This window comes from Panicum hallii, chromosome 3, assembly GCF_002211085.1.
Source record: "Panicum hallii strain FIL2 chromosome 3, PHallii_v3.1, whole genome shotgun sequence".
Lineage (NCBI taxonomy): Eukaryota > Viridiplantae > Streptophyta > Magnoliopsida > Poales > Poaceae > Panicum > Panicum hallii.
Genome location: NC_038044.1, coordinates 37,367,968 through 37,512,146, shown reverse-complemented (window position 1 = coordinate 37,512,146; position 144,179 = coordinate 37,367,968). Strand labels below are relative to the sequence as shown.

The following is a 144,179-nucleotide window of genomic DNA, read 5'->3' as shown; positions in this document are numbered from 1 at the left end:
AATGACAAATGTGAGGAAGCATTCCATACCTTGAGAAAACTTCTGACGACTGCTCCAGTACTAGCTCAGCCAGATAGTACACAGCCTTTTGATGTTTATTGCGATGCTTCTGGAATCGGCCTTGGTTGTGTCCTTATGCAAAACAACCGGGTTATTGCTTATGCATCCCGAGCACTTCGAACTCATGAGCAAAATTATCCAACACATGATCTTGAATTGGCCGCAGTTATCCACGCTCTCAAGATCTGGAGACATCATCTTATGGGTGCTAAGTGTAACATTTACACTGACCATAAGAGCCTCAAGTATATTTTCACTCAAGCTGATCTAAATATGAGGCAAAGGCGTTGGTTAGAATTGATTAAAGACTACGACCTTGAGGTACACTATCATCCGGGCAAAGCTAATGTGGTTGCGGATGCACTTAGCCGCAAGTCACATTGTCATTGCTTAACCATATCCACCTTTAATGACACTCTTTGCCATCAAATGAGGAGACTCAATCTTGAGATTATTCCCCAAGGTAGTTTAAACTTGATCTCCGTTGAGTCTACTCTGCGGGATAAAATCATCATGTCGCAGCTGCATGATGAGGGTGTCAAGATTATCAAATCCAAGCTATCCCAGGGAGAAGCTAAATATCGGTGTTTTCACACTGATCGTCAAGGAGTCCTATGGTTCAACGATCGGATTGTTGTGCCTAAGGATCATCAACTTCGTAAGCAAATCCTTGACGAAGCACATTTGTCCAAATTCTCTATTCATCCTGGTAGCACCAAGATGTATCAAGATCTTCAGCAACATTTTTGGTGGACCAGAATGAAAAGAGAAATTGCCAAATATGTGTCTGAGTGCGTTACGTGCCAGAGAGTCAAAGCCAGTCATCTCAAGGCTTCTGGTACACTTCAGCCATTACCCATTCCGTCATAGAAATGGGAAGACATTAGCATGGATTTTATTGTCGGTCTTCCCAACACATCTTAAAAACATGACTCCATATGGGTGATCATAGATAGACTCACAAAAACAGCTCATTTTCTTCCTGTGCATACCACTTACTCTGCTAAGAAGTATGCCGAAGTCTATCTGGACCAAATCGTTCGATTACATGGGGTTCCAAAAACTATCATCTCTGATCGAGGGCCCCAATTTATTGCACGATTTTGGGAGCAATTGCACTCAGCTCTAGGGACCAACTTGATTCGAAGCTCCGCATATCATCCCCAAACTGATGGGCAGACTGAGCGAGTTAACCAAATCCTGGAAGACATGCTCCGAGCTTGTATTATTCACTATGGTACAAGCTGGGACAAATGCCTTGCTCTAGCTGAATTCTCCTACAACAACAGTTATCAAGCTAGTCTTCAAATGGCTCCTTTCGAAGCGTTATATGGTCGCAGATGCCGAACTCCTTTGAGTTGGTCAGAGACCGGTGAACGAAAAATCTTCGGACCAGACCTAGTCATTGAAGCCGAAGATAAAGTTAAGATTATTCAATCTAATCTTAAAACCGCTCAGTCTAGACAGAAGAGCTACGCAGATAAGAGAAGAAAACCTCTGCAATTTCAAATAGGAGATTTTGTCTATCTCCAAGTATCTCCTACCAAAGGTGTCCAACGTTTCGGCATAAAAGGAAAATTAGCACCTCGATATGTCGGACCCTTTGAAATTCTTAATGTTTGTGGCCCAGTGGCTTACAAGCTTCGCCTTCTGTCTCAATTGGCTGCTATTCACGATGTTTTCCATGTCTCTCAACTTAAGAAGTGTGTCAAAGTACCCACGGAAATCGTTGAGACATGTACCATTGAGATTGAACCTGATCTATCGTACATTGAACAACCTCTTCAAATCCTGGATACTAAGGAAAGAATTACCAGAAGAAGGGTAGTTAAAATGTACAAGATTTTATGGGATCATCACACCGAAGAAGAAGCGACTTGGGAAACAGAGTCCTATCTCCAACGGAATTTCCCAGACTTCTTGCAAGCCAATCTCCAAATCTAGTCATCCATTTCTGCTCAGCTTCGGAATCTTGGGGCGAGATTCTTTTGAAGGGGGGAAGGCTGTAACATTACTGTAATTAGAATATAGACACTAGGTATTAGTGTGCTGTATTAAGGTTTGTACAGAGAACTAGGGGTGTATTTGTAAATAATGACTTTTATAAGTCCCTATGTACAAGTGTGTGAAAATGTTCTTAAATGTCAAATTAAAATGGCTATAAAAAAAAAAGAGCAAAAGTTAAATAAACCTAAGGAAAATAGACCTTATATGAAAATAAGGACCTTTACGTGATTAATACAAAGATATAAGGACTTGCATATAAAATGGTTGAAAGATAAAAGTAAAAATTAGTTTACCTAAGGGCTAAAGTGTAAAAAGAACTAGTCATGATTACTGCAGAAAATCTTACAAAGTGACCCCAAGCATTAGAGCATTTTGTTTAAATTGTAACACAAAGTTTATAAATTGAGTTGTGCTCAAAAGTTCAAAATAAAACCATACCCTTTGAGATTTTGAACTCGAGCTCTAAGGCATTCTTGTAGTATTTGAAATTCTCTACAACTTTGCTTTAGACAGTTTCCTCATTAGGATTTTGTAGCAGTGGGAAATTTTAGTTTACAGAGGGGTCCCTGAACTTTTTAGAAATCACAAACTAGTCCCCCTGACACCTCCCTGCTTCGTCTTCCTCTGGCACGCCGCTTCCGCTCTGCTCGCTGCGCCTGCCACCGCCGCTCACCGCCGGCGCAGACCTCCCGAGCTCCACCTCCTGCTGCTACACCTGCCCACGCGTCATCTCCTCCCAATCCCGACCTCTTTCCTCTCCCCTGGTGGCTTCTCGCGCGCGCGCCACGACGCCCCCGAACCATCTCCGGCCGCCACCTCCTCGTCGCCGTGGAGCGCTCGCCACCGAGCCTTAACTTCTTGTCTCTCGCGCGCAACAGCACCACTTCAACACACACGGCCTAGTCTGTTACTTCCAGAGCCCAATTTCGAGCGCCCGAGCTGCATTTCGCCGCTGCTGTCTTCCTCCGCTCCGGCCGCGCACTGCACGCCCGTGGGCAGCCCACACCGGACCTCCTCCGCCCCAATCAACACCGGCACAAGCTCGACGACCAACTGTTCTTCCCCAATTTCCACTAAAATTTCGTCTCCGACGAAGCACCGCCGCCGCCACCTTCGGCCTCACCGTGGGCAGCTCGCTCTGGGCCTCTCCACGCCACCACAATATCCTAGCCGGCACCACATCATCACCCTGAAGCTGCCCGACCCATTCATTGGCTCTTTAGTCCACCACAGTGCCTCCCCAACGCTCGCCGGCGTTCTCCCTCGTCGCCGCCGCTCCTGTCTCCGTCGGTCTCCTTTAATCCAGCACGTCTTCTTCCAATTGATGGTACCTACACGTTCCCCGTGTCTCACTGAAGCTTATGCACAGGTTGGCTGCCGACGTTCACCACCAGAGCTCCACCGTCGACGGTGACCCCTTCGCCGTCACCTCGGGCTCAAGTCGAAATCCATCTTTCCGGTCATCCCCGCCCTCGACAAGTAGCTCAACAGAACCGTTGTAAGCTCCTGCATCCTTCCGTGCCCTTGGACCTCACCGCCGGTGATCACCGTTGCCGGAACACGGCCGCCCCCGCCTTGCTCCGTTCTGGTTCACAGCCAAGGACCTCGAGTTAGAAGGAAAAGAAAACCAGGGGGTTAAGTGCATAGCCTTAGACTCAAAGGAATAGTAACCGAAGGACCTTTTGTGTAAATTAGGCTGTCAACTTAGAAATTTTGTATCTATTCGAGGAAAAATCATAAAAATGCAAACTAAATTTTGTTGGAATCCTTAAGTCAAATTCGACTACTTTTGTTTAGGAAGTTTGAGCTGTAGGTGTATATTTTCTGATGTAGATTAAATATTAGAAAATAAGTGTTTTAATTGTATCTCATGTTGTAGGCATGTGTTAAAGCTGAAATTTGGATCATAGATTGTAGGTGCTATGTATAGCTCTGTGTAAAACGTTCGAGTACTTTACTGTTCATTTGCTTAGGTTTCGAGTACTTTTTGTTATATGTTGATAAAAGTTACTTAATTTAATTCCAAATGTGTTCCTTCATATTTAGGGCTGAAAAATTTATCTTAGCTTTGTTACAACAGGAGTAATTTAAGACAAAAATTTGAGAAACAGAAACCTAATATAACTTGAGTTATAAATTTCAAACTTAAATTAAAAGGTAATTCAAAAATAATAATTGTTATGCATGAAAAATTATGAAACTTTTTTGGACTATTAATCTTGAGTAATTCATGATGTTCTTAAATTCTGAACTCTAGTTTTAGTGTAAAACTCCAATTATAATTATATCTTGAAAATTTCAATTATAATCTTGTTTAATTTTGTGGCTTAGTTCCTTTAGAGTAAAATTTCAATAAAACCCACCTATGATAATTTTCATAAGTACTAATTATTTTTCTTAATTCAAGATTTGGTTAATTAATCCAAGTTAGCCATAATTAAGTAATAACCTAAGATTAATTACAATGTTTAGCTAATAAAATAAATAGAGTTTGTTAAGTGTATTTAGTGTTGCTTGTAGTAAACTGATATACTACTTATTCTAGTTAATCGGATGTTTAGGGTAACCACCCTGTTGCCTAACGAGACTAGTTAGTTTAGTTAATACTCGATAAATGACTGCCCAGTAGAGAGTAGTTTGGTTATTTATTGTAATATAGTTTTCTTTTATTTGGATTGCAACTTTATCGTGGAATGAAATACAAATGTATGCATCCATTAAACTTCATCTTGCATATCATGTAGACTCGACCACTCTCGCTGACGGGGATTATCAACTGATCCCAGAACAACAAGAAGTTTATTCTGAAGACCCCGGGAATCTCGTCGCGGTTTTCTCTGAAGCCCCGAACCAAGGTTCGGAAGAAAATATTTTGACTAACCCCAACCCTACCAGCGAAGGCAAGCCCCGGACATAACCCCTACTTTACTACACTGCAACCTATATTAATTATATATATCTGTATGCATTAAGTTTTTAGGAATTGTTTGGAAACCTTAGTTGCATTATTCTAGGAACCAATGTATTGAACACTAGTACTTGAGTTCGACTAGCTGCTCTGCTTATAGGACCGGTAGAAGTCGAGTGATTTCCTGTCACTCGCGCGATATAGGAATTGTGATGTTTACATTCCTGTTATCACTATAAGGATGACGGACGGGAATTTTATGAGGTATCATGGTCAAGATGATACCCCGTCTGTTTTGATGAATTTGGTAAGGTCGCAGTGTGTGGTAGCGGTGGTTAAGTGTTTGAAAGTACTAGCCACATGCCGTGAAATATGGTAAGCGGTAAGCCTAGTAACCGATCGGCCCGAGGAGTGGACATACCTCCCACCACATGTATTTGCTTCTTTTGGTTACTTTGTTCGACGTGTAGGCATACGTGTTGCTGGGCAACCAGGAGTACGGGTTTTGTAGTCGCGCTACAGACATACGTCCTGCACTTTGGAAGTGCGTATGACCTGCAGTCGCTTGTGGTGGATCTGATCCACGAGTCGGAATGAAAGGTAAACGGTTGCTTCGGAACGACCCCGTGGTGTTCCAAGCGTGTGTGTTAGGTTTATCCTTGCAAGGTTTGAATTTCGATTCAGGAATCGTCCGCCTCTCACGATGAATGAGACTGCTTACCCCCTTTACCACATAGAGTAACAAGAGCAACTTTGTGATTATGAAAGATGATGTTTGGTTAAAGATTCCACCATATTTGAGTAGTTATAGGTGCTTACCTAGAATGGTTAATCAATTAGAATCTGAAAGTTAAAAGTTGAAATTAAGGATCTACTTTTTGTTGCTTTTCAGCTGAAAACCCTACCCAAAGCTAAAAGCCATCATGAGTCTAGTTATGGGCTAAGGTATACCCAATTCCGGGTAAGTCTTGCTGAGTATTAGTATACTCAGCCTTGCTTTTGTTGATTTGCTTCAGGTAATCCTTCTGATGAGCCAGCATTCATTACACCATGGCCCTACCCTTTGCCTGATGGTTGGTCCGTGGAATGGGATCCGTCCCCGGCCAACACAGATTCCGCCGAATGATATTATGCCAGGGCTAGCATACTATCTGTAATAACGACGTGTATAATGACTACGCTTTTCAAACTCCGCTTCTTTGTCTGAAAACTAAAACCTATCTTGTAATAATCTCTCCTCCGTAGGAGCTAATGATGCTTTGTACATTTTTGTAATATAACTGCCTGTGGTGTAAAATATTTTGGCATTGTATCTCTGGACTCACCTTCGTGTGAGGTACCTTGTTGGATCCTGAGTTCGGTGGTTTATCAGGACGTTACCCGACAGACCAATGGTTTTATACCGTTTGAAGTACGAAGTAGCCCTTCAGTGAGGACTCGCGTACTTGAGCCAGTATAATTCAGGTTGGTTCTGCCACACTTCGATGATTTCGAAAGGTCCAATATATCGAGGTGCTAATTTTCCTTTTATACCGAAATGTTGAACACCCTTAGTAGGAGATACTCGAAGATAGACATAATCTCCTACTTGGAATTGTAATGGTTTTCTCCTTTGGTCTGCATAATTTTTCTGTCTAGACTAGGCTGCCTTAAGATTGGCTTGGATAAGCTTGACCTTATCTTCAGCTTCGGTAACTAAGTTTGGTCCGAAGATTTGGCGTTCACCGGTCTCAGACCAACTCAAAGGAGTTTGACATCTTCGACCATACAACGCCTCAAAGGGAGCCATTTGAAGACTGGATTGATAGCTGTTGTTATACGAAAATTTGGCCAAGGCTAGACATTTGTCCCAGTTCGTACCATAGTGAAGGATACAAGCTCGGAGCATTTCTTCAAGAATTTGATTAACTCATTCGGTTTGTCCATTAGTTTGTGGATGGTATGCAGAGCTTCGTATTAGCTTGGTTCCGAGAGAAGATTGCAATTGCTCCCAGAAGCATGCAATGAATTGTGCCCCTCGATCAGAAATGATTGTCTTAGGGACACCATGCAGTCGAATAATTTGATCAAGATAGACTTCGGCATACTTCTTAGCAGTACAAGTTGTATGCACAGGAAGAAAGTGTGCAGTTTTGGTGAGTCTATCAATGATTACCCAGATGGAGTCATGTTTCTGAGAGGTGTTGGGAAGATCAACGATGAAATCCATACTGATGTCTTCCCACTTCCACGATGGATTGGATAGTGGTTGAAGTGTACCTGATACTTTCAGATAACTGGCTTTAACTCTCTGATAGGTATCACATTCAGATACGTATTTAGCAATTTCCCTTTTCATCCTGGTCCACCAAAAGTTTTGCCTAAGGTCTTGGTACATTTTAGTACTACCAGGATGAATAGAAAACTTGGATAGATGTGCTTCATCAAGGATTTGTTCACGAAGTTGATGATTCTTAGGTACAACAATACGATTGTTGAACCATAGAACTTCTTGATGATCAGTGTGGAAACACCAATATTTTGCTTCTCCTTGAGATAGTTTCTGTTTGATAATTTTGATACCTTCATCTTGCAATTGCGACATCATGATATTATCTTGAAGAGTAGATTCGATAGATATGAGATTCAGGCTACCTTGAGGAATAATCTCCAGATTGAGATTTCTCATCTAATAACAAAGAGTTTCACTGAAGATTTCTACGGATAAGCAATGGCAATGTGCCTTGCGGCTAAGTGCGTCCGCAACCACATTGGCCTTGCCGGGATGGTAGTGTACCTCAAGATCATAGTCTTTGATCAGTTCTAACCAACGCCTTTGCCTCATATTTAGGTCAGCTTGAGTAAAGATATATTTGAGGCTCTTATGGTCAGTGTAAATATTACACTTGGTGCCCATAAGATGAATAACAGCTGCTAACTCAAGATCATAGGTTGGATAATTTTGTTCATGATTCCGGAGTGCTGTGGAAGCATAAGCAATAACTCAGTTGTTTTGCATAAGCACACAACCAACTCTAGTTCCGGAAGCATCGCAATAAACTTCAAAAGGCTTGGTACTATCTAGCTGAACTAATACTGGAGCAGTGGTTAGAAGTTTTCTTAGTGTATGAAATGCTTCTTCGCACTTATCATTCCAATGGAATTTAACCTCTTTCTTGAGTAGCTCAGTCATGGGTTTAGCTATTTTGGAGAAGTCCGAAATGAATCATCGATAATATCCTGCCAATCCAAGGAAACTACGGATTTGATGAACTGAATGAAGTTGGAGGCTTCCAATCCATAACTTCATGAACTTAAGTTGGATCAACCAATATGCCTTCAGTAGAGATAGTATGTCCCAGAAATTTCACACTATCGAGCCAGAACTCGCACTTAGAGAATTTAGCATAAAGGCAGTGATCACATAGTCATTGAAGAACGACACGTAAATGATCGGCATGGTCTTCTTCAGTCTTAGAGTATATCAAAATATCATCGATGAAAACCACGATGAATTTATCAAGCTCCGGCATGAAGACTGAATTGATAAGATACATGAAATATGCTGGTGCATTAGTGAGTCCAAAAGACATAACCAGATATTCATATAGTCCATATCTGATCGACAAAGCTGTTTTTGGAATATCACTAGGCTTGATTTTGATCTGATGGTAACCAGAGCGTAGATCAATCTTAGAGAAGACTTTGGCTCCAGCTAATTGGTCAAATAAGATGTCAATGTAGGGAAGAGGGTACTTATTTTTGATAGTGACCGCATTGAGTGGACGATAATCGACACATAGCCTTAAGCTATTATCCTTTTTCTTTACAAAGAGAGTAGGGCTTCCCCAAGGTGAAGCACTTGGGCGTATGAAACCCTTGTCAAGAAGATCTTGAAGTTGGATCTTTAGCTCGGCCAATTCATTGGGCGGCACTCGGTATGACCTTTTGGAAATAGGAGCTGTGCCAGGTTGGAGTTCAATAATGAACTCGATATCCCGATCTGGTGGCATTCCAGGCAAATCGTCTGGAAAGACATCGGGATACTCACAGACTATAGGGATGTCTCCTAATTTGATATCTGTGATTGCATAAACACAAGAGTAGCAGTACTCTTGTTGAGGCAGATAGAGGTTAGTGGCTCCGTTATGTGGTGAGTCAATCTCAATAACTCGGGAAGAGGTATCTAACAATACCTTATGTTTGGTCATCCAATCCATCCCAAGTATGATATCCATACCTTCTAAAGGGAGCAAAACCAAATCAGTTTTTATTTCCTTACTACCCAACTGTATTGGCGCACATCTAATTAGTTGATTGGAACCAATCTTTCCCCCAAGGGTGGAGATCATGTACGACTCTTTGGCTTGACAAGAATCAAGTCCCACTTGGCCAACACATTTGTCACTTATGTGTGGCAGAACCGCCTGAATTATTCCGGCTCAAGTGCGCTAGTCATCGCTATACATCCGATACTAACTCAACACACTTCAAACGGAACAATCCATTGGTCTGTCGGGTCTCCGCCCGATGCAACCACGGTTCAACAGGATCGAAGTAGGTTTACCTCGCACGAAGGCGAGTTTACAATCGCACAATAGCTCACCAACTTTTAATTCACATAATATTAAGCATTATTACAAACTGTTTCAAACTTAAATATACTTATACAAACTTCGTTTAAAAACCACAAGCTATGCAAGCTTGTGTAGAGTCACAGCGGAAGAAATTAACACGCGACTACACACATCGCAAACGTTGACACCAAGTTCAGCCCGAAACCTGGTGTCATTCCGGAGGGTCACTGCCAGCCGGGGACGGATCCCATTCCACGGACCAGCCAAACGGAATAGAGATTGGCCATGCTGGACCATCCGCGGGGTTCTCAAAGGTCATACCTGAAAAACAGACTAGAAAGACTGAGTATACTAATACTTAGCAAGACTTAACCGGAATCGGGTATACTTAGCCCATAACTAGACCATGAAGGATTTGAGAGGCTCTGGTTTTCTTTTGCTGAAAAGCAACAAAGAGTATGATCTAACTTTCATATTTTAGCTTTCAAATTCTAGTTTCATTAACCATTCTAGGTAAGCAACTATACTAGACAAGCAAGGTAGAGATTAACATCCATCAAGATTGTTCCAACAATAGTTATTGTTCTTACTCTATGTGGCAGAAGGAATAAGCAGTCTCAATCTCCACGAGAAACAGACGATTCTGAATCGAATTTCAAAACCTTGCAAGGGTAAACCTAACTCCCACGCTTGGCACATTCAACGATCGTTCCAAAGTAACCGTTTGCCTTTCATTCCGACTCGTGGAACAGGGCCACCACAAGCGACTGTAGGACCATACACACACCAATGTGCAGGACATACGTCTGTAGCGCGACTACATGACCATACTCCTGTCCACTGTGCGGAATGTACTCCCGCACGTCGGTGCGTGTGAAAAACCAAATTATGAGTGGTGGGAGGTATGTCCACTTGGGCCGATTGGTTACTAGGCTTACCGCTTTCCATATTTCACGGCATGTGGCTAGTACTTTCAAACGCTTAACCACCACTACCACACACTGCGACCTTAGCAACTTTTACCAACACAGACGGGGTAACCTTCCAGGTCATGATACTGCACATGACCCCGTCCATCATCCTTATAGTGATTGCAGGATCGTAAACATTCAATTCCTATATCGGCGAGTGACAGGAAATCACCCGACTTCTGCCGGTCCTATTAGCAGAGCATCTAGACGATAAGAACTCAGGCACAATACATAGGTTTCTAGGATTCATGCATCTAGAGTTCCATTTCAACTCCTAGACTTAATGCATAATATAGATATATAAGGATAAAACCGTATGAGTGTAGTAATTACAAATACTGGGTTATGCATCGGGGCTTGCCTTCTTGAGCGGGGCTGGGGGCAGGGATGTCAAGATCTTTCGAACTTTGGTTCGGGGCTTCAGTCAAAGTCTCGAAGACGCTCGCAGGATCTTCAGAAATCCTTTGCTCTGGTTTCGGGACTAGCTCGTAGTCTCCGTCGTCAAGTGTCGCTGACTCTACATGATATGCAATGATTTGAATTAGGTAGTTCTTAAGTTAAGTATTTTATTTCATGATAAAGTTGCAATCCAATCAATTGATAAATACATCTTCATAAAACTGGAGATTTGAATTCAAATTTACTAGGTGTACTTTAATTCAATATCAAATTACTTGATTTAATAGAATTAGGTTAACAAGTTTGATTTTTATTTTGAAATATACAAAGGCTCTAGCATTGAATTTTTGTGGGTAAGTTCTCTTCTAGTGAATGAGCTTACTGTGAATTTTTCATAATTTTCTGAAAATAGACACTAGGGTATTTGAATTTAGTTCAAATGTTAGGTTTAAATTCAAATCTTAGGTAAAACAGTGCTTTAAATTCTTTAAACATCTATTATGAGCTACTCAATTACAGATCATCACATGGTAAAAAAATCCAAGCATGAAAACCTTAGTAACATGTTTAAATAAACTTTAACCAATTCAAGCTTGAGTTGTATAAATTCCAATTAGTACAAGCTAGAGTGCATAAATTAAGGTGAAATTTTTACACAATCTTACATATACCTTAAACATGCTGCATACCAAAAATCACATGAAAATAAGCTAAAATGCAAAATTTACACACAAGATACCCTTTTGTTAAACTTTAAAATAACTCTAAAACTATTTGGTTTCAAACTGAACTTCATTAATAAAAGTTGTAGAGTTAAACTTCCGGAACACAACAAAACTGGTTTGGTAATTTTTGGATTTTTCTACAAATTCCTATGGATTTTACAATTTGGCTGATTTGAATTAGAGAGGGGGTACTGATTTCCTACAAAAAGGCCCCTGGAAAGATTCAAATCTTTGCAATTGGGTCCTTGGCCGGGCTACATAGGAAAACCGATCGGGGCCGATCACATTTCAACGAGGGGGCTCACCGGCGGCAAGGCGGAAGTGAGGGGAAAGTTTCAGGGGCTCACGACGGTCACGGGGGTGGCCGGTGTTGGGGAAGAGAAGGGCCGAGGCGGCGGGTCGACGGCAAACAGAGGTGGGCGGCGGAGCTTCGAGGGATGTCGATGGCGTTCCGGTGGCCGGGGTGCCGGAGGGCGGTGGGGAAGTGGCTAGACAGCTTCTGCGCGATGATGTGGTGCTCATGGGGTGCTCGTCCGGGGCTGAGAGGCGACGGAGCGGTGGGACGACGGCGAGGCGAGCGGCGGCAGAAGCTCGAGTTCACCGGCATAGTGGTCCGGTCGTTCTGGTGCAAGAGAGTGAAATTGGACGGGCTGGGGAGCACCAGTGGGTGGCGGGGGTGCTGGAAGAGCACTGGGTCGGGAATGGGAAGCGGCGGAGGCGGCTGTCGACGGTGAGCCGAGGCAGCAGCGGGGCTCCGGCGAGGCGTGGAGCTCGGGGAGAAAGAAGACAGTGCAAATGCGAGTGCGTGAAGGCGAGAGGAAGTGCACTGGGAGCTCGAGAACATGCTTCAAGTCGAGGAGAAGGCACAGCGAGTGAGAGCTGGTGCTGGCGAACCGGTGGTGGGCGTGGCAGGTCGGGGCGATGGCGGCGCGACGTGGAGGAGCGCGGAGAGGGCCAGCGCGGGGTGGAGAGCGGCGGCGCGGGTGCTGGGGCGGCACGTGGCGTAGAGGAGAGCGGCGCGGGGGCAGCAGGTGCTCGGCACATGGCCAACGAGGGCGACGGGGCGGCGCAGAGAGAAATAGAGAGAGGAGAGAGCTGGAGGTAGACGATGAGGACTGATCAGCAATTTTCCAAAAATGCAGGGACTCCACTGTAAAGCCTAGCTAACTTTCAAACCATAGCTCAAATGGAAATGTGCCCAAAAGCAAAAGTGTAGAGTTCAACAAGATCTACAACTTTGCTTTAAGGTTCAGTTGCAAAAGATTTAAAGATTTGAATATACATTAAAACTTGTCTAAGTTTTAAACTTTAATTAAATCCTATTTAAAATCTACACTACACTTGCATCCTTTGGGTAGTTTCACCTCTATTTGCGGTTTAAAAGTAAGTTCTTGACTTTTGCAAAACAACCTTCATATATTTTGATTTTTACCTCCCATTCCCACCCATTTTACACTAAAAGACCTAAATTTTCTAAAATTACACAAATACCCTTTTTCCTTTGCATTCAAGTTTTAGCACACATACAAAAGATCAAACATACACACTTTCTATTAGCATCTAGTGTGATTTAACCCTAAGTACCTGAATATTACAGCCTTCCCCCCTAAAAAGAATCTCGTCCTGAGATTCCGGAATAGAATGGAATTGGACGATCAGATTTGGGAGTTGGCTTGAAGGAAATCTGGAAAATTTCATTGAAGATAGGATTCGGTTTCCCAAGTCGATTCTTCTTCAGTATGATGATCCCATTGAATTTTGAACATCTTGATAGTTTCTCTTCTAGTACTTCTCTCTTTGGTGTCTAGCACTCTGATTGGATGTTCGATATAAGTTAGATCAGATTCGATTTTGATGGCTTGGGGATCGATGATCTCGGTAGGAACTTTGACACACTTCCTAAGTTGAGATATATGGAATATATCATGAATGGCCGCTAATTGAGGAGGAAGTTGAAGACGATAAGCTACGGGTCCACAAACTTCGGTAATCTCAAAGGGTCCGATGTATCGAGGAGCAGCTTCCCTTTTATGCCAAACCATTGAATACCTCGAGTGGGAGATACTCGAAGATATACGAAGTCTCCGATCTGGAACTATAATGGTCTCCTTCATATGTCAACATAGCTTTTCTGTCGAGATTGGGCAGCCTTGAGATTATGCTGAATAGTCTTCACCTTTTCCTCGGCTTCAGTGACAAGGTCAGGTCCAAAGATTTTACGCTCGCCGATTTGTGACCAACTCAATGGAGTTCGGCATCGGCGACCGTATAATGCTTCGAACGGAGCCATCTTGAGACTAGTTTGATAGCTGTTATTGTAAGAAAATTCTGCCAATGACAAACATTTGTCCCATTTCTTGTCGTACTGAAGTACGCAGGCTCTAAGCATTTCCAGAATCTGATTTATCCTTTCAGTTTGTCTGTCTATCTGAGGATGATATGCGGAGCTTCGGATTAACTTAGTTCCAAGAATATGTTAAAGTTGCTCCTAGAACCGAGCGATGAATTGTGCCCCACGATCAGAAATGATCATCTTAGGTACTCCATGAAGACGAACGATTTGATCTAAATAGATCTCAGCATACTTTTTGGCGTTGTAAGTAGTATGCACTGGAAGGAAATGAGCGATCTTGCTTAATCGATCAACGATTACCCAAATGGAGTCATGCCTTAGAGAGGTGTTGGGTAAGCTAAGATAAAATCCATGCTGATATCCTCCCACTTCCAAGAGGGAATGGGTAGAGGTTGAAGAATACCAGCAGTCCTTAGATGACTGGCCTTAACTCTTTGACAGATATCACACTCCGAGACATACTTTGCAATTTCTCGCTTCATGCGAGTCCACCAAAAGTTCTGTTTTAAATCTTGGTACATCTTGGTACTGCCAGGGTGCATAGAGAATTTGGACAGATGGGCCTCATCCAATATCTGCTTACGAAGCTTATGGTCCTTGGGTACAATGATACGCTCGTTGAACCATAGAACCCCTTTGTGATCTACTCGAAAGCACTTGTACTTCCCTTCTCCTTTTGCTAACTTCTGCTTGATGATTCTGACCCCTTTGTCATGTTGTTGTGCTAGAACGATGTTATCCTTAAGCGTAGCTTCAACTGAGAGATGGTTCAAGCTACCTTGGGGAATGATCTCTAGATTAAGCTTTCTCATTGAAAGCCTCAACAGATAAGCAAGAGCAATGCGCCTTGCGGCTAAGTGCATCCGCAATGACGTTGGCCTTGCCTGGATGATAGTGTACTTCTAGATCATAATCTTTGATAAGTTCCAGCCAGCGTCTTTGCCTCATATTTAAATCTGCTTGCGTGAAAATGTACTTGAGGCTTTTATGGTCAGTATAGATATGGCACTTTGTACCCATCAGATGATGTCTCCAAATCTTAAGTGCATGGATGACAGCTGCAAGTTCAAGATCATGGGTAGGATAGTTCTGCTCATGAGTCCTGAGTGCTCGCGATGCATAAGCAATCACTAGGTTGTCCTGCATAAGCACACAACCAAGTCCGATTCCCGAAGCATCACAATAGATGTCAAAAGGTTTTGAAACATCTGGTTGAGCCAAAACTGGGGCAGTAGTGAGATGTGCTCTGAGGTTGTGCAATGCATCCTCACATTTTTGATCCCAGGAGAACTTAACTCCTTTCTTTAATAGTTCAGTCATAGGCTTGGCTATTCTTGAGAAATCAGGAATGAAACGTTGATAATAGCCAGCTAGACTAAGAAAAGTATGGATCTAATGAACTGATGTAGGAGGTTTCCAGTCTAACACTTCTTGGACTTTACTGGGATCAACGGATATACTGTCACTGGAGATAGTGTGACCCAGAAATTTAACGGTATCTAGCCAAAACTCACATTTGGAGAATTTGGCGTACAAGTGGTGGTCTCTTAACCTCTGAAGAACAATCTGAAGATGGTTTGCATGATCTTCCGGATTTTTGGAGTAGATCAGAATGTCATCAATGAATACCACTATGAATTGGTCAAGTTCTTGCATGAAAACAGAGTTCATGAGATACATGAAGTATGCTGGGGCATTGGTAAGACCAAACGACATGACCAGATATTCGTAGAGTCCATATCTAGTAGAAAAGGCTGTTTTTGGAATGTCACTCGGCCTGATCTTGATTTGATGATATCCGGAGCGGAGGTCAATCTGAGAGAATACTTTAGCTCCGGCTAACTGATCAAACAGAATATCAATACGGGGTAGAGGATACTTGTTTTTGATGGTCACCGCATTGAGGGGACGATAATCTACACATAGCCTTAAGCTATTGCCTTTCTTCTTCATGAATAGGGCTGGACAACCCCATGGTGAAGCACTTGGACGAATTTAACCCTTATCAAGGAGGTCTTGGAGTTGGATTTTTAACTCTGCCAGCTCATTGGGTGGCATACGATAGGGCCTCTTAGATATGGGGGCTGTGCCCAGTTGTAGTTCTATGACAAATTCAATATCCTGGTCCGGGGGCATTCCAGGCAAATCATCTGGAAAGACGTCTGGATATTCGCAAACAATAGGGATGTCCTTTAACTTGATCCCTTCTATAGCATAGGCATAAGAGTTACAGCATTCCCGTTGTGGAAGATAGAGAATAGTAGGTTCATGATCGGGTGAATCTATCTCCACGGCTCGGGAAGAGATATCTAATGATACTCGGTGCCTAGTCATCCAATCCATGCCTAGGAGGATATCCATTCCTTCTAGGTCCAATAACAGTAAATCTGTTTTTATCAGATTGCTACCCAACTGAATTGGCACCTTTCTATAGATTTGATTTGATGAAATTTCACCGCCAGGAGTCGCTATCATATAGGCTCCCCTAGTAGGATAAAGATCCAGGCCTACTTTTGTTCCACACTTTGAACTGATAAAACTATGGGTTGCACCAGAATTGAAAAGTATAATCACAGGTTGATGGTTTATAGAGAAAGTACCCATCATTATTGGCGCACCCTCGGGAAGTTCGGAGAGAGTTGTGAAGTTCACCCTCCCCTGGTGGACTTGTACCACTTGCTTCTTGCCCTTGCCCTTGTTGTTCAATTTGGATGTTTGCCCTTGGAAAGATCTACTGGGTTGAGGGCAATCCTTAATGAAATGGGACGGGCTGCCGCAATTGAAATAATGATAGTTGTTGTTTCCTTGATTGGATGGCGGAAAGCACGGCCGTGGGCCTTGCTGCTGTTGTTGCTGGGGTTGTGGTGTCGGTGGCTGATTGAATCGAGCCTGTTGGGGTGGCCTGGCTATCCATCTGCCTGGTAGATTGTTTCAGGGCGGGGCTCGGGTAGCAGGGTTCTGGACCAACCGATACCTTAGCGGTTGCGCAGTTGAGGGTCCCGTGGGTGTCTTCCGTTTCTTTTCTGCCCTATGGGCTGATATGCAGTCTTCTTAGGTAATGGCCATATTGACCAGTTCATTGAAGTTGTCAGCCCTTACCAGGTTCAACCGTTCTTTAAGCTCTGTGTTTAGGCCTCGATGGAAATGATCTCACTTATGGGCATCAGTGTCCGCATGATAACCCGCGTATTGGCACAGGTGATTGAAGACCTGTGCATATTGCAGAATGGTGCGGGTTCCCTAAGTCAAGGTTAGGAATTTATTGAGCTTTCACTCAATAAGTCCCTCTGGAATGTGGTGCGCTCTGAAAGCGGTCCGGAATTCGTCTCATGTGACAACATGACCAGCCGGCTGCATGGAGTAGTAATGGTCCCTGCGGGCAGTGCCGCGAAGTTGTTGTACCGCAAAGAGTGCCTTGTTCGTGTCTGAGCATGGTGTAGACAACAATGCGAACTTGGACTCTATAGTGCAGAGCCATGCATCAGCATCAAGGTGCTCGTCTTCTTTATGGAACAGTGGGGGCTGAGTACTGAGAAAATCTTGGTAACTAGCCGATGGGGGTTCATCACGACCTCGGGACTGGTGATGAAATTGGCCCATCTGAACCTGTACTAGCTGGTTCAGAAGTTCCGTCTATCGGGCCATGACTTCGGCTAGATTTGGCGGGGCTGGTGGTGGTTGTTGGGAACCGCTAGCTTGGTCTGCCCGAAAACCTTCCGGGGTTCCACGTGTGGCTCCAACCATCTGAAACAAAGGAGATGTCCATTATTAACATCATGTCCTTACTCCCATTTTTAGAAGATATACTGCCGCTAAACAGATATGTAAGTCACATATTCTGTTTAACCAACTCAATCAAAGGCAAACATGTTGAAACGGATCAACAGAACATGAGGCTTAGATTACAAGGCAGACACTGGTTGTCCTTAACATATTACATCTGGGTGGTTTAATTGCTACTGGTCAAACTATATGCACACCTGCCACATATATTACAACAAGTGGCCCTAGATCCAGGTAGACTACTCACTACCTATGTTACAACATCCTACATTAGTTACATCGGAAAGATCGATGATTTGATTATCCTAGAAATCGTCGAGGTCGCCTACGGAGGACTGGCTGCCGGAAGAGGAATGATCTGGCTGAGGATTAGGCTCTAGGTTTCCGTGCTCGGAGTTGAGATCAGAAACTCCCTCGATTTCCTCTGGGTCTTCTTCTTCGCCTTCAGGTGCTACGGGTATAGCAGGAGGTACTGACTGTTGCTAAAGTTCATCGATGTGAGCATGGGCGTCGTCAACCTCAAGGATAAGGTCATGGACTTGCTCCTGGAGGAACTCGATAATTGCGTCACGTTGAGTGATTATGGCATCACTCTCATTGATCTGATCCTCCCGGTGAATAATGGTCTCCTCTCGCTCTGCGATGATTTCCTCCTTCTCCGTGACCAAGGCTTGAAGCTCTTCTATCTGAGTGACCTGTCGATCAGCATTTCGATAGGGACCTTGAGCTATACCAGTCAACTGTCCCATACCGTGGTGTAGTAGAATCTGATAGTGGTGCTGAACATTCAGGAATCTGATAGTACCACGGAGCGTCTCTTCAGCTAAATCTCCCAGCATATGACCATAATGAGCTATCCGGAAGTTCCACTCGGGATCACTGGAATCTATTGCAGGGAAAAGGCCGATAGGATGCCCTGCAACTTCCATGGGATGCTGGTTGCAGAAAATATGGATGGCCTCAAGAGCTGCGGTCTCAATGGTGTCGACGAGACGGTAGCCAACCACATCGACCTCGATGGGCTGCCACTGAGAACGGAAAGGGTGCTGAGGAATAGTCATCTTAACTCTGCACTGAGGAACACCTTCCTCTCTATACTCCACTCCATCGTACTGTGGGGGCTTGGTGTAGAAGAATAGACTAAGTGATTCTCATAAAAGATGGGGAAAACCCTCCCAGTGCAAGGCATTGGTATGGAGATACCCTGTGTGATCCCAAAAGATATTTGAAGGAGCCGCCATCTGAAACAAGAATTCAGATGGTGAGATTTTGAAGGATGCTGAAAACCCAACTAAGACTACCACAAGAATCCTTGTGAAACCACACTAAAAATAGACAGCACTCTATACGTCCTTAAAAGAACCACACATTCAAAGCATTCATTTTGTTTGATAATGGATTATGCATGCACGTACTATTCGACCTCACAACCAAAAAAAATTGCCGAATATCTTCGGACTTACGTGGTTAATTTCGGTGGAAAAAAACATACGTCTCTCTCTAATAACTAGTCGATAAGTCCTATCCGTCTTAACCTCTTAATCGTGGTTAGTGTACCTGCAGAAGACCATATTTATATAATCTGAACCTTTCATGGCAGCACGATATGAAAGCGTTCCCAAACAGTATTGTTCACTATAGAAACAGTATCTGTACAATTTCCGCTGTACGGACGACGTTAGCATACGTTACATCTGCAACGTATTCACAGGGGTACCGTTTAAAATGGGGGTATGAACAGCAATCGCAATACCCTACACCGAACCATATACTCCCAATATATTCAACCTAAGTTGATATATTGGCAGCATCTCAAGTAAGCCACTGCTTGAGAAACAGCGTTCGGTTTGCATCACCGACGGGAAGGCCAATCTCCCTCAGTTGGCTGAGGATCCTTACCTTCTTACTTTCTTGTCTCAACGTTGAGGAACGGATAATACCAATAGATATCTAGCGTTGATTGTGCTCGAAAGTAAGTTTTAACAGAAAGTAGTGCTGCAAGTTAGAACTAACTATACATATATATGTACTAGTGGCCACCTGATTATTCCCATATAAACCCCTAGGGCTTTACGATCTAGGCACCATCCTTAACGAATCCAACATACTTTGCAAATTCTTTTATTAAGCCAATTTTATCCTGAAAACATTTTCAAGAGCTGCTGCAGTTGTAAGAGTAAACCTACAGCTCTGATACCAGCTGTGGCAGAACCGCCTGAATTATTCCAGCTCAAATGCGTTAGTCATCGATATACAGTCGATACTAACTTAACACACTTCAAACGGAACAATCCATTGGTCTGTCAGGTCTCCGCCCAATGCAACCACGGTTCAACAGGATCGAAGTAGGTTTACCTCGCACGAAGGCGAGTTTACAATCGCACAATAGCTCAACAACTTTTAATTCACATAATATTAAGCATTATTACGAATTGTTTCAAACTTAAGTATACTTATACAAACATTGTTTAAAAACCACAAGCTATGCAGGCTTGTGTAGAGTCACAGCGGAAGAAATTAACATGCGACTACACACGTCGCGAAGGTTGACACCAAGTTCAGCCCGAAATCTGGTGTCATTACGGAGGGTCACTGCCAGCCGGGGACGGATCCCATTCCACGGACCAGCCAAACGGAACAGAGATTGGCCATACTGGACCATCCGTTGGGTTCTCAAAGTCATACCTGAAAAACAGACTAGCAAGACTGAGTATACTAATACTTAGCGCATAACTAGACCATGAAGGATTTGAGAGGCTCTGGTTTTCTTTTGCTGAAAAGCAACAAAGCGTATGATCTAACTTTCATGTTTTAGCTTTCAAATTCTAGTTTCATTAACCATTCTAGGTAAGCACCTATACTAGACAAGCAAGGTAGAGATTAAAATCCATCAAGATTGTTCCAACAATAGTTATTATTCTTACTCTATGTGGCAGAAGGAATAAACAGTCTCAATCTCCAGGAGAAATGGATGATTCTGAATTGAATTTCCAAACCTTGCAAGGGTAAACCTAATTCCCACGCTTGGCACATTCAACGATCGTTCCGAAGTAACCGTTTGCCTTTCATTCCGACTCGTGGAACAGGGCCACCACAAGCGACTGTAGGACCATACACACACCAATATGCAGGACATACGTCTGTAGCGCGACTACATGACCGTACTCCTGTCCGCTGTGCGGAACGTACTCCCGCACGTCGGTGCGTGTGAAAAACCAAATTACGAGTGGTGGGAGGTATGTCCACTCCTCGGGCCGATTGGTTACTAGGCTTACCGCTTTCCATATTTCACGGCATGTGGCTAGTACTTTCAAACGCTTAACCACCACTACAACACACTGCGACCTTAGCAACTTTTACCAACACAGACGGGGTAACCTTCCAGATCATGATACTGCACATGACCCCGTCCATCATCCTTATAGTGATTGCAGGATCGTAAACATTCAATTCCTATATCGCGCGAGTGACAGGAAATCACCCGACTTCTGCCGGTCCTATTAGCAGAGCATCTAGACGATAAGGACTCAGGCACAATACATAGGTTTCTAGGATTCATGCATCTAGAGTTCCATTTCAATTCCTAGACTTAATGCATAATATAGATATAAGGATAAAACCGTATGAGTGTAGTAATTACAAATACTGGGTTATGCATCGGGGCTTGCCTTCTTGAGCGGGGCTGGGGGCAGGGATGTCAAGATCTTTCGAACTTTGGTTCGGGGCTTCAGTCAAAGTCTCGAAGACGCTCGCAGGATCTTCAGAAATCCTTTGCTCTGGTTTCGGGACTAGCTCGTAGTCTCCGTCGTCAAGTGTCGCTGACTCTACATGATATGCAATGATTTGAATTAGGTAGTTCTTGAGTTAAGTATTTTATTTCACGATAAAGTTGCAATCCAATCAATTGATAAATACATCTTCATAAAACAGGAGATTTGAATTCAAATTTACTAGGTGTACTTTAATTCAATATCAAATTACTTGATTTAATAGAATTAGGTTAACAAGTTTGATTTTTATTTTGAAATATACAAAGGCTCTAGCCTTGAATTTTTGTGGGCAAGTTCTCTTCTAGTGGATGAGCTTACTGTGAATTTTTTATAATTTTCTGAAAATAGACACTTGGGTATTTGAATTTAGTTCAAATATTAGGTTTAAATTCAAATCTTAGGTAAAACAGTGCTATAAATTCTTTAAACATTTATTATGAACTACTCATTTAAAGATCATCACATGGTAAAAAGATCCAAGCATGAAAACCTTAGTAACATGTTTAAATAAACTTTAACCATTTCAAGCTTGAGTTGTATAAATTCAAATTAGTTCCAGCTAGAGTGCATAAATTAAGGTGAAATTTTTACACAATCTTACATATACCTTAAACATGCTGCATACCAAAAATCACATGAAAAGAAGCTAAAATGCAAAATTTAAACACAAGATACCCTTTTGTTAAACTTTAAAATAACTCTAAAACTATTTGGTTTCGAACTGAACTTCATTAATAAAAATTGTAGATTTAAACTTCTGGAACACAACAAAATAGATTTAGTAATTTTTGGATTTTTCTACAAATTCCTATGGATTTTACAATTTGGCTGATTTGAATTAGAGAGGGGGTACTGATTTCCTACAAAAAGGCCCCTGGAAAGATTCAAATCTTTGCAATTGGGTCCTTAGCCGGGCTACACAGGAAAACCGATCGGGGCCGATCAAATTTCGGTGAGGGGACTCACCGGTGGCCAGGGGGAAGTGAGGGGAAAGGTTCAGGGGCTCACGACGGTCACGGGGGTGGCTGGTGTTGGGGAAGAGAAGGGCCGAGGTGGCGGGTCGACGGCGAAGGTGGGCGGCGGAGCTTCGAGGGACGTCGATGGCGTTCCAGTGGCCGGGGTGCCGGAGGGCGGTGGGGAAGTGGCTAGACAGCTTCTGCGCGATGATGTGGTGCTGGTGGGGTGCTCGTCCGGGGCTGAGAGGCGACGGAGCGGCGGGATGACGGCGAGGCCGAGCGGCGGCGGAAGCTCGAGTTCACCGGCATAGTGGTCCGGTCGTTCTGGTGCAAGAGAGCAAAATTGGACGGGCTGGGGAGCACCAGTGGGTGGCGGGGGTGCTGTGAGAGCACTGGGTCGGGGATGGGAAGCGGCGGAGGCAGCTGTCGACGGTGAGCCGAGGCAGTGGCGGGGCTCCGGCGAGGCGTGGAGCTCGGGGAGAAAGAAGACAGTGCACATGCGAGTGCGTGAAGGCGAGAGGAAGTGCACTGGGAGCTCGAGAACTTGCTTCAAGTCGAGGAGAAGGCACAGTGAGCGAGAGCTGGTGCTGGCGAACCGTCGGCGGGCGTGGCAGCTCGGGGCGATGGCGGCGCGATGTGGAGGAGCGCGGAGAGGGCCAGCGCGGGGTGGAGAGCGGCGGCGCGGGTGCTGGGGCGGCACGTGGCGTAGAGGAGAGCGGCGCGGGGGCAGCAGGTGCTCAGCACATGGCCGGCGAGGGCGGCAGGGCGGCGCAGAGAGAAACAGAGAGAGGAGGGAGCTGGAGGTAGACGATGAGGACTGATTAGCAATTTTCCAAAAATACAGGGACTCCACTGTAAAGCCTAGCTAACTTTCAAACCATAGCTGAAATGAAATATGCCCAAAAGAAAATGTGTAGAGTTCAACAAGATCTACAACTTTGCTTTAAGGTTCAGTTGCAAAAGATTTAAGGATTTGAATATACATTAAAACTTGTCTAAGTTTTAAACTTTAATTAAATCCTATTTAAAATCTACACTACACTTGCATCCTTTGGGTAGTTTCACCTCTATTTGCGGTTTAAAAGTAAGTTCTTGACTTTTGCAAAACAACCTTCATATATTTTGATTTTTACCTCCCATTCCCACCCATTTTACACTAAAAGACCTAAATTTTCTAAAATTACACAAATACCCTTTTTCCTTTGCATTCAAGTTTTAGCACACATACAAAAGATCAAACATACATACTTTCTATTAGCATCTAGTGTGTTTTAACCCTAAGTACCTGAATGTCACATTATGAAGCTATGAGTTGCACCGGAATCGAATAAGATAATAATGGGTTTATAGTTGATAGAAAATGTACCCGTCATTATGGGAGCTCCTTCTGGAAGTTCTGCAGGGGTGGTGAAGTTGACTTGCCCTTGCCGACTTGCATTACTCGCTTCTTGCCCTTGCCCTTATTGTTCTGATTCGAACTCTGCCCTTGAGGAGGCTTCCTAGGTCAAGGACAATCCTTGATGAAGTGATCCGCACTCCTGCAGTTGAAACAGCGATTAGTGTTGCTCCTCTGCTGAAAGTGTTGATTATTTGGCCATGGGCCAAACTGTTGCGGCTGTTGCAGAGGCACTGGGGATTGATACCCTCCTTGTTGCTGAGGTGGGCGGAAAACCAGTCTGCCAGGTGGGGCATTCCGTTGCGGCGCTCTGAATTGCGCATTCGGAACAACATGATACCTCGGTGACTAAATACTCGAGGGTCCACTGGGGGTTTTCCGTTTCTTCTCGACACGATGTGCCGTGATGCAGTCCTCCTGAGTTAGGGCGATATTAACCAGCTCACTGAAAGTATTAGCCTTAACAAGATTCAAGTGTTCCTTGAGCTTGGTACTGAGGCCACGACGGAAACGATCCTGTTTCTTGACATCATTGTCCGCATGATAACCTGCATATTGGCACAGATGATTGAAATTCTGTGCATACTGCAGTACCGTACAGGTGCCTTGGGTGAGAGCTAGGAATTTGTTCAACTTCCGCTCCATCAGTCCTTCAGGAATATAATGTGCCCTGAAGGTAGTCCGAAATTCCTCCCAAGAAATAACATGTCCAGCAGGCTGCATGGCGCAAAAATTATCCCACCAAATGCGAGCAACACCACGAAGTTGCTGGGCGGCAAATTGAGCTTTACTTGAGTCCTCACAAGGTATAGTAAGGAGGGCGAACTTCCATTCAATGGTATGAAGCCATGCATCAGCATCCAGAGGTTTTTCAGCTTTACTAAAAAATGGGGGTTGTGTGCTGAAGAAATCCTGATAGCTGGCCACTTGAGGATTGAGGTCATCACGACCTCCTCGTGATTGCTGGCGATGCTGGTTCTGTTGCACCTGTACTAGCAGATTAAGAAGTTCCGTCTGTCGTGCCATAACCTCTGCTAGATTTAGGGGTGGTGGTGGCGATCATTGGGAACTGCTAGCTTGGTCTGGCCTGAAACCTTCAGGAGTTCCACACGTAGCGCCAACCATCTAAAAAAACATGGAAGATGTCCATTACATGAGGATATCCTGGCTTCCATTTTCAGAATATACCACACCAAAAGGAACATGAAAAGATAGCATAGCAGATTGACAGATCGATAGATGACTGAATAGGAACTTAAGTTATAGATTACAACTGGTAGTCTGTATATTACATTCGGGTAATCTACCAATTACCATTCAACCACACCTACTCTTGCCACATATAGTACAACAAGTGGCCCTTAGGTCAAACTAGATTACCCATCCCTTACGTCACACTATACTACACTAAACACAACTAGGATAACGACGACAAGGATGAATTAGAAGTCATCGAGATTGCCCACAGAAGATTGGCTGCCAGATGAAGAATGATCGGGCTAAGGATTAGGTTCTGGATCTCCATGTTCTGAATCTATTTCAGACACACCTTCAATTTCCTCAGATTCTTCTTCTGAAACTTCTTCTTCTTCTTCTAGCTCATTTGGCACAAGAGGAGGCATTTGCTATTCTTGGAGCATCTCAATATGTCCAAGGGCATCACCTAACTCTTGATTCAAGTCATGGACTTGTTCCTGCAAGAAGTCAATTACGGTGTTGCGCTGGAGAATTTGAGCATCACTCTCCAAGATCTGCACCTCCAAATGTCCAATGGTAGTATCTCTCCCAGCAATTCCTTGACCAAGCGAATGAATCTGGTCATCTTTCAGGGTAAGACTCCTATGAAAATCCTGGGCCAGATTCACCATATTGTCCATACATTTTTGCTTAAGTGACTGTAAACGATACTGAGCGTTCATATACCTGATCACTGTCCTGAGGGTCTCTTCAGCGAGACTTCCAACTAAATGTCTGAAATGGTTTGTTCTGTAGTCCCACTCAGCATCATGTGCAAAAACTGCTGGAAACAGTCCAATAGGATATGCTGCTACTTCCTCCGGATGTTGTTCACAAAAAGTAGTGATAGCTTTGAGGGCTGCTGCCTCAAAAGCATCCACGAGATGATATCCGACAACCTCTATCTCAATCGATTGCCACTCAAGGACAGGATGTTGGGGAACAGTTACAGTAGCACGACATCGAGGGACTCCAACCTTAGTAAACTCACGACCCTTATATTGGGGTGGGTACCGATAGTGAAATATACGAAGTGTATCCCACAAGATTTTCGGAAACCCTTCCCAATGTAGACAAGCGGTGTGAGCATATCCCTCAGCATCCCAATAAATCCTCTGAACATCTGCTATCTGAATCAAAAGGATTCAAATGTTAGATTGGATAGAAATTCCTTAGAGTTGTAAGAAGGCTGCGGAAAAATGTGAGTTAACTCAAGAAAATATTGGAATGCACCAAGATAAACATCCAACTAAGAACTCACAAGGTAAATGGAACAAGATATTTGAATCTGGTCATAGCAAGGACTGGAGATCAGATAGTTACGATAGATTTGGCGGATGAAACAAAGATACCGAGATACTAAACCCTATGGCTGTGTGATCATTTCTAGACTGCCCTTGTGGATAACCACACCCTAAGTATCCCCATAATAATATAAGCATAAACTCTAATTTACAACCAATTCAAAGATGCATGCACGCACTAACGTCCTCACAAAACAAAAATAACTGCCCAGTAATCTAGGTACGGTGGCATAACATAGATACGTCTCTCCCTATAGTATCTAGTCGACAACTCCTAATCGTTCAGAACCTATCGATTCGTGGTTAGCGTACCTGCAGAAAACCACAATTGTATATTCAATGAACCTTTCATGACAGCATGTCATGAAAGTGTCCCCAATCATTACTATTTACTATGAAAACAATATCTGTACAATTACCGTCGTACAGACAACGTTAACATACGTTATCGAAACAACGTATTCACGGGGTACCGCAAAATGCGGGGGTATGAACAGCAATCGCCATACCCTGCACCTAACCATATACTCCCAATAAAATCAACCTAAGTTGATATATTGGCAGCATCTCAAGTAGGCCACTGCTTGAGAAACAGCGTTCGGTTCGCATCACCGACGGGAAGGCTAACTACCCAGTTAGCTGAGGATCCTTACCTTCTTACCTCATCATCGAAGGTGTCGTTACAAAATGTAAAGTTGATTGTGCATGAATTTAAGTTTTAACAGAAAGGTAATGCTGGATGTCAGAGTTTATATATATATATACTATAGCCACCTCTAATTCCCTTAGTAAACATCACCCTAGGGCTTTACATACTAAGTACAATCCTTAACGAAACCAACGTAGTTTTGCAAATACGTTGTTGGTCCAGTTTTTTATTACAAGCATTTTTAAGGCAATTCATATCTCCGGGGTACACTTGTTAGCTCTGATACCAGCTGTGGCAGAACCAACCTGAATTACACCAGCTCAAGTGCACTGATCCTTTCTCGAAAGTCAGTAAAGGCTCAATTGCACTTCAAACAGTATAATCCCGTGGTCTGTCGGATAAAGTCCCGATAAAACCACCTAACTCAGGATCAAAACAAGGTACCTCGCACGAAGGCGAGTTGAGAGATATAAGCGCCAACAATTTTTACATCACAAGCATAATATTACATTAGTGTTCCAACATATAAAGTAGCGATACTAACTAGTACAAATTTATACAAACTGTTCATAGCTTGAGTATCTGCAGCCGAATTTAAAACGCGACACTACTAGATGTCGCGAAATGGATATTGAGCTAAGTCCAAGCTCAATATCACTCGGAGGGTCCTGTGTTGGCCGGGGAAGGATTCCACTCCACGGTCCAACCATCGGGAAGAGCATAGTGCCATGGTACAGGCAGAGCAGAGTCCTCAGGGGGATTACCTAAACAAAAGTTACATTGCAAGATTGAGTATTCTAATATTCAGCAAGGCTTATCCGTTTCATGGTATACTGAGCCATGTAACTAGACTATGAAGGCTTGTAATGGTTCTGGGTTTAATTTCAGCTGAAAAGCAACAAAGAGTAGATCCTTAATTTCAACTTTTAGTTTTCAAATTCTAGTTGGCTATCCATTCTAAGTAGGAAACTATAGCTACCCAAGCATGGTAGATCCTTTTAAAGCAAACATCATCTTTGATCATCATCAGGTTGCTCTTATTACTCTATGTGGCAAAGGGATCAAGCAGTCTCAATCTCCCCGAGAAACGGACGATTCTTAATCGAATTTCAAAACCTTGCAAGGGTAAACCTAACTCACACGCTTGGAATATCCAATGATTATTCCGAAGCAACCATTTGCCTTTCATTCCGACTCGTGGATCAGTGCCACCACAAGCGACTGTAGGACCATACGCACACCAATGTGCAGGACGTACGTCTGTAGCGCGACTATATGACCGTACTCCTCTTCGCTGTGTGGAACATACTCCCGCACGTTGGTGCGTGTGAAAAACCAAATTACGAGTGATGGGGGGTATCTCCACTCCTCAGGCCGATCGGTTACTAGGCTTACCGCTTACCATATTTCGCGGTACGTGGCTAGTACTTTCAAACGCTTAACCACCGCTACCACACACTGTGACCTTATCAAATTTTCATCAACACAGACGGGGTTCTTACCAATGTCATGAATTACAACCCCGCCCATCATCCTTATGGTGGTTACAGGAATGTAAACAATGCAACTCCTATAAAGCTCGCGAGTGACAGGAAATCACTCGACTTCTACCGGTCCTATTAGCTTAGCAGCTAGTCGGACTCAGGTTCTATTATTCAGTACATAGGTTCCTAGGAATATGCAACTAGGGTTTCAATACAATTCCTTGAAACTTAAATGCACAAGTAGATATATATGAATATATAATTTGTAGTGTAATAAAATAGCGGTTTATGTCCGGGGCTTGCCTTCGCTGGTGGGGTTGGGGTCAGGGATGTCAAAAACTTCCGAACCTTGGTTTGGGGCTTCAGTTAATTCCTCGGTGACGTTCACTTGGTCTTCAGAAAACCTTTGCTCGTGTTCCGGGACTAGTTTATAGTCCTCGTCGTCGAGTGTCGTTGACTCTACATGATATGCAATGATTTGAATTAAGTGGTTCTTGAGTTAAGAATTTTACTTCATGATAAAGTTGCAATCTAACAATGGATAAACACAACTTCATAATACAAGAAATTTGAATTCAACCCTACTATTGGTATCTTAATTCAGTTATCATATTCAATTGAATTAATTGAATTAGGTTAACAAATTTGATTTTTATGTTGAATCCACAAAGGCTATGGCCTTAAATTTTTGTGGGTAAGCTTACTTCTAGCAGATAAGCTTACTATGAATTTTTCATAATTTTCTGAAAATAGAAACTAAAACATTTGAATTAAGTTCAAATTTCAAGTTTAAATTCAAACCTTAGATAAAACAGTGCCATAAATTCTTGAAAGATTTACTATGAATTACTCAATTACATAACATCCCATGGTAAAAAGATCTAAACATGAAAACCTTAGTAATGGGCTTGAATAAATTTAAACCATTTCAAGCTTGATTTGTATAAGTTTAAATTAGTTCAAGCTAGGGTTCAGTACTGTAAGTGAAATTTGCACATAAGCTCACTCATACCCTAAACAGGCTACACACCAAAAATTACAAGCAATAGAGCTAGCATGCAAAAGTTGCACATAAGATACCCTTTTGCTAAACTTTAAAATAGCTCAAAAAGCATTTGGTTTCACATTAAACTTTAGTAACAAAAGTTGTAGAATTTACTTCAAGGATTCAAACAAAACTGGTTTGATATTTTTTTGAGCTTTCTACAAATTTCTACAAATTTCTAAAGATCACTGATTTTGAATTGAGGGGAGGGACTGGAATCTTACAGCCAGTCCCGCAGGAAGATTTAAATCCACGCAATTGGGTCCTTGGTTCATCGGGATAGAGAAGCTGGAACTCGCTGGCCAAATTCCAGCGATGGTGGTTGCCGGCGGCGAGGGGGAACTGGCCAGGGAGGACCAGGGGATTAGGGGGAACCTTGGTGGAGGTGATGTGCAGGTCGGGGTTGACCGGAGTAGGTGGAACAGCGACGACCCGAGATGGCGGCGGTGGAGCTCAACTATGGCGGTGGTGTTCCGGCATGCTGGAGATTGGAGAGGGATGGGGGTGTGGTCTAGGAGCTGCGCCGGGATGATGTGGTTCGGGTGGTACGCTTGACGAGGGCGGAGAACGACGGGAGCGACGGGTCGACAGTGAGCCGAATGGCGGCGGAGAAGAACTGCGACGGCGAGCGTTGGTAGAGCAGTCTAGTGGGGAATTGATGTCGGGGTAAGTTCGGGCAGCACCGGTGGGCGATGGGGAAGCGTGCTCAGGGGTCAATTTGAGCAGGGGCAGGCTGACGGCGGCTGCCCACGGTGAGTAGAGCTCGCCGGGGACGAAGAACTGGCGGCGATGGCGGATCCGGGGCTGCGATCTTGGTCTGCGCTAATGAAGTGGTGTAATAGCACAACAGTGAGCTCAGGAAGCGCCGGGGCAAGAAAAGAGAGGGCTTTATAGGCTGCTAGGGTGCTGACCACGGCGACGGTGAGGTGGCGGCTCGGTCGGGCGGCGGAGGTCCTGCGATACTAGTCGAGCAGAGGAAGGAGAAGGCGACAGCGGGCGCGTGAGGGGATAGAAAAAGTCGAGGAGCGTCTTGGGACGTGCTTCAAGATCAGGAGAGGGCACGGCGAGCAGTAGCTGCTGCTGGCGGCCGACGACGGGCGTGGCGGCCGGCGGAGCTCGGGCAGAGGCGGGGCGACGTGGAGTGCGCGGAAGAAGGCCAGAGGGGAGGAGCTAGAGCCGCGGCTGGCTTGGAGACAACACGTGGGTGCTGCCAGAAGCAGGAGATGGCGCTGACAGGGCTGTAGCGGTGGTAAGCGGCGGTGGTCTGCGGCGGTAGAGAGGGGCAGCTCGGGCGGACGGCAGAGCGTAGTGGCGTGCTGGGGGGGCCAGCAGGAGGGAGGTGAGGCGGTGGGCGAGTTCGAGGGCGACACGTGGAGCGGCGCTGGAGCAGGAGGTAGCCTCGGGCGGCGCAGCACGACGGCCTGCGGCGGTGCTACTGCGCGGCAGAGGAGGAACAGAGGAGGAAGAAGAGAGGGGGGGTAGGGGCTAAATTGTGAACTTTAAAACTCCAGGGACCTCATTGTAACCCCAAATTTGCCACAGTTCTAAGGCTTAAATGAGAAAATGGTCAAAATAAAATTTGTAGAACTTTTTAAACCCTTCAACTTTTATTTAGGGTTTAAAACCAAAAACTCAAAGGATGGAACTTTATTTAAAAACTTTGGACTAATTTCAAGCTTTCTAAAGTTCTTGTCCTTATTAGGGTAAATTACATGTAACCTTGGACTTAATTGTAAGTTTTTATGCATTGTAATGATGGCTACTACTTCTACACTTTCGCCCTTAGTAAAAATTGGAGGTTACATTTGTAATTCACATATTTTGCATGAAAGGGCTCATATTTTTGAAAATATACACATAGGTCCTTATTTTCACACATTCACACAATTGCACTCAATTCAATACCTACATCACACATTCTTCTTCTAGTATGTTATAATTTTCACACCTAGGGTGTCACATTAGGAATGTCAATACCTTCCAAACTTTGGTTCGGGGCTTTAGTAAAGATCTTCGCCAACGTTTACTTGGTCTTTAGATATACCCTGCTCGGGTTCCGGGACCAACTCGTAGGTTCCGTCTTCAAGTGTCGTCGATTCTACATGATACGCAATGATTCGAGTTAAGTGATTTATTAAGTCAATAATTTTCCTTCATGATAAAGTTGCAATCCAAAAACTCACATTCAATACATCACAAAACAATGGATTTGAATTCCAAGAATTCAAATTTACTTATTCTAACTTAAACCAATTAACTTTACTAGCATTATAATTAATTTCTATAGCTTTAGGCATAGGAGTAATGAGGTTAGGAATTTGACTACACATAACTGAAGTTAATGCAAGACTTCTGTTAATTTTTCATATTTTTAAACCTAACAGAATAGTAGTATAAAAAATGAACAAATTCAAACTTAAGATAACAAATTTTATTTTTAGTTTGACATTTACAGAGGCTCTAGGTTTGAATTTTTGTAAGTGTGTTCACCTCTATCAGATGACCTTGCCATAACTTTTTCATGAATGTTTGAAAGCAGAAACTAAGTTATTTGAATTAAACAGTGCTAAAAATTATTCAAGATTTACTATGAATTACTCAACATTAGAACAACACATGGTTAAAAAGATCTAAGCATGAAAGTATCAGCAACATGCTTGAATAAATTTACTTCATTTCAAGCTTACTTTGCACAAATTTAAATGTGTTCAAGTTAGAGTGCAGTACTGATGATGAAATTTGCAGACAAGTTCACTCATACCACATACAAGTTGCATACCAAAAATTACATGAAATAAAGCTATGATGTAAAAGATACTTAAAAGATTCACTTTTGATAGAGTTTAAAATAGAACTTAAAATATTAAGTTTCAAACTAAACTTTGGTTACAAAAGTTGTAGAACTACCTTCCTAGAGTATAACAGAACTGGTTTGATAATTTTTGAATTTTTCTACAAATTTCTATCAATTTTCAAAGCTGGCTGATTTGAATTGAGGGGGTACTGATATTTTTGCAGAGAAGACCCTAGAAAGAAAAGAATATTTGCAATTGGGTTGAAGCGTCCCCCCATCAGGGAAGACTTAAAAGTGTTTCTTTATCAGTCCCAGGAGGCTGATAACACTTTTATTACATCAGATGGTTCATCACCGTACAACTCTTCGCGGTAATGGGCATTGAAGTGCCACTATCGCGAGGATTACAACTAGAACCCACACAACTACACTAACTACGAACAGGGGATCATCAGAGTCATGCGCCATGCGGAGCTCCAACGGTGACCTCACCCACAGGCAAGACTGGGTGCAGGACGAAACCCTACTCGTTGTCTTCGGGGACGTAGTCCGGGTCTTCCACTGTAAAAGTGAGAATGGGGTGAGTACAAACGTACTCAGCAAGTCCAATCACACCCACGGAGGGGGTATAACAGAAATTAATGCAAAGGACAATCCAAGGGTACGGTTAGGGTTTATTTGAGGAAAACTCGGTTATATGCAAGGGTTCATTTTGAAAACATTTTCAAAACAAGTTTTCCAATACCAAGGAGCACACGATGTTGATCCACACAGGATTCAAGTTTTAAACTGCTACCGGACTCCCCGTCCGCCGTAGCACACGGCGCAACTGCCGGACACTTTCCAAACAACTAACACCAGCCCAATCATTCCCAAGAGAAACACTAGTTATGTGACCACACCGTAACTTGCCCAATACCGTGGGCACGGCTATTCGAATAGATTTTCAACTCTGCAGAGGTGTGCAACTTTACCCACAGGTGGGGTACCACAGTACGAACACCTTAGTGCCGGTGCAGATCCCAACAAAGCCATTACCCACCTTAGCTAGACCCGACTAGCCACCACGGGATCCATCAAGGGGTCATTCGACCTATCACCGAGGTTTAACCGGGGCATAAGTCACACAGAGCTTATCCTGTCTCCTTGATCACCCGTTGCTCTCAGCTCTCCTGATGGCTATCAGGCTAACTAGTGGGATTTATGCTAAGCCGTTGCCCATACAACGGTCAAGTGGTTCGCACGACAAGAAGCTAGGTGAGATGTCACATCAACTCGGTCCTTAGGGGTGACAGGATGGATATCTCCCTTCCTCGCTCAACCACACAGGTACGAGCACACCAACGGCAATTCACACAGAAATGCCATCCATCCCGTCTAACTTGTCTTTCAAAACCACATTGTATCCCTTCCCACACACACACATTTTCTTTATAAAATCAGGCGGTCAAGGTAGGGTTATCTCAAACAAGGGTGGCTATCCTACCATATTTTCAGCACGCAAAACCATGCAATTTTATAAAACAGGCCATTGGGTTGTGTTTATAAAAACTAGGACAGAAACATGCATCAAAGGGCGGAATTGAACTTGCCATCATCAAACTCTTGCGGGAGGTCCTGATCGTAGCACTGTCCCTCGGGCTCGGGGTCGCGGAACTGGTCTTCGTTCGCTTGGTCACAGTCGGGACCTTCCTCGTTCACTCCGTATCCTACGGCACAAACAAACAGACACACAATCAAGCGCAAGAACTAAAAGCTTTTATCGTCGAGCTTGAATCGGAAATAATTTAGTTACGGAGGTAGGGGTAATATTTTTGGGTGGTTTCTTAATGGCATGGCTAAAACTATACTAGAAGCGGAGTGGTAAAGTTTCGGGTCAATCGGAGGTCGTTTCGCACATAAAATGACGCGCTAAAGGTGATTTCAGGGCTTAAACGGGGGTCCAGGGACTTGTTCGTAATTATCTAAAGAGGGCAGGGGCTTATTTGCAAATCCTGGAATTAATCAGGGCATTGCTAAAGGGTGTCGAGTATAATTAGGTTTACGTAATGGAGGGGCTAGGTTTGAAATGCTAGAAAGAACAGGGTCTCTTTAGCAAAAGGGAGTAATTAAGAGAGGAGGGGGGAGTTCTTTTGGGAATACAGGGAGGGGGGGCTTTTGGGCAAAAGCGCCCCTTCTTCCTCCTCTCCCGCACAGAACAGAGGGGAGGAAAAAGGGCGCGCCGGCGGCGGTCAATTCCGGCCGGCCGGGGCCCGGGGCGGTTCGGCGCAAGGGGGAAAAGAGGAAGGGGGAGAGGGGGGTTCGATCCCCGGCCTCACCTCGGGCCGGGGTGGCGCGTGGGAGCGGGGCGACGGGCGCAGGCGGCGTCGGTTGCAGAGCGCGGTGGGGCGGCGCTGGAGCTTCGGGGGAGGCGCGGCTAGACGGCGTGGCAGGTGGTGGGGGTGCCGGGGATGCCGGGGGGGCCTATTTATAGGCACACAAGGGCGGCGGGTAGCGGTGGCCGGTGGGGAGGCCGGCGAGCGGCGCGGTACGCCTTAATGGCGGCCGTGTCATGTCGTGTGTGTCGCCGAGCGCCGGTGCGGCGAGGTCTAGGCGACGTGACGCGGGCACGTGGGGCGGAGCGCGCGCGGCGGGGCGGGGCAGCAACGGGCGGCGCGGCACGCGCGGCACAGGGCGCGCGGGGGTGTGGCGTGGCGCAGCGGGCGACGCGGCGTTGCGGGGCCGGGCGTGCGTGCGGCGCGGCGGAGCGCGGGCAAGGGCGTGCGCGAGCGGCGGCCGACACGGTGCGGCGCGCGGCCACGCGGTGCGCGTGCGCGCGCGTCGCGGCGCGGCCGGGGCAGGGGCTCGCGTGCGGCGCGGCGGGGCTCGCGCGCGGCCGGGGCGAGCGTGCAGGAGTGTTCGTGCGCGCGTGCGCGGCACGGGCGCGGTTGGCCGGGAGCAGGCGCGCGCGCGTGCGGAGGCCGAGCAGGGGGCGGCGCGGGCTGAGCAGTGCTCGGGCAGGGGAGAGGAGAAGGGGAAGAAGGAGGGAGGGAAAAGAAGAAAGGAAGGGAAAAAGAAAAGAAAGAGAGGGAAAAGGGGAAGAAAAGAAAAGAAATAGAGGGAGAGAAAAGGAGAAAGAGAAAGGAGAGAGGGAGAGAAAAAGGGAGGGGCGCGTCGGCGCCGGTCGCGGCGGCGACCGCGGCCGGTCGGCCACGCGCGTGCGGGATTCGCGCGCCGCGCGAGAAAGGACTTGCGCCGGCGCAATTTGTGGGAAGCGGTCGCGCGTGGGGGAGGCCGGGCGTTGTGTGGCATAGGGCGGGGGTTGTGACGCGCACGTGTGGCAGAGGGGTCAGGGTATTACGGTGAGTCCGCTCTTAGTTGGAACACCCTATCGCGTAATTTAGACTCGAGATTTTCAGGGCGTTACATGGGTCCTTGGTCGGTTTGAACCGAGGGATAGCACGATGGCGATCAAATTCCGGTGAGTAGGTTCACCAGCGGCGAGGGGGAAGTGGGGGAAAAGGTTCAGGAGCTCACGGCGGGCTCGGGGATGGCCGGAATCGAAGAAGAAAGGTGCGGAGACGGCGGTTCGACGGAGGACCAAGCCGACGCGGTGAGGTCCCAGGGCAACGGCGGCGTTCCAGCGGCCGGAGTGCAGGAAGGAGGCGAAGAAGTGGTCCGGAAGCTTCTACGCGTAGATGTGGTGCTGGTGGTGAGCTCGGTGAGGGCTGAGAGGGGGCGGAGCGTCACGACGATGGCGAGGCCAAGCGGCGGCGGTGCACAGGACTGCCGGCGTGGTGTTCTGGTGGCGTGAGCGTGAGTGGATGGAGAAGAACTGGTTAGGGAGCTTTAGTGGGGTGTAGTGGTGCCGGTGGAGCACGGGATTGTGGGTGTGGGGCGGCGGAGGTTTGGCTGATGACGGTGAGCAGAGACGGCGGTGAAGGTTTGGCGGTGGTGCCGAGTGGAGAAGAAGAAGAGGGGCGAAATGCAGGCGCGTGAAAGGGTAAAAGAAGTCGAGGAGGGCTCCTGGACGTGCTGCGGAACCAAGAAGGGGCACGGGCGAGATGGAGCTGCTGCTGGCGGCCAGGTGGTGGGGTTAGAGCGGCGAGGGGTAGCTGGCAGCGTGGGAGATTGCCGGCGAGGGGCGGCGGGCGGTGCAGTAGAGCAACAGAGAGGAAGGGGAGAGAGGAAGATGATGGGGACTTGTTCGCAATTTTTCAAAAGTTCAAGGGGTTTACTATGAAGTAAGATTTTCTTTCAAACCATAGCCCAAATTAAAATATGCCCAAAAGCAAAAGTGTAGAGTTTGAAAAGAACTATAACTTTGCTTTAAGGGTCAGCTACAAAAGAGTTAGGGTTTTGAAACTATTTCAAAATCCGACAAACTATCAAATTTCACATAAAACCTATTTAAAATTCACATTCCAAATGAAACCTTAGGGTAATTCTACTTCTTATAGTGGTTTAAAAGTAAATTCTTGCCTTTACAAAACTAACCTTCATACAATTTGAAATTACCCTATCTTCAATCACATTTAGCAAAAGAACCCTAATTTTTCCATAATTACAAAATACCCTTTAACTTGCATTTAGGTTTTTAAACACATTCACCAAAAACAAACACAACTTCACACTAAACCTAGTGTGTCTTGCTCCCCAAATACCTGAATGTCACAGCCTTCCCCTCTAAAAAGAATCTCGTCTCGAGATTCCGGAACAGGATGAAATCGAATGATTAGATATGTGGATTGACTTTAAGAAAGTCTGGAAAGTTGCGTTGAAGATATGACTCAGTTTACCAAGTCACTTCTTCTTCGGTGTGATGGTTCCACTGAATCTTAAACATCTTAATGGTCTCTCTTCTTGTGCTTCTTTCCTTGGTATCCAGTATTCTGATCGGATGCTCAGTATAAGACAGATCTAATTCGATTTCAATGGCTTGTGAATCGATGATCTCGGTAGGGGTTTTGATACACTTCCTAAGTTGAGACACATGGAAGACATTATGAATGGCTGCTAGTTGAGAAGGAAGTTGAAGACGATAAGCTACGGATCCACAGACTTCGAGAATTTCAAAAGGTCCGACATATCGAGGAGCGAGTTTTCCTTTTATGCCGAACCGTTGAATACCTCTGGTAGGAGATACTCGGAGATATACGAAATCACCAACTTCAAACTGTAATGGTTTCTTTCATTTGTCCACGTAGCTCTTTTGTCGAGATTGGGCTGCCTTTAGATTACTTTGAATGATCTTCACTTTTTCTTTTGCTTCAGTAACAAGATCGGGTCCAAAGATTTTACGTTCGCCGGTTTGAGACCAACTCAAAGGAGTTCGGCATCAGCGATCGTATAATGCTTCAAATGGATCCATCTTGAGACTCGACTGATAACCATTATTGTAGGAAAATTCTGCCAAAGACAAGCATTTGTCCCAATTCCTGTCATACTGGATTACACATGCTCTAAGCATATCTTCTAGGATTTGATTTACTCTTTCTGTTTGTCCGTCAGTCTGCGGATGATATGCGGAACTTCGAATTAACTTGGTCCCAAGAGAATGTTGAAGTTGCTCCCAAAAACGAGCAATGAATTGTGCTCCACGATCAGAAATGATCATCTTTGGTACTCCATGGAGACGAACGATTTGGTCTAGATAGATCTCGGCATACTTTTTAGCATTGTAAGTAGTATGCATGGGAAGGAAATGGGCAGTTTTGGTTAATCGATCAACTATTACCAATATAGAATCATGCCTTTGGGAAGTGTTGGGTAAACCAACAATAAAATCCATACTGATATCTTCCCACTTCCAAGAAGGAATGGGTAAAGGTTGAAGAACGCTAGCAACCTTTAAGTGACTGGCTCTAACTCTTTGGCAAAAGTCCACCAGAAGTTTTATCTCAAGTCTTGGTACATCTTGGTACTGCTGGGGTGCATGGAAAACTTGGACAAATGTGCCTCGTCCAATATCTGCTTGCGAAACTAATGGTCCTTGGGTACAACAATACGCCCATTGAACCATAGAATCCCCTTGTGATCCACTTGAAAACACTTGTACTTTTCATCGCCTTGGGCTAGCATCTGCTTGATGATTTTGACACCTTCATCATGTTGTTCCGCCATGACGATGCTATCCTTAAGTGTAGCCTCAACTGCGATATGATTTAAACTTTCTCGGGGAATGATCTCAAGATTGAGTTTTCTCATTTCCTAGCAAAGAGTTTCACTAAAGGTTTCTACTGATAATCAAGAGCAATGCGCTTTGCGGCTAACTACATCCGCAACCACATTGGCCTTGCCTAGATTATAGTGCACTTCTAGATCATAATCCTTTATAAGTTTCAGTCAACGTCTTTGCCTCATATTTAGATCTGTTTGCGTAAAAATGTACTTGAGACTCTTGTGGTCAGTATAAATGTTGCACTTAGTACCCATCAGATAATGTCTCCAAATTTTAAGTGCATGAATAACAGCTGCAAGTTCAAGATCATGTGTAGGATAGTTCTGTTCATGAGTCTTGAGTGCTCGCGATGCATAAGCAATTACTCGGTTGTCTTACATAAGTACACAACCAAGTCCGATGCCTGAAGCATCACAATAAACATCAAAAGGTTTGGAACTATCTGGTTGAGCAAAAACTGGAGCAGTAGTGAGATGTGCTCTTAGGGTGTGGAATGCTTCTCCACATTTCTCATTCCAGGAGAATTTAACTCCTTTCTTTAGTAATTCTGTCATGGGCTTGGCTATTCTAGAAAAGTCAGGGATGAAACGACGATAATAGCCAGCTAGACCAAGAAAACTGCGGATTTGATGGACTGAAGTAGGAGGCTTCCAATCTAGTATTTCCTGAACTTTACTCGGATCGACGGATATGCCGTTACTGGAGATGGTATGACCTAGAAATTTAACTGTATCCAACCAAAACTCACATTTGAAGAATTTGGCATACAAACGGTGGTCTCTCAATCTCTGAAGAACGATATGGAGATGTCTTGCATGGTCTTCTAGGTTTTTGGAATAGATCAAAATATCATCGATAAATACCACAACGAATTTATCGAGCTCTGGCATTAAGACTAAGTTCATAAGATACATGAAATATGCTGGTGCATTGGTAAGACCAAAAGACATAACCAGATATTCATAGAGTCCATATCTGGTGGAAAATGCCATTTTTGGAATGTCGCTAGGCCTAATCTTTATCTGGTGGTATCCAGAGCAAAGGTCAATTTTAGAGAATACCTTGGTTCCGGCTAATTGATCAAACAATATGTCAATGCGGGGAAGAGGATATTTGTTTTTGATGGTTACCACATTGAGAGGGTGATAGTCTACACATAGTCTTAGACTATTGTCCTTTTTCTTCACGAATAGGGCTAGGCATCCCCATGGTGAAGAACTTGGACGAATAAAACCTTTATCAAGGAGGTCCTGAAGCTGAATTTTTGATTCTGCCAGCTCATTGGGTGGCATACGATATGGCCTCTTAGAGATGGGGGCTATGCCGAGCTGTAGTTTTATAACAAACTCAATCTCCCTATATGAAGGCATCCTAGGCAAATCATCCGGAAAAACATCTGGGTACTCACATACAATAGGGATGTCCTCTAGCTTGATCCCTTCTACAGCATAGGCACGAGAGTTGATGCACTTCCGGTGTGAGAGATAGAGAATAGTAGTGCCTTGGTAAGGTGAGTCTATCTCAACTGCTCAAGAAGAGATATCTAATGATACTCGGTGCCTAGTCATCCAATCCATGCCTAGTGGGATATCCATTCCTTCTAGATCTAACACAAGTAAATCTGTCTTTACCAGATTGCTACCCAACAAAATTGGCACATTTCTACAGATTTGATTTAAAGAAAATTTACCACCAGGAGTCGCTATCATATATGCTCCTTTAGTAGGATAGTAATCCAAGTCTACTTTTGTTCCAAACTTTGAATTGATAAAACTATGAGTTGCACCAGAATCAAAAAGTATAACTACAGGTTGATGGTGTATAGCGAAAACACCCGTCATTATTGGTGCACCCTCGGGAAGTTCGGAGAGAGTTGTGAAATTCACCCTCCCTTGACGAACGTGCACAACTTGCTTCTTGCCCTTGCCCTTGCTGCTTGGGTTGGATGTCTGCCCTTGGAATGATTTCCTAGGTTGAGGGCAATTCCTGAAAAAATGCGATGAGCTGCCGCAATTGAAACAACGATTGTTGTTGTTTCCCTGGCTGAACTGCGGTAAGTTCAGCCTGGGCCTAAACTGTTGCTGAGGTTGCGGTACCGGCGGCCGGTTGAATCTAGGCTGTTGAGGAGGTCTGACGATCCATCTTCCTGACGGATTATTTCGGGGCGGGGCTCGTGTAGCTGTATTCTGGACTAACCGATACCTCGAGGGTTGAGCACTTGAGGGTCCAGTGGGTATCTTTTGCATCTTCTCAGCCCGTTGGGCTGAAATGCAATCTTCTTAAGTAATGGCCATGTTGACCAACTCATTGAAAGTGTCTGTCTTAACAAGATTTAGTCGTTCCTTGAGCTTGGTGTTCAGTCCACGATGGAAACGATCTCGCTTCTTTGCATCGGTATTTGCATGATAACTCACATACTAACACAGGAGATTGAAAGCCTATGCGTACTGCATTACGGTGCAAGTTCCCTAGGTAAGAGCTAAGAATTCATTGAGCTTCCGCTTAATAATTCCTTCAGGAATATGATGCGCCCTAAAGGCGGTCCGAAACTCTCCCCATGTGACTACATGTCCTTCTGGCTGCATGGCATAATAATGATCCCACCAAATGCGGGCAGTGCCGCAAAGCTGCTGTGCTCCGAAAAGTGCCTTAATTGCTTCTAAACATGGTGCGGATAGTAGAGCAAACTTGGACTCAATAGTACGGAGCCATGCATCGGCGTCGAGAGGCTCTTCAGTCTTGTGGAATAGTGGCGGTTGCGTGCCGAAGAAATCTTGATAACCAGCAGATGGAGGTTCATCCCGACCTTGATGCTGGTGATGGTATTGGTTCATCTGTGCCTGCACTAGCTGATTAAGTAGTTCAATCTGCCGTGCCATCACTTCTGCTAGATTTGGCGGTGCTGGGGGCAGTTGTTGGGAACCGCAAGTCTGGTCCGGCCTGAAACCTTCAGGGGTTCCACGCGTAGTGCCAACCATCTGAAGAATGGAAGATACCCATTAGAGATCACCAATACTTGCTTCCATTTTCAGAAATATACCGCATAAAAATAAAACATATTGAGATAGTGCAATGGAATGATAGCTCAAACGATAATCGGATAGGAACTCGGATTATAGATCATAACTGATGGTCATTATGTTACATCTCGGTAGTTTACTAATTACAATCAAGTCATACCTACACATGCCACATATAATACAACAAGTGGCCCTTAGGTCAAACTAGATTGCTCACTCCCTATATCACACTATACTACACTGAATGCATCTAGAAGGTCGATGATTTGAAAAAGGCTAGAAATCGTCGAGGTTGCCCACAGACGACTGGCTGCCAGAAGAAGAACGATTGGGCTAAGGATTAGGTTCGGGATCTCCATGCTCGGATTCAAGATCAGAAACTCCCTCAAGCTCTTCCGGGTCTTCTTCTTCATCTTCACTCTCAGGCTCCTCAGGTACATCAGGAGGTGCTGGCTGCTCATGGAGCACATTGATGTGGGCGATGGTGTCGTCTAGCTCAAGGGTGAGGTCATGGACTTGCTCTTGGAGGAACTCAATAATGGTGTTGTGCTGGATAATCACTGTATCACTTTCGAGGATCTAATCCTATCGGTGAGTGATGGTTTCGTCTCGCTGTGCGATAACCTCATCTTTAGCAGTGATTGTGGCCTGGAGCTCTTCAATTTGAGTAACCTGTTGGTCAATATTTTTGTGATGACTTTGAGCTATGCTGGTCAGTTGGTTCATACCGCAGTGCTAAAGTATCTGATAGTGGTGCTGTGCATTCATGAATCTGATCATAGTACATAACGTCTCTTCAGCCATATCTCCCAGTAAATGGCCACAATGTGATACTCGGAAAACCCACTCGGGGTCACGAGAATCCACAGCAGGGAATAGGCCAATAGGATACGCGGAAACTTCTTCTAGGTTTTGGTCCCAGAAATTGTTGATAGCTTCAAGGGCTGCTGCTTCTATAGTGTCAACGAGGCGAAAACCAGCCACATTAATCTCGATGGGCTGCCACAGAGAACGAAAAGGTGTTGAGGGATAGTCATCTTCACTCTGCACCGAGGAACACCCTCTTCACTATACTCAACTCCATCATATTGCGGTGGCTTGGTGTAGCAAAATAACTGAAGTGACTCCCACAAAAGACGTGGAAAACCCTCCCAATACAAGGCATTGATATGAGCATGTCCCCCATGGTCCCAAAAGATCTTTGGAAATTCCGCCATCTGAAGAAAGAATTCAAATGGTGAGATTGAAGGTTTTCAACAAATAGTTGAATAGACTGGGAAATAAAGGTGAGTTAGATGCATGGGATGGCTGGAATGCTGCTACCCTGCCGAGAACTCAACTAAGGCTGTCGCAAGGATCATATCGAGACTACACTAGGGATAGACAACACTCTAGATGTTCTCAAAAGAACAACACATTCCATGCATTCACTTTGTTTGATCATGAATTATGCATACACGTACTATTCGACCTCACAACCAACAACAACTGCCAAATACCTTTGGACTTACGTGGTTAATTTTGGTGGCACAATACATACGTCTCTTCCTATAATAACTAGTCAATAAATCCTATCTATCTTAGCCAATTAATCATGGTTAAGGTACCTGCAAAAAACCACAGTTGTATATCACGAACCTTTCATGCCAGCACGTCATGAAACCGTCCCCAAACATTACTGTTCACTATAGAAACAGTATTCGTACAATTCCCACCGTGCGGATGATGTTAACATACGTTACGTCTGCAATGTATTCACGGGGGTACCGTATGAAATGGGGGTATGAACAGCGATCACCATACCCTGTGCCTAACCATATACTCCCAATATAATCAACTTATTGTTGGTATATTGGCAGCATCTCAAGTAGGCCACTACTTGAGAAACAGTGTTCGGTTCGCATCACCGACGGGAAGGCCAAGCTCTCTTAGTTGGCTGAGGATCCTTACCCTCTTACCTCATCGTCGAATGTGTCGTTACAAAATATAAGGTTGATTGTGCTTGAAAGTAAGTTTTTACAGAAATGTAGTTCTGTAAGTTAGAGTAGTACTATATATATAGTAGTAGCCACCTGATAACTCCCATATAAACCCTTAGGGCTTTACGATCTAAGCACAAACCTTAACGAGTCCAACGTAATTTATAAACTCTTTTGTTAAATAAATTCTTATTCTGAAAGCATTTTTAAGAGCTGCTGCAATCCTGGATACCTTTATATCTCTGGTTCTGGCTGTAAGCGTAAACCTACAACTCTGATACCTGCAGTGGCAGAACCGCTTGAATTATTCTAGCTCAAGCGCGCTAGACGTCACTTAGGCATGCTATAGAAGCTCAACGCACTTCAAACGGAACAACTCATTGGTCTGTCGGGTCACCGCCTGATTCAACCATGGTTACACAGGATCGATGTAGGTTTACCTCGTATGAAGACAGTCCAGCCTTACAACAGCTCGCAACTTTTACACCACAGGATAATTAAACATTATTACACAGAGGTTTTGTTTCATCCTAGCTAATACAAATTTATACAAGTAATATTCGAAACTTCACGTTTACCATACAGTATTCAGAGTTAGCAGCGGAAAAACAACACGACTACATACATCGCAAAGGTAGGCACCACACTTAGCCCAAAGCATGGCGTTACATCAAAGGGTCATTGCCGGCCGGGGACAGATTCCATTCCACGAACCAGCCAAACAGAACATTGTCAGGCCAAGTCAGACTATCCTCTTGAGTCTCGAACGACATAAGTGAAAACCATATTACTAGCAAGGCTAAGTATACTAATACTCAGCAAAGCTTACCCGATATTTGGATATACTTAGCCCATAATTAGACCATGATAGGTTGAACAGCTCTAGTTTTATTTTGCTAAAAAGCAACAAAGAGTATGTCTTTACTTTCATATATTAGCTTTCAGATTCTAGTTTCTTTTAACCATTCTAGGTAAGCACCTATACTAGTCAAGCAAGGTAGATATTAAGCATACATTAAAATTATTCCATTAACTGTTACTGTTATTTCTCTATGTGGCAGAAGTATCAAGCAATCTCAATCTCTGTGAGAAACAGATAATTCTGAATCGAATTTCATAACCTTGCAAGGGATCCTAACTCACATGCTCGGAAACTTAACTTTCCGGGCAACCATTCCCCTCATATTCCGGGTCGTGGAACAGGGCCACCACAAGCGACTGCAGGACCATACGCACATTCACTGTGCAGGACGTACGTCTATAGCGCGACTGTACGACCGTACTCCCGTCTGCTATGTAGAACGTACTCCCACACGTCGGTGCATGTGTGTGAAAAAAACTAAAAATTCGAGTGGTGGGATAAGTCTACTTGCCGGGCCAATCAGGTACTAGGCTTACTGCGTATCATATTTACGGTATGTGGCTAGTACTTTCAAACACTTGACCACCACTACCACACACTGCGACCTTATCAAACTTAAATCAACAGAGATGGGGTACTCTTTCAAGCCATGATATTGTACATAAACCCATCCGTTATCCTTATAGTGATTGCAGAATGGTAACAATCAACTCCTATATCGCGCGAGAGACAGGAAATCACTCGACTTCTGCCGGTCCTATTAGCAGAGCATCTATTCGGTAAAGACTCGAAAAAACATTACATAGGTTCCTAAGTTTCATGCATCTAAGGTTCAATTACAATTCCTAAAATGTAATGCACAATATAGATATATAACATAATACTGTGCATAATTTGAAAAGCTAGGTTATGCACCGGGGCTTGCCTTCTTGGGTGGGGCTGGGGTTAGGAATGTCAATACCTTCCGAACTTTGGTTCGGGGCTTCAGTAAGATCTTCAGCGACGTTCACTTTGTCTTCAGATATACCCTACTCGGGTTCCGGGATATGCAATGATTTGAGTTAAGTGATTTATTAAGTTAATAATTTTCCTTCACGATAAAGTTGTAATCCAAAAACTCACATTCAAAACATCACAAAACAATGGATTTGAATTCCAAGAATTCAAATTTACTTATTATAACTTAAACCAATTAACTTTACTAGCATTATAATTAATTTCTATAGCTTTAGGCATAGGAGTAATGAGGTTAGGAATTTAACTACACATACCTAAAGTTAATGCAAGACTTCTGTTAATTTTCATATTTTTAAACCTAACAGAATAGTAGTATAAAAAAATGAATAAATTCAAACTTAAGATAACAAGTTCTATTTTTAGTTTGACATTTACAGAGGCTCTAGGTTTGAATTTTTGTAAGTGTGTTCATCTCTATCAGATGAGCTTGCCATAAATTTTTCATGAATTTTTGAAAGCAGAAACTAAGTTATTTGAATTAAATTCAAATTTCAAGTTTAAATTAAAAACCTTAAGTTAAAAAGTGCTAAAAATTATTCAAGATTTACTATGAATTACTCAACATTAGAACAACACATGGTTAAAAAGATCCAAGCATGAAACTATCAGTAACATGCTTGAATCAATTTACTTCATTTCAAGCTTACTTTGCACAAATTTAAATGAGTTCAAGTTAGAGTGCAATACTGATGATGAAATTTGCACACAAGTTCACTCATACCACGTACAAGTTTCATACCAAAAATTACATGAAATAAAGCTATCATGTAAAAGATACTTAAAAGATTCACTTTTGATAGAGTTTAAAATAGAACTTAAAATATTAAGTTTCAACTAAACTTTAGTAACAAAAGTTGTAGAACTAGACTCCTAGAGTATAACAGAACTAGTTTGACAATTTTTGGATTTTTCTACAAATTTCTATCAATTTTCAAAGCTGGCTGATTTGAATTGAGGGGGTACACCCTAGAAAGAAAAGAATGTTTGCAATTGGGTCCTTGGTCGGTTTGAACTGAGGGATAGCACGACGGCGATCAAGTTCCGGCGAGGAGCTTCACCGGCGACGAGGGGGAAGTGGGGGAAAAGGTTCAGGAGCTCACGGCGGGCTCTGGGATGGCCGGAATCGAAGAAGAAAGGTGCGGAGACGGCGGTTCGACGGAGGACTGAGCCGACGCGGCGAGGTCCCGGGGCGACGGCGGCGTTCCAGCAGCCGGAGTGCCGGAAGGCAGCGAAGAAGTGGTCCGGAAGCTTCTACGCGTAGATGTGGTGCTGGTGGTGAGCTCGGTGAGGGCTGAGAGGGGGCGGAGCGTCAGGACGACGGCGAGGCCGAGCGGCGGCGGTGGACAGGATTGCTGGTGCGGCATTCTGGTGGTGTGAGCACGAGTGGATGGAGAAGAACTAGTCAGGGAGCTTTAATGGGGTGTAGTGGTGCCGGTGGAGCACGAGATTGTGGGTGTGGGGCGGCGGAGGTTTGGCTGACGGCGGTGAGCAGAGACGGCGGCGGAGGTTTGGCGGCGGTGCCGAGCGGAGAAGAAGAAGAGGGGCTAAATGCGGGCGCGTGAAAGGGTAAAAGAAGTCAAGGAGGGCTCCTGGACATGCTACGGAACCAAGAAGGAGCATGGGAAAGATGGAGCAGCTGCTGGCGGCCGGCGGCACGCGTGGCAGCTACGGGCAACGGCGGCACGATGTGGCGGGGCGGGGAAAAGCAAGCGGGGATCGGGCGAGCAGCGGGCGGGCGAGCTGGAGGGCCAGGTGGTGGGGTTAGAGCGGCAAGAGGTAGCTGGCAGCGTGGGAGATCACCGGCGAGGGGCGACAGACGGTGCAGCAGAGCAGCAGAGAGGAAGTGGAGAGAGGAAGACGATGGGAACTTGTTCGCAATTTTTCAAAAGTTCAAGGGGTTCACTATGAAGTAAGATTTTCTTTCAAACCATAGCCCAAATGAAAATATGCCCAAAAGCAAAAGTGTAGAGTTGAAAAAGAACTACAACTTTGCTTTAAGGGTCAGCTACAAAAGAGTTAGGGTTTTGAAACTATTTCAAAATCCAACAAACTATCAAATTTCACATAAAACCTATTTAAAATTCACATTCCAAATGAAACCTTAGGGTAATTCTACTTCTTACGGTGGCTTAAAAGTAAATTCTTGCCTTTACAAAATAACCTTCATATAATTTGAAATTACCCTACCTTCAATCACATTTAGCAAAAGAACCCTAATTTTTCCATAATTACAAAAATACCCTTTAATTTGCATTTAAGTTTTTAAACACATTCACCAAAAACAAACACAACTTCACACTAAACCTAGTGTGTCTTGCTCCCCAAATACCTGAATGTCACATTCATATCAGAGGAGTTCAAAAAATTCGCTACTGACATGGGCATCAAGCTGATCATGTCATCTCCATACTATGCTCAAGCGAATGGACAAGCTGAAGCGTCCAATCGGAGCCTTATCAAGTTGATCAAGAGAAAGATCAATAACCATCCTAGGCGTTGGCATGAAGTCTTATCAGAGGCATTGTGGGCAATACTGTATTTCGTGCCACGGAGCAACAAAAGCTTCACCTTATCATCTGGTGTATGGACAGGAGGCTGTATTACCATGGGAGATTACGGCCGGCTCGAGACGCATAGAGTTCCAAAATGACCTAACAGCTGAAGAATATTTTGCTCTGATAAACGATAATATTGATGACCTTACGAAGCTCATACTTTGGTCACTTGAGAAGATCAAAGAAAATAAGGCCAAGGTAGCCCGCGCTTACAACAAGAAAGTCAAGCCAAAAGAATTCCAAGTTGGAGATCTGGTTTGGGAAGCGGTGTTACCATTGGGGACTAAGGATGCAGCATATGGCAAATGATCTTCAAATTAGCATAGGCCTTATAGAGTTGACCAAGTCCTACCTGGGAACGCATATATGCTTGAGGAGTTAGATGGCATCAAGTTTCCGGTGGCGGTCAATGGTCAACATCTCAAGAAATACTTCCCAAGTATGTGGGATGATGGGCAATAAAGCTGATGCTACGCATCAGGCTGTGAGCCGATACGTTCAGTCGGCCCGTACAAGTGAAAGCCGATGCTACGCCCCAGACTGTGAGCCGATACGTTCAGATGACCCGTACAAGTGAAAGCCGATGCTACGCATCAGGCTGTGAGCCGATACGTTCAGATGGCCCGTACAAGTGAAAGTCGATGTTACGCATCAGGCTGGACACAAGAAAAGGCTGGACACAGAGTTGGTCAAATAGCTGATGTATAACCATCGACTTTAGAATTTTAATTTGAGTACATGCAGGTTTTGAATGACAACGGGCTACAAGAGGTTATTACAAAGTAGTCTACCGAAGGAACTCATCGATGGCTGCGATAGCCTCGAGACGGACGTGATCAGCTTCAGCAATCACTGCTTCATCATCCTTGTCCTCACCTGACACTATCTGCTGACTCAAAACACTCAGCTCTGTGAGTTCTATCTTCAGCCGGGCAGTCAGGTCCTCTGCTTCTTGTTTGGAGCGGGCTATGAGGATCTTCTCATCCTGGATGCGCTGCTCAGTTGCCCGGACCTTTGCCCTGAGGTCTTCTAACTCCTTCTCTAAAAGCTGAAGCCATTGAGAATGTCCAGAAGTATCAGTTTTGGTGTCCAGAGCCGCTTTCTTCTTATTGAGCAGTCGGCACCTCTTGGCAATATCGGCTTTCAAGGGGGCTTGTGAGCGACGGGCTTCAATCCTCTGCCGAGCCTTTTCTACCTTTGCCTGAAAGAAAGGAAGATGTCCGGTTGGCCAGAGCTTGATCTGAAGGACTTCCGGGAGTTGGGGTTTGATCTCCTCAAGAATTTGCCTCACTTCGTCGGAGTCTTGGACCAAAGTATCACTCAGAGCTGATAGCATGCCCTTTATGCGGAGAAGTTGGCTAGCAACACCAGTCAACTGTTGCTGATGATCATCCACTTCGAGTATAGCCGAGCCGATGGATGCAGGGTCAAATGAGAGCAACTCCGAGAGATTTAGACCCTGAAAGAAGACAGAAAATTAGTATGGTACAAGGAAAGGAAGATGCAAACGGCTCAGAGATATAACATACCTTTTCTTGAGAAGGATTGATAGGAGATGAGGTGACAGTTGGCTCCTGCAGAGAAGGATTGATAGCCGATGAGGAGACAATCGGCTCCTATGGGGAAGGATTGACAGCCGATGAGGTGACAATCGGCTCCTGCAGATCCTAAAGGTCGACCAAAGTATCGACTGCTATTGCAAGATTTTCTAGAGTTCCTAGGATCAGATCCTGAAGGTTGACCAAGGTGTCGGCTGTCGTTGCAGGATTCTCTGGAGACTATAGGATTGGATTTTTTTTTGGCGCATTTGCTCTTCCCCGGAGGAAACATCCACGATATTAGCCTACAAGCAAGGAAAGAACAATTGAGCCGAAGTGTACCTGTTTAGAGGACCAATTCTAAAGGGACAATCCAAACCTGGTTGACGCTGGGAGCTTCTTGATCGGTAGAAGATGGTCCAGCCTTTTTCCGAATCTTCCTGACAGTCATCTTCCTCGCCTTAGTTTGGGCTCAGGGCGCAGCAATGTCGGAGACTCGTTTTTGCTTGGAGGCTGATTTTGCAGAATTAGGCTGGATCCGCATTATGACCTTTGACAAGGGAGGTGCGTTCTTGCCAAAAAGGGCCACGGGAGCAACCGGTAAGAACTTGAAGGTGGAGCCGTCATCGTTCTTGGGCTCCGGACCATCCTCCTGCTGCAAAGAAAATAAACAGAATTAGAGAAGGGGTCAAGCGGAATCATGAAGAAGTACTAAACTGATGGTAATACCTCTTCCTCACGGGCTTCATACTTAGTGTTATTCTGCTACAGCATTGGCCCCAAGGCTTTTCAAAAGATGTGAGTCCTCCACATTGACCAACAGTTCTCGAAGTCAATGGCCGAAGAAGTGAATGATAAGTCGACGGGGATCGAGAGGTGAAGATCAGTAAACAGGCTATAGCATCTTTGGCTGGTGAGAATATCGGGTAGATCAGCTCTACTTATTGTCAGATGGTGGAGGAAGAAGTGGGGAGGAACTTGCCCAAGACCAAATTGCCGGGCTGCTACGACCGGCTGGTAGAACTCATAACCTGGCTTGATGATTCTGTTGGAGGTGCTCATGCTGACTGGAAGGAAGCAAAGGTGAATCATGATAGAGTATAAATGCCGAGTGCTATCATCATCGGCAAAGTCAGCCAATCTGAAGGCGATTGGGTTCTCAAAGATTTCAGAATTTGAGTAAGGAAGGAAGATTGGGTTGTCCAGACCTCGATAGAATATCTTAAACCAGCTTGAGGCATCTTTGGGGTTCAACTTGCTACCAGGAAGACTATACAAAGCTTGGCTGAAGCTGGTACATCTGATTCGTCTCCCACTCTGATCTGGAAAGGAGTTATTAGCCAGAACAGGGAAGTTTGGAATATGGTTCTGAAAATATAAGTGAGCCCATAACTGGATGAACCACCAGGGACCACCGATTCTGAGTTTCTTTTGGGTAAGCAAACTTGAAGACATCAGGTGAAGATATCTATAGACTTCGCCAAGGAACAATTTACCAAGGCCAACAGTATTACCTTTGGCCAGTTCATATGCTAGAGAGAGATAGTTTTTGGTTGGGGCAAGTGAAGGACCACAGAACATGAAGTGTTCCAACCAGAGATTCAGAAAGGCCGTATGTTCTTTCTCAGTCACAGGACCTTCGGTTTTGATATACTGGTTCAGGTAGGCACCCCAGTTTGTGCATTCTATTTTGGAGGATAATTTAAAGGGGACCTCAGGGAGTTTGAAGGCAGAGGGGCTGGCGATGCAATATCCAAGCCAGTAAGCATCATGACATCCATGAGGGTGGGAGTCATCGGCCCATGGCCAAATAAAAAGCAGTTCAAGGCATCAGACCAAAAATAGCCGATGGTCTTCCGAAGGTTTTCATTCTTCTCAGGGGGGATAATGACAGAGACAGAGCATCGGCTATTCCTATGGTTTCCCATGTGGATTGGTAGGTTTTTGCTACTCTGTTGTACCAAGATACCCAGCCCTCGGGAGGATTTGGCTAGGCACGCAGGCTGTCGGCTTAGGAATCTAAATCTATGTCTAGGCTTACAAATGGGATCCTGTTAGCCTCACAAGAAATCAAATCTACTAGACTCTCATAAGAACGAGGCCCAAGACAAAAGGAATTAGGGGAAGAAGGATGCGGCCAAAGAATGTCTGAAACCTGAAGAATCGATAAGAGCCAAATAATAGGAAAGGATCATTTAATGCTTCAAGGGATCGAATAATTACTTCATTAAATTAGCAAAAGGGCGGAGTTTTACCTTCAGACCAAGGACGCCCGCATCGGCATTCGAGAGTTCCGCCATCTGAAGCTCCAACGGAGATCGAAGGCTCGAAAACTAGATCTATGGTTTGTTTCACGAGTTTTGCGTTCACGCTCTGAGGCTTTGGTCTGGGTTTTGCGATTGGATTTATGAGCAAGGGTTTTGGAGAGCAACTTGGATTTGGGGAATCTATGTAGATCTCTTACGGGAAGGTTCCAGATTTAAGCAGAAGATGGAATTGGGTCAGGGATCGACTCAGATCCGGATCGGCACTTTAAGGGAAAGGACCGATGCGTTGCCATCGGCTCCTGTTAAATCGGCCTCTTGATAGTTGCGGATTAAAATGAAAGGGCTTCATTCATAGGGGAAATTAGTACAAAAGGGGAGCCAATTGCTCCTAAAGCCGATCTATCGGCTTGATCCTACGATCTACCACCAGCAGGTGCCTAAGACTTTGCAGTGCTTGATCGGACGGGCTGCGCTGGCGTCGCTATCGTCGTCGCTGCCGTCGTCCCCGCCACTGTCACCGCTTTAGCCACTGCTATCTTCGGTCTCTTCATCGTCATCATCGTCGTCGTCCGACGACGACCCGCCACGCAGGAAGCCTCCTGCCGCTGAGTCTTCCTCGGTTGATGGGGCATCAATTTCTTCCTCCAAGGAGGAGAAGTCCCCCTCCCAGGACATGTCGTCGTCGTTGTTTTCATCCAGTTCCCCGCCAAGGAGGAGTTGGACATCTTCGCTGTCGGTCAGGGATTCATCATCCTCTGACCAAGCCTAGAAATCCCACTCCTCTGCATCCCAGTGCAGAGGAGCGCAGGCTTCGTAGGCGGCGATGGGGTCGAACTCCGGGGTCATCTCCTGGGTCATCTCAGATTCAAAGGAAATGACGAAGGAAGCAGAGGATGAGGAAGCCATTGAGAGAGAAAGAAGGGCGTACTAGTGTGGTTGCTAATGGCTGAAGGAAGGAGATGAAAGAAAAAGAAATTTACTAGGGGCAAGCTTATAAAGGCAGGAGTGGAATATGAATCGGCACCGTGACAGTTTCCAAGGAGTTAGATGCAGGAAGTCACATCCCGTGGAAGTGGAAGCGGCACGCATGTACGGATTTTGGAAGTCGAAGAGGCGAGGCGATGGAAAGAAAAGAAAATGGTTTCGGAATAATTATTGCCAAAACCAGGGGGCATGTGTTATCGCTATAATTTGGCTAGGCCAGAAGGAGGGCCACGAGCAAGATGGGCTCAAAGGATAATTATAATGGGCTTGCGAATCGGCCCCTGCGCGAGCGGTTTAAGGCCATGATTGGCCATGTATCTAGATAGGTGTGTGCGTTTAAGTTAGCTTAGAATAGAGATAGTCAAGATTCATATCGTAGTTAGCCAGGATTAGTTAGGAGAGGCAAGTCTCCGGACTATAAATATGTACCCTAGACTACGAATGAAAAAATAGAAACAACAACCATTCATAAACAAGATCTTGGCGCATCGCCACCCCTGTTCTAGGGTTTCTCTCGGGTAAGTGCTATGCAGCCCCGATCACGCGTGATCGGGGCAGCATCATTCCTACCTATTTATCTTTGTGTTTCTCGTATTGAAGTGTTATTGATGGTGAGTAACACTAGTTATCTTAACGCTTATAGGGATGCATTGGCTTTTCATACTGTACTCATGCGTCGCTTGTCACCCGTAAGCGTTTAGCTGTCCTCGTGCCCAACCTTGGGTGTAAGGACAGCACCTTGCTCTATTTCGATTAGTAGATCCAATCTGTTATGGTTAGTCTTTGTTCATCAAAGATTTAGCTTAATATTCACATGGTTAGGCCCTTCAAACGAGTTAAATGATCCGGCAATACGTTCGATGCTTTATATTAATCTAAAGAGGGATTGTTCCGGGAATCAGCTTTCTGTTGGTTTTAAGGCCTCTGTTTAGGTTGCTATTCTGTTATCTTTCATGTTTGTTAGGCTTAACTATGCGTAGGATATTCCGATTATGTGGTGAAAGCTTTAACCGTCGTAGATTGAATTAGCTTATTGATTACAGAGCAAGTTTTCATTAGTATCAGATATACGCGCTTTGTTTAGATATATATAGATCTGATCTGATACTCGGAGACAATTGGCTCTTTACAGTCGATATCGGCAATCACTCGATGAGCCGATCATAGCTCTGACTAATGTTTGAACGTGTCTTTGCATGCAGGAAACTAACCGAAATCACTTCTACACTTCCTGATCAGGTACAAAGTCAGGTGGCACGCCTAGCAACCCAGACGCCAGGTCGTGTGCCGGATCATGGGCCATTGACCGAGGGATCGGGGCCCACCAGCAGTCCCAGGAGCCTCCTGGCTCCTCGACTTGCCTGTCACTGCTCGCCGGTGGGTTTTGACCGACCACAGTGAGTTTGTAGGTAGGGTGTCGCTGAGATCAGGAACTCGAAGGTGCAAAGGAACACAATGTTTAGACAAATTCAGGCTACCGAGAGTATAATACACTACGTCCTGTGTGGTTTGTATTGCATGGTTTGTATTGCCTTTGATAGTGATTGTCCCTAAGGGGGTCCCTGTCCGCCCTTATATAGTCTGGGGGGACAGGTTTACATGGAAGTCCTAGTCGGGTACAAGCCGAGGAGTCCTACCAGAGTACTTCTTGAGTAGTTTCCTACCGTGTCTGACTAGTTTCACTACTGTACAAGTAGTCCTACTGCACTACGAGTAGTTACAACAGATGTAGGGCGTGGGCCATGTCCCATCCCGTATCCTAGGAGAAGTGTGCCACGTGGACAATCCCGTGTGCTCGGGTCTGACAAATCCCGAGCTCTTCATAGCCGAGTACTGCAGGCGTCCGAGTACTTCTGAAGGTGTCTTTGAGTTCTCCCGAACTTCGTCTTGAAGGTGTTCTCCGAGTACTTCCTTGGCTGTGTCGAGACTGTGAGGTGCTCATGCCCCAAGTAGTTGTCTAGTCTTCTTTATATGGGGTGCGATTAAACTCGCACTCCATATGGAGTAGCCCCCGAGCCATAGGTTGACTCGTAGAATCAGGCTGAGGGTCAATTTAATCTTGATTCTCCTATCCTTATCTTCCAGCAGATTCAAAAAATGAGTTGTTGATGACACGTGTCCCGCAGCCCCCGAGCCTTAGATCCAAATCCCCAAGGTTTGGAATAAAGGATCCAAAGAATCGTGGCATGCCATATATGACGATAAAGATTTGATGGTGAATATGGACAAATCAGTTTAGTAAATTTGAAAACCTCCTTTTTCAGGATGAATTCCCTGAAAAATGGTTAAATAAATAACATCCGCAAAAAATACCCAAAATTACCTCTCAAATCACTTTTTGTGCCCTGAGCCAATGACTAAATAAGTCCTCTGGATAACAATTTGAACAAAACCCCTTATTTTGGAATAAAATTCCTAAAATAATGGTTAACAAACATCTACCCAAGATAAATCTTAAAAATCCTCTTGGACCAGGTATTGTCGAGTAGTTGTACAGCGTCCAGCATGTAAGCATGAGAGCTATCCCTTGAGGCACGTTGAGTGCTTTGTCCCATCAAGCCCCCGAGCCAGTAGTCAGATGATAAGCATAAAGTAGACATAGCAGAACGGTGGCGCTAGCCCCCGAGCCCAGGCATTGGGCAAGTAGCAGATGAGTCTTGAATAGTCAATGAAGCCATCTAGTCGGAGTCGATCCAGACTAGGATTGTAGTCAAGACAAGTAGTCGAAGTAATCGAACATGTGTAGAACTAATCGTAAACTAGTAAATTTCTTGCCACGGGAGCGAGGCCCCTTCAATAACATAGTATACAAGTCAAAAACTAGTAATATGTTACTGGTTATAAGGGAGTGAGGCCCCTTCAGCAAACTTGCACGTAGTACCAGTCGTAAACCAGTAAAACGGCGTTGTACTGGAAATATGAGCGCAAGGCCCCTTCAGTAACCCAAGACACTAGTCGAAAACTAGTAATTAGTTACTGGAAGTATGGGAGCAAGGCCCCTTCAGCCAACTTGCATGTAATACCAATCGTAAACCAGTAAAACCGAGTTGTACTGGAAATATGAGCGCAAGGCCCCTTCAGTAACCCAAGATACTAGTCGAAACTAGTAATTAGTTACTGGAAGTATGGGAGTGAGGCTCCTTCAGCCAACTTGCGCATAATACCAGTCGTGAACCAGTAAAACAGAGTTGTACTGGAAGTATCAATCTCCAGGCACCAATAGAAGATGTCCCCAGTTGATCAAGGATGAAAATGACGTAGATGCTAAATATTCCAAGAATTTGGTACCTCCTGGCCATCAGGGTATTGTAAGCGATAAGATCCATGGCCTGTAACCTTGTTCACAATGAAAGGTCCTTCCCATCATAAGTTAAGCTTGTGTAGCCTGGTATCATCCTGGATTCATCAAAGAACCATATCTCCAACGTTGAAAGAGCGTCGTTGAACGTTCCTGTCATGGTAACGACAAACTCCTTGTAAGTAGCGGGCCGACTGGAACATGACATTGCATCGGATTTCCTTAGCTGAGTCAAGCTCGAGATGTCTTGCAGTGTCAGCCTCGCCTTCTTCAAACATCTCCAGTCGTGGAGACTTCCACATCATGTCAGTTGGTAATATAGCTTCAAACCCGTATACAAGAAAGAAAAGTGACTCTCCTGTGGCTTTGCTTGGTTGTGTGTGAAGCCCCCAAACTACTAATGAGATCTCATTGATCCACTTACCTCCCTTTTTGTTGTTCTCGTCATAGAGTCTTTTCTTCAATCCATCAAGAATCAAGACGTTGGCGTGCTCAACCTGGCCAATGGCCCGCAGGTGAGCCACTGAAACATATTTGACTTCAATGGAACTGTGTTCATGGAAATCCCAGAACTAATGCGAGTGGAAATTGGATCCCAAATCTGTAATGATGGTGTTGGGGAAGCCAAAGCGGTGTAAGATGTCGCAGATGGAAGTAACCACTCGATCCATAGAGAGCGTTGCCATTGGCTTGTACTCGATCCACTTGGTAAACTTCTCGATCGCCACCAACACGTGTGTGAAACCTCCTGGCGTAGTTGTTAAGGGCCCTATCATGTCCAGGTCCCAGCATGCAAACGGCCATGAGGGTGGTATAGTGATGAGGTTATGAGCCGGAAAATGGGGCTGTTTGCCAAAGAATTAGCAGTTGGTACACCGGCGAACGAGTGATTCGGCATCTGCCAAAACAGTCGGCCAGTAGAAACCAGATCAAAACACCTTGCCGACTAGTGTGCAAGAAGCCGTGTGGTTCCCGCACACGCCTTCGTGAATCTCTTAGAGTATCTCTTTGCCCTCCTCCGTGCTGACACACTTCATGAGTGTGCCTGATGCTGATCCACGCTTGTATAGGTTACCCCCGACTAGAATATACCCTTTGTTGCGCCATAGGATGCGAGTAGCTTCAGCGCTTTTTGGGTCGACGCCGGGGGGTAGTTTGTGCTCCTAGATATAGTCAATGAAGGCCACCCTCCAGTCGACCTTGATCATCAAGACCTCTCAGTCAGGTTCCTTGGGACCCTGAGCGATGGAACTTGAGTCTGGTGCCCTGATGGAGGGGTGATGCAACTCGTGAACGAAAACTTCTGATGGGACATTAGCTCGATCAGAACCCAGTTTGGAGAGCATATCCGAATAGTTTTTCAAACACGTAGTCCCCTTTACCCAAGTTAGGAGATGAATCGATTTAGAGCTGCCATGCAGCCTGTGAGCTTCTTGACATCCTTGATCGTCCTTGGAGCATCCATGGCTGTGATGGTGTTGATCTTCTCTGAGTTTGCTTCAATTCCTCGGTGACTAACAATGAACCTGAGTAGTTTCCCTTGTGTCATGCTGAAGACGCACTTTGTCGGGTTAAGCTTCCATCAAAACCGTTGCAAACTATTGAATGTCTCCTCGAGATTAGTGATGAACTCATAGTGGGATCTGGTCTTGATGACCACGTCATCCACGTAAGCTTCAACGTTGCGATGTAGCTAGTCCGCAAGGCACAGTTGGATGGCCCGTTGATAGGTGGCTCCTGCATTCTTCAACCCGAATGACATTGTAGTGTATGCGTATGGTCCAAAGGGGGTGATGAACACCGTTTTGATCTGATCTTCCTCCTTGAGAGCTATCTGTTGGTAGCCCGAGTTGCAGTCGAGGAAGGAGAGCAAGACGCAGCCAGCCGTAGAGTTGATGAATGTTCATTGCATGGGAGCGCGAAGGGGTCCTTCAGGCAATGTTTATTGATATCAGTATAATCCACACACATCCTCCGTCCATTGTTGTTCTTTTTCAATACTAGTATAGGGTTAGCTAACCACTCGAGGTGGTACACTTCTTTAATAAAACCAGCCGCGAGTAGTTTTGCTAGCTCTTTCTTGTTTGCCTCCCTCTTGTTGGGGGCGAAGCGTCACAGTCGTTGCTTCTTCGGAGTGGCTTTAGGGTCGACTTTTAGGCAGTGCTCGATCAACTCCTTGGGCACCCCTGGCATATCCGTTGGTTTCCACACGAATATGTCACGGTTAGCCCTAAGGAAGCTGACAAGCGCGCTTTCCTATTTGTTGCCTAAGCCGCCCCCGATCAAAGCAGTCTTGGTCAGGTCGCCTTCTTGATGTTGGATGGCCTTGATGCCAACGTCGCTGGAGTTAGGTTTAACCCTCGACTGGCAGGCCACTGGTTAGAGATCTCCATCTCTGAGTTGGTCAGCTTCTGCGTGGCCGCGAGTACTTCTGCAGAGGGCTCTAGCACGCGTGATGACATGGCGTACTCGATCGCCTCCTGGTCGCAGTCGTATAACTTCTTAAAGTCACCACAGAGTGTGAGTACGTCTGTCTTGCCTGGCATTTTAAGTAGCAGGTAGATGTAGTGGGGCACGGCTATGGTTTTGGCTAGTGCCGATCTGCCAAGAATAGCACGATATGATGAGTCAAAATTCGCCACCTCGAACTTGATGTACTTGGTGCGATAGTTGTCTTTCGTCCCAAAGGTGACTGGTAGGACCACTAACCCGAGTGGTGTAGCCGCGTTACCTAGGACAATGCCATAAAAAGGAGCTTTGCTTGGAGTGAGCATCTTGGAGATGTCCAGGCCCATCTTCTTCAGAGTACTCGCAAAAAGCAGGTTGAGGCTGCTCCCACCATCGATGAGTACTTGGGTCAGCTGTGAGCCCACCACAATAGGGTCTAGGACGAGCGGGAATTTTCTCAGCTCGGGGAATCAACTTCTGCACGCGCTTGGAGTGGAATCCACCATCTCCGCCAAAGATGACGTTGATGATGTTCTTCGGATCCTAGAAATCTTGGGCCCCCGACTTGTCACCTTCCTCGTCATCCTCCTTGTCTTTTCACTTTCCTGCTTGAGGGAGGGGTCGTGCATTCAGTGATTTGCGGATGGTGACGCACTAGAAACGCATGTGCCATGACTTTGGATGTATCGGGCATTGTTTGTGCATGACACTCTCATATTCTGAGTCATTGTTCCCCAACTTCTTGCCACGCGGATTGCGCTCGACAGCCACGACTTCATGGTTTGGCTTGCACTTTCGGGTGTCCCCCGAGTGGTTTCACTAGCTCTTGTCGAAGTGGCCGTTGCCATTGCTTTGCTTGTTGTGGTTGCACTTGGGGAAGCGGTCGTTCTCCTTGTCCTCTTGGTCAGCCCACCGTGCCATCATGTCGCGCAACTCTACAATAGTAGTAGGGCGATTGCGCCCAAAGTTGTGATACGTGTGCTTCGAGAAGAGCCCATTCTAGAAGCACTGGATGACGTCCTCATCGGTGATGTTGGTGATGGTGGCGCGCATCTTGAAGAAACGCCGGGTGTAGGACCTTAGGGCCACGTTCATCTCTTGCTTCACCTAGGATAGATCGTGGCAAGTACCTGCTCTGAACATGGATCCTTGGAAGTTATCGATGAAGGCCCGTTTGAGGTCCTCCCATGAGTCGATGCAGTTTGGCTTGAGGCTTTCAAGCCACGTGAGGGGTACGGACTCCAGAGCCACCGGAAAGTAGAGAGCTTTTGTGGAGTTGGATCCCCTGAAACTTCAATAGCGACGGAGTAGCATCGAATCCACTAGCGTGGGTCTTGCTTACCATCGTACTTTGAGATTTCGACTAGTTTGAAGTCCTTTGGATAGGACTTGCCGGTGATGCTGGTGGTGAAGGCGGGGAAACGGTCACTGTCGTCATCATCGTGGCACCTGCCAGTATGGTCCCTTCTCCATGATTCGATAACATGCCGCGCGTCACGGCCTTCATTGATCTTCTGCCTAAGGTCAATCATGGGAGCATCGTGAAGGCTGGCCTCGAGTGGATCTTGGCCATGATGCCTTGTGCCACGTTGGTTGTGAGTGGATTGTTGTACTTCCTGTTCATTGTTGCCCCACGCGGACCGGTGGCCCTTATTGCACTGGCGGTTGTCATTCCTCCGGCTCCTGGGACCTCCTTCGGGGGTGCAACTGACCACCGCAGGGTCGCCATGGCGCTCAGACCTCGAGGGCAGATTCCGAGTGGAAGACACTGGATGTTGCCCATCGACTTGCACGATGTGCACTGGGTCAGATACTGAAGCCTTTGTATCTGAGGATTGGGTGGGAGTTGTTGAGCTAAGAGTGCTGCTTCTGCGATGGCGCCAATCGGCGTACGGTACTCCCAATCCGCGATTGCTGCAAAAGCGTTGTTTAGATCCCTTGGTTCGCGGGCGCGATTCTGTGCATTGCGCCTGCGTTGGGCGTGCTTGGCGTTCTTTACCCGCCAGATCCTTCAGTGCTCCTTGTCTTTATCCTGGGGAGCATCAACTGTGGGCTCGTCGGCTGAGACGTCCGCAAGTTGCTCCATGTTGTACTAGGGGTCCAGCTCGTCGTCCTCTGTGTTGCGAAGGGAGGCCTTGCAGATTTGATGATCCGGCGAGTGGTTAGCCGTAGGGCTGTACTCGAGTAGCTCTGTGCTACTTTCTCCTTCTTCAGTAATGGGAGAGAGAGGTCTACCCTCCTAGAAGGGTAGTTCCTGATGAAGGCCACAAGGCAGGACTCATAATCGAGTAGTTCGGCGGGCTCAAAGCCTTCCAGTACACGAAACGTTCTTGTGGCGTTGATGTTATGGTTAAACCCAGATGCCTGCCTGAAAATAATTCGGTGTGGCCGTCGGGTGCGAGTGGTTTTCAAGGGCGGGGGTCGCCCAACGAGTGGTGACTCCCTCGTCTCCGAGTCCTTCTCGGGACTGGCTTGAAGGTTTAGTACTGCGTGGTTGTTGGAGTCCGAGTGGATGTCAAAAATGGGGGGCCCCCGGCAAGCGGTGGCTCCCACATCCTTGATCTTGAGCCGCAGATCCAAATCCTCCTCCAAGTTGGAGAGGAATTTAGATCGTGTGGTCTTTTCAGATCGGTTTGAATCCGACTCGACTAGATCTGGTGCATCACGAGTGGAAGTCGCATTGAAAATGGACAACTTTTCGATCTGCAGGGCCAGATCGGGAAGCAACAGATCGTTGAGGTTGTTGATGAACTCGTCAAGATCGCTGCTTGGAGTGGATGAAGAGGCCTCCGGCTCCCTGGAGTTAGCTAGGTGGCTGTTGAAGCCATCCGAGCCATTGGCAATGCAGATCCAGGAGCTGAAGTGAAAGTTGTGCCCTCGTCGATCACAGTGCTGGTGAAGTTGAAGGATGCCATTGAATTCTCCGGTGGATACTCGATGAACACCCCTACCTGGTGCGCTAGCTGTCGGTATTTTACCGCCACGCCCACCGAGGGATACCCTAGAGGTGGTGAATTTGTAGGTAGGGTATCGCCGAGATCAGGAACTCGAAGGTGCAAAGGAACACAACGTTTAGATAGGTTCGGGCCGCCAAGAGCGTAATACCCTGTGTGGTTTCTATTGCCTTTGATAGTGATTGTCCCCGAGGGGGATCCTGTCCGCCCTTATATAGTCTGGGGGGATAGGTTTACATGGAAGTCCTAGTCGGGTACAAGCCTAAGAGTTCTACCCGAGTACTTCTCGGGTAGTTTCCTACCGTGTCCGACTAGTTTCACTACTGTACGAGTACTCCTACTGCACTACGAGTAGTTACAACAGATGTAGGGCATGGGCCATATCCCATCCCGTATCCTAGGAGAAGTGTGCCACGTGGACAGTCCCGTGTACCCGGGTCTAACAGAATGGACCTTCAACAAAGTCCAAGTAGTGCAGCTCCTTCTCATAATGGGGTCCTGGTGGTGGCACATCTGCTTCTACGGCTGGCTATGGGGGATCATCTGGGTCATCATCACCACTGTCTAGTGCAGCTGGATCACCACCATCTTCTGCATCACCTCTTCCTGCAGCGCTGGGTCAGCACCATCTCCTCCTGCGGCATCTGCATCAGCACTGTCTTCTGCAGCGTCTGGATGGTCTTCAGGCAGCTCCATGGGCTCCTCCTCAGTGTCAGTTTGCACCCATCCTCCTCCATAGTACCTGTTGTAGAAGTAGTGGCCGTGGTCCTCCTCCTCCTGGGGCTCCACCTTGACCTCCATGAGCTCCGGGGCGTCCTCTGGCTACACAGGCTCCTCCTATGCGGGCACCTCCTGCTGAACGATGCCTCTTGCTGCTCCTGCTACACGGGCACCTCCTGCTGAACGGCGCCTCTTGCTGCTCCTGCTACACGGGCACCTCCTGAGGATGCTGAATCTGACGGGTCGGTCCACAAGTGCTCTTGCGGACGGTCTTCCTGGTTTTGGCCATCTATACAAGATAGAGGATGCTTAGATAGAGGATGCATAATTGAGATCACTTTGGTTCACCAATTTGGGTCGTATCTGCTTGATCTATTTATTTATTTTTTCCATTTTGAACTTGAAACAACTTGATTTATTTTGTGGTGACTATTAGCTCAACAATCATGTAAGAGGCATTGAAGCAAGGATCGTGAGGAAATAAAGAAAGACAATGGTAATGATTCATGGAGAAAACATCAGGTTTGAAGAAATTTAGCTACAATCAATGTACTCCTACATGGTTGAAGCGAATCACTGAATATATAATGTCCTAGACATTCTGATCAAGTGTATGCTTGATATGAGATAGACACAGTCCACAACACTAGACGAGTAGTGTTCCGGTGAGTTTTGTGCTACTTGAAGACGAACAAGATGCCATGCAACTTCATGGTCGTGGCCCATCTTACCCATGAAGATGGTAGGTAAGAACAACTCCAGCAATAATCCCTAAATCAGACCCTCCAAATGCTAAATGGGGAGGCTTCCAAATTTGATTCAACTCCAGCAATAACCCTCAATTCTGACTTATAATAGAGGGCTCCCTAGAGACCCCTAGGAATAGAGGGTGAGGAGAGAATTTGGAGGCCTCCCCTAAATAGAGGGTCCGTTGGAGTGCATCTTTTTTGTTTAACCCTCTAAACTTAGGATAGGGACCTATTTAGAGGGTCAACTGGAGTTGATCTAAGGGACGGACAAGCAATGCAAATAAATGTGTCTCCTTGATGATATCCCCTATATATGAATTGGCTTTGAAAAACTTAAATTAGATAGCTTAAAAGCTGGAGAATACAGTCAGAGTCTAGTTAAAAGATAAAGCATGAAGGAAACAGGAGGTACATGTGAAAATAAATTATGAAATAATATATTTATTTATATTTTATACAAATCAATTATTATCATGCATTAAATTGTATAGAATTTTAAGGTGATAATTAATTATCTTTCAAAATTATATATTTGATCTAAAATCATACTAGCCGCATTATTAGCGCAGGCTACCTTACTAGTTGATGAATATATAAGTGATGCAGATGGACCAAATTGTCTTTTATTATATACTTATTTTGTACAGCATCATGTTTTATCAATTTTGTTGTGCAATTAGGCTTGGATTTGAGATACCTTTTCCATTTTAACATTTTAACCCTTTGCAATCGTGCACTACTGCCATGTGGGCCTAGTATGGGTTGCTGAGATGCTTAGACAAGTGGCACAAGGCGTGAAGATCCGCCACTGGCCCACGGTACGACAAGTTGTATAGATGGTTGTATTACTTTGGTTTAACAAGTACCAAAACGTGCAACGGATACACAAATTGTCAAATGTGTGGATATGCGGCGGTCATGTGTACTTTATATGTTGTATTTTAACACCGTGTCAAGTGATGTAGATGTTTCTTAAGCATATAGCCTCATATCTTTGTTCTCTCTTTCCATCAAAAGTGTTAACTATGTGTGAAACATCCTTGTTCAAAAAAAAAATCCTCCACGTACAGGGCTAAATAGATGGGTAGGGGCAAAACAAAAATTGAAGGTCCCAATTAAATACAAATTAAACTATTTATAAATTAGTTGCACTAATAATTAGTTCATTATAAAAGGTTCTCGCCACTATTAGTATGAAGAGAATTTGGATGCCAATTTTTTTCAAAAAATTGCTGAAAACTAGTGCACACTTGCAAAACAATTAAATATAAGTGGCTATTTCATTATACGCTTACGCTCTTAAGCATCTATCTACAACATGGCTCTTTGAATTGCTTGCTTAATGTTGGTTTATGTCGTTTACTTCATGTTAGCACTTGCATACACTTGTATATGATCTGTAGGGGATCATTCCCTGATCAAACCGAATATGTATTATTGTTGTTGTTTAATATGTCATATTTTCCTAATTCAATTAAAAAACATAAATGTATCTCCTAGCTGAAAAAAATCATCCAAGGAGCATACCTACCACAACACACAACACTATACATGTTAGAACTTTTAGTAACAAATATTACTTAAATACCTTAAAAGATAAGGCTCAATAGGTTTTCAAATAACATGTTGTTGAAAGCATATTTTTAGTAGAAGCCTCAAAATAATAGTTGCATGCCTGCTTCAAACCTAAATGTCTGGGATCAAAAAGAAAGCAGAAACCTCGAACGGAAGAACAAAATAGATGTAGGGGTTACATGCATAAAGCCATCCACGTGATGGTAGTAGAATACAGCTACATAGCGTACACGTGACCATATATGCACACACTGGATAAGTTCGTGCATCCATTTACACATTTTACTGCTTGTTGGATCAAAGTGATACAAATATATAAGTTGTTGTATGGTGGATGCAATTTGCTCAATTGTAAATATAATTAGCATTGAGCATCCGGATGGGTGATGAGAACGCTCCAATTGCAATTATAACATCCAAGGAATGTCCATTGCAGTAACACTAAAATTGAACAATGCAATATAAAAACTGGCATGAAAAATCCCCCACTCAAGCATCTGATTTTGGAGGAAAAAATTCCTAGAACAACATGATGATTTGTTCCACACAACGTTTTCGAAATAAAACATTATATGGGCTCTCGAGCTACAGCTTGCGCAGGAAACTCCTTCAATCCATTTGCAAAAAAAAAGGAATAAAAAGTCCCCATTAGTGCGAGTATTCAAGTCTCATACTCATAAATCAGGATATCAACACCAAAAGGAACTGCAACAAGATATTATTACGGAAACATCTAAAGCCATTACTGCAACATCAAGAAAATTCACCTTCAGATCCATCTCTGTATAAAAAAAATACGTAACAATTTCATGGTTGCAACATCCAAATGAAGCTATTGAAACATCCACACTGTTGCAAGAAATTGAAGTTACTTGAATATCAACACTATTGCAAGAAATGGAAATTACCTGAACATACATCCTGCGAAAGCTAGTACACACACAGAGACAAGAAGAGTGCAAAAATACGTTATGCACCTTGCAACATCATCACGTTCAGATCACAAAGTTACAAAAAAGAATATTAGTAGCTGCATTTCAAATCAGCAGTTGCTATGTCGAAAAACATTATCGAAATCAATAAAAATCAGTTAGACCAAGGCAATGAGAAATGGGAAGATAAAGGGAAAGGGAGGTGCAGCAGTACTGTCAGTCCGTCAGTGCCCATGTATCTAGTAAATATAGTCAAGGGTTCTCATTTCCCTGTTGTGTTTTCCATGGTGATGAGACTACACATGGAAACAAATGATAGTGATGAGTTGAATCTCTGTAGTTAAATACACATGGCACCAAAAGCATGCATGGGTGCTGCATGTAACACTCAGAAATACCTCATCTCTTTGCTGCCTTCAAAAATGCATGAAACTGGCATCAAGCTTATTATGTTGTCCTTGCAACTGTTTTTTACTTGTTCATTTCTTCAGTTTATACTTGACTGTCCCAGTTTTGTGTTCTCCAAAGATCAATCACATGTATAATATGTATTGCAACTCCTCTCTCATTGAAATCCTTAAAATTACAAACAACGCCGGTGAACACACACACGTACTGAATCGAAAGATACATTTTACGTACAACTCATTCATGCTAAGATCATCAAGCTACGACCATTGTCTATACGAACCAAGACTAGGTATAAACCAACAAGGAAGTGGCCAATTCAACCATGGCCGAGGTGTGCGGAATTGCTTGAAGCTGCCATCACCGACATTGTAGACGCCGATATCCCTGGGGCTCTCCGGGAAGTACAGCGCGTAGCACTCCTCATTGTCGGTGTAGTAGATGTGGTTGGGCATGACGCCGGCGTGCTCGCCGGCCGGCACCCAGAACGCCTGGTTGCACCCGATGAACAGCGCGTGGTTGGTGTTCTCCCTAAACGTCACCGTCTTCACCAGGGTCTGGGTGTCAACGTCCACTCGGAACACCTTGATCCACACCGTGGTAAACAAGTGTGTGCTGCTGCCGCCGCCTTCCGGCGTGGGCACGGGCTCCATCATCCTCCACACCTGCAGCCACTCCTGGCCGCCGCCGGGAGCCTGGACGAGGTACTTGGTGTCGGTGTCGATGATGTCGTGCACCTGGTCATGCAGGAAAGTCGTTTGGCGTACGGCGGAGGCCCTGCCGGCGAGGTCGTACGCGTGGATGCCCCCGGCGATCGTCAGGGCGTAGAAGAGGCCGTCGCCGTCGTTGTTGACGGCGTCAGCGTACGAGGTTCGCCTCCCGATCCAGGTCCAGCGCTCGTCCACGCCCACCCGAGCGAAGGAGAGCTCGCAGTCAGGCCTGTTGAGGAGAACCACGATGAAACAACCTCCCGGGCGGTGCGATGGATCGGACGACAGGAAGGCGCGCATGTCGAGGCGCTTCGCGAGCTCACCGGCCTTCACCGGAATAGGCCGCGGGGGGTTGTTGGGTTGTGGCTGCTCCAATCTCCAGTCGTACGAGCAGATCTCGTAGTCGTAGCCGGGCTCGATCGGGCCGGCGTCGCGGCCCCTGAGGTGCGCGATTGTCGGCACGGGCGGGAGCGCGTCGATCTGCTGGCCGGTGACGGGGTTGACGAGCCGCACCTCCGCGGAGTCGGCGTCTGCTGTGGCGAGCCAGCCGTGAGCAGCGCCGAGCCAGTACCTGCCACCGATGGGAGGGGACCCAGCAGGGTGACCTCGTATGTGCTTCCGCCGGAGAGCGTGAAGACGGTGGCGGCGTGGGTGTCGGAGGACGAGGCGGTGTAGATCATGCATGGCGGCTGGAGTGCCGCCGGACCGGAGAAGAGGTCGTGGCGCGCGCGGACGGGTGCGTAGGCGGCGCGCCAGTCGCGGCAGACGGCACCGCAGCGGACGAGGTCGGTACGATTCCTGAAGGTCTCGAACACGGCGGCGAGGATGTCGGCCGGCAGGGGACACGGGTGGAGGTGGGAGCAGGGGTGCTCACCAACCTCGCATCCATGGTGATCCAAATCCTGATCCAAAGCGAGGGGCGCGTGATGAAGGGAGGGCTAGAGCTGCTGAAGAGCCCAAGGCGCGCGTGCTGGGGAAAGAGAAAGCGAAGCTTCCTTCCTTGTCAGGTACTCCAAAAGCTGCTAACTCTATCAAATGTTTCAGATGTACTGAGGCATATGGCGGTTAGAAATGCAAACAATCTGGGCATATGGCGGTGGAATGTGGTAGTTTACCTAACAGAAAGCTCAAGATGTTTGGCTTCGCCGTCTCTGGTCAGGGCTTTTACTCGATTGAAATTCCTGACAAAGGAATACCAGAGAAGTACAATGGGTTAGTCATGGTTGTTGAAGGGGAAGCAACTGAGAGAAGGTTGAGGATGAGCTCAAGAACCTGATGAGTGAGAAATGGGACTTTCAGGTTAGGAAATTTACTGCAAATGAGTTCAGAGTAGCCTTCCCAGATCAGAATTCACTGGATACCTTCTCCAAATTGTCTAAAATTGTGCTTGGCGTTTATGGTCTGAAAGTGAGGATTTCCAAATCAATGGTGGACCCTGCTGCATCTGCTGTGTTACAGCCAGCTTGGATTAAAATACATGGGGTGCCAGGCTTTGCCCGAGAGGAGGACATTATCAGGGAGATCACAGCTCTAGTGGCTGAACCCATCAAGGTGGATGAGTTCAGCCTGCTGAGGGATGAACCAGTCAGGGTTCGAGTTAATTGCAGGGACCCTTCCAAGATTAGAACCATTGTAGAAATATTTTTCAATGGAGTTGGGTATGAAATCAGTTTCATTGCACAAGGTGTACAAGGGAGAACACAGGGCAGAGGAGATGGGCCTCCAGGAAGCCAGAACAGGCATGATGACAGATCTGGTAAGAAAAGGGGGAAGGACAGAGAAGAAGATGATAACATGAGGAAAATGGACAGACATGACAAAGAAGATGGGCCTACAGATAGAGAGATGGAAGCCAGTTAGGGGGATTCTCAAGACGATAACATGGACAACTTGATTAGAGATGGATCACCCACTGAGGAGGCTATGGATAAGGAGGTAACAGCCGAGGGAGCTGTTCCTTTGGCTGCATATCACCCTGATATTGGTATGGAAAGGCTGGAGGGACAGCTGATAGAGAAAAATATCAGAGGTTGAGGAGCAGATTGGTGCTGAAGACAGCGTACAACCTATGGCTGAAAATTTCAGCGATCTTACTGACAACTTGCTTAGTCCTGTGGGGGGCACAGTGACTCAAGACAGTCAGGTCTCTGAAAACTTGTCTCCTGAAAATACTGGGACTCTTGATGAGAGGAATTCAAAGTGCCCTGATGGGAAAATTCTGGTCCATAATCAAGAAGGGGTGTATTTCATGGATAAAGACAGGTGGCCAACTTTGGAGATTGCTGCTGGTCCTCAAGACCAGATTTTAACACAGGAAGAGGATCTGATGGACAATACTGCTATTCAGTTGGAGGAGCAGACTGATAAGGAAGACAGTCAGGAGTGGGAAGTTCAGAAACCAAAGAAGAAGGGTGGGAGACAGAAAAAGAAGAAACAACCAGCAGTGGCTACCAGAGCTAGTGCAAGGGTGCCTAGGGATGGTGTGCCTATTGCTGCCAAAGATATTGCCAGAGCACAGAAGAGGGATGATTCTTTGCAAGGTATGTCTAACTCCAATTTTACAATTCTAAATTCTGCATCCAATTCCTATCTCAGAGAGGTCATGGGTGACCTTGAGGTTGAATGCAATGATTTTGATACTGAAATTAACACTTTTAAGGCTGAGGAGTTAGTTAGAGCTGATTTAGCTAAAGCCAATTATAAGGCCTATATAGATAAAAATCAATAAGAAGAATGCTCCTCAAGGAGAGGAAGACATTCAGGACTTAGCTATGTCAGTGATAGATAACTCTTCTCGCTGTAATACTCCTATGGTTAATGGCCCACCTGATAGGGCCCCTAATTCTCCTTGCAAATCATGAAGATTATGATGTAGAATGTGAGAGGGTTAGGAAAACCTGCTAGGAGGAGACAAGTTAGAGAACATATTTTCCAAGAGAAAATTGAGGTGGTGGGTCTGCAAGAGACTGTCAAAGGGGACTTCTCTGACCAAGACCTGCTGGAGCTGGCTGGTGGGCTTCAGTTCACATGGGTGTGGTTGCCTGCCCGGGGGCATTCTGGTGGTATTATTTTGGGTGTTAAGGTTGACACTCTTGAGGTGGAGGCTCATTACATTAGAGAGTTCAGTATTCAAATGGACTTAAGGAACAGACTTAATAATTTCAGGTGGAGTGTGATAGTGGTTTATGGCCCTGCTCAACACAATTTGTCTGGATAATTCCTTGCTGAATTGGATGAGATCTGCAACCAGAGATATCTCCCCATGATCTTGGGAGGGGATTTCAACCTTATTAGAAAGGAAAGTGAGAAAAGCTCTGAGTTGTATAATCATACGTTGATTGCCCAGTTCAATGAACTCATTGGCAAGCACTTGTTGAGAGAGGTGACAAGAGTGGGCTCTAAATATACCTGGACCAACAAACAGCTTGCTCCTGTGCTGGTTAATCTCGATAGATTTCTGATGACAAGTGATTGGGAAGACAGATTCCCTCTTTGTCTAGCATGGGGGCTGACAAGAGTTGGATCTGATCATTCCCCTATCATTCTTGACTCTGGGGTGCATGGTGCCTCCAGACCAAGATGCTTCTTTTTTGAGAAACAGTGGCTACTAAGCCTGATTTCCAGACCATGGTGGTTGAGAAATGGGAGGCAAGCCAACAAAGAAGACCTGAAGGGTGTTACTCTATTACCTACTGGCAAGGGAGCCTTGGTTTTATGAGACAACACCTGAAAGGTTGGAATATCCAACAAATTGGAGAACAGAAAATAGTGAGGGCTAACTTGCTTCAGCAACTGGAAGGGATTGATAGGTTATGTGAATCTAGGGAGCTGCTAGCAGAAGAGTGGCAGAAGAGATATGAAATAGAGAATGAGCTGGAAAATATCTATCAAATGGAAGCCATTTACTGGCAGCAGCATGGAAGTGATCTTGGAAGGGGATGCCAATACCCAATTCTTTCATCAGCATGCTAATGGTAGACGCCGTAAAAAATACCATTGTTGCCCTGGATACTGAGATGGGAGAGGTTAGAAGTCAGGACGATATCATGACAAATGTTACACGCTTCTATAAACAGCTCTTTGGATCTCAACTAGTAAGCAATATGACGTTGGCTAGCTCCTTTTGGCAAGATAGGCAGAGCTTACCTGTGTTGAAAAATTTGACTAAGCCCTTCACAGAATTGGAAGTGAAAAATATTGTGGATGAGATGAGCAATTCTGCTCCTGGCCCCAGTGGGTTTGGGGTTCAGTTTTTCAAGACTTTCTGGCCGGTGATCAAGGGTGATCTCCTAACCATGTTTGCTGATTTTTACAAAGGAGATTTGGATATCAAAAGGCTGAATTATGGTGTCATAACGCTGGTGCCGAAAGTGAAAGACGCAAACAATATTAGGCAATATCATCCCATTTGCCTTCTGAATGTAGATTTCAAAGTATTTACTAATGCCTTGAATAACAGATTCATGCCTATTGCCAAGGAGGTGATTGGGTGCAATCAAACTGGGTTCATAAAAGGGAGGAATATTTTGGAGGGTGTGATAATCTTGCATGAAGTCATCCATGAGCTCAAAACCTCCAAGAGAAAAGGTCTTATCATGAAGATTGATTTTGAAAAAGCCTACGACAAGGTTAGATGGGATTTCTTGGAGGAAGTTATGCTTGGTAAAGGACTCCCGACCGAATGGATTGGTTGGGTGATGCAAACAGTGAAGGAGGGAAGAGTTTGTGTTAATGTTAATGGACATCGAGGGCCTTACTTCAGAACTTACCAAGGACTGCGCCAAGGTGATCCACTGTCCCCTACTCTGTTTAATCTAGTAGCGGATGCCCTTAGCGCCTTCCTAGATAAAGCAGTGCAAAAACAGCGAGTGGTAGGGGTGCTCTCGCATCTGATCCAAGGGGGGATCTCGCTTATTCAATATGCGGATGATACTGTCATCATGATTGATGGTTCTGATCAATCTATCCTGAATCTCAAGCTAATTCTTTACTGCTTTGAGTGGCTTTCACGCCTGAAAATTAATTTTCACAAGAGTGAGGTTTATGTTTTCGGAGTCGACCAACTTGAGAAGGAAAGGATGGCCAATATGTTAAACTGCAAATTGGGGGCTTGGCCGATGAGATACTTGGGTATCCCTCTATCTGAAAATAGACTGGGAAGTCTGGCTTTTGCTGGTCTGAAACAAAAAATGACCAGAAGATTGGATCCGTGGAAAGGCAAACATGGGGGGGGGAGGGGGGGGGGAGCTGATTCTCACAAATGCATGTCTGTCTAGTTTGCCAATATACATTATGGGTTTTTACCTACTCCCCAAGAGCTCCCATGGAGGGATGGACTCGGTGAGAGTTAAGTTCTTCTGGCAAGGGGCGCAAAAAGACTTCAAATACCACATGGCAAAGTGGGATACTCTTAGCAGGCCTAAGGACTAGGATGGTCTTCGCATCATCAACAGTCAGATTATGAATGAGTGTTTGCTTGTGAAATGGATTTGGAAAATCGCCAAGGGAGGCAATGATACTTGGTATAAGCTCTTGGAGGCCAAATATATGCCTGATGGAAACTTCTTTGACTCCAAGTGCAAGGGCACCTCGCAATTTTGGCAGGGGCTGCACAAAGTCAAACACCTCTTTAAATGGGGCGCCATTCATAAAGTTGGAGATGGGTCTCTGACTTCCTTTTGGGGTGACACTTGGCTGGGCCAGTCCCCTCTGAAAATACAATTCCCTGATCTTTTTAGAATATGTGAAGACCCAACGGTCCTGGTAGCTGACTGTTGTGGTGACGATGGTTGGCTGGTAAACTCCAGGCGAAGCTTATCTCTGGAGGAGAATGCGAGCTGGGAGGAGCTCCTTGGTCTTCTGCAGAATGTGAATCTAGATGAGGAAGTTAGGGATGACATCACCTAGGCCCTTGATAGTTCTAAATCTTTCACAACTAAATCCCTTTACAGATTTATAACACACAGGGGTGTGTGTATTCCATTATCAGATGATGTTTGGAAGTCTAAACTCCCATTAAAGATCAAGGTCTTCATGTGGCAGCTACAATACAACAAACTGCAAGTTGCAGCCTCACTAAAAAAGAGAGGTTGGAAAGGGGATGTTCATTGCTGCCTATGTGGTGAGGTTGAATCGACTAACCATGTCTTTTTTGGGTGTTCCATCTCGAGGTTTGCATGGTGAAGCCTTAGAGATACTTTTGGCTGGGCTGGTTGCCCTTCCAACTGGAGTGACCTTACGGGGGATAAGGTTACAAAAGGGATGAGGCTTTCTGATCGTCTGAAAAATTTATTTTCGCGGGAATAATTTGGGCCATTTGGCGTTCCAGAAATAAAATGATGATTTAGCAATCCTTTCCTAAAAACCCTTTGGATGCGATCCGTTCGGGTAATGCTTTTGTGCAGAAATGGCGACCTTTGCTCGGAGCACCTGATCAAACGGAGATAGCAAACCTGGGAGAGAAGATGAAGACGTGGCTACACAACTTCTCACCGAGCAGCGTGGTTGTTTCAGATATTGTGGAGCTTTGAGCGTTCTTCTTTCGTTTTACCTTTTTCTGATGTGTAATGCTCTTATCATGTTAAATGGGTAACCCCTATTCTTGTACCGAACTTTATTTGCTTTCAAGAAAAGCAGAGTGATCTCCTTTCAAAAAAGAGAATGTCGGCCGGCAAGCCTGTTCAGTCAGAGGCCGCCGCGTCCGGCGATGGATCCATCAGCAGTGGTTAATTTGGAGTTTGGAGCGCCATTTTGTTTGGCTTGCAGTTGGGACTTGCGGTTCATCAGCCACGATCGCAGAATCGGGCTCTTTAATGCAATTGGCTTTCACGTGGGCATTTGGGTCACGACTCTTGACTTGATTCCGGCTCAATCATACATATCTTCCACACATTGCTGCGAGGCTGATTTCGTAGGTAAAATCTTTATCTTTATTTTTACCTATTTCTAAAGCATCTACATTTCTACTTTTATTTTTTATTTAATCCAACTTCTATCATTGAAATGTGGGCCTCCATCCCATATGTGATGGGATCAGCCTTCCGTCCACGACTCGATCATGTAGACCCCTACGAATTAACACACATGCAACTATATATATATCCGATTAAAAAAATATACATATCCCGATACTTATACAGCATTTATCCGTAGTAATGCATGAGTATATATTTACCTAGTACATGAAACATGCCTAATTGGCCTGTCTACTTACGGATGCTGTACATATCTCCCTTTCAAAGTTCATCCAGACAGAACTTGCCATACACTTCTGGAAAATGAACGAGGAACCTCTGCCATATTGCAGAGGGACTAGTTTTTTGGTGACGCATGAGCCCCACCGGCCATCGCACTGCAATTTGAAGCCCCTGACGAAGTACAAAATAGGTCTCTGAAATTTGAGAAAAAATCATGTCCAATATAATTAAGGTATACTTTCACACAGTATGTATTGTTTTGTAGAATATCGACTCGCTAATTAAGGGCTTGACTTGTCGTGTATTGTGGATGAGTGATGGCATGTGTGATGCCTAGAGACTAGTCTCAGTGCACAATTCATAGTACAATTATTAAGATTGAGAACTAGGTAACCATGCCAGATGAGTTTTATGATGATAAAATTTCTCTCACATCCTATGAAACTCCCTCCTTATCTCTCCTTGCCATATCAGCACAATTGATGACGTGGTATAGAATTCAATGTCACGAAACTCTCCATAAAACTCCCATTGAGACCGACCTTATCCTTGAAGATTATAAATCAAAATTTATTATTAGGAGCACTGCACACACGGGTCCCGCTTTATATAGATGTCCCTAGCGGGCCTATGACACTTATGGCGTTTTATGACTCTAATGCCAGTCACTTATAGCACTTTATGACTCTAAGACCAGTCATAGTGGGGTTTCATGAGAAGTTTTATGGATATTAAATATCATGCCACATCAGCAAATTTGATTACATGATAGGGTCATCTGTCATTAACAGGAGAGAGGAGGTGGAGTTTTATAGTATGTGAGGGGAGTTTTATCACTATGACACTCTTGTGGCACAGTTACCAAGTTCTCAGTCTTGATAAAACTGTGCATTGAGACTGGCTTAATACCTTGATAAATTAAATCCGTTAGAGCCATTACGGATCCAATCAGATTGGAATCCAATGGACGTCAAGACGAGTCTGAACTAGTTGTCGCTCGACGTAGTGCACTGAGATCCTGATGATCTTCTTCCGCGGCGGATCCACAGCCGCGTAAAGCATGGTGATGTCCTCCTTCGCTGCTGGGAGATCAGCGGCTACTGCGAGGCCAGCGAGGAGCAGGAGGAAGACCGAGACGAGGGGCTGGTGGTAGAGACGAGCCATCTGTCTTGTCAGACTAGGACCACGGAGCGAGTGTGCTACTACACTTCAACTGCAAGAACTGTGGCCTCATCCACTGCTGTGGGCTGGAGGGATGGTCACTGCAAAGAGCTTTGTGCTGAACTGCTGCCTGTACGGTTTGAACGCTGCCATCTGATATGCATTGGATGCTTTCCAACTGCAAGAACGCACGTCGGGGTGACTGGAAGTGTGGCCGGGTCAGTGGGTCTTGAAAAAAGTAGCAGCAACACAGCAGGGTGTGGAGTGTTGGTGGTGTTGCTTTGACTGCCTAGTTTGAACAAGTGTGAGATCGCAGTGAGACCCAACCTTTCTTGGAAAAGATATGCTAGTAGGTGGAAGCTATCCTACCCTGCAGTTTAGTTTGTTGACGTCCGTGAATAAGCCGTGTCAACCCTGTAGCCGTACCAATCCTAGTACCATGGCACGTTGCATTTTACTAACACAGAACCGGCTATTGCAAACGCCTCATCAGCGCATGATGAGGTGTGTTAGCAGTGAGACATCAGAGTCGTTTTTTTATTTTCCTGACCGTTAAAACAGGATTAATTCATCATTTGTTCCACGGGAGACGATTATGGATCGTCGGCCAGCTGATATATATCCTCGCCCATATATTTGTGCCAGCCATAGGCACAAACGTGCCAGGTGTTAGCGCTAGATTCAAACGTGGGTGTGCTCAGCTCATGGAAGCCCTGTCTGCCTCTACTCACTGTTGCAGGAGCTAGCATTGGAGTACCAGCGGCGTGATGACATACTTCACGCAGCAGCCGGATTTTTCTCACAAAGTGTCCGTTGAGTGCAGGTGGTTTCTCTTTAATTTGCTTGTCAGTTCGAAAGCTGAAACTGCAAATTTGTTTTGTTAAGAGCAACTCCAACAATACTCTCTAAAACAGATCCTCCAAATACTAAATGGGGCTGTTTCTATTTTTAGGAGCTTTCAAATTTACTTCAACTCTATCAATATTGGCTCTCAATTCTAATCTACACTAGAGGGCTCCCTATGAGACCCCGTAGGATTAGAGGGTGGAGGAGGGGATTTGGAGACCTCCCCATAATACTGCTGGAGTGCATCTTTTTTGTTTAACTCTCTAAACTTGAGATACGTTAGAGGCTCGGTAATTAATCGTTGTTCTACACCCATTTTTCCCATTCTTCCTTTCCTATAAACTTTTCCTTGTTGTATATAGAGTGATTTAATGTTTCTTTCGAGGGTTTCGTTAGCGCTCTTGATGAAGTTTCACATCCACCTGCTTCACTGAAATTTACCAGCAATATGTGATTTTTTTAAAAAAACAAATGAATGTCACAAGAAGCTGCGTGCAGGAGGTCTCCACATCATTTAAGGCAACAAACCAAGACATGTTACTTGATCCCAAGTTCGACACTACCACACACAAACTGATCATCCACTAAGTTAAATTACCAGACAATCACTCCACTAATCCGTCTCAATCCTACTGTCTTGGACGCCACAACAAGCTACTAGAACAGGTTAACACATGATACACGAACTCAGCTCCTCGCTGCTAACCTCCATTATTCCATCCATCCACCGGTTGATTTGGATGCTCCTAAAGCAGTTATGAGCATTCGAACTTGCTTGGGGTCCTCGCCCGTGCCGGGTTTACCATCTCACCTACACAACAATTATGATCAGAAGAGAGATGCTTTTCTTTTAAACTAACCAATGGAGAACTCTCTTGGACCGGATGAGTGGCTACCTCCATATCCATGTCCAAGATCGGTAATAAGTTTGCAGTGCACCAGAGCCAAACCAGGAAACCTTGCTGCCCAGGAACATGCAAGCGCATGTGTGTAGCTCAATCACTACGTCAGAGTACCCATACTAGTTACGGCTGTAGACTAACATTGGTGACGGCAGAAATTTTCGTCACTGATGTGAATCATATTAGTGATGCAGAAAACCTCATCACTAATAACCCAAACATCAGTGACACGTGATACCAAAATGCGTCAGTGACGTGTTTTACCAGTAACCCGTTACTGATTACCCATATCAGTGACGCACTTGACTAGACCCCATCACTGATAAGATCATCAGTGACAGAAGCTAGGGAAACACGTCACTGATATGACCCTCATTAGTGACGTGAATTCACAACTCCCGTCTCCAATGTCGAATTTAACAAAAAAAACAAATGAGACACCAATACACAGTTTCATCCTTTATATACATTAGAGGTACATAGATTTTTTCCATTAGATACAATACAGCACACAGCCATGAAATGTAGTCATACACAAGCCTAATCAATTGAATTCATACAAATCAACTATTATCTCTAAAGCCAAACTATTATCTCCTTGTCCAACATCACTGCCACTAGCCCACAATTAGCACACTGTCACCTGCATTTGGACAGTATATCAATCTCCAGCAAAAAGAAGAATTGCATTTGCACAGAAATCATTTCAACCTTAGGATGAATTGACGCTTCCTTAATAGCTTATGAAATCCGGCTATTCAAGGTTACAACAATCCAATGTTGCAAAGACTGTGAATGTCTGCCAGAACCATCTAACCATGATGCAGAAAACAGCTAGCAAGGTTCATTTCTATTTACATTAAGGATGGCATATACATGTCAGGATAAGAATAACTGAATAGCATTGGCATACATTCCAGTTACAAGTTGAAACATAGGTAACAGAAGATAAGAAAGCATGATCCATACAACTCATAATCTGGGTGGTCAGAATGTTGATAGCCATTATGTGTAGTTGTGGAATGCATAATGATGAACAGTAATTTTTCCATTGCAAACCCTAAACAGGGTATAATAGTTATATACATGGGCCTCTATACACATGGGCTCAATATACTCCAACACCCCCCTGCAGTCTGAACTACCGGCGAAGCGGTGTTCAAGACTGGACAAGAAGAGAGTACAAATAGAGTACAAAGGGCAAATACCCCCCCCCCAGCCACAACTAGCCACCGGCTACGTTGAGGCTGGATCGAAACTCCGAGAAGGTCGAGCAGGGCAGGCCCTTGGTGAAGATGTCAGCAAACTGGGAGGTGGTCGGGACATGGAGGACCCGAACATCGCCGATTGCGACTCTGTCGCGCACGAAGTGTAGGTCGATCTCCACGTGCTTCGTCCGTTGATGTTGGACGGGGTTGGTGGAGAGATACACGGCGATGACGTTGTCGCAGTAGACGAGCGTGCTCTTGGCGAGCGGGCTGTGGAGCTCCGCCAAGAGCTGTCGTAGCCAGGACGCCTCCGCTACGCCATTAGCGACAGCCCGGTACTCCGCCTCGGCACTGGAGCGAGAGACAACTGGCTGCCGCTTGGACGACCAGGAGACCAGGTTGCCGCCCAGGAAGACGGCGTAGCCAGAAGTGGAGCGACGAGTGTCCGGGCAGCCAGCCCAGTCAGCGTCGGTGTAGACCACCAGCTCAACAGAGGACGAGCGGTGAAGTACCAAGCCGAGGTCCACAGTGCCACGGACGTAGGGGAGGAGACGCTTCAGCGCAGCAAGGTGTGACTCCCGGGGATCATGCATACGGAGACAGACCTGCTGGACAGCGTAGGTGAGGTCCGGCCTGGTGAAGGTGAGGTATTGCAAAGCACCAGCCAGACTCCGGTAGGCAGTAGGATCAGCCACCGGATCACCCAGATCAGCGGACAGCTTCGCCTGAGTGTCGATAGGAGTGGAACATGGCTTGCAATCAGTCATCCCAGCCCGCTCCAGGATATCGAGTGCGTACTGCCGCTGGTGCATGAGAAGACCATACGGGCGAGGCTCAACAGTGACGCCCAAGAAGTGGTGGAGCTGACCGAGATCCTTCATAGAAAACTCCTGCTGCAGAGAGGAGATGACACTCTGAAGCAACTACTGACTAGAGGCTATGAGCACAATGTCATCAGCGTAGAGCAGCAGATAGAAAGTCTCATCCCCACGGCGGTAGACGAAGAGAGACGTGTCAGACTTGGCCTCGGTGAACCCCAATGTCAGCAAGAACGTGGCGAACCGAGAGTACCAAGCCCGAGGAGCCTGCTTCAGTCCATAGAGAGACTTGTTGAGCCGGCAGACCATATCCGGACGACTCGAATCCACAAATCCCGCTGGCTGAGAGCAGTAGACAGTCTTTAACAGAGTGCCGTGAAGAAACGCATTCTTCACGTCCAGTTGGTGCACAGGCCAAGAGCGCGAGAGCGCAAGCGAGAGGACTGTGCGCACCGTAGCAGGCTTCACGACTGGGCTGTAGCTCTTGTCATAGTCCACACCAGGCCGCCGAGTGAACCCCCGGAGAACCCAGCGAGCCTTGTAGCGCTCTAGTGTGCCATCAGCCCAACGCTTATGCGTCCAGATCCACTTGCCAGTCACCACATTGCAACCAGACAGACGCGGCACGAGGTCCCACGTCTGGTTGGCAAGAAGAGCAGCGTACTCCTCTTCCATCACGCGACGCCAGTGAGGATCCGCCAAGGCGTCGCGGACAGAGGAGGGTACCGGAGAGACCCGCGGCTCTCCCTCGGCGGCGAAAAGAGTCGCGGCCTGAGACGCCATCCACCGAGTCACCATGGGATGGATATGCCCAGGATCCCGATGGATGACCGGCGGGTGGTATACCTCCACCTTGGCTCGAGAGGGAGGCGGAGGAGGCGGCGGCGGCGACGGCTCCGGCGTCGGCATCGCAAGAGCCTCCGGAGCAGAAAGCGGCGCCAGTGTCGGCGCCGAACGACGCCGGTACACCTGCACCGACTTGAAAGTGCATTTAGGCCCCTAATTGATTTTGGTGATTCTTGACAATCACAATTTGGGATATGATGTTTTGATGAAGTTGTGTGCAAAAATAAAATGAAAGAATTGAGAAGAAGATGAAAAGAAGGTCCCCAATTCAAATATGTATGATGGTGGAGTTCACTGGTGATTTAATTCAGATTTTCGTTTTGAATTTGAGTATAGGACCACCGTACTATAAAGGGGGATGCTGTCGATTGATCCAGGTTGTCAAAGTGCTTCAGTTTGAAATGAAATTCTTTCTTGAGAAAATCTACCTTCTAAATTCCCTAGGCCGGATGATCCGGCCTCTAAGCCTGAAACCTTCTGTCACCTGTCGGATGATCCGACCCCATGGCCGGATGATCCGGCCCTGGGAATTCTGGAGAGCTTTTCGTGCTTAAATGAGTGCGGACCCTAGGCCGGATGATCCTGCCATGGGAGTTGCGTAGTGTATTTTGACCTATTCTGTTGCTTGCTCGGATGATCCGGACTAACACCGGATGATCCGGTACCCCTCAGAAATACACATAACGGTCACTTGAGGTGGGTGGGGTATTTATACCCTTTCACCCCCCCTCATTCACTCCTGCTGCTTCCCACGACCTAACACATCTCCACAGCATTCATTTCAACCCTCCCCTCCATCCAAGAGCTTGATTCTTGCAAGGATTCACCTAGGGATTGAGAGGGAGTGAGATTTGGGGTGTGGGAAGAGAGCACTTCGTGGGCTTTCACTTATTCATCTCAAGAAGCACTTGAAGCATCCTTTGATTCGTCGATTTGCATTTGTTACTCTTGGAGCCTAGCTCCTAGACGGTTAGAGGTGCCGGTAAGCTCCCATTCCTTTGTGGTTTGAGCTCCCGAAAGTTTGTATTACCCCTCTCTTTGTGAGATCAATAGTAAGTAACTCAATCCTCCTTTGTGGTTGATTGTGAGAGACTTGGGGCTACTGATAGCCCGGCTTTTTGTGAGCATCTCAACGGAGACGTAGCTCCTTTGTGAAGTAAACTTCGGATTAAATCTTGTGTCTCCATTTACTTATTGTTGTTCATATCGTTCTTGAGCTTGTTTTGACCTGATCTACTAGATAGGCGTAGATCTCGTATATTGGATTCCTGCATAGGCTTTGCAATACCTTTTACCAACTTTGTATTCAAAGGGAATCATCAAAAGTTAAGTATATTTTGAATTTAGTTGTTGGTTATTTTCTCCCGGGTGGAAGATCCGACCTTAGGCCGGATCATCCGCCGCCCGGAAGATCCGACCTTGAGCCGGATCATCCGGCCGCTGACGTTTTTCTGTCAAGATTTTCAGGAAAAAATTGAACAAGGCCTATTCACCCCCCTTTAGGCCTGCGTTGGTCCTTTCAATTGGTATCAGAGCCTAATCCCTTGATTAAGGCTTAACCGCTAAGGGAAACACACTATGGTCGGGATCGGTGATAACTCCGGTATTGGTGCACCCTCCGAGAAAGGACATGTGGTTGTGGAATCATGCTCAGATGATGATGACGACTTCGCTATAAGCGATGTTGATGAGAGCTTGGAGGAAATGGAGAAGAAGAAGAAACGAAGTGAGAAAATAAGAAAGAAGATTGCCAAACAAGCCGAGAAGAAAGCACAAAAGCTTCTCAAGAAGAATTTGAAGGAGAAAGAAATCCTTGCAGGACTTCATGCGGTGTCTCATTCATATGAGACTTCTTCCTCTCATAAAACTCTTGATCCCGCTAACCTTGCTTTTACATCGGTTCCAATGGAAAAGTTCCTCACTTTGATGGGAGTGACTATGCTTGTTGGAGCGATGATATGAAAATGTACTTATATGGTCTTCATCCCTCTCTTTGAACTATTGTGGTTGTAGGTGTGGACATTAACGCCAAGCCCCCTCACACAAAAGAGCAAGAACATGACTTCTTCTGAAATGCTCAAGCCGTGATGGTTCTTCGAAACTCTCTAAGCTCATATGAATACAACAAGATAAGAGGGCTTGAAATTGCAAAGGACATTTGGGATACACTCCAATTGTCTCATGAAGGAACGGATGTGGTCAAGGAGGGAAAGATGGATGTTCTTCAAGGGGAACTTGAATCCTTTGTCATGAAGAAGGATTAAAGTCAAAGAAATGCATGATCGCTTGAAGCTTCTTGTGACCGAGATAAGGATGCTTGGTAGTAAGGATTGGGATGAGCACAAAGTCACCAAGAAAATGCTTAGAGCATATGCTCCGAAGAATCCAATGCTTGCAACCATGATTAGAGACAAAAAAAATTTAAGCATATGCTACCCATAGAGTTGTTCAAAAAGTTGCAATTCCATAAGATGAACAACTTGGATGTGTCCAAATCAATTGAACAAAGTAAAGTCAAGGCAATTGCTCTAAAGGCCGAACCAAGCAAGAAGAATGAGTCAAAAGAGAAGACCTCAAAGTCAAAGAAGAAGGAAGATTCAAGTGACAATGATAGCACCGATGAAGAGACCGCCATGATGGTGAAGAATTTGAAGAAGTTCATGAAGAGAAGAGGTGACAAGAAGCCGGTTCACCAAAGAAGATGTTATGAGTGCGGTGAGAAAGGTCACTTACATGTGACGCCCTAAAAATTTACCAAGTCAAATCACGCGTTAGAAGGTTTTCGATTAAAAACCACTCGTCGTTAAACCCAGCCCTAACCCCTGACCCTATCGCTGTTCCATCCGCGCGCCCGGAGGTCTGCCGTCCGCGCGCGGTCACCGCCGCGAATAGCGCCGGCGCAAGTCACTTCCCGCGCAAACGCGATTCCGCGCGCGCGTGGCCGACCGGCCGCGGTCGCCGCCGCGACCGGCGCCGACACGCGCCTCCTCTCTTTTCTTTTTCTCTCTCCTTTCTTTTTCCTCCCTCTCCCATTTCTTTTCTTTCTCTTTTCCTTTTCCTTCTTTTCCTTTCTTCTTTCTTTTCCTCTTCTTCCTTCTCTCTTTCCTGGCTTTCCCTGCCCCGAGGCCGCACGCCTCCTCCCCCCTGGCCGAGCACCACGGCCCCCCCACGCGCAAGCGCATGCCCGAACCCCTCCCCGCGCGCTGGCCCCGCCCTGTGCCCGGCTGCCCGTACCCACGCGCGCGCGTGCGCGTGCACCGCGTGCCGCGCCGCCCGCCGTGCCGACCGCGCACGGCCGAGCCGTGGCGACGCGCCGCCCGCCGCTGCACCCACCTCGCCCGCCGTGCCGCCCCTGTGCCCGCACACCGCCGCCCGGCCCCCCCACGTGCACGGCTGTGCACGGCCGTGCCCCGCCGCAAGCCACGGGCGCCATTAATGGCCGCCCGTGGAGCCGCCCGCCGGCCACCGCCCCCCGTGCCGCTCGGCCGCCTATAAGTAGGCCGGCCGCGGCCTCTCATCCCCACAGGCCTCCACCGCCGCCCCTGCCTCTCCCCCGCGCTCCACCGCTGCCCCGCCGAGCCGCACGGCCGCCGCCGCCTGCCCCACGCCGGCCCGCCGCCTCGCGCAACCCCCGCCCGAGGTGAGGCCGGGAATGGGCCCCCCTCCTCCCCCTCTCCCTCTTCCCCCACTCCCTGGCCGCGATTGAGCCCTAGGCCGCCGGATTTGGGGCCGGCCCGAGCTCCCCCTCCCTCCTCTGTTTCACGGGTGAGGGGAGGAAGAAGAAGGGGCAATTTTGCCCTTAGCCCCCCCCTTCCTTTCCATTTAGTTAAGAGCCCCTCCCCCTTGTATGCATTGCAGAAAAGCCCCTGTTATTTTATTTCTTTCAAACTAAGTCCCCCCACTATGTAATTTTATTTCCAAATAGGCCCCTCACACTTTTCACTGCCCCCTAACATTTCTAGGATTTACAAATAAGCCCTTCCCTTTTTAGGGAAACTTACGAATAAGCCCCGGTAACCCTGTTTAACCCATAGACCTTCCTTTACCTCATCATTTTATTGCGAAATGACCTCCGATCGACCCGAAATTTTACCACGCCCTTTCTAGTATAGTTTTAGTCATGCCATTAAAAAACCACCTAAAGATATCATCCCTAACTCCGTAACTAAATTATTTCCGATTCAAGCTCAACGATAAAAGCTTTTAGTTCCTTCGCTTGATCGTGTGTCTGTTTTTTGCGTCGTAGGACACGGAGTGAACGACGAGGCTCCCGACTGCGACCAAGCAACTGAGGACCAGTTCTGCGACCCCGAACCCGAAGGACAGTGTTTCGATCAGGACTTCCCGCAAGGATTTGACGATGGCAAGTTCAATTCCGCCCTTTGATGCATGTTTCTGCCCTAGTTTTATAAACACAACCCAGTGGCCTATTTTATAAAAATTGCATGGTTTTGCGTGCTGGAAACCGGTAGGATAGCCACCCTTGCTTGAAATACCCATACTTGGACCGCCTGAATTATAAAGAAAATGCGTGTGTGTGGGAAAGGATAAAGTGTGGTTTTGAAAGTGAGTCCGACGGGATGGATGACATTTCTGTGTGAATTGCCGATGGTGTGCTCGTACCTGTGTGGTTGAGCGTGGAAGGGAGATGTCCGTCCTGTCACCCCTAAGGACCGAGTTGTTGTGACATCTCACCTAGCTTCCTGTCGTGCAAACCACTTGACCGTTGTATGGGCAACGGCTTGGCCTAACCCCACTAGTTAGTCTATAGCCATCGGGAGAGCTGGGAGCAACGGGTGATCAAGGAGACGGGATAAGCTCTGTGTGACTTATGCCCCGGTAAAACCTCGGTGTTAGGTCGAATGACCCCTTGATAGATCCCGTGATGGTTAGTCAGGTCTAGCTAAGGTGGGTAAGGCTTCGATGGGATCTGCACCGGCACCAAGGTGTTCGTGTTGTGGTACCCCGCCTGTGGGTAAAGTTGCACACCTCTGCAGAGTTGAAAATCTATTCGAATAGCCGTGCCCACGTACTGGGCAAGTTACGGTGTGGTCACATAACTAGTGTTTCTCTCTAGGAATGGTTGAGCTGGTGTGAGTTATTTGGAAAGTACCCGGCGGTTGTGCCGTGCGCTACGGGGACGGGGAGTCCGGTAGCGGTTTGAGACTTGGATCCGTGTGGATCGACATCGTGTGTTCTTAGACACTTGAAACTTGTTTTGAGAAATGTTTTTAAAAAACGAACCCTTACATATAATTGTGTTTCCGCAAAAGAACCGTAACCATATCCTTGGATTATCCTGTGCATTTAATTCCGTTATACCCCCCCCCCCCCGTGGGTGTGATTGGACTTGCTGAGTACGTTTGTACTCACCCCGTTCTTACTTTACAGTGGAGGATCCCGACTACATCCCCGAGAACGACGAGTAGGGTTCCGTCCTGCACCCAGTCTTGCCTGTGGGTGAGGTCACCGTTGGAGCTCCGCATGGCGCAAGACTCTGATGATCCCCTGTTCGTAGTTAGTGTGGTAGTATGGGTCTTTGTTGTAATCCTCGCGATAGTGGCGCTTCACTGCCCATTACCGCGAAGAGTTGTACGGTGATGTACCATCTGATGTAATAAAAGTGTTATCAGCCTCCTGGGACTGATAAAGCAACACTTTTAAGTCTCCTCCGATGGGGGACGCTTCAGGTGGTATCAGAGCCGTAGGCTGGCCGTAGGACGTAACCCTAGGAGCGAGACCCCTTTCTAGGCTCTAGAGCTTGTCCGGATTTAGAAACTTTCTGCACAAACACTCACCACTGGTCTTTGCCTTGTTCCAGATGGCTGGCAATGGATGGGTTAGCGGAATCTGCCACGCAGAGCCCGGTCTCCCAAGTTACTATTGCTCAGCCTGGAACGCGTCGGGGTTATGGAACTACCGGAGTATGCCTACCGTGAGTACATCGCCGGAGGCACCCTTCGGTGCGACGTAATGGTTTTTGTGGAGAAAAGCACCCGCTATCCTGATGTGGACCCTTGGTTCATCTCCACCACTGGTTTCCGCTTCCCCGACACCTATCGAAAGGCCGCTCGTAAAGCCCTGCGATGACTGCGTGTGCTCTACAGGCACCACCTTCAGCGACTCCTATGGGATTTTTCCCACCCGTTGAGGGAAGAGGGCGCACTTGGATTGCTCGAATGAGGGACTTGGACGAGAAGAAGAAGACCTGGAATACACGGTTTCTCACCTGTCCATCTACCTCACTGGCTTGGACGCACTCTACCGCGAGCAAGCGGCACAACTGAAGCAGCTAATCCATGGGGTTGAAAAGTTAACCCAGGAGCTGGAGGAACAACGGACAAGAGCCGCAAGCGCCGAGTATTCCTTAGCCGCCCTCCAAGCCCAGATGCAAGAATACGAGAACCGCAACGGGATAGGTGGATGGATCGAAGAAGAAGAAGAAGAACCCATGGAGACCCATTGGGACAAGGGTACTCAGACCGAAAACGAGATGGATCAGTTCCTTCCAATAAAGAAGCGCTCTATCAGGACCGAGGAAGAATCCCATAATAGGATTAGCACCCTAGCAAAAACCCTACCCGAATGACCACGTATCCATAAAAACTGTACCACCCTTGTTGTAATAATAAATATCATCTACTCCCTTTTGCACTTGTACCAGGTGTTTACCCTGTTTCTGTTTCAGATGGCTGAGGAAGGATGGACCCAGGGCGATTGCCAAGCTGCACCTGGATTCCCCAGCCTCTTAATCAACACCCTGGAGGACCTTGGCGTTACGGAACGCCCAAGGTACTACAGCCGAGAGTACGAGCACCATGGTACCCTCCGCTGCAGGGTGATCCTGGTCATCGCCAGGAGCAACCGTACACCGACATCCAGCCTTGGCGAGCGACCGCCACAGGATTTAGACACCAAGATACCTACCCCCTGGCCATCAGAAAAGCACTTCGTTATTTGTGCCGGATTTTTGAAGAACACCTCGCCCCCACGCCAGCGAAGTTCTTCCCGCCGGCCATCAGGACCCCAGTCTGGGAAGCACGCATAAGAAACCTGGAACGACGTCGCCACGAAGAAGGACCCCTATACCAAGTGACCACTTACCTAGCCGCCCTGGACCAACTTTTTGATGAGCAAGCCAATCTTCTAAGGGAGCAGACCCATCGAGCCGAGCAAGCAGAACTCGCGGTGAGGATACAGCAGATCCGAGCCGCCCATGCCGAGGCGAGAGCCGCAGCCGCGGTCAGTAGCGAAGCGGTCGCCCAAGAGAGCCTCAGGCAAGCCCGAGACCGGCGTATGCAAGATTGGACCCAAAGCGGAACACCAGTCCCGGCGATAGGGAGGACCATGTTTTACTCGGACACCCATCATTGGATGGGGGACACTCTTCAGAAACACACAAGCCCCACCCGAGAACCCTGAAAGTTCCGCTGCTGCCGCCGAAGAAATGCTGCAGCGCAACCCTCGACAGTGGAAACCCAGAGGACGGCAGGCAAGGCACGCCCCAGAAGAAGGCACGCCCCGCAAGTAGAAGGACCGTCGCTACCCTAGTGATGTATCCCTAGCCGCTTTCGTTAAAACGTGCCTAATCCTGGACAAGTAGTACGAGGCCTAGCCTTACCCCAAGTTGTACCCCCTTGCAGTAATAAAATGGTTCGTGCTTGTTGTTTGTGATGTTGTGTGCTGGTTTGTCGTGTGCTGGTTATTTATATGAATACAGGCAGAAGGTAGATTCTGCCCTATATACGAATTAAACAACTTAAACATCACATAATCGTAACCCTAATTTACCCAATCAACAGGTGACCCCCGGAACGTTGCGAGGGCCTCGCGTGGCCGGAACCCCGTAGCCACTAGTGTCGGAGCGCATCCCGTTGAACAAGATCTTCCCCAAGGAGAACAAGAAGTAAGCCAGAACCGAGGGGGAAGTCAGGAAGGAGAACAACTACCACCACCCCCACCCTCGGAGACCTGGCGCAGATCATCCATAACCAGACCCTCATACTGGAGACTCTGGCGAATGCCCTCATTAACCGGCAGCCACGAGGGCAGAATATGAACGACAAGCTGACGGCCTTTCTAAGGACCAAGCCGCCTACCTTCGCCGGATCCTGCAACCCGTTGGATGCTGACGACTGGTTGCGAGTAATTCAGAGGAAGCTCGAACCATTCGAATGCCAGGACCGGGATAAAGTCCTTCTGGCAGCTCACCAGCTCACCGGAACAGCATTATCCTGGTGGGAAAACTATTGTGCTGCAGCCGAAGATGCCTCTACCATCACCTGGGGAGAATTTGTAAGGGAGTTCCGCCGCTACCACATCCCTTCGGCCACTATGAAGCGCAAGGCGGATGAATTCCGCGCGCTACAACAAGGGAGTATGACGGTGGAAGAATACACCCACCGGTTCATAGACTTGGCCCGATATGCGCCGGAAGAGGTGAACGACGACGATAAAAAGCAAGACATGTTCAAGAAGGGGTTAAGCCCAGAGCTCCGGACCTTGCTTACTCCCCAGATCTATCCGGACTTCAACACCCTGATGAACAAGGCCATCCTCACAGAAAGGGCCAAGGCTGAAGAAAGAAAAGACAATAAACGCAAATTCTTGGAAAGTAAGGTTCGCCAACAGGACCGCTTCCAAAAGCCGAGAAACTCCAACTACACTGCACCAAGATCCCAGGCCCCAATGCAGTATAGAACCCAGTCCCAAGTGACTGGATCACGAGCTTCTGAAGCACAGCCCAAGAGTCAGAATACCATGAGGGCCCCGCAGAGCAACATAAGTCTGGCCGCCTCCGACAACAACAATGTTAGGGCCTGCTTCAACTGCCGTGAGACGGGGCACTTCATCGCCAATTGCCCCTACGCCAAGAATAAGCCGGCCACGTCAGCCTTCTCCAACACAGTGAATGGACCCAGACCAGCCCTGACCGGTGCTAACCGAGTGCCCGTCCGCAACAACGACGGCAGCCAGCAGGTGAGGCAGCGATCCTTTGGACGAGCCCGCGTCAACCACATCGACGCGCAGGAGGCTCAAGAAGCTCAGGGCGTAGTGCTCGGTGAGTATCTAGTCAACTCAGCTCTGGCGACAGTATTGTTTGATTCTGGAGCATCACACTCGTTTATATCCTCGAGCTATGTGGAGAAACACAAAATACCTACAGTACTACTAAAGACACCCCTATTAACCCGGACGCCTGGAGGCGACATCAATTGTCAATTAGGTTGCCCACGGGTAAAGATCAATTTAAGTGGGGTAGACTTTCTAGCAGATTTGGTAGTACTTAAACCTGGGGGGATAGACGTGATCCTTGGGATGGATTGGTTAAGCCGACACAATGGTCTCATAGGCTGCACTGATAAAGTGGTACACCTAACCAACCACGAAGGAGTACAAGTGATCTGCCGTACCCGGGATAGTAAATATGACCCAATGGTATTTAGTATGGAAGCCAAGCCCTTAGAAGGAGTTCCGGTAGTAAACGAATACCCAGATGTATTCCCTGAAGAGCTTCCCGGTATGCCGCCGGACAGGGATATAGAATTCGTCATAGACCTTATTCCCGGAACCTCTCCGATAGCCAAGAGACCCTATAGGATGGCGGCCTCTGAATTGACAGAATTAAAGAATCAACTAGAAGAACTGCAGAGGATTGGCTTCATCAGACCAAGCTCGTCGCCATGGGGAGCCCCAGTACTGTTTGTCAAGAAGAAAGACGGGAGCATGAGGTTGTGCGTGGACTACCGAGCACTGAATGAGGTTACCATTAAGAACAAGTACCCTCTTCCCAGGATTGATGACCTGTTCGATCAGCTAAAGGGAGCCAAGTACTTTTCCAAGATCGATTTAAGGTCAGGGTACTTCCAGCTCAAGATTAGAGAAAGTGACATCCCCAAAACAGCTTTTGTCACCCGCTACGGGCAGTTTGAGTTCACTGTAATGTCCTTCGGACTAACCAATGCCCCTGCCTATTTATGAACCTCATGAACAAAGTATTTATGGACGAGCTGGATAAGTTTGTCGTAGTTTTTATCGACGACATACTTATCTACTCTAAGAGTATTCAGGAACATGAGCAACATCTGCGGGTAGTATTGGAAAAGCTGAGGGTACATAGGTTATATGCCAAGTTCAGCAAGTGCGAATTCTGGCTGGAGAGAGTAGCTTTCCTTGGTCATATCCTGACCGCGGAAGGCGTAGCAGTGGACCCAGAGAAGGTCGAAGCCGTTTCCAATTGGCAGCAGCCAACTAACGTTAGGGAAATCAGGAGCTTCCTTGGATTAGCTGGGTACTATCGGAGATTTATTGAGGGATTCTCCAAAATAGCCCGACCCATGACGGAACTTCTTAAGAAAGAAAGGAAGTTCGCCTGGACAGAAAGTTGTGAAAGAAGTTTTCAAGAGTTGAAACAAAGGCTGACAACCGCCCCAGTGCTGACCTTACCGGACATCCATCGGGATTTTGTCATTTATTGTGATGCATCCCGACAAGGAGTAGGGTGTGTGCTGATGCAAGATGGGAAAGTCGTTGCATATGCTTCCCGTCAACTCCGGACCCACGAGCAGAACTATCCGACCCATGACTTGGAATTAGCAGCCGTAGTGCATGCCCTCAAGATTTGGAGGCATTACTTGATCGGGAATAAGTGTGAGGTTTACACCGATCACAAGAGTCTGAAGTACATCTTTACCCAGCCGGATCTAAATTTAAGGCAGAGAAGATGGTTGGAGTTGGTCAAGGACTATAATTTGGAAATTCAGTATCACCCCGGAAAGGCGAATGTGGTAGCCGACGCCTTAAGCCGAAAATCCTATGGACCCAAGGATGACAACCTGCGCGAGGAAATGGCACGATTAAATGTGCACATTGTCCCTCGAGGTTCCAGCCATGTGTTAAGCGTCCAATCAACCCTAGAGGATAGAATTAGAGAAGCTCAAAGCTTGGATCAGGAGTTAGTAAAGATCTGCAAGCAAACTGGAGAAAACAAAGCGCCAGGTTTCAGAGTGGACGATAAGGGAACTTTATGGTACGAGGATAGAATTTGTGTACCCCAGAACGGAGATTTCCGGCAATTGATCATGGACGAAGCCCATAACTCGGCCTACTCTATCCACCCAGGATCCACCAAGATGTATATGGACATAAAGCAAAAATATTGGTGGAATGGAATGAAAGCAGATATTGCACGATTTGTGGCTCATTGTGATACTTGCCAAAGGATCAAGGCCGAGCATCAGAAACCGGCGGGATTATTACAACCCTTGCCTATTCCGGTGTGGAAGTGGGATGAGATAGGAATGGACTTTGTAGTGGGACTACCCCGAACACAGAAGGGACACGATTCCATATGGGTAATTGTGGATCGACTCACTAAATCGGCACATTTCATACCCGTAAGGACCACTTATGGCGGAGAAAAGCTGGCAAAACTTTACGTGGAAAATATAGTGAAGTTACATGGAGTGCCCAGCAGAATCGTCTCGGATAGAGGGACCCAATTTACATCTAGGTTTTGGAAAAGCCTACATAAAGCCATGGGCACTAAGTTAGATTTTAGCTCCGCATACCACCCACAGACGGATGGTCAAACCGAGAGGGTGAATCAGATCATGGAAGATATGCTGAGAGCATGTGTCCTGACCTATGGAAATGATTGGGAACAGAGTCTGCCCTATGCAGAATTCTCGTACAACAATAGTTACCAAGCCAGCCTGGGCATGTCGCCATTCGAAGCTCTCTACGGAAGAAAGTGCAAAACGCCCCTGATGTGGTCGGAAGTTGGAGAACGTGCACTAGTGGGGCCCGCACTTATAAAAGAGGCAGAGGAAAAAGTAGCGGAAATCCGCGAGAAATTGAAAGCAGCTCAGTCCCGACAGAAGAGCTACGCAGACAAGAGAAGGCGAGAAATAAGTTTCGATCCAAGGGATTTCGCCTATCTCAAAGTCTCACCCATTCGGGGAACGCGAAGGTTTCAAGTACAAGGAAAGTTAGCCCCTCGGTACATTGGACCGTATCGGGTTCTAAAGAGAGTCGGGGCAGTAGCATACCGACTGGAGTTACCAGAAGAAATGTCGGATATACATCCAGTGTTTCACGTCTCACAATTAAGAAGATGCTTGAGAATACCCGAAGGTGAACACGTGCCAGCGGAGACAATAGACCTGCAGCCGGATCTGCGATACCAGGAAGTACCGGTCAAGATTCTGGACACCGTCACCAGGAGGACAAGAAACTCCGAAGTACGGATCTGCAGAGTTCAATGGAGCAGACATGGAGTAGAAGAAGCAACCTGGGAACGCGAGGAGGCTCTAAAGAAGGAATTTCCCCATCTATTTAGAAGTCAGCCGAATCTCGAGGACGAGATTCATTTAAGTGGGGTAGGTTTGTGACGCCCTAAAAATTTACCAAGTCAAATCACGCGTTAGAAGGTTTCGATTAAAAACCACTCGTCGTTAAACCCTAGCCCTAACCCCTGACCGTATCGCTGTTCCATTCCGCGCCGCCCGGAGGTCTGCCGTCCGCGCGCGGTCACCGCCGCGAATAGCGCCGGCGCAAGTCACTTCCCGCGCAAAGCGCGGATTCCGCGCGCGCGTGGCCGACCGGCCGCGGTCGCCGCCGCGACCGGCGCCGACACGCGCCTCCTCTCTTTTCTTTTTCTCTCTCCTTTTCTTTTTCCTCCCTCTCCCATTTCTTTTCTTTCTCTTTTCCTTTTCCTTCTTTTCCTTTCTTCTTTCTTTTCCTCTTCTTCCTTCTCTCTTTCCTGGCTTTCCCTGCCCCGAGGCCGCACGCCTCCTCCCCCCCTGGCCGAGCACCACGGCCCCCCCACGCGCAAGCGCATGCCCGAACCCCCTCCCCGCGCGCTGGCCCCGCCCTGTGCCCGGCTGCCCGTACCCACGCGCGCGCGTGCGCGTGCACCGCGTGCCGCGCCGCCCGCCGTGCCGACCGCGCACGGCCGAGCCGTGGCGACGCGCCGCCCGCCGCTGCACCCCACCTCGCCCGCCGTGCCGCCCCTGTGCCCGCACACCGCTGCCCGGCCCCCCCACGTGCACGGCTGTGCACGGCCGTGCCCCGCCGCAAGCCACGGGCGCCATTAATGGCCGCCCGTGGAGCCGCCCGCCGGCCACCGCCTCCCCGTGCCGCTCGGCCGCCTATAAGTAGGCCGGCCGCGGCCTCTCATCCCCCACAGGCCTCCACCGCCGCCCCTGCCTCTCCCCCGCGCTCCACCGCTGCCCCCGCCGAGCCGCACGGCCGCCGCCGCCTGCCCCACGCCGGCCCGCCGCCTCGCGCAACCCCCGCCCGAGGTGAGGCCGGGAATGGGCCCCCCTCCTCCCCCTCTCCCTCTTCCCCCACTCCCTGGCCGCGATTGAGCCCTAGGCCGCCGGATTTGGGGCCGGCCCGAGCTCCCCCTCCCTCCTCTGTTTCACGGGTGAGGGGAGGAAGAAGAAGGGGCAATTTTGCCCTTAGCCCCCCCCCCTTCCTTTCCATTTAGTTAAGAGCCCCTCCCCCTTGTATGCATTGCAGAAAAGCCCCTGTTATTTTATTTCTTTCAAACTAAGTCCCCCCACTATGTAATTTTATTTCCAAATAGGCCCCTCACACTTTTCACTGCCCCCTAACATTTCTAGGATTTACAAATAAGCCCTTCCCTTTTTAGGGAAACTTACGAATAAGCCCCGGTAACCCTGTTTAACCCATAGACCTTCCTTTACCTCGTCATTTTATGTGCGAAACGACCTCCGATCGACCCGAAATTTTACCACGCCCTTTCTAGTATAGTTTTAGTCATGCCATTAAGAAACCACCTAAAGATATCATCCCTAACTCCGTAACTAAATTATTTCCGATTCAAGCTCAACGATAAAAGCTTTTAGTTCCTTCGCTTGATCGTGTGTCTGTTTTGTTTGCGTCGTAGGACACGGAGTGAACGACGAGGCTCCCGACTGCGACCAAGCAACTGAGGACCAGTTCTGCGACCCCGAACCCGAAGGACAGTGTTTCGATCAGGACTTCCCGCAAGGATTTGACGATGGCAAGTTCAATTCCGCCCTTTGATGCATGTTTCTGCCCTAGTTTTATAAACACAACCCAGTGGCCTATTTTATAAAATTGCATGGTTTTGCGTGCTGGAAACCGGTAGGATAGCCACCCTTGCTTGAAATACCCATACTTGGACCGCCTGAATTATAAAGAAAATGCGTGTGTGTGGGAAAGGATAAAGTGTGGTTTTGAAAAGTGAGTCCGACGGGATGGATGGCATTTCTGTGTGAATTGCCGATGGTGTGCTCGTACCTGTGTGGTTGAGCGTGGAAGGGAGATGTCCGTCCTGTCACCCCTAAGGACCGAGTTGTTGTGACATCTCACCTAGCTTCCTGTCGTGCAAACCACTTGACCGTTGTATGGGCAACGGCTTGGCCTAACCCCACTAGTTAGTCTGATAGCCATCGGGAGAGCTGGGAGCAACGGGTGATCAAGGAGACGGGATAAGCTCTGTGTGACTTATGCCCCGGTAAAACCTCGGTGTTAGGTCGAATGACCCCTTGATAGATCCCGTGATGGTTAGTCAGGTCTAGCTAAGGTGGGTAAGGGCTTCGATGGGATCTGCACCGGCACCAAGGTGTTCGTGTTGTGGTACCCCGCCTGTGGGTAAAGTTGCACACCTCTGCAGAGTTGAAAATCTATTCGAATAGCCGTGCCCACGGTACTGGGCAAGTTACGGTGTGGTCACATAACTAGTGTTTCTCTCTAGGAATGGTTGAGCTGGTGTGAGTTATTTGGAAAGTACCCGGCGGTTGTGCCGTGCGCTACGGCGGACGGGGAGTCCGGTAGCGGTTTGAGACTTGGATCCGTGTGGATCGACATCGTGTGTTCTTAGACACTTGAAAACTTGTTTTGAGAAATGTTTTTAAAAAACGAACCCTTACATATAATTGTGTTTCCGCAAAAGAACCGTAACCATATCCTTGGATTATCCTGTGCATTTAATTCCGTTATACCCCCCCGTGGGTGTGATTGGACTTGCTGAGTACGTTTGCACTCACCCCGTTCTTACTTTACAGTGGAGGATCCCGACTACATCCCCGAGAACGACGAGTAGGGTTCCGTCCTGCACCCAGTCTTGCCTGTGGGTGAGGTCATCGTTGGAGCTCCGCATGGCGCAAGACTCTGATGATCCCCTGTTCGTAGTTAGTGTGGTAGTATGGGTCTTTGTTGTAATCCTTGCGATAGTGGCGCTTCACTGCCCATTACCGCGAAGAGTTGTACGGTGATGTACCATCTGATGTAATAAAAGTGTTATCAGCCTCCTGGGACTGATAAAGCAACACTTTTAAGTCTCCTCCGATGGGGGGGACGCTTCACTACATCACCGATTATCCTCACAAGAAAAATGACAAGAAGGACAATAAGTCAAAAGACAAGTACCATGATAAAGAGAAGAAGTACAAGGAGAAGAGCAAGAAATACAAGAAGAAACATGACAATGCTCATGTTGGTGAAGGTTGGGAGTCAAGTGATGACTCCGACAAATAAGAAGTAGCAACTCTTACTATTCAAGCCCCTACACCAACTCAAAGACTCTTCAACAACTACTCCGAAAGTGATGATGAATTTCCCATTTGCCTTATGGCTCAAGGGACTAAGGTATTAAATGCTTCCGCTCCTCCATCATCTACTCCCTCAACATCTTGTGATATAAAAAATAACCTAGATGAAGAGAAGGCCGAACTAGAAAGAAACATGATAAACGAGTTTGGCAAAAAAGGCTATAAACAAATTAAAAAACTAATGGAAAAATTGGAAAAGAGAAAAGAGACTCTCGAGAGGCAAGAAGACTTTCTTATCCTTGAAAAAGAAAGAAACCTTACCCTTAAGAAAACTCTAGTTGAGGAAAAGGTGAAGGTTGATAAATTGACACTTGACTTGTCAAGTGCCAGTGACTCACTTAAGAGGATGTCTAAAGAATCATCTTTAATTAATGACTCTTTTGTTAATCTAAAGAATGCACATAGTGAGCTTCAAGAAAGGCATTCAAGCCTAGAGGTCAAATATAAAGATATTGAAGCTATCTTTGACACTTTATTGAAAAATGACAAAACCAACTCCAAAACAACTCATGATCCAAATGTCTCCACTAGTGAAGGTTGCTCAAGATGTTATTCAATTGATATCAAATCTTGTGTAACTAACCTTGTTAAGCTAGAAGAAAAAGTTAAAGCGAAAGATGCTCAAATTAGGGATTTGAACAAGTTGGTTGACATGAGTAAAGCCAAAGGTAAGAGTGTATTCGAGTCACATCCGGCATATAAGGCCAAGAGATATCCTAGTATTAAGGATGGACTCGGATTCACACGAGGTGGAAGGTCAAATGGCACAAGAAAAATAAATGGATATGATGTGCCCTTGTTCAAGAGAGGCACTAATCTTGGAGAGTTGATGAACATTGCTCATGGTGCGTCAAGGGTGAACAACATTGAAGCAAAGCCCTTGGTTAAGATTCTTAGCAAGGTTGCCAAGGACTCAACCAATCTCAAAGAAAAAGAGGATCATTGAGCGCAAACTATCTTCCAACTACACAATTGATTACACGGTCATGTGGGATCAAAATGGAAAGATGGTGGTCAAGTATGTTGGCGCTCATACCAATAAAATGATGAGAAGTGTTTGGGTGCCCAAGATGTCTCGGCCTAACCCTCAAGGACCCAACCTCATTTGGGTACCTAAAATCAAGATTTGATTTGTTGTGTAGGCATATTCCTCCGGTGGTCCTACATGGTTGCTAGATAGCGGTTGTTCAAATCATATGACCGGAGAGAAGAAAATATTTACTAATATTGAAGAATATGACTCGCCTATTGAGAGAATCATGTTTGGTGATAATAATTATGGCGATGTTGTTGGTCAAGGTGATATCCCTATCTCAAAAGATTCATCACTTACTAATGTTTATTTAGTTGATACTTTGGGGTACAATTTGTTGTCCGTTTCATAACTTTGTGAGAAAGACTAATGAGGGTGTGACCATCTTGAGAAGGGAGGATTCCTCTATTGCTTTTACAGGTCGTTTAAAGAGAAAACTTTATTTAGTTGATTTCTCAACTACTAAAGTGGAACCTAAGACATGTTTAGTGGCAAAATCTAACTTGGGTTGGCTTTGGCATCGCCATTTTGCCCATGTTGGCATGAGGAACTTGGCCAAACTTCAAAAGGGTAAGCACATCTTAGGACTAACAAATGTTACTTTTGAGAAAGACAGGTTATATAGTGCTTGCCAAGCCATGAAACAAGTTGGTGCTCCTCATCCACCCAAGAACATATTGACTAGTTCAAGACCTTTGAAACTACTTCATATGGATTTATTTGGTCCAATTGCTTATGTTAGTATTGGTGGGAATAAATATGGTCTTGTGATCGTGGATGACTTCTCTAGATACACTTGGGTATAAGGGTTATCAAAAAGTTCATTAGAAGAACACAAAATGAGTTTGAATTGAAGATTAAAAATATTAGAAGTGATAATGGTTCGGAGTTTCGGAATCTCAATGTGGAGGAATATCTTGATGAAGAATGTGGCGGAACCAACCTGAATTATACCGGCTCAAGTACGCGAGTCCATTCCAGAGGGCTCCGACGTACTTCAAACGGTATAATCCCTTGGTCTGTCGGGTAACGTCCCGATAAACCACCGATACACAGGATCAAATAAGGTTACCTCACACGAAGGTGAGTCCAGAGATACAATCACCATTATATTTTACATCACAGGGAATCACTTTACAAGAGTTTTCACAATAGAGCAAAGTTTCAAATTTAGAGAAAACAAAACAATCTGATAAAGTTATGGTTTTTAGCAGCGGAAATCATACGTGATGATCTACAGCACGTCGTCAAGACGGATGTCATGCTAAGCCCGGGCACGACATCACTCGAAATCATCAGTATTGGTCGGGGACGGATCCCATTCCTCGGACCAATCTTCTGGAAAAGCACAGGGCCATGACAAGGAAAGAGTAGGATCTTCAAAGGCTTTACCTGAAAAACATATAACTAGCAAGGCTGAGTATACTAATACTCAGCAAGACTTACCCGTCTCATGGTATACTTAGCCATGTAACTAGACTTATGAAGGCTTTTAGCTTTGGGTAGAGTTTTCAGCTGAAAAGCAACAAAGAGTAGATCCTTACTTTCAACTTTTAGCTTTCAGATTCTAGTGGATTAACCATTCTAGGTAAGCACCTATAACTACTCAAACATGGTAGGATCTTTAATCAAATATCATCTTTGATAATCATAAAGTTGCTCTTGTTACTCTATGTGGTAAAGGGATCAAGCAGTCTCATTCATCGTGAGAGGCGGACGATTCCTGAATCGAGATTCAAACCTTGCAAGGTAAACCTAACACACACGCTTGGAACACCACAGGGTCGTTCCGAAGCAATCGTTTACCTTTCATTCCGACTCGTGGATCAGATCCACCACAAGCGACTGCAGGTCATACGCACTTCCAAAGTGCAGGACGTACGTCTGTAGCGCGACTACAAAACCCGTACTCCTGGTTGCCCAGCAACACATATGCCTACACGTCGAACAAAGTAACCAAAAGAAGCAAATACATGTGGTGGGGGGTATGTCCACTCCTCGGGCCGATCGGTTACTAGGCTTACCGCTTACCATATTTCACGATATGTGGCTAGTACTTTCAAACGCTTAACCACCGCTACCACACACTGCGACCTTACCAAATTCATCAAAACAGACGGGGTACCATCTTGACCATGATACCTCATAAAATTCCCGTCCGTCATCCTTATAGTGATAACAGGAATGTAAACATCACAATTCCTATATCGCGCGAGTGACAGGAAATCACTCGTCTTCTACCGGTCCTATAAGCAGAGCAGCTAGTCGGACTCCAGTTCTAGTGTTCAATACATTGGTTCCTAGAATAATGCAACTAGGTTTCCAAACAACTCCTAAGAACCTAATGCATAAAGAGATATATATAAATAATATAGGTTGCAGTGTAATAAGGTAGGGGTTATGTCCGGGGCTTGCCTTCGCTGGTGGGGTTGGGGTTAGTCAAAATATTTTCTTCCGAACCTTGGTTCGGGCTTCAGAGAAATCCGCGACGAGATATATATAAATAATATAGGTTGCAGTGTAATAAGGTAGGGGTTATGTCCGGGGCTTGCCTTCGTTGGTAGGGCTGAAGTCAGTAAAGTTAAGATCTTCTGAACTTTGGTTCAGGGCTTCAGATAATTCCGCAACGAAGTTCTCGGAATCTTCAGAACAAATTTCTTCTGGTTCCGAAATCAGTTGATAACCTCCGTCGGCGAGAGTGGTCGAGTCTATATGATATGCAAGATGGAGTTCAATGAATGCATACACTTTTATTTCAATTCACAATATAGTTGCAATCCAAATAAAAGAACATTACATTTCGACAAACAACCTATCTACCCTGTACTGGGCAGTCATTTATCGAGTATTAACTAAACTAACTAGTCTCGTTAGGCAACGGGGGGGGGGGTTACCTTAAACATCTATACTAACTTCATTAGGTAGCATGTTTGATTATCTAATTGGTTGGTGTATAGGTCTTGGTCTTAACCGATGAGGATGCATCCGGTTTAGCTGACTGATGTGCTTTGGTCGTGCCTAACAGAGGCGTGTCTACTGTGCGATCTTACTGATCCAAGGTTGTGTACTTTGGTCTGGGTAGCCGATTGACAGGTGCACTGGTTTTCTAATTTATCGATGAAAACATCGATCACTTTAGTAGAGGGATGTTTCCTAAAGCGGCTGTGTCCTAGCTAATCTGTGTGAGCATCGGCGTACTTAACTGATCGCGTGCGTATCAGCATAGCGGATCCATGCTTTAGCAAAACTAGTCGATCAGTGATTTGACCTTCTAGCCGATTTAGTGTACCGGCACATTCGCCGATTTATACATTGGGTAGAATTAATCAAGTGATGTATCGGCATAGCTAGTTGACTAAAGCAAGTAACTAGCCGATGGTGTACTTATAGACTAGTCAAACTATGTATCCGTATGGTCTGTCCCAACGTATTCAGCCGATTGGTGAATCAGCTGTGTAGCTGATTGTCCTACTCTGCACTGGTTGTGCCTAACTAAGATGTGCTTAAGTGTTATCCTAGGTAACTAGATGTGGTTGCATCGGCTGGATTACACATCAACACAACAATTGAGTGCTGTACAGCCGATAGGGTTATCTAAGTTAGACCTATTTCAAGAATTAGATGTAACAGAACACCAATATTAAACTAGGTTAGTGAGACCATAAGCGCAGAATTAGACTAAAGAGGATGTGGTTGAGGGTATGTAACCGGTAAGCATATAGCCGATCTCTCAGCCGATAAATCGGCTGATAACAAGAATCCTAAGATTGTGTGTGCATTGACTATGTGCAGCCGATACGTTATCTAAATCGGATGGCTAGCTGATCACTGTGCGCATCGGCATAGCCGATTTGTGTTTTTAGCAAACTAGTTGATCTATGAACATCAGCATGCTAGCCAAACAGGGTAGGTACTATTTGGTTGCGCATTGGTAAATTGGTCGAGAGTGTGAGCATCGACCGAGCTAAAATGTGCACATGCGTTAGATTTGTGAATCGGCATAAGTAGCCGATTCTCTATGTTGTACTGGCTGTGCTTAGCTGACCATTACATTCTCTATTGGATGTACCTATCCAACTATTGACGGAAGTGTTAATCGGAGTAATCCGTGTTTAAGTGGTTTGATGATATCAGCAAGCAACCGATTGATGCTTAGCCGGCGTGGTTGTCTAGATCGGACTAGGTCGGTCAGGGCACTAGCATCGGATCGGACCAAAAGGGTGATTAACATCGGGCCGATGGGCTTTTGCCGATAGGGAAGAAGTCAAAAGGCTTATGGCCGATGGGGTCCTACAGACCTGTAGCCAAAAAGGTATATGGCCGATAGGGTCGTGCCTATCGAAAATCAGCTGAACTAGTAGCCGATTGCTAAGTTCTAATTACAAAGGTATATTAACTAAGTAGTCGATACACGAAGTAGACTAGGACCTTTACATAGAAAGGGGCTCTAACAATATTGCAATCAAGACTGAAGTAAAGGCATGAGCATCCATATGAATAAAAAGTTAATCAATCATCACAAAAAGTCTGCCAAAGGGGCAGCAAGTATATCAAGCATGGTGCATAATTTATCTGTGGTCAATCTATGGCAAAGACTTTGGCTACCAACAGCTAATTAAGTTGTGTCACACAAATAGTAGGCTAAAAATAATTCAAACATTTCACGTTCGAATTAGACCTCTCTTATATTTTAAAGTTGCACAACAAATCTAATTAAGGTTCGAACACGCAGCACAAGGAACATATTGCAATAACAAGCACACACGACTAAACATAACTTTAAGTGGATATGCTTAGCTATTTCTTTTATAAAATAAATTGAATTGATTAACATAAAAGAATTTAAGTTACAAAACAAAATTAGGTTTGAAAATTCCACATCAATTCATACTTAATCTATAAAAATTGTATACCAAAAATCATGATCTACAAAGTTATCATGTAGGAGCTATGAATATTACTCTCCCTTATCTTAGATTTAACATAGATTCTAAACTATTTGGTTTCATATCAAACTCACTTAATAGAAGTTGTAGAGCTCAAAATCTAGTTTCTAACAAAACTGGTTTTGCAATTTTTAGAATTTCCTACAATTTTCTATTGAATTTATAAGTCAGCAACACAGCTCACATGAAATAATAAGTACCCTTACACAGAGGTCCTCAAACTCTACTGTTCTCATGAGTCTAGACTTCGCAGAAAACCCCCTGAGCTTGCTCTAATTGTCACACGAAGTCCATCACCTGCAAACAGAACAGAGGAGCACTTGGGGATCGATTCCATGGGGAAAGAAGGAAATCCCGTACAGGGGAAAGAGCTCAGGGAGGCGCTTCACCAGATGGTCGCCGGGGGGGGGGGGGGTCGAGTAGCACTCCAGAAGTCCGTTTTGGGGACCAGAAGGTGAGCAGGAGGGCCAAAAGAAGGTCCTCCACGGTGGGGAGGCAGAGCTCAGTGGGCAGACAGCTTCGGCCGGGGAAAGGCAAGGGCGGCAGTACAGCTCCGGTCTGGGGAGAGCAGGGGCGGCGACATGGATCCAGAGGCGATGGTTGGGGCAGCTTGATTTAGCGGGGGACGACGCGCCACAGGGAGCTGAGTGGGCGGACCACAACGGTGTGCTCGAACTGCGCGCTGAGGCTGCCGTCCGCCGCCACCAATTCCCGCTCCGGCCTGCCGTCGCTAGCTTCCACGCGCTCCAGTACCTGCGCGCCGGCTTGGACGCGCGCTCGCCCGGCCCGCACCACTTGCTCCCGAGCCGCGCGCCGCTTGCGCTCGCTGCCGCCTGGGCCGGCCAGCCGCACGCCTGCGCGCGCTCGCGTGGGGCCACCTGCCCGCGTGCCGCTCGGGCGTCGCTCGTCCAGAGCCCGAGCCGAGCCGCCCCGCCTGGCGCCGCGAGCCACTGCAGCTGCTGCCGCCTGCTGCTCCGGTTCCCGCCGCCAGCCGCGCGCTTGGGCCGCCCAGCGCTGCCGCCCAGCTGCTGCCTGTTTGTGCTGAGGAAAAAAAAAGAGGGAGAGGATAGGGACGGGACTGTGCTGCCGGTGGGAGAAGAGATAAGGGCGCCAGAGGAGGAGGTGAGGGGCAGTGACGCGTGCAAAATTTGCAGCAGGAGGTGGCAAGAACGGGAAAACAGCGGTGAACTGCAGTTCAGAGGAGCAGAGCAGCGCCAGAGGAGGAAGACAAAGGGAATTTCCCGAGGACTAGTTTGTAATTTTAGAAAATTGCAGGGACCTCTCGGTAAAGACAAATTTAACCATTGTTCTAGGGCTCAAACAAAAATGTGACCAAAATGAAAGTTGTACAACTTTTCAAGCTCTACATCTTTGTTTTAGGATTTGATCTCCAAAACTTAAAATATGAAATTTTATTTTAAGACTTGGACTAAATTTGAATTTTATAACATCTTTGTCATTGTTAGTATAAATTACATATAACCTTGGATCTATTCGTAAATTGCTAAGTAAGTCATGATTACTTACATTATTATCCTTTGGCCTCTAGTAATTTTGGTAAGTTACTTTTGTAAATTACCTATTTTGCATAAAAGGGCTTGTTCTTTTATAAAATTACATAAATACCCTTATTTCCTCAACTTTACGCAAATTTTTACACAATTTAACTCCTACATTTCTAATGCAACTGTTGGGTAAATATATATTTTTACAAGACATAGAGTAAAAATATATTTGCCAAACTACCCTTTCCTTCCTTTACTTAATTTGAGGTTACCTCTTATCAAATTACATTTTGCAAAAACAACCCTAGATTTTTCTGTAATTAAAAATACCCTTTTTATTTGTACTTTTAAATTTTCAAAAGTTTCACATAACACACATGAGCTTCATACAACAGACACATACTTCACACTAACAAATTATGTGCCTAGTTTACAAACACATGAACTGTCACAAAGAAGGGATCAAGCATGAGCTCTCAGCTCTTACTCCTCAACAAAATGGCATTTTTGAAAGGAAGAATAGAACTCTTATTGAGATGGCTAGAACTATACTTGATGAATACAAGACTCCGGATTCATTTTGAGCCGAAGCAATTAATACGGCTTGCCATGCCATGAATCGTCTCTATCTTCAAAAGTACTTGGGCAAGACTCCATATGAGATCCTCACCGGTAACAAGCTAAAGGTGCATTACTTTAGAGTCTTTGGTTGCAAGTGTTATATTCTTAACAAGAAAACCAAAAGTTCTAAGTTTGCACCTAAGGCCGATGAAGGTTTTCTACTTGGTTATGGTACTGACGAACATGCCTATCGTGTCTTCAACAAAACCTCCGGGTGTGTTGAGGTCACGGTAGATGTGAAATTTGATGAATCAAACGGCTCTCAAGTAGAGCAAGTTGAAAATGACCTTGTAGGTAATGAAGAGCCTCCAAACCAATCCATCTTGAAGATGGGTCTAGGAGAAGTAAGACCTCATGAAGATCAAGAAGAAGAGCAAGCGGAAACCCAAGTTCCGAATATTTATCCTAATCTTAATTCACCATCATCAACAAGAGTCGAACCACCAAGTTCTTCTCAAGATCAAGATCAAGCTCATGGTGACGATCATGATCGTGGCAATGATCAAGGGGGAGCTAGTGGTGAAGATGCTCAAGTTGATGGTTCTCATGATGAGGGCGATGATGATAAGCCTATTCAACGCCAATCAATATTCCCTCACCCAAGAGTTCATCAAAGTATTCAACGGGATCATCCTGTTGATAATATCCTTGAGAGTATTCGAAGAGGGGTAACTACTCGTTCACGTTTAGTAAATTTTTGTGCATGTTACTCGTTTGTTTCCTCTTTGAAACCTCTTAGGGTAGAAGATGCTCTTGGTGATGCGGATTGGGTCATTGCAATGCAAGAAGAGCTGAATAACTTTACAAGAAATGAAGTTTGGAAGTTGGTTCCAAAGCCTAAGCAAAATGTAATTCGTACAAAGTGGGTTTTCCGGAACAAGCAAGATGAGCATGGCATTATCACAAGAAACAAGGCTAGATTGGTTGCTAAAGGTTTTACTCAAATTGAAGGTCTAGACTTTGGTGAGACTTATGCTCCGGTGGCTAGGCTTGAGTCCATTCGTATTCTTCTAGCCTATGTTGCCCATCATAATTTCAAGCTATATCAAATGGATGTGAAGAGTGCATTCTTAAATGGACCTCTCTCCGAGTTGGTATATGTAAAGCAACATCCGGGCTTTGAAGATCCTCAATTTTTCGATTATGTGTAAAAGCTCTATAAGGCGCTCTATGGGCTCAAGCAAGCTCCAAGAGCATGGTATGAATACCTTAAAGGAATTTCTTCTTAAGAATGGCTTTGAAATAGGCAAATTTGATTCTACTCTCTTCATTCAAAAAGTAGACAAGAATTTATTTGTTTGCCAAATTTATGTTGATAATATTATCTTTGGTTCTACTAATAAGAAGTTTTATGAAGAATTTAGTAGGATCATGACAAAGAGGTTTGAGATGTCCATGATGGGTGAATTGAAGTTCTTTCTTGGTTTTCAAATCAAGCAATTGAAGAACGGAATTTTCTTATGTCAAACCAAGTATACAAATAATATGCTCAAGAAGTTTGACATGGCAAATGCTAAGCCCATCAAGACTTCTATGGCTGTAAATGGACATCTTGATCTCAATGAAGATGGAAAACCTGTCGATCAAAAGGTATATCGCTCCATGATTAGATCTCTTCTTTACCTTTATGCATCTAGGCCGGATATTATGCTTAGTGTGTGCATGTGTGCAATATTTGAAGCCAATCCTAAGGAATGTCATTTAGTGGCTATTAAAAGAATCTTTAGGTATTTAGTGCATACTCCAAACCTTGGCTTATGGTATCCCAAGGGCTCCACTTTTGACCTATTTGGCTACTCCGATTCGGATTATGCCGGTTGCAAGGTAGATCGAAAGAGTACAACAGGGACTTGCCAATTTCTTGGTCGGTCCTTGGTGTCTTGGAGTTCTAAGAAACAAAATTCCGTTGCGCTATCCACTGCCGAGGCCGAGTATGTTGCAGCCGGTGCTTGTTGTGCTCAACTGCTTTGGATGAGGCAAACCTTAAATGATTTCGGTTGTGAGTACAAAAAGATTCCTCTCTTGTGTGACAATGAGAGTGCCATTAAACTAGCCAACAACACGGTCCAACACTCAAAAACCAAGCATATTGACATAACACACCATTTTCTTAGAGACCACGAAGCCAAAGGAGATATTGCAACTAGCCGATATCTTCACAAAGCCTCTCGACGAGCAAAGATTTTGTTCTTTGAGGAGTGAGCTAAATATCTTGGATTCTCGTAACTTGGCTTGACTTGTTGTATACACCTTGTGTTGATACTTAGACTAAGAAAATTTCTTTTGTGTGAGTTTTTCAAAAATCTTTGGTGTTGAGATCTTTGGATCTTTCCTTGGCTCAAATGATCATAGTTATGTAATGATAAATGTGGCTGATCATTTTAAGTCAAGAGTCTTATATGTCCATACTTCCAATCATCTTCTTCGGATCAAATTCCTCAAATCAACATCACCTAGTCTTTTATCTCTGGTGGAAGTCGGATCATCCGGCCCTATACCGGATCATCCGACTCTCTATTCTGTTATCTTCTGTCGACCGTCGGATCATCCGACCCTATACCGGATGATCCGGCCCCTTCGTCCGGGTTGCCTCTGTTACGTACCGGATCATCCGGCCCTACACCGGATGATCTAGCCTCTCCAGTCGTGTATCTCTGTTAGCCGTCGGATCATCCGACCTTACACCGGATGATCCGACCCTGGCACTTCACCTATATAAGGAACCGACCGTTCGGAACCCTAGACATCACCTCTTCTTTCATCCGCCGGCCCTTTTCTCTCCAAAACTTGCGCGGTGATTTTTCGACCCAACCAAGATTTCTTCGTGCCCTCTTGTTCCTTGCTTCCTCCGCATCGGAAGATCCGGCATTACTCCGGAACTTTGTTTCAAATCGCGCGGGAAACTCGAACGTATTTCTTTCAAAATCCTCTCGCCCCGATCTCTCAATGTAGGATATCTTAGGCGATTTCCTCCGATGAATCATCTTCTTTACCCATCTAGAGATCATGCCTAGAGTTTCAACGTTTTGGTGGGCTAGTTTCTCGGATTCACGAATTTGAAGTTCATCCCCGAGCAGGGCCGGATGACCCGATGGTGGGCCGGATGATCCGGCTCCCGGATCATCCGAGCTAGGGCCGGATCATCCGTCCTGCCCTGAGATGCACAACGAGCTCATGAATTCATATCGTTCTCTCGATCCATATCCTAAATTTTTGTTAATCTTTTGATCTAGATGGTGAGGGAAAAGGTGACCAAGAAGAAGGGTCCTCCCACCGACTCCAAATCAACGGAGTATGAAACCGGTTCCGATGGAGAGGTGTACGTTAAAGAAAAGACAAGAAAGAAAACCGTCCCTGAGAGGAATGTAAGAGGACGTGGTGCACAAATTCCTCAAGGGAGAGGCTCGACGGCTGCACGAAGTTCTAGTGGTCGTCCCAGAATGAAGCAAGCAAGTATTAGCCGTCCAACAGATGAGTATGACGATGATATTGATCTTTCATATCTAGAAACCATGATTGTTAGTATCATGCGTCCAATTCGTGGCCCCCATGATCCCTCAATGGTGAATTACAAGAGGGGTGGCAACTCTATCTCAACGCTTCGATATAATGAAGATCCTAGACATGTTGAGCGCAGTTTCTTTGGAGATGTTCGCTTTTGGTTTTCTCATCAAGCTGATTGGTATGAATCAGTTATCATGACCAAGAAGCACGTTACCACTGAGATGAGATGGATTGATTGGGATCACTTGAAGAGGTTGTCGTCACCGGTTAAGGAAGTGGTTGAGGCTGTGTATGATCGCTGCAGTGAGATGGATCTTGTGGAGATTATGAGTTTCAGATGTGATTGGAATGAAGAGGTTGTGGCTCAATTCTATACCACACTATTTATTGAGAAAGATGAGCGAACCATCCATTGGTCAATTTGAGGAAAGCGATTCAGATATAACATGGCTCAGTTTAGTATCTTATTTGGTCACACTGGAGACTACAGTTTATGGGGGTGGCTACATTGTGGGTCGTGACAACTTCAAGGTTGACTTGCATGAAGGCAATGAACTTGAGCCCTCCAAGATGCACTTCATGTATGATAGAGCTTATGGAGATATTGTGTATGGGCAAATCAAGGGGCTCACTCCTTATTACAAGATGCTCAACACTCTCTTTAGGTTCACTCTCACTCCTAGAGGTGGTGACTCAGATAAAATATCCTCTAGAGCCAAGAACCTACTAGCTCAGATGGCCCCCGATCATCCCAAGTTTGCTGTCATGGAGTTTATTTGGCATGAGATCATTGCTTGTTCATATAATTCATCTAGTGCATGCCATTATGCTCCGTACATCTTTCACATGATTAAGACGGCAACTCAGCTCAACATAGTGCACAGCACCATTCACATGGCCTATCGGTCAAACAAAGGAAAGATCGAACAGACTCTTCATATTGCCGGTCATGGCACGGGGATTCTTGCTTCTGGACCCTTTCCGGGTGCCTATACTTCGAACTTCACTCCCGGTGCATCATCTTCGCGAGCTGCTCCTCCTTCTCCTACGGCACCATCTACTTCTCGCAGGCACAAGGCTTCCAAGTCCAAGAAAGGCAAGTTATCCTTTATTGCTCAAGGCATTTTTGCTTGCTTCAATATGTGTCGCCAAAATGCACATGAAATGCGAGAACATAGAAGATATATGGATGAGGAACTCCTCAAGTTAGAAAGGAGGCAAAAGGAGCTAATGGCCAAAGTTGACATTCCTCGTTCTCCCGTTCGTGAGCCTCGAGACTTTCCTTCTCCACCATCCATCTACAATCCTTGGGATGATTATGTTCCTCAAGAGTATCAATTTGGTGAAGATGTTGAGCTTGACTATGGAGGACAAGAGATGCCCTTCCAAGGGGGTCAAGCCAATAGTGATGAAGAGGAAGAGGAAGAAGGCGGCGATGACGAGACCGAGTCCGAGTGAGCTGATGAACAGCTTCCTTTTTGGTGCTTGCTGCCAAAGGGGGAGTGATATTTAAGTGCCATCGTCATCATTCTATCTTAATTTATGTCTTATCAAACTTTATCTTTGGACATGTAAGAACTATGTATTGGTGTCATGTTTGGTGATCGTGAACTTTGTTAACTTATTTGATAATTTGTAAGACTTATTTGCTAGTGTGATGATGAACTTGATTTTTTATTAGCTTGATGCGTGTGGATGATGTAATGTTATTTGTAACTTTGTTGATTTGGATATCTTGTCATATGCATCACGGTTATTTTCATCACACTTGAGCACTTTGAGCACTTCTATGCAAAGTCTTAGGGGGAGTTCACCTAAATATGTGCATTGGTATTTGAGACCACTTTGAGTTGTTTATGCACATATTTAGGGAGAGCTCTTCCATTTTGTCGTTTACAATTCATGAATTTTATTCCTCCCTTGTGAGCCCAAATTGGTATTGTCATCAATCACCAAAAAGGAGGAGATTGAAAGTGCATCTATGCCCCTAATTAATTTTGGTGATTCTTGACAATCACAATTTGGGATATGATGCTTTGATGAAGTTGTGTGCAAAAATAAAATGAAATAATTGAGAAGAAGATGAAAAGAAGGTCCCCAATTCAAATATGTATGATGGTGGAGTTCACTGGTGATTTAATTCAGATTTTCGTTTTGAATTTGAGTATAGGACCACCGTACTATAAAGGGGGATGCTGTCGATTGATCCAGGTTGTCAAAGTGCTTCAGTTTGAAATGAAATTCTTTCTTGAGAAAATCTACCTTCTAAATTCCCTAGGCCGGATGATCCGGCCTCTAAGCCTGAAACCTTCTGTCACCTGTCGGATGATCCGACCCCATGGCCGGATGATCCGGCCCTGGGAATTCTGGAGAGCTTTTCGTGCTTAAATGAGTGCTGGGTCGGATCTGGATCGGATCATCCGACCCTAGGCCGGATGATCCGGCCATGGGAGTTGCGTAGTGTATTTTGACCTATTCTGTTGCTTGCTCGGATGATCCGGACTAACACCGGATGATCCGGTACCCCTAAGAAATACATATAACGGTCACTTGAGTTGGGTGCGGTATTTATACCCTTTCACCCCCTCATTCACTCCTGCTGCTTCCCACGACCTAACACACCCCCACAGCATTCATTTCAACCCTCCCCTCCATCCAAGAGCTTGATTCTTGCAAGGATTCACCTAGGGATTGAGAGGGAGTGAGATTTGGGGTATGGGAAGAGAGCACTTCATGGGCTTTCACTTATTCATCTCAAGAAGCACTTGAAGCATCCTTTGATTCGTCGATTTGCGTTTGTTACTCTTGGAGCCCATCTCCTAGACGATTAGAGGTGCCGGTAAGCTCCCATTCCTTTGTGGTTTGAGCTCCCGGAAGTTTGTATTACCCCTCTTTGTGAGATCAATAGTAAGTAACTCAATCCTCCTTTGTGGTTGATTGTGAGAGACTTGGGGCTAGTGACAGCCCGGCTCTTTGTGAGTATCTCAACGGAGACGTAGCTCCTTTGTTGAGTGAACTTCGGATTAAATCTTGTGTCTCCATTTACTTATTGTTGTTCATATCGTTCTTGAGGTAGTTTCGACCCGATCTGCTAGATAGGCGTAGATCTCGTATATTGGATTCCTGAATAGGTTTTGCAATACCTTTTACCAACTTTGTATTCAAAGGGAATCGTCAAAAGTTAAGTATATTTTGAATTTAGTTGTTGGTTATTTTCTCCCGGGTGGAAGATCCGACCTTAGGCCGGATCATCCGCCGCCCGGAAGATCCGACCCTGGGCCAGATCATCCGGAACCCGGAAGATCCAACCTTGAGCCGGATCATCCGCCGCTGACGTTTTTCTGCCAAGATTTTTCGAAAAAATTTGAACAAGGCCTATTCACCCCCCCCCCCTCTCTAGGCCTAGTGTTGGTCCTTTCACGGCTCAGCGTAACGCTGTGGTGTCGGGGTCGGCGCCGAGCGAGGCACCGGGGCCGCGCCTGGCGCAGCGGGAGACACCGGGTCCCCGCGCAGCACGACCGGAGGTCCGGGGACCGCGCGTGGCGCGACCGCGGGCACCGGGGCTGCGCTCGGCGCAGCAGGGATCACCAGAAACGGTGCCGGCGTGCCGGGGAAACCTGCAGGAAAAGGACAGACAGGTAACGGTGGCTGAACCACCGGGTCAGTCGGAAACAGTCTCTCCAGCTCGGGGTCAGAAGAAGGTGCAGAGGAGGTAGAGTAGGGGAAATCTAACTCGTCAAAGACGACGTGTCGGGAGATCAGAACGCGGCGAGAGGTGAGGTCAAGGCATCGGTACCCCTTGTGGTCAGGGGAGTACCCAAGGAACACACAACGAGTCGAGCGGGGCGCCAGCTTGTGAGAAGCGGTGGCGGAGGTGTTAGGGTAACACGCACACCCGAAGACCCGAAGGTGGTCGTAGCGAGGAGGGGTACCGAAGAGAGCATGGTGTGGAGTGGGAGCAGGAGAAGCAGTGGATGGGAGACGGTTGAGCAGGTAGGTGGCGGTGTGGAGGTTCTCAGCCCAGAAGCGCGGGGGCAGAGAGGCTTGGATCAGAAGGGTGCGCACAACGTCGTTCGTCGTGCGAATCATCCGCTCAGCCTTGCCGTTCTGAGGAGAGGTATACGGACAAGACATACGCAGCTGAACACCCCGAGACAGGAAAGAAGGACCGGGAGGTGGAGTTATCGAACTCCCGCCCGTTGTCACACTGGACGGCCTTAACTATGAGGCCGAACTGAGTGGACACCTATGCAAAGAAGTGGAGGAGGGTGGGGAAGGTCTCAGACTTGGCGCGCAAAGGAAAAGTCCAAGAGTAATGAGAAAAATCATCAACAATGACCAGATAATATTTATAACTAGACATGCTGAGTACAGGAGATGTCCACAGGTTACAGTGAATCAGATCAAAAGCATGCGCAGCATGCGAAGAAGAAGAAGAAAACCGAAGTCTAACATGACGACCTAACTGGCACGCATGACAGAGGTGCTCAGCAGGAGCCTTAGTACAAGGAGCATCGGTACTACGGCTGAGTGAGCCAAAACGTCGCGGCTGGGGTGACCAAGCCGGCGGTGCGAGGTGGTGGAAGAAGGTGTCACGGCACAAGCAGCGGACAAAGAAGCCGAAGGCAAGGCAGCGGAAGCAGGAAGCCGAAGGGTGTAAAGGGCCCCGGGCTGTTACATCGGAGGAGTGGACGCCGGGAAGCCGAATCCTTCACAGTAAGACCATTCACAGTAAGACCAGAGGAGTCAAATTCGATAGAACAAGAGTTGTCAGCAGTAAACTGGCCAATAGAAAGAAGGTTGTGAACCATTCGAGGAGCAACAAGAACATTAGGAAGACGAGGAGCAGAACCCACGGCGGTGACAGGAAGGCAAGACCCATCACCAACCATGATAGAAGAAGGACAAGAGGGGTGTGGGGGTCAGACAGAAGAGAGGATACCGGCATCAGGAGTGCTGTGGAACGAGGCACCCGAGTCGGCGATCCACTCGGTGCTGGCTGGTGGCGTCAGTCCCATGGTGCTAAAGGACTACGCCAGAGCGGCATGGTCCCACCCCCCAGGCCAGGTTGGCTGCTGGCTGGGCTGAGCGGGCGGGGTCCAGGACGGCGTGAAGAGTGGAGCAGCACCAGTGAACATGGCCGCCGGCTAGAGCTGAGGACGAAGCCCCCCTGCCGAACCCTGGAACGGCCACATCGAGATGCGCCCCGACCATGGGTTGCTGAAGGATGGCCATGGCGTACCGCCAGGGGCAGGGGCAGGAGCGGGAGCCGGGGTCGGCGCGCCCCGACGGCCCCCCACCGGTACCGGTACCCCCAGGAGCGGCCACCAGTGCCACCACCACCACCCCGTCGCCGGCGACGTCCACGCCCCCCCCCCCTCCTCCGGTCTGCCCTGCGGGAGCAGCACCAAGGAGGGAGGTGGCAGGAGCAGCGGAGGAGGCCGGTGAAGCAGCAACGAGTGCGGCGGGGTTTGGCGAGGAGGATCCGGGCGCGAGACCCCTGGTGATCTCCTCAAGGGCGAGGTCGTCCCGAACCTGCATGAACGTGGTCGTCGAGGGCGTAGCGGCGGAGGGTGAGGAGGACCTGGTCCCGCCAGCGGCTGTAGGAGGAGGACGCGAGGTCGAGGAGGACGGAGACCAGGGCCCTGATGTTCTGGACGCCGGCTGCCTGGAGCTGGAGCTAGGCGACCATGGGGTCAGTCGGGTCGTACCGGGCTCCAGATCCAGCGGGCAGGGCTTGGAAGGAGGAGGAGGTGCCGTGCTCAGGGTCGACGGGCTGGCCGGAGGAGATGCGGAGGTAGTGCTCCGCCTCGGCGACCCGGAGAGCGAGGGCGTCGGCCGTGGCACGCTCGCGTTCCCAGGCGAGGGCTGCCACACGGACCCGCTCCTGGGCCGCCGAAGCCTCCGACTTGGCGGCGAGGAGGGCCGCGGCGAGAGCGGCGTCGGCCAGCTGCCCTCGGAAGGCGGTGGCGGAGAGCGGCGCATCCTCAGGCGCCATCCCGAGGCCAGACCGTGCGACACCGGGCACTGCATCGACGACGGGCTGCTTGCCCGCAGCGACAGCGGCGCGGTGGGACACAGCGGCGGCGGCTGGATCGGCGCCCGCGGCCAGCAGCAGCTGCAGGGCGGCCGGATCGACGGCAGCGCGCTGCTGGGGCCCCGCAGCCCCGGCGCTCGCGCCAGCAGCTGCTGCGGCAGCGGCGGCGTCGGGCTGTAGGGGGGCCAGGGTGGCATGTGGCTGCTGCCGCGGCCCCTGCGCCGGCGGCGGCCCCTGCGGCGCCTGGAGCAGAGGAGCGGCGGCGCCCGCGGCCGGCACCCCCTCGAGGACTAGCGCGGCGGCGGGAAAGCCGGGCGGCGGCGACCAGGCGCCGGTGACCTAGGCGCCCAGATCGGCACGAACGGGAGCAGAGGAGGGAGAGGAAGAGGAGAGGGGAGGGAAGGAGGAGAGGGGAGGAGGAGGGGCCGGCGGCCGACCATGGTGGCCGGTGGCGGCGGCGGGCTGGAGGGTGGAGAGAGGAGAGAGAGCAAACCTAGGCTAAAGATACCATGATGAACAGTAATTTTCCCATTGCAAACCCTAAACAGGGTAGGGTAGTTATATACATGGGCCTCTATACACATGGGCTCAATATACTCCAACACATAATTCAGTCAATAACAGAAGCAATATACTATCTGAAGTTTTCAAGATATTGGTGAGAATAGGCAACGAACCATTTATACTTCATGAAAGTGTATCAGATGATACAACTAGCTTATTATCAAATAAAAAAGGAGTGTATCAGATAAACTCGAGCTCTTCATTTATAATTTTCACAACGGTATGTAAAAACTGGGTTACCAGTTACATAGGTTCTTTCAAGTAACAAATTGGTTCAGAAGTCAAAGAAAAATCAGAGAAAAGAAGTTAAAAGTTTGTAAGGGTATAACTGACCCATTTCCACTGGCAGGAAGAGTGCTGCTGCTAGCTGGGTGTCTGGGTCTAGGTGCAGCTGTGCACCCTCCCTCTGGTCTGGTACATAGGCCCTGTTGAAGAGTTAAAAACACATAATTAGAGAAGATTCTTAATTTGTGTTTAGATGTCGTTCTTACTTATGTTCTTTTCAGGTAGTAGAGATAGCAATAACCTTAAGAGCTCCCACATTTAAAATGATTCAACACAACCGTTATACAGAGAAAATTAAAAGCCAACTAAGTTAAAATTTATTTAATGGTAAGTTCTTCAAAATTAAGAGAAAGCGGAGAACCCAGACAAGAAGCAAAATAGCTGCCATCTGCAGATGTTAACTAGAGCAATTACTATCGAACCTAACAATCTATAAGCTGAAAATGAATGTCATAATAATTGGGCTGATACTGGAAAAGCAATTAGACAGAAGCCAACAGTTTCATTTGGAATACACAAAGTCATGGCTGTTGATATGCTACAAACCTGCGATCACAATCCTAACCCAGCAATCTGAAAAGACTCCTGAATCACCAGAGCCTTCTCCTGACAGAAGGCAATACAGCAACATGGAGTTTAGTATTTTGGCATGCTTACACCATTAAAAAATTAAGGTCTCCAAATGCATACAATACGGAAACTGGGTTATAATACTATATAGACAGTTGTCCTGCTACCACCAGCAACCCTCAAGTAAATATCAGGGAAATTTAGCTTAACAGGTATCAAAATTGTTTCATTTCACCAGAAAATACAAATGTGGTATGGAATGTGATTGCAAGCATGGTATCAGCTTTAAAAGAATCAAACACTGATGAACCATTTTTAGGCTCTGCATTACACTCAAGCAGCAAGTACCTAGTCGATCTGCAAGTACACTGCAGCATAGGAGAACACATGTTGCATTTCTTTTTTAATAGAAAAATGATGAATTTCATATACCTGTAGTATTCCTCAGCCCATAAACCATATTTCTTGAAGATCAACTCGAAAGTGAGACTACGATCACTATTTTTTGAACAGGAACTAGGCAGTGACATTGCAGTTAGTACATCAAGAATTTTTAAAAAATGAAGTACATTCAAAAGGCCACTGTGGTTCCAAACTATGCCATTCCAATTCTAATATGATTTTGGTCGTGAAGTTACAGTGGTTATAACAATCACAAGTATCATTTGTCAAAATGTCATATATACAGTTGGTCCTTCGGTTTCGAATCCCCAATTATACGCAATATTAAGCATAGGTGCATGTCCGTTTTTACAATAATCCAACAAATCCTCAACTAATTTAATGGAAAACTTAGCCAACAGGAAGAGATAGCAGCACAACCGATGTGCACAGCAGAGACAGGCTTGCAGTACGCAGTACACTATGACATTTCATCGAACATTTAGGGTGCAGGAGATATATGCAAAAGCAGTGTCAACTCGGCCAACCCACCTGCTCGACCAGCGGAGCCCACCTGCGCCTGGAACCGGAGTGCGACGGCGAAGAGGGAGGGGCTAGTGACTCCGGCGGACCGGCGGCGTAGAAGGCCGCGACGCCGGTGGGGTTGAAAGCTGGCGCCGCCGAGGAGGTCGCGCAGAGGATGTTGCAGACGAAGAGCAGGACAGAGAGGAGGGAGACGGTGACCAGCAGCGCATACTGGACGCCCTGCAGCTTCAGGTAGGACGTCACCGCCGCTGTCGAGGCCCCCAGCGTGGAGACGCACAGCACCCACAGGAACGTCACCACCGCGGATCTTCGTCCCGGCACGGATCTTCGTCGGCGCTGGAGGCGAAGAGCTCGACTGCGGTGAGGTCGTGCCCGCGGCGCGGCCGGGTGTAGTGGAGTGGGAGGCGGGGAGGGCAAGGTAGGGGATGCAAGGGTTGCCGCTCGGCGAGGTAGGGTTCACGCGCGGTGGGGAGGGCGGCGGCCGTCGCGAGGGTGAGTGCCGAGCGCGCGGCTGCGCAGGAGACGGAGAGGCGAGCGTCGGGAACCGTCGAGACGTGGGCAGGGGGTGGGAAGGCGGGTCGGGGAGGACAGGGCGGGGCGCCTGGGCACGTCGAGTGGACTATAGATACACTGCAACCTGCTGATATTTTTATCTTCACTCCACGTAAAAGGGTTAAGCATTCTCGGTATCTGCAATCTCAATGCCTGCAAGAAAAACGGATGATTTGAATTGAATTTTTTAACCTTGTAAGGAAGCCTAAACACATATCATTGGTTAGTCATAGAGTCACACGTGCAACTTTTCCCATTTATTCCCGTTTCATGGAACAGGACCACCGACCTCGAGTACAGAGGTCTAAGAACCACGGAACGACGCCAGACCATGGCTGCCCTTGCAATCACCATATGTCATGGGAACGATGTTAAGACGGTGGGAGCTATGTTCTGATCCCGGTTCAATCAGCTACTTTATCGATTACCATATTCGCATTTAGTACGTTCAAAAACTTAACCACCACTACCACACACCACGATCTTAGCATGTTCGCTAAACAAACATGACTCAATCATCAACAGAAATATCATAACATAGCCCCGTCCATCGATCTTATGATTCCAACATAAGTAAAACAAGCAACTTGTAGCAACTCGTATATCTCGGGAGTAACAGGAAATCACTCGATTTTTACCGGAGTCCTATTAGCATGGCAATCTAGCGACCGACACAGACCAGTGTTCATATCATAGGTAATAGGATCGTGCAACTAGGGTTTCAATCAACTCCTACAAACTTAATGCACAATACCATATATAAATAAAAGTTGCATAAGTTTAAAAATAGGGGTTATGCTCCAGGGCTTCCCTTCCTGAGCAAAGCTAGTCTTTGGGCTCTTCTGAACTTTGGTTTGGGTCTTCAGAAACTACATTTAGATTAACTTGAGCTTCGCGTTGCTCACTCTCGAACTCCGCCACTAGCACGTAGGTTCCGTTCGTGAGAGTCATCGATTTTATATGAATACATATGTATGAGTTGTTTTAATGGTACAAGGTAAATAACTATTTCACTGTAAGGTTGTAACACAACTCAAATTAAGTTGTAAAGCACTTCATTTTCTTTTTCTTGGGCAGTCATTTATCAAGTAGTATCTGGATTATTAAGTAAGTGAATGGTTTTGTCATTTCATAAACGGCTATATTTCAGAAGTAAGCATGAATTAAAAAATAAAATAACTCGTAGAGATAGTTTCTGGTGTTGAGATTTTCATGCAGAGCATATTACTTAAGTACAAACTCACTGTAGAATTTTCAGTCTTTTTCATTCAGCAGATCAATCATGAAAAATATATTAAACAACTACTGTTATAATCAAGATCTATTTATACAGAATAAACCAAACAAAAACTGGTGCTCACCATTTTACTGAGTACTCCTAAACTTATGGTGAGTCTACTGTAAATTTTTTAGATTTTAGTGTGCAAGATACAGAGCATAGAAAATAAATCAAGATACATCTACATTAATCAAGATTTATTTCTACAGGTAGTTCCACAACATTTCTGTGTCTCAAACTTTTTTAACATGATAATCGATAATCTACTCAAAGGTAGTCTCTGATTAAAATTTCTTATTTTTCTAAGCACCATAACTAGTTATTTTAATTTAATATAATTTTTCTTAACTAAAAACATATGAGCAAGTTAGAAGTAAAAAGTTCCAAACTTTATCCATAGTATTTATGCATCAAGGTTACTCTACTGTAAAAGTTTCAACCCTAAAATATCAATAGAACAGCATGAACAAATAACTCTAGCAAAACAGCACATCAAACAAGATCCAACAAAAACTACTCGTAAAGATTTGTTCTAGCCCTAAGATTTTTACCCAAGTCTTAACAAGCAGAGACTAGCTTAAAATCCAAAAATCAATCACAGTACTGTCCTAGATCAAGAGATACATTTATAGACTATTTAAAATAAGATTAGTTTTAAATCAAGTTATAATTTGTAACTAGTCATTTATTTATGCAAAAGTAGTCGGATTCATCAAGAGAATCACAATAAATTTTAGTTTGCATTTTTCTGATTTTTCTATAATTTTATATTGATTTTACAAGTGATAGCCTCTTGAAAATAAAAGTACTCAAGTTCTCGTAGATAGGTCCAGCAGAAAGGACCCTAAGAAAAACTTAGCGAATGTAATGTAGTCCCTAGGCGGGGCTGGGTATTTCCCAGCTGAAATCCAATGAGGAAACTAGTCGGCGGCAAGGGGAAAGGGGTGGGGGAGCACGAGGAGGTCAAGAGAAATCTGTAGGTGGGCTCGGTTGGGGCTGGGGTGGCTGGAGCTGGGCTGCCGGTGGTGAGCAGGAGCTGCATCAAGATGCGGGCAGTGGACGGCGGTGGTCCGACGAGGAAGAGCGGCGTGGGGAAGTCAGGGAGTACCAGCAGGTCGAGAGCGGCCCGTTTAGGATCTCGGTTTGGGCGGAGGAGGAGCGGGAAGTGGGGCTCGATAGCGAGGTCGAGTAGCAGCACTAATGGGGCGGCGGTGGTGGTACTCGGACATCTGTGAGCAGGGGCTCGGTGCAGCCCTTTTATAGGCGCACAGGGAAGGGGAGGTGGAGCTGGGCGCGACACAATGGAGGGAGGCGCGGCCGGGACAAGGCCGCGGCACCGCAGCCTCGTCGTCGAGCAGCGTCAAGCATCGCCGGCCGCGAGGCGAGCGCGCGCCTCAGCGAGGGAGATTGCTACGGGGAGGGATGATGAAGGCCTATCAGGCGGGGCTTGTGGTGGCTTGCGGCTGGCAGGCATTGCCGGCCAGGTGGCCGGCGGTCGCTGCCCCTCGACGGGACAGAATAGGGGAGGGAGAGAGAGATAGGTCGGGATTCAAATTAAATTTTTCTTAAAATTTTAAACAGCAATTTGAAAAACTTTGAACACAAAAGTTGTAGGAAATTTAAAAATCTACAATTTTTATTTTAGCCAAAAGTTCATTTGAGCTACGGTTTAAAAGTTATTTTAAATTCAAAACTATTAGAATTTGAATTACTATTCATTTGAAGCTAACTCTACTTTTTTTCCTCCTCTCCTCTTTACTACCCCTGCTATCCTATCAACAGGTCAGTCAATATCGTGTTAAATATTTGAATTTGCAATGGTGTTTGAAGTACACTTTGCAAGGTACTAAAATATGAGTCTATTTTTATGCTATATTTTTCATGAAAAGTGGAGCATAAAAAGGTTATAAACACAAAAGAAACAAATCTCACATACACACATACATACATTTTCATACACATGCATATGCACACACATAATGTGATGCATTGTTTCAAATGATTCTGAATTATTATGCATGATGCTATGTTTAGATTTTCTTGCTTAGGGTTCTAAATACCTAGGGTGTTACAGAGGACCGGACGAGGGAGGAGGCCGGCGGGCCGGCGGCGGCGCACATGAAGGGGAAGCAGAGGGGCGCACAGGAAGGAGAAGCGAAGGGATTAGGGTTGAGAGGGAGGAGACGGCGCAGAGAGGTGGCGGCGCTTGAGGGAAGGAGACTCGACGCTTGAGGGGGGAGGCGGCTCGGCACTTGAGAGGGGAGGCGGCGGGGCTGTTTTGGGCTGGGTGAAAGGCCACGGTGGCCCAGGCTCAATTTGTCCACACAATTTCTATTGTGTCTGCTGCTTATAGATGCAAACAGCTCACATTTGTGACGCGGATAAAAGAACAGTCAATGAGTTCTCACATAGGTGACGCAGATAAACTAAAATGGTCTCCATTGACTTGGAACCTATCATTAGTGACGCGTTTTGTTGCGACACGTCTCTGATATGTTTGCCCCGGGAGCATTTCTTCTCGGGGCAAAGATATGGTGACGTGTTTCAATTATGCCCGTCACTAGTCTTATATTAGTGACGTGTTTATTTTTTGTGTCATAATATAGGTGTCTCCTGTATCAGTTTTTTACGTAGTGAATGAGACGGTTTAGGCGATCGCATGAGGCGGAAAGCCGGAGCGCCGTTTGCCTCGGGTGTCTTTTTTTTATTTAATTAGTTACACGAGCTTACTCGATCTTTTGGATCTCGAGCTCACTAGGCTCAAGACCTTTGAATCAAGCTTAACCTTGTACATTTAGGATTCGATCCATCTCAAAACAAGTCTATGATGAGCTGAACCATCCTCGAGCTTTTCTTGACAGCCATAGTACCAGTGCTGAGCTGGCCGTAGACTACTGTACCCAAGATAAACTGTTTCTTGCCAGTTCAAATCTAAAACAGATTTGTCGTTTCGGTAGAAAGCATCACATCGTTCTGCCGGCAGCACATTTTTTACTGTTTATACTTTCACTCCCTCTGATTCTTGGTTCTTACTCCCGCCGGTTCATCACTTTTGTTTTCAGTTGTGCCCCATTGTTGTTCTTTATTTTATTTTGCTTTTTCCTTCTACAGTAGCGAAATTTAGCAAATATGCACTTTTAAAAAAGAACTATTTCGATTTAGAACTAAAAGACATGTGTGGGATTTCTTATCTATACCGCCTCTTTGGTTTAAATAGTGTGTAATCCCTCAATGTGGAGTCGTCGTTTTTTTATCTGTGTAAATTTTCCATTGCCCAGAGGTAGCTTGTTTTGCTGGTTAAACGCCACTAAAACACACTAAAAACGACTAACACATTAGAATGCTTTTCTTTGTTTGTTAGCACATCCTTGAGTAAAGTAAACTCTCTGCCGAAAGACGTTCTGGTCAACAATTTCACCATGCCATTGTTGGCAACCTGAATCATCATACGCATGGTTCAGGAAACTGTGAGCGATGCACGTTTCTGAGAAATCGTCAAGACCCAGACGGCAGCTAGCCAGCTACCTCCATGTCCGTGATGGGTAAGCTTGCAGTGCACCAGAGCCAGATGCAGGTAACCTTGCTGCAAATGAGCATGACAAGCCCATGTGTGTGTGTTAGTGTTACACAGAGAAATGGTTAGGTGATAGCGTGAACCGTGGATCCGGAGCCTCGTCTGCATCGGCCCTTTTTTCTTTTATTAATTGGTTTATCCTTCAAATTTTAATTGCCTAAATTTGTTTAACCTCTTACGCCTTGTATTAGGAGGTAACCGGGATATGCCGGCCTGACGAAGTGCGAGTACCAGTAAGACTTAGACACCGGGATCAATTGATGACGCGAATATGTTTTATTGTGAGTACCAGCAGCGTGCTCACAGTTCTACGCAGCAGCCAATTTGTCTGACAAAGAGGAGCGTGTGTTGAATGCATGTGCGTGGTTTCTGTTTGATCGCCAGTTTGAAAGTTGAAACGGATTTGTTTTGTTTTGTTTTGTTTCACAGTAAATTCTTGTTCATTTATATATGCTGCAGCTTTGCACCTTCACTTCACAATTGATTTTTTTTTGTTATTTTTTGATTCATGAACCAGCTCCTTCTCGTTCCTCCCCACTACTTACTTTCCTGTAAACTTTTCCTTGTTGTAGAGTGATTTAAATTTTCTTTTGAGCGAGTCATTAGCACTCTTGATGAGAATTCACATCTCGGCTTCACTGAAATTTAGCAGCAAAATGTGAAAATTTAAAACAAAAACAAATGGATCTCACAGGATGACAGGAACCTGCAGGCGGAGAGTGCAAGAAACAGAGACAAGTTGGTCCCAAGGTCGACACTACCATGCAGCAGAATGACACACTAAGTTACCAGACAATCACTTCTTTAAACTCTCTCAAGTCTCAAGACAAACCCTACTAGCTGGGACTCCACAAGAAGCTACTAGAACACAGGTTACATGACACACGAACTCAGCTCCCTCGCTGCCAACCTCCATTATTCCGTCGATGCACGCCAGGCCGTTGGTGGCCCCACACAGTTAGGTTTGGATGTTCCTAGAGCTCCATGGCGTCATGCTGAGAATAGAGATCTAGGTTAGTAAGCCATCAAGGATTGACATTGACACAACAGAATGGTATTAGTGGTGCCCGGGCTGTTCAATCTACCTCGGCGTAAGAGTAAGACTCCTTGTTCTGCAGATCATCAGCGTTCGAATCCGGCTCAGACGAGCGACGCTCAGAGTAGTTGTTGTCAACGACGATTCTACTGCGAATCAGAAGCGAAATTCACACGGAGCATCAGAATTTAAGATGGTGCATGGTAGCTGGTGATACACTGGATACTAGCGCAATTATACGCCGCCGAAAGCAAAGCCGCAAGCAATCTCATCATGTGGAGGTGGACGTGAGGATACATACGGACGGTCGTTGTCGTCGAACTCGATGCGGCCGTCGAAGCCGGCACGGGCGCCGCCGCCTTTCTTGCCGTCGGAGAAGATGCGGTTCAGGTACGCCGACTCCTCGTCGGTGGCCGGCTCGACGGAGAAGCCAGAGCCGGGCTGTTTGGCGCGGTACTTCTCCGCCCAGCGGTCCAGCCACTGAGACTCCTCCTCGGTGGGGTAGTGCACGCTGATCCGGATCTCCGCATCCTCTGGATCCGCCGCTGAACGCAAGGTCGACACTACCACGGCGGCGGCGAGACCGGCGAGGAGCAGGAGGGCGATGCGGACGAGAGACGGGTGGCGGCCGTGGCGCCGAGCCATCTCACTCACTTCGCGGCCGGACAGGCCTTGTGCTGAGCCTAGTGCTACTTCTTCGACTGGAGTTTGGCCTGGATTTATTGTTCAAGAGCAGCACATATATGGAGGGAGAGAAGAGAAGAAGGTTCAGAGCTTTGTGCTCTACTACTACTGCTTTGTGTGGCCCGTCTCACGCAGTCTGTGCCTTGCAACTTCTACGAGTACGCAGTGAAAAAAGAACAAAAGGAAAACAACCAGCAGTCACTGGTGTTGAATAATATGATGCCTTAATCGCGTGACATTTAAAAAGGGGAGCATGCATTTTTCACGGACACTATGACCTTGGTATAGTGTACACGGTGGCATGTTTCTTGCTTCATGAAATGTATTCAAAAGAAAAAATAAATTTCTGGTACAGCTGCAAAGCTTGCGCTTCTGAGTGTTTGATACGCTGAGTGAGGTGTGCACTTGTTGACCGGGAGCAACTACTGTTTCAGGTACTCGTACTGGGAACTGATCGACTGTACTATTGGTCACATACAAAGGTGCCATGGAAATGATGGAAAGGTAATAATTAACATCTCTCCCTGCTTGTTGCTGGCCGGTCAACCACTGAAGACTGGCGGTGCACTGAACAATAACCTGTTCTGAACAAGAAAAATACAGTGACCTTCAATAATGATGAATGGAAACAAACCAAAATGTTTCAGCCTACAAAATACAAATGGCTGGGTTCTACACCTTTCTTTGTGATGCCATCACACCCACAAATCCCTTATCTGAGAAAAGAACAGCTTTTGGACTATTTGGATCCACCCAGCTAATCCATTAGCTGGGGCTAGCTGAAATTAGCTGGGTTGGACCGGCCAAACAGCCCCTATATGTTGCTCTTCCTTCATGTTCATTGGCTTTAGAAGGAGCTACTTCCCTTGCATGGCGCTTCAGTGAGTACCTCCGTTGCAATTTACCAATTAATAGTTCATTGTCTAGCCTCTACCTAATAAATTGGTGTGAACCAAGGTCATTTCTCAGAAGGTGAATTTAAAGTGCATAATAAAACAGTGTATTATTAAATGTTGACAGTGGGTGTTATACATCTAGCAAAAACAAATGGCTACTCCATGCCCTCTGTTCCAACTTGGTTACCATGAAGATAAAGCCTTGAGGCATGGTTATTGCTCTTATTGTTGCATCTGCTAATTAACATAATTAGCACATAAAACATAGGATCACATAGGCTAAACCATGTTGACCTACTAACGCGGAATTTGGTAGGATAGGTCTATACAAGCATTAGGAGTAGCCATTGTAAGTCTCTGCGTTGACGTAGATGTAGCAGACATGATACGCTTCACCAAATCAGGGGTTGGGGCTCCTGATTGGTGAAGAAAGTGGTCACGCTGAGAAGCTACGGCCTTCTGGTCGCTAATGACACTACTCTGGACGTGGAACTCGAGCTTCATTCTACACGCTCCAGCTCCCTTAACTATCGGTGTTTTGAGTTCAGACGCGAAGAATGAGGCAGCACCCCTTGGTTATATATGTTGTTGGGGAGGGATGAGTTCTGTTAGGAAACGTTAGATTTACGCTGATCACGGCGCAAAGATTGTGTTGGTTAAGAGATGGAAAACGTGACTAACAAGATCTCCTTATTTTTGTTAATTGGAATTTCACAAATAATTTATTTCCAACACTTATATCTTTGTTGTATAAAGGAATTTCTTTGTCCGGGCCACTGCATGAATTGTGTGTGCACTCAACAATCCATTATTACAATTCTTAACCATATGTAAAACAAAAATTTAGTGCAATACAAATACTCTGTAGTAAATAGTATACTTCCATGCACTATTATAAAAACGATTTACAGCAAAGCCCTATTTTTTCCAAGAGCGGGTCAAAATGTAACCCACACGATTTACAAATGGAGCGGGATTACTACCCGCTCCTACAGGTGTCCAGATGATTAGTAGTACTAAATTCAGAGTTTATGGGTCCAGGTGGCCGGTGCATGCTACGATGAAGATCCGAAAGTCACAGATCAGCCCAGTTCACTACTAGCTGAGGCTGCGACGTCGTGTACGATGATCCTGCCAGCTGTGCCGCGCCTCATTTCCTATAGATCCGCGCCTCATTTCCTATAGATCCCGGAAGGGATTCTGACAAGATATTTTGAATGAAACAACCATCAAGAATGAATGAACAAAACAGAATGAGTTGTGTGGGAAATTGCAGTGACAATGTTGTTGGATTGATCTCCCAGAGACCCTCGGACCCCAACGGGTCCGATGGGCCTCCTCTCACTCGCGCCCTGATCGGGGGTGCCCCAGCTTGCTCGTAGCTAGTGGGCCCCCGTCGCACTGCGCTATATAAGGAAGGTGGGAGCCAGCGGCACGTGACACGAGGTTCGCCGCCGCCGCCACCCCACCGACAGTGCAAACCCTAACCGATCTAGTGGAAGCGCAGCAGCGGCGGGAAGACCCACCTACGGCCGTCGTCAACACCGCCATCTCATCCCCGTCCCCTCGATCACGACCCGAAGATCGACTACCGCAAGCATCACCGCTGCCCGCGATGATGGCGGGCCCCTCTGCAACTCCCGCGATGCAAGGCCACGACGGTATAACTCCCGTGCTCTTTCTCCTCTCCATCTCTCTCGCACTCGACTTGTTTTAGATCTACCCGATTTCTCCCGACTCTATCACGTGGTAGTCGATCCACAGTTAAAGTAGTCGAAACACGTCACTAACAATGGTATCAGTCGCCTAATCCTACTTGCGTTGATGTGAGATTGGGAGAACCCACAGAAAAGAACCCACAGAAAACCCCACAGGAACCCTAGATCAGAATAACAGAAACCCTAACCCTAGCTAAAATAGAAAAGGGGACGGCGGTCAAGGGGAGGACTTACCTCTTCTCTCCTTGCGCCATCCATTGTCGACGCGCTCGGGATGCCGGCACGTCGACCCGACATCGCGAGGCCGTGGGCCAAGCGCGGACAGAGGCCGCGCAAGCCGCCGCCATGCCGCTCGTCGCGCGCTGGATCTGGGCACCACGGTGATGCCGCTCGACGGCGGTGCTTGCACCTTGCAGTGGACGCACACGCCGGCGAGGGGGCTCACCGTGGCGCCGGTACACCACCGGCCGCCGCTGCCCTCACTCGCTCGGGTGGAGAAGACGGAGGCGCTGGGAGTGGAAATGAGCTAGGGTTACAGCACGCGGTGGCCGCTGGGGTTTTTGTTCGGCCGAGACGCGCGCGTGACCGTTGATCTTGGTTCAACGGTCGAGATCGTCCCATACCCTATCGGGCTTCTTTCGGCCCAGGCGGGATGGGGAATTGGTGGCCCGGGCCCAGGTTGTTTCGCGCGCGGCCGCGAGCGCACGCGCGGGCACGCAGGCTGGCCCCTAACGGGCCGTTGCCTGTGGGCCGCCGCACGCGCACAGGCCAGTCCCCCCGCTGGGCCGCCGCGCACAAGAAAGGCCGGGTGGGCTGGATTCAAAGGAAGCACTGTGCATCGGTTTTCAATTTTTCAGAAGTCATTTGCAATAGAATTTCAATGAATTTGATGCATTTCAAATTCAAATTTGATTGAACTTTATGCAATGCTTCTAAAAGATAAAATTAGACATAAGTTTTGATAGATTTTAATTTTTCCGCTGCAAAGATTAAATAGATTAATTTTCTATTATTTGCTTGTCTTGTTATTTAAATTTGAACCAACGGGAGAATTTAAAATTCCAAGACAAATAGATTATTTTGAATTGTAATATTGTTATTTTCTGACCAACGTTGACAATGATAATATTGCAATTACTATGGTATTATCTTTTTTGATAGATATTTTTCATGTATTAATTCTAATTATGCCCAATGGTGTTTTAGACTTAATACAAAAAGTAATTATGCTATAATCTTTTTGATAGATATTTTTCATGTATTAACTCTAATTCTGCCCAACGGTGTTTTTAGACTTAATACAAAAGGTTATTGCATATTTTAAATTCTGACCAACGTCGTTTTAAAATATGCAACAATATATTCGAATTTATTTTAATGTTCTCACCACTTATGAATATTTTTCAGAAGGGTTATCAATGATGTTTTCCATCAATGATATTCCTATCTTAAAGGGAGATAATTACCATGTACAGAAAACTAGACCTGTATTTTATTATAGGTGAACTGGATTGGGTTTTAGCTACACCAACTCCTACAGAGCCTATGATTCCTGTGAGGGAGGACACAGACACAGATTCTTCTTGGAAGCGAACAGAGCTTTCTTATAAGAAAGCAAAAGCAGATTATGAGAGGCTTTATGCTAAATGGTTCCCTGCCAACAAGAAATGCTTGGCAGTGGTAAAGAACACTATTGAGCCTGTCATTATGGGCTCAGTACCAGATTGTGCCACTGTCACAGAGTATCTTGAGAAGTTAAAGAACCAGTACACTGGTTCTTCAAAGACTTATGCAACCAAGTTGATCAAACAACTGGTTTCAGAAAGATACAATGGAGGTGGCATCAGAGAGCACATTCATCGTATGGTCAACCAGAACAACAAGCTTAAGTCATTGGACCTTACCTTCAAGGAGGATCATATTGTCCATTTGGTTTTTGCTTCGTTGCCTAAAGAGTTTGACATTTTTGTTGTCAACTATAACACCCAACCACATACTTGGGATATAGAAAAGACCATTGCGATGTGTGTTCAGGAGGAGGAGAGGATAAAATCCGCCACTGGCGGATCTTTAAACTATGTGAACAAGAAAAAGAATGCCAACTTCAAAGGCAATTTTTCTTCCTCCTCTAAAGGAAAAAGCTCTCATCAACACAGATCTCAAGAAGGACAGGTTCTAATAGAGAAGAACCAGTGTCTCTGCTGCAAAGAAAGGGGACATTACAAGAAAAACTATCACAGATACTTAAAGATGATCATGGAAAAGAGAGGTGAGAACATTATTTCGTTTGTAAATGAATCCTTGTATATAGAATATTCAAAAACCACTTGGTGGATTGATTCAGGAGCAACTATTCATATTGCAAATTCATTGCGGGGATTCTATTCGACGAGAACCACTCAAAGAAGCAAAAGGCAAATTAAAGTTGCCAACGGAGCCCAGGCCGATGTTGAAGCAGTGGGTGATGTTCACTTGGAACTTGACACTGGCTTTAACATAATTCTAAAAGATGTTTTAAGAAACTTAATTAGTGTGTCGTGCCTGGACAAAGATGGTTATACCTGTCTTTTTGGAGATGGCAAGTGTTTAATAGAATGTAATGATACAATCATTTCCATTGCATTCAGAAGAAATGATCTTTATTTGATATCGTTACGTGAAAGTGTGAATTCCGTATGCGATAACAACGCGAATGTATTCTCATCTACACTCGCGAATAGAAAACGGAAAAGAACTCATGATGCATCATCGAAATTATGGCATTGTCGTTTAGACCATATTTCGAGGGGGAGAATAGAAAGATTAGTTAAAAATGAGATTCTTCCTCCATTAGAGTTCTCTGACTTAGAACAATGCATTGAATGCATAAAAGGCAAATTCGTCAAGAAAATAAAGAAAAATGCCAAAAGGAGCACAGGTGTATTAGAAATAATTCACACAGACATCTGTGGTCCGTTCAATGTTAAAAGTGTGGATGGTTATGACTCATTCATAACATTCACAGATGATTATTCCCGCTATGGATATATTTACCCGATTAAAGAAAGATCTGAAGGTTTGGATAAATTTAAAATATTCAAGGCTGAAGTAGAAAATCAACATGATTTAAAGATCAAAATCGTAAGATCCGATCGTGGAGGGGAATACTACGGTCGACATACCCCATATGGCCAAGTTCCAGGACCTTTCGCAAAGTTCCTGATGGAGCAAGGCATAGTTGCCCAGTACTCAATGCCGGGTGAACCTCAGCAGAACGGAGTGGCTGAAAGACGTAATTGTACCTTGATGAATATGGTGTGAAGCATGATCAGCTATTCTACATTGCCAGTGAGTTTATGGATGGAGGCTTTGAAAACCGCCATTCATATTCTCAACGGAGTTCCTAGCAAATCGGTGCCGAAAACACCGTATGAGATATGGACAGGAAGAGTACCCTCAGTGAATCACCTGCGGGTGTGGGGGAGTCATGCTGAGGCAAAAGTATTTAACCCGACTATTGCAAAACTAGATCCTAAAACAGTATCTTGCCATTTCATTGGCTATCCAGAAAGGTCAAAGGGTTTTCGTTTCTACTGGCCAGACAGATCCACAAAATTTGTAGAAACAAAACACGCAGTCTTCCTTGAAAATGAAATGATCCGGGGGAGCAGCACAGTTAGGAAGATTGATTTTGAGGAGAAGCGGGTGTATACACCCAATCCCGTGATTCAGGAACCTTTTATCTGACTGCCTGTCGTAACTGCACCGCTAGTGCAAGTCACTGCGATGCCAACACCTGCAGTGGCTCCTCTTGTGGTAACAATGAATGAGGATGTGGAACCTATCCATCAGGCTCCCGAAGAAACTGTCGCCACACAAGAAGGGGAGCAACAGCAGCCCGAAACAGACGAAGTACCGCAGGCTCAGGCTTATGGGAGACCTCAAAAAACAAGAAAGTCCGCTATTCCTGATGACTATGAAGTCTATAATAGCGAAGAAGTTCAAATGGAGGATGATCCCACTTCATTTGAAGAAGCCATGAGAAGTGAATACTTGTCGAAATGGCTTGATGCCATGAAAGATGAAATCAAATTGATGAGTACCAACAAAGTTTGGGACTTAGAGGAAATTCCTAAAGGAGCCAAGACAGTAGGCTGCAAATGGGTCTACAAAACCAAATATGACTCCAAGGAAATATAGATAAATTTAAAGCACGACTCGTGGCAAAAGGATACAGACAAAGAGAAGGGATTGATTACAATGAAATTTTTTCTCCAGTCTCATGTAAAGATTCTTTCAGGATTATAATGGCCCTTGTGGCTCATTATGATCTAGAATTGCATCAGATGGATGTGAAGACAACATTCCTAAATGGGGATCTGAATGAAACCGTCTATATGGCATAGCCAAAAGATTTTGTCATGAAAGGTAAAGAAAAGTTGGGATGCCGCCTAAAGAAATCTATTTATGGGCTAAAGCAAGCTTTAAGACAGTGGTACTTGAAGTTTGATAGAACAATAAAAGAGTTTGGGTTTAAAGAAAATATTGAGGACAATTGCGTTTACGCAAAGTTCGAAAATGGGAAGTATATCTTTCTAATCCTATATATGGATGACATCCTACTGGCAAGTAGTGACGTCAGTCTGCTACTAGAAACGAAAAGCTTCTTGTCCTCACATTTTGAGATGAAAGATCTTGGTGAAGCAAGATTCATTTTAGGAATCGAAATTCATCGAGACAGAGTGAAAGGGGTATTAGGACTGTCTCAAAAGATATATATAGAAAAGGTTCTAAAGAAATTCAGTATGCATAAATGCAGTGCCTCACCTGCACCTATAGTTAAGGGCGACAGATATGGGGAATTTCAATATCCCAAGAATCAATATGAAATCGATCAGATGAAGACTGTACCATATGCTTCAGCTATAGGAAGCTTACAGTATGCATAAGTGTGCACACGTCCTGATATAGTTTATGTTACCGGGTTGGTTGGCAGATTTCAGAATAATCTAGGACCAGAACATTGGAAATTAGTAAAGAAAGTTCTGCGCTATCTGCAAGGAACAAAAGGCCTCATGTTGACATACAGAAAAATAGAATCCCTATGTATCATAGGATATTCAGACTCCGATTATGCAGGAGATGATAGAAAATCCACGTCTGGGTATGTGTTCACCCTCGCAGGGGGAGCAATATCATGGAAAAGTTGCAAACAAACCGTCACTGCATCGTCCACAATGTATGCCGAGTTTGTTGCGTGTTATGAGGCTACAGGGCAGGTGAACTGGCTTAAGAAGTTTATACCCGGTCTGAGAATGGTTGATGACATATCTAGACCACTAAAGTTGTACTGCGACAATGAGCCCGCAGTAATGTATGCACACAACAATAAGATAAGTGGTGCTGCCAAACATATTGATATAAAGTATTATGTTGTGAAAGATAAAGTCCGAGATCAGATTATAAATCTCGAGTATATAAGCACAGTAAAGATGCTTGCGGATCCGTTAACGAAAGGCTTACCACCTAGCGTGTTCAAGGAACACGTAGCCGGCATGGGGCTAAGGGATAGCTTGTGATCTTCGGACTACAAGGGCCAAAAAGGTTAAAGAATTCATTTCTGAATGGAAGCGTGTACTGTAGCTGCTAAATCTATCGGCAGTTGATCGTGACGATGAGGCATGCTCTATGCATAAATCTGTGATGAAACGAGAAAAAGTAAATGGAAAGGAAAAGAAAAGTACAGGGTGAGATCAAGGGGGAGACTGTTGGATTGATCTCCCAGAGACCCTCGGACCCCAATGGGCCCGATAGGCCTCATCTCACTCGCGCCCTGATCGGGGACGCCCTAGCTCGCTCATAGCTGGTGGGCCCCCGTCGCACTGCTCTATATAAGGAAGGTCGCGGCCAGCGGCATATGACACGAGGTTCGCCGCCGCCGCCACTCCACCGACAGTGCAAACCCTAGCCGATCTAGTGGAAGCGCAGCAGCGGCGGGAAGACCCACCTACGGCCATCGTCAACACCGCCATCTCATCCCCGTCCCCTCGGTCGCGACCCGAAGATCGACTACCGCAAGCATCACCGCTGCCCGCGACGATGGCGGGTCCCTCTGCAACTCCCATGATGCAAGGCCACAACTCCCGTGCTCCTTCTCCTCTCCATCTCTCTCGCACTCGACTTGTTTTAGATCCACCCGATTTCTTCCGACTCTATCACGTGGTAGTCGATCCACGGTTAAAGTAATCGAAACACGTAACTAACAAATGTACCTCCGCCTGAGCATCCTCTAGAGTGATCCGCTTCGCCAGCCGGGAGACCCAAGCACGCACGGCCTCAACATAGCTGCAAACCACAAGCAAGCTAAGTTAAATACGGAGTAGTATGAAAGCACCAACAATTAAAAGCACAGATGGATTCACAGGAGCATGGTGGCCGAGGAGACATACGGATTGTCATCGTCGAACTCGATGTAGTCGTCGCAGCCGTCGTCGCCGCCGCCGGACTCTCCTGCCGTCCCGGCGTTGCCGCTCATGCGGTCCGGCCACTTCGCCTCCTCCGCGGTGGCTCGCCGCATCCTGATTGGGCCGGCACCGAGCTGCTGGTGCGTCCCCGCGTAGCGGTCCTGCAGCCACCGCGCCTCCTCCTCGTTCGCCGGCCGTACGAACCTCATCCCAACCTTCTTCACTGGAGCGTCCGCGGCCGCAGCGGCGGAGGCGAGAGCAGCCAGCAGGAGGAGGACGGCGGAGATGGCCGGGGCGATGGCAGACATGCGGAGCCGAGCCACCTCTAGCGCGAACTGCAGCGGAGAGTGAGTGAATGATCTAGCACATTGCCTGCCGCTGCTGCCTGTATGCTGGTTTACAAGCATGGCGTCTCACGCAGGGTGTGCCTTCTACCTGCTGATCGAGGAAATACCGGCTGCGTGAGTCCACAAGGCAGCTGCATGTGTTGTGTTGAGTCCATGTGGATAAAATGCTTATTACCTGATGAGGGATCGATCAAGTGTTAGACCAGGTTTTTTGCTTGCTTGCCTGGTGTGGTTAGGAAGCGCCAATGTTTGCAGTCGCGCGCACGACTGCTAGCGGCTACGTCGCATAGCGTTTTGCTGTTTCCTTTTCTTTCTGAATCGTAGATGGCCTGTTTGTTCTTTTTCCCGACCGCAGTCTTTTTATATTTGACTAGGTTCGTAACCGTACGTTGCAACGGGTATCAAATAAACCATGTAGACATCCGAATAAATAAATAAATAATCAAGTAAACAAAACAATGCAAATTACCAGCAACTGTTGACATGTTGTAACCAAGTAAATATTGAGAGAAGTAATGAAATTAACTATGGAACAAAACTTTAGCCCTTTTAATGACAACAATGGACATCTCATGGTAATGGTTTATTATATTTTTATTAAGCTTAAAAGTCTCTTATCAGGCTCAGCTTTTGTTAAGCTGTACATCCATAAAAGTCATCACACAAAGTGCTTATGGCTTCAAGTGGCAAAGACAAACACAAAGAAAGAAAACACTCAGCTCACTATCCAATTACAAAATGGCCATTTTTAAAAAATATGCCAAACTTTGGTAGCATGGTTGTATTCCTGACAACCTGTTTTGAATGGCTCTAGGGCTTCGCATCAAAATTCTCCATTGTCGAAAAAAGGCCAAGCTGAAGTTAAAGACCAAGAGAAGAATATTACAACTCTAGATTGGATGACCTGGATATCTGATCCAGACATCTCTAGCCAACACCGGGTCTTCAATTCTTTATGCGTGTCCATAAGTTACCAATTCTTTTTCTAGATCAGTCTATTATGGATTATAAAATAAACTCAGTATGGGATTACAAGATTGTTCCTACTTCTATGTGAAGTTCAAAGAAACTTAGTAGAATACATCTAGTAACATTGCTAGTAACATGTTGTTTCAGCATAAAAGGAGGGAACTTTATTTTATTAGAGATCAACAAGGAATATGGCCACTAAAGAGTTTGACATGTATGCATCAAAAGAACCGGTCTGAACAAGGGAGTATTTTGGATCAAGCAAAGCAAGTCTCCTGCCTGCAAATCAGTAAGCATGTACAACAAATGTATCATAACCCCTTCCCACATGACTCCAGTCTCCTCCTCAGGTGCTCACTCTGAACAGAAGATTTGAACTACTACCTACCTGCAGTGATTTGCCCTCTAGCTTGAGAAGAGAGGAGTGTTATCATTTATAAACAAGTAGCCAACCATTGCTATATGACCTGTAGCTTCTCAAAGTAGAGAGTGATCTGATCGGATCACCTGTGAAATGAGATAGAAGAAATTTCAGCAGTCTTATTTTTTCGTAATAAACAATCTGAATGTACCAAATTTCTGAATAGAACCTAGGATAAATATAAGGTTGTATGATGTACTTCTATTCTCAACTGTTCAAACCAAAATGCCTAGAAAACACTGCTCATGCAACATCAATGCACTAAGCATTTCAGATTTCAAAATCTCCATCCACACTACCTCAAGCTAAAGCATTTTCAAGCTAAACATTTTCAACCAGGCTACAATTCTGCAATTTGTTCAGTGTCGTCTAAAAAACACTTTAAAGAGCAACTTATTGATCTAGGAAATGATACATTTTGTTAGCTAGGAAGCTGACATTTTAATTCATTTTATATGGACTGATCGTCCTTGCATGCAGTCAACAGAGAGCAGCTCAAGTACAGAGAGAGTACCATGGTTTGCAAAGAACCACTCGCAGGGGCCAGAACATGGTCACTCGCAAGGGCGAAACACGGCTGGAGCTTATATATATCATGATTGCATAGACTATACTCCTATATTTTTATTTTTTGCCCGTAGGGGCAGGAACACTTTTCTACTTTATTCAATGAAATTGGCAGTGTCTTGTGCTGGTTCATTGAAAAAAAAGACGTATATAGCAGCTGAAGAAGATTATTTCTTTTTGTAGCATAAAGTTCGATTTATTCATATACAATGAGATCAAGACACAGCAATACCTAGCAATGGAATGTGTCATGGTTAATCATGTGATTTTGTGATCTGTTGATTGAAACTTGCATAGTTATGTCTTTACAGATTGGTGAACATAAACCTCATTTACAAAGTTTTCAGTTTTTGTTCCCACGGATTTTCTTACTACCTTAATTAATGCACTTTATTTTCACTTAACGTATATGCTCGCAGACTGTGACATATGTAACAGAAATTATAGATAAGGAGAATTAGCCTTAGCTAGTTGAGCCTCGGGCACGCTGCATATACAATTGGAGAATCGTAGGATGTCATTTTAATCCTTAAATGAAAATTAACCTACAATTTCTTATTGTCAAAAGGCCCAGTGAGCACTGGCATACTCTAAAGAGTGGAGGGCGATACCAGTAAGAACTAGCCTTAGCTGGTTGCCCATTTGGCACCTCCTCCTCCACTCTTTAGAGTATACCAGTGCCAAGTCTTTTTACAATAACAAAGAGTATACCAGTGCCAAGTCTTTTTACAATAACAAATTGTAGAGTAGTTTTCATTTCACTACTGCAGAAACTTCTTCACCATTGCTTCGTAAACCCCATCACCACCTGGTCAGGATCCCGTTGGTTTAGGGTCGGCGGTGATGAGGTAGGCTAATACAGCCGGATTAAAAACAAGCGGTGATGGGACAGCCTCGCGCCGCCACCGCAGCCCCACATCGCCGCAGCCTCGCGTTGCCGCCATCCCGCGCAGCCGTAGCCTTGCGCCGTGTAACACCCTAAATTTTACAAAGTGCAAAATTTAATAAAAGGATAGGTTAGAGGAGTCATAGGATTTTTTTTTGATAAACAATTTTCCTTAAGTATATAAAAATAAATATAGGAAAAGTCATATGATTGTGCATCTCATGCTCTCTGCATTATTTCATTGGTTGCAGTTTATTTGGATTTAAATTTGAATTCAATTTTCATGTTCAAATTCAAAAGCATTTGCTCTTCTTCTTTCTTTTTCCCTCCCCCCTCTTTTCTCTCCTTTGGGGCCCAGCCCAACCGGCCATTTCCCCTCCTCTCCCTTCCTTCCTTTTCCCCCTGGCAGCCCGGCCCACAGTCTCCCTCTCCTCCTTCTCTTCTTTTTCCTACGCACGGTTTTTCTCCGTCCCGGCCCAGCTTCCCCGCGCGCGGCTCTCCTTCCCTTCCCTCTCTTGTTTTTCCCCCCGCACGCGCTCGGCCCATTTCCTCGCTCCCGGCCCAACCCGCCTGAGCCCCGCTCCTTCCCCGCTCTCTCTCTCTCTCTAGCGCGAGGGCCCCGCCTATCGGGATCCTCTTCCCCGCGCCGCACCGGACTCGGGTTCAAGTCCGGCTCGCCCCCGCGAGATCTCCGCCCCCCCCCCGCCGTATCCGCCTCGGGCCCGCACGCCCAGGCACCTCCACGGCCGCCCTATAAATGCCGCCCCAAACCCTAGGGTTCTTTCCCAAGCCGCAGCCGCCCCGCCCTAAGCCCTAGCGTCCGCCGCCGTCTACGCCGCCCGTGCCTCAGGCCGTCGTCGCGCCGCCGCTTCCTTTGCTCCCTGCCGTCGCTCGAGCCATCCCGAAGCACCGCGTGGTGGTGAGGACCTCCGGCCGCCTCTCCTTTTGCCCTCTCCGGCTTCCCTACGCCCGCCGGCTCCGCCGTCCTATTCGTGCCGCCCCTCGTTGCCGGCCGCCTCCTACAGCCTCCGGTGGCCCCTTGCGACCCCCTAATTGGGTTCCACGTCGCGCGCTCTATCTCCCCGTCCAAAACCGAGTCGAACCGAGCCGGGAAACGCGATTTTGCGTGAAGTCTGGCGAGCCGCCGCCGCCTCCGCCTCGCCGCCGACGCCCTGCCGCCGCTCCCGCACCGACCCGACCGCCTGCGCTCTCCCCACCGTCGGATCGGAATCCGACGGCCCAGAACAGATCTAACCCCGAGTCAAACCAACCTGAATACCGGTCAACCGTGGCCTCTTTGCAAAATAGCCCTTATGTTTTTCCAGATTCAACCCGCAGTCCACTAGAGTTCAAAAGTATTCGCGTTTTAGTCCTTTTTCTTCTGTTTAGACCCCTGTAGTTTTCCAAAATAGAACCCGCCGTCCAATATGCCTCGGTTTTGTGTTCTAACCCCTCTGTCTAGGGTTTAATTTCGATTTAGTCCCTGGTTTCTTTGTTTTAGGTCCTTTTAGACCCAAATCTTTCGCAGATAAGCCCCTGAAATCCTGTTTTAGCCATAATTTCTCCGTTTTAACTCCGATTTCATCGATTCTTGCGCTCACGCGATCCTTACGACTTATACAATGATTTTAAAGCATTATTTTGTTCTGTTTATATTGAATGGTGTAATTTTTCTTATTATTTGCACTTGTTTGCTTGTATGTGCTTGTGTGCGACATTAGACGGTGCGCAGTTCGAGGATCCGCAGGGTCAAGACTTTGAAGAATTTTCTGAGCAGCAGCAGTTTGCTAACGAAGGCAAGTGGCGCTTGATCATGTTTCAGCCCTATTTAATATCACAAATATATCTTTACTTTATATGCATGCATGTGTCTAGAATTTGATGGAACCCAAGTTAAGGACATGCCTAGTTTCGATTTATCTTCCTTGATTAAACCTGGGTGTTTACATTTATGTTGTAGCTACGCTTATTGCTTCTACATAGATTTAGGTTGGATAACTCAGATATCAATGATGATGTTTTACCTTTTCTGGAATGCTGTTTGGTGATAAATAAGAATATTGAATCAATTGGAACATGGAGAACCACCCAGGAAAATAGTACAACCACAATACTATATGGCTCTGGTCTTGGCTAATTAATTAGAAACTTTGGCTTATGATGATCTTACCGAAAGGGCAAGAGGGGTTGCATCGTCGGGGTATAGCTTGGTCCTCTTGAGGGTGTGATATGGTCCTGGGTAAGGCGTCCACCTCATTAGGAGGAGTTATGACCGCTTTGACTTGAAACCTTAGCGGATTGTCATAAGTTAGGGAATCTTTGTAAAGGCCTCGTAGTGAATCCCTGCCACTCACCTCGGAAGTGTTTAAGGGCTTTGCAAACTCGGGCATCAAGGGAAACACGAGCTGTGGGTAAAGTGTACAACCTCTGCAGAGTGAAAACTGATATATCAGCCGTGCTCACGGTTAAGAGCGGCTTGGACCCTCACATGATAATTGAACTTAAAGATGATTTAAGCTGATGTTCTTTATTGTTGTTGTTGTTTATTTACTCAGTCTTTTATTTAAGGGTTGGTATTTACTTACACCTAGTTTAATAAACCTTGATCAACTAAAATGCTTATCGCAGTCAAACCATGTTAGCTTATCCTTGATTTGGCCTTGCATGTCATATAATTTACTCCACTTGCTGAGTACCAACCATAAGTGTACTCACGCTTACTTTATTAAAACCAATGCTGCTCAGAACAAGATATTTGTCCGGAGTTTCCTGAAGATATTGGAGAATTCTAGGCGTATGTCTCCCAGTCAACTGCCTGTGAAGTGGAAGTCCGCTGCTATTTATCGACGTTTATTTATTCGCTTAAGATTAAGACTGTCGGTCATGTAATAAAGTACTATTATACTCCTTCTCGTTATTGCATTGTTTCGGATATTCGCTTATGACGTCTACTGTATGTGCGGAACTTCATCCTGGCGCACATATGGGATGCATTCGGTTACTTTTCCTAAACCGGGTGTGACACGCCGCCGCCATCCCATGCCATCGCGGCCTCACGGCTTCACCGCAGCCCTGCACCCCGCAACCCCGTGTGTCGCCTATGCGCTGCCTCAGCACTTCACCAGTTGTTGCTCCTCACTACCACCATGAGCGACTGTCTATTAGTGTGGGGCAAGCGGAGGGGGGAGGGGACGGGAAGCAGAGGAAGAGAGGGGGGGGGGAGGAGAGGGGTAGCAGAGGGAGAGAGGCGGAGAGGTGAGGTGAGGTTGAACCATCCAATTTAAACCGGTTCAAGAGCGCTTGAACATCATTAACTCAGATAATCCAACCAACGCTCCTAAAACGGTGTTAATGCGGTAGTTTGTCGGGCATGTTACTGAACTTTCCACCTTACAACTTGTCTCATAAAGATGCATACATGATCACTTGCATAAAGTTCCACAGATATTACACATCAGCGATAATTAAACAAGATACAAGGTACATATTTATTACGAGAAACAAACTTAATGCAGCTCCGACTGTAAAGATGTTCAACATAAACCCTATGGACATAAGGTTCATATTCACTTTCATATATTAAAAGACTTTTAAAAACATCCAGAGGTATATGGACTCTTCATACCCATTAGGTCTTCGGGCCATCACTCCTGAGCTTCTTCCATTGGCTCTATTGAACACATACATCATAGATACTGTCAGACCTAAGATCACGGGACTGCGCACATGACACAAATATTCTAAAATAAAAGATGAGGCATGTCACATACCTTATACCTACTCGGCCATGAGTAAGACTAGTCGGAATAGAAGAAAACTATCCGAGTAGTATTCGGGTAGGATTTATAAGCACGTATTGGCTAGGATATCTGTAACCCTACCCCTTGCAGGGAGCCCCTCCAACACAATCTCTGAAAGGACCTCAAGATGCCTAGAGGGGGGGTGAATAGGCTAATCTGCAACTTAAAAACACTTCGAGCACGGTTAGCAACACAAGTGTCCGGATACTCCGGATATATGTCCGGATACTCCGGATACAGTGTCCGGAGTCTCCGGATATAATGTCCGGACTATCCGGATATGAGAGAAAATGCTACTAATCACAGATGGAGATGCTGTAAATTGAATCCAATAAATTTAGAGGGACAAGTGGTACCTTTGAAGTGTTTCTCACCAGTAGTTTTACTCCTGAGACTTGTACAATGATAGATCGGCCTCAAACCCTAAAAGGTTAGTCTCACAAGCAAACTAATGCAAATGTACACTAAAATTGCGAGAGAGACACAGAATTTGTTTCCCGAAGTTCACTCCCAAAGGAGCTACGTCTCCGTTGAGGAAGAATTCAAGAGACGGTGCTCAAGAACTCCTATGCTCCTCTCCCAAGGGTGAGACCAACGCTCAAACCCTAGGGACACTTACTATGAATTCCTCGGAGAGGAATGAAGATTACAAACCAGCTGTGATGCTTACAAACCAATCACGCAATCACAAGCGACGCCTAGCCGTCTAGGAGCTTGGAGCTCCAAGAGTAATAAACTAGAATCCACGGGCTATACTTGGATTGATGTGCTCAAGAGATGAAATCAAGGCTTACTTGCACAATCCTAGCTCTTGCAACAATCTCACTTCAAACCCCAACGAAAATCACTCAAGAATGGAGCAAAAGGGGAGTGAGAGGGCTCTCTTTGAGTTTTCTGCAGTTCTGGTCGAAAAAGAGACAGAGAGAGAGAGTGAGAGGGGGGTATGGGGTATTTATACCCCCTCTCCCAGAAACTAGCCGTTGGGAGAGCGGTACCCGGAAACTCCGGGTATATGTCCGGATACTCCGGACATAGGGGTCCGGAGATTCCGGACCAATCTGGTTTTGCAGACCGGTAACAGTAACCCGGACACTCCGGGTATACGTCCGGGTACTCCGGACATTCTGTCCGGACATTCTGGACTGGGACCCGGACACTCCGGGTTAGACACTGAATTTCACATTTAAGTCCCCTTTTGAGTGTTGAGATGGTTTCTTATGATTTTTGTAGGTTCTCTTGAGCACAACTACCATGTCTACACTAGTGGATCACAGTTCCCCTTGATAGTACGGCGTTCCTATACTCAATTTCAAAAAATAAAATCTAGTCTTTAAGAACACTTGAGGACGCCGCTTTTCATATCCTTTTTGAGGGTTCACGCTTCTCTAAAAGCTTTGCTTAGTCACCATTAGCACCTGCACACATGCTTAATAACACGATTAAATATACATGTGCTTTGTCATATATCACCAAAACCCACTTAGGGGCCTAGATATCTTTCAATCTCCCCCTTTTTGGTGATTGATGACAACCCACATGTATCTCATTTAATAACCATAAAAATGTAATCTTAAACATGTAAAGAGCTCCCCCTTAATGTATGCCATGAATTTGAATTTCAAATTGACTTCTCTAAAGTCAAGATTGGCATATTTAGAAAAAGATATGGAAACTCTTTATACATTCTACAGTGGGGTGAGCATGTGTGTGTGCTGAAAAGTGTGTGATGCAAAAGTCATGTCATATAATCAAGAAACACTAGTGTTTGATCAAGATAACCCGGAGACTCCGGGTTTCAATCCGGAGACTCCGGACCATGTGTCCGGAGTATCCGGAAGAATGTCCGGAGTATCCGGACCATCAGGTCAGAACACAGAAAAATAACATTGCATCATAATCAAATTAAGATCACACTATCAGCTCATCATTAAAAACAAACTGAAAACTAGTAGACAACAGAGTAGCACACATTACAAAGTTCACACCACATAGTCCTTACATGACAAATTGTTCAAAAGAAACGCATAAAGTTGATACAAAGCCCAAATGAGTGCATAAATGACATCTTCACTCCCCCTTTGTCATCAAGTGCCAAAAAGGAGAGGAAAAATGGCAAGAAGATCTTCTACTCATCATCATCTTGGGCATCCTCATCGGAGGTGTCCTCATCCTCATCCGAATCGGGAATTTCGCGGTAGTTTGGAGGTGCTTCTTCCTCGGTCTCTTCCTCTTCATCAAATATCTCTTGGCCACGAGGAGGAGAGCGACGGGATCGTGTGGGGGCACGTGTGCGCTGACGTGGGCGAGGAAGAGGAGCATGAGCAGCAGCAGTGGCGGCCTCATCCGCAGCATCCCATTCGGCAAATGGGTCATCAAACTCGGGCAACTCATGGTATGGATCCGCCGGAAGCCCCAAGTGACTCTTAATCTCAATAATGTCACGGCGGTTTTCATTGATCTCTTGAGTTGCAGTCTTGCACATGCAGAATATGCTCTTTAGAGCTCTCTTGATAAAAGAATCATGATGACCACGACGAGAGGAAGATGGACCCGAATAAGATGGAGCTGGGTCAAACCGAGGGTTCCTTGTGGCACCGGCATGAAGAGGAGGGGCGTGCGGTGCATCACCAGATCGAGGACGAAGATGTAGTGCAGCATGCTTGCAATCCTTGGGAAAGGTGACCTTTGTAACCCTCTCAATCATATACATAATGTAAGGAGCAGATGGTAGAAACTTTTGTGGATCATTCATCGTCCTCCTTAACTCATTCCAAATAAAGTCCATAATAGAGAAGGGTCGCCCACCGGGCATAACACGGGCAAGGAGATTGCAAGCAAAGTACCTAAGAGCAGTGGCATCACCATCCTTTGCATCAATGGTGGCACGAAAAAATTGGTTCATGGTGTAGTAGAAAGGTTGAAGAGTGCTTGCATTGCTGGCTTCCGCTAGAATAGGATTGTAGAAAAGAGCCGGTAATTGACTTGGTTTCAACTGATGTTCCACATGAATGGGATCTCTCTTCTCATCCTCTGAGCCAAGTCCAAGGAGTCTAGAGAATGTCATGTAATCAACTCCGTACTTCACTCCCTCGGTAGTCCAAAAGAAAGCAACTTGCCTTGCATCATAATATAGAGAGGAGTGAAACTGAGCAAGAATTTCCTCATTCCAATCATACTGAAAACCCATGATGTCATAAAGACCAAATTCCTTGCACTTGGCAATAGCTTGATTGAAGAATGGGTCATTCATCCTCTCAAAATATTCCCAATCAACATACTTGCAAGGAACAATGGGAGCTTTGCCCTTGCGCATGACAACGGAGGAGTAGAAATCTTGATGCAACTGACACCAAAATCTCCTTTCCAAATTTTCAGCCTTCTCATACTTGTAAACATCCTCCTTGCGTGCATTCGTAAGAGCCACAGTCTGCTTGAAATAGTTCCGTCCCATGGAAACAGTAAACTCAGTGAGAATTTGAGGACGGTGAAGCTTTGGGCACCTAGGATATTGGCGTTGATCTTGTGGATATTCAATTTGAAGACGAGGAGGAGTGCGAGGGCAGATATCCCAAGCAATTCCCCGTCTTGATGGATTTACCCGAGAAGGAGGAGGCACTGCCATGCTTGGCATCATGTAGGGAGCTTGACGAGGTGGACGGGCTTGTGAGCTGCTTCCTACAGGCTCTTTGCCCGGGCGGTGGCGAGGACGAAGTTCTCTTGGAGGAGGACTAGGAGGTGAAACTTCCTCCTCTTGGATTTGAGGATCATGACGGCGCTTTTGCCGTCTCTGACCGGAAGAAGCCTGTGCACGCTCACGTCCCATAGCCTGGACATATGATATATCGATTAGGAGCAAACTAGAAGCAATAGGGATGAGACACGTAGGCTGAGACGCTAAGAGTCCGGAGAGTCCGGACATAGGTCCGGATACTCCGGACAATCCGGAGTATCCGGACATTAAATCCGGAGTCTCCGGGCATCGACATACAAACCCTACTTTCATGAAATCTAGAGATTTGACCATGGGATTTGAATGAAATTTGGGGCACAAGTTGCTGCACATGAGGGAAAATAATGCCCCAATGGATATCTAGTTTTGACCACTACATTGAGAGATCGGGCGATTTGAAGTTTGAATACCTTAATGAAGAGGGAAGCGCGGGAAAGTCCGAATCCAAAGCGTTCTCCGGAGATTCCGGACGAGAGAAAGCACTCCCTTCAAAGATTCGCAAATCTCACGGGAAAAAGTGGTGAAGATCGCCCCTTGGGCGAGTGGAGGGCAGTGGAGAAGAGGAGAGGCACGGTGGAGGTGAAAATAAGAGATAGAACCATTTTTGACCGACCCCCCCGCGGTATATATAAGATGGTTTTACCATCCGGAGTATCCGGACGTATGTCCGGAGTATCCGGATGTGTCCGGAGTATCCGGACATGGGTCCGGATTATCCGGCTCCCCCTAAAACTGCGATGAATTCCAATGAGAATAGAATTGAATTTTGATAAGAGAGATCTAGTGATGTGAGAGGCTTACTTAACTTGAGACTAGCCAGCAATCAACAATGGGAACAATAGTCTCAAGCAAGTAAGAAAAGATTCAAATTATTTTCAAAGTCACACTCCTACTAATTCTAGTAGATTTTTCAAAATAATTTCTCTATAGCACTCAAACATGTGCATGATCTCAAACTAAGTTACGAGAGTCCAAAATATTTAGCTCACTCCTCAAGGTACAAAACCTTTGCTCATCAAGTGGTTTAGTGAAGATATCGGCTAGTTGTTTATCGGTGCTCACATGACTTAAAACGATATCTCCTTTGGCTTCATGGTCTCTCAAGAAATGGTGCCTTATGTCAATATGTTTGGTTCTTGAGTGATTAACAGGGTTGTTAGCTAGCTTGATTGCACTCTCGTTGTCACACAAGAGTGGAATCTTGCTAAACTTACAACCAAAGTCTCTCAAGGTGGATTTCATCCAAAGTAATTGTGCACAACAAGCACCTGCAGCAACATACTCGGCTTCGGCAGTTGATAAGGCAACGGAATTTTGTTTCTTGGAACTCCAAGACACAAGGGACCGGCCAAGGAATTGGCACGTCCCCGATGTACTCTTCCTATCTACTTTGCAACCGGCATAATCCGAATCGGAGTAACCAAGTAGATTGAAAGTGGAGCCCTTGGGATACCACAAGCCAAGGTACGGAGTGAAAACTAAATATCTTAGAATTCTCTTAACAGCCATAAGATGACATTCCTTAGGATTAGCTTGAAACCTTGCACACATGCACACACTAAGCATGATATCGGGCCTAGATGCACAAAGGTAAAGAAGGGATCCAATCATGGAGCGATATACCTTTTGATCTACGGCCTTGCCATCCTCATTTAGATCGAGATGTCCATTAGTCGGCATGGGTGTCTTGATGGGCTTGGCATTCTCCATGTCCTTAAGTGGTTCCAAAGAAGAAACAAACGAGTAATGTTCACAAAAGGTTGCTAAACGAGAACGAGTAGTTACCCCTTTGTTTATGCTTCCAAGGATGTTATCCACGGGATGATCCTTTTGGATAATTTGATGAATTCTTGGATGAGAAACTTGAGCTTCATGTTGTATAGGCTCGACTTCTTGTTCAGCCTAAGGTTGATCTTGATGTGGAGATGATGGTTCATCTTCTGTAACCCGGATACTCCGGCCCTGTGTCCGGATACTCCGGACAGGGGATCCGGAGTCTCCGGACATATTACCGGAGTTTCCGGGTTGCGTCGCGGAAGTCGATGTAGATGACCCTTTGAACATCAACACATCATCATCGTCTTGATCCTCTTGTTCTTGTGGCTTTATTTCACCAGTGGCTAGCTTCTTG

At 46.1% G+C, this 144,179-nt stretch overlaps 3 protein-coding genes and 1 pseudogene across 3 annotated transcripts; 1 reads left to right on the top strand and 3 right to left on the bottom strand.

The window, feature by feature from the left end:
• Positions 1–65,992: 65,992 nt before the first annotated feature.
• LOC112885415 lies at positions 65,993–67,662 on the bottom strand (annotated as a pseudogene).
• LOC112884280 lies at positions 67,378–73,407 on the top strand. The gene is made up of 2 exons (XM_025949662.1): positions 67,378–69,112; positions 72,977–73,407. The coding sequence occupies exons 1-2, from the start codon at positions 68,641–68,643 to the stop codon at positions 73,003–73,005; spliced, it is 501 nt and encodes a 166-aa protein (XP_025805447.1). The 5' UTR covers positions 67,378–68,640; the 3' UTR covers positions 73,006–73,407.
• A 3,716-nt stretch (positions 73,408–77,123) lies between these two features.
• On the bottom strand, positions 77,124–116,031 carry LOC112885414 (nascent polypeptide-associated complex subunit alpha, muscle-specific form-like). The gene is made up of 6 exons (XM_025951038.1): positions 115,988–116,031; positions 115,891–115,903; positions 115,153–115,765; positions 114,196–114,255; positions 113,698–113,789; positions 77,124–77,320 (listed from the first exon to the last, which is right to left on the bottom strand). Exons 1-5 carry the CDS (start codon positions 116,029–116,031, stop codon positions 113,746–113,748), a joined length of 774 nt encoding a protein of 257 aa, XP_025806823.1. The 3' UTR covers positions 77,124–77,320; positions 113,698–113,745.
• Positions 116,032–121,356: 5,325 nt separating this feature from the next.
• Positions 121,357–122,232, bottom strand: LOC112885413. Its single transcript, XM_025951037.1, has 3 exons — positions 121,889–122,232; positions 121,637–121,736; positions 121,357–121,546 (listed from the first exon to the last, which is right to left on the bottom strand). Exons 1-3 carry the CDS (start codon positions 122,230–122,232, stop codon positions 121,526–121,528), a joined length of 465 nt encoding a protein of 154 aa, XP_025806822.1. The 3' UTR covers positions 121,357–121,525.
• Positions 122,233–144,179: the final 21,947 nt, after the last annotated feature.

Bases quoted from the DNA above. Each gene is read 5' to 3' on its own strand.
- LOC112884280 (XM_025949662.1), top strand. From the start codon at position 68,641: ATGGCTGAAAATTTCAGCGATCTTACTGACAACTTGCTTAGTCCTGTG. The intron at 69,113-72,976 runs GTATGTCTAACT...GCTTTTGTGCAG, and splicing joins GAGGGATGATTCTTTGCAAG to AAATGGCGACCTTTGCTCGG.
- LOC112885414 (XM_025951038.1), bottom strand. From the start codon at position 116,031: ATGGTCTGGCGTCGTTCCGTGGTTCTTAGACCTCTGTACTCGAG. The intron at 114,256-115,152 runs GTGGGTTGGCCG...GCCTTCTGTCAG, and splicing joins GGGCTCCGCTGGTCGAGCAG to GAGAAGGCTCTGGTGATTCA. The intron at 113,790-114,195 runs GTTTGTAGCATA...ACTCTTCAACAG, and splicing joins GGTTAGGATTGTGATCGCAG to GGCCTATGTACCAGACCAGA.
- LOC112885413 (XM_025951037.1), bottom strand. From the start codon at position 122,232: ATGGCTCGGCGCCACGGCCGCCACCCGTCTCTCGTCCGCATCGCCCTC. The intron at 121,737-121,888 runs GTATGTATCCTC...TCTGATTCGCAG, and splicing joins TTCGACGACAACGACCGTCC to TAGAATCGTCGTTGACAACA. The intron at 121,547-121,636 runs GTAGATTGAACA...CTCTATTCTCAG, and splicing joins AGTCTTACTCTTACGCCGAG to CATGACGCCATGGAGCTCTA.